Source organism: Pseudophryne corroboree, chromosome 3 (assembly GCF_028390025.1).
Source record: "Pseudophryne corroboree isolate aPseCor3 chromosome 3, aPseCor3.hap2, whole genome shotgun sequence".
Lineage (NCBI taxonomy): Eukaryota > Metazoa > Chordata > Amphibia > Anura > Myobatrachidae > Pseudophryne > Pseudophryne corroboree.
The window spans coordinates 110,793,260-110,937,438 of record NC_086446.1 but is presented as its reverse complement, the minus strand read 5'-3'; the positions used below and the strand labels follow the sequence as shown (position 1 = coordinate 110,937,438).

Here is a 144,179-nt window from a genome sequence, read left to right as displayed (position 1 = left end):
TTGTATACTACTAATATCTCTTTAAATATCAACCAGTCTATATTAGCAGCAGACACAGTACAGTGCGGTAGTTCACGGCTGTGGCTACCTCTGTGTCGGCACACGGCAGGCAGTCCGTCCGACCAGAATTGTATTATTTATTATTATATACCTACCACCTAACCGTGGTTTTTTTTTCATTCTTTATACCGTCATAGTGTCATCCTAATTGTTACGAGTATACTACTATCTCTTTATCAACCAGTGTACAGTGCGGTAGTTCACGGCTGTGGCTACCTCTGTGTCGGCACACGGCAGGCAGTCCGTCCGACCAGAATTGTATTATTTATTATTATATACCTACCACCTAACCGTGGTTTTTTTTTTCATTCTTTATACCGTCATAGTGTCATCCTAATTGTTACGAGTATACTACTATCTCTTTATCAACCAGTGTACAGTGCGGTAGTTCACGGCTGTGGCTACCTCTGTGTCGGCACACGGCAGGCAGTCCGTCCGACCAGAATTGTATTATTTATTATTATATACCTACCACCTAACCGTGGTTTTTTTTTTCATTCTTTATACCGTCATAGTGTCATCCTAATTGTTACGAGTATACTACTATCTCTTTATCAACCAGTGTACAGTGCGGTAGTTCACGGCTGTGGCTACCTCTGTGTCGGCACACGGCAGGCAGTCCGTCCGACCAGAATTGTATTATTTATTATTATATACCTACCACCTAACCGTGGTTTTTTTTTCATTCTTTATACCGTCATAGTGTCATCCTAATTGTTACGAGTATACTACTATCTCTTTATCAACCAGTGTACAGTGCGGTAGTTCACGGCTGTGGCTACCTCTGTGTCGGCACACGGCAGGCAGTCCGTCCGACCAGAATTGTATTATTTATTATTATATACCTACCACCTAACCGTGGTTTTTTTTTCATTCTTTATACCGTCATAGTGTCATCCTAATTGTTACGAGTATACTACTATCTCTTTATCAACCAGTGTACAGTGCGGTAGTTCACGGCTGTGGCTACCTCTGTGTCGGCACACGGCAGGCAGTCCGTCCGACCAGAATTGTATTATTTATTATTATATACCCACCACCTAACCGTGGTTTTTTTTTTCATTCTTTATACCGTCATAGTGTCATCCTAATTGTTACGAGTATACTACTATCTCTTTATCAACCAGTGTACAGTGCGGTAGTTCACGGCTGTGGCTACCTCTGTGTCGGCACACGGCAGGCAGTCCGTCCGACCAGAATTGTATTATTTATTATTATATACCTACCACCTAACCGTGGTTTTTTTTTTCATTCTTTATACCGTCATAGTGTCATCCTAATTGTTACGAGTATACTACTATCTCTTTATCAACCAGTGTACAGTGCGGTAGTTCACGGCTGTGGCTACCTCTGTGTCGGCACACGGCAGGCAGTCCGTCCGACCAGAATTGTATTATTTATTATTATATACCTACCACCTAACCGTGGTTTTTTTTTTCATTCTTTATACCGTCATAGTGTCATCCTAATTGTTACGAGTATACTACTATCTCTTTATCAACCAGTGTACAGTGCGGTAGTTCACGGCTGTGGCTACCTCTGTGTCGGCACACGGCAGGCAGTCCGTCCGACCAGAATTGTATTATTTATTATTATATACCTACCACCTAACCGTGGTTTTTTTTTTCATTCTTTATACCGTCATAGTGTCATCCTAATTGTTACGAGTATACTACTATCTCTTTATCAACCAGTGTACAGTGCGGTAGTTCACGGCTGTGGCTACCTCTGTGTCGGCAGTCGGCAGGCAGTCCGTCCATCCATAATTGTATTATTATTATAATATATACCACCTAACCGTGGTTTTTTTTTCATTCTTTATACCGTCGTCATAGTGTCATACTAGTTGTTACGAGTATACTACTATCTCTTTATCAACCAGTGTACAGTGCGGTAGTTCACGGCTGTGGCTACCTCTGTGTCGGCAGTCGGCAGGCAGTCCGTCCATCCATAATTGTATTATTATTATAATATATACCACCTAACCGTGGTTTTTTTTTCATTCTTTATACCGTCGTCATAGTGTCATACTAGTTGTTACGAGTATACTACTATCTCTTTATCAACCAGTGTACAGTGCGGTAGTTCACGGCTGTGGCTACCTCTGTGTCGGCAGTCGGCAGGCAGTCCGTCCATCCATAATTGTATTATTATTATAATATATACCACCTAACCGTGGTTTTTTTTCCATTCTTTATACCGTCGTCATAGTGTCATACTAGTTGTTACGAGTATACTACTATCTCTTTATCAACCAGTGTACAGTGCGGTAGTTCACGGCTGTGGCTACCTCTGTGTCGGCAGTCGGCAGGCAGTCCGTCCATCCATAATTGTATTATTATTATAATATATACCACCTAACCGTGGTTTTTTTATACCACCTAACCGTGGCAGTCCGTCCATAATTGTATACTAGTATCCAATCCATCCATCTCCATTGTTTACCTGAGGTGCCTTTTAGTTCTGCCTATAAAATATGGAGAACAAAAAAGTTGAGGTTCCAAAATTAGGGAAAGATCAAGATCCACTTCCACCTCGTGCTGAAGCTGCTGCCACTAGTCATGGCCGAGACGATGAAATGCCAGCAACGTCGTCTGCCAAGGCCGATGCCCAATGTCATAGTACAGAGCATGTCAAATCCAAAACACCAAATATCAGAAAAAAAAGGACTCCAAAACCTAAAATAAAATTGTCGGAGGAGAAGCGTAAACTTGCCAATATGCCATTTACCACACGGAGTGGCAAGGAACGGCTGAGGCCCTGGCCTATGTTCATGGCTAGTGGTTCAGCTTCACATGAGGATGGAAGCACTCAGCCTCTCGCTAGAAAACTGAAAAGACTCAAGCTGGCAAAAGCACCGCAAAGAACTGTGCGTTCTTTGAAATCCCAAATCCACAAGGAGAGTCCAATTGTGTCGTTTGCGATGCCTGACCTTCCCAACACTGGACGTGAAGAGCATGCGCCTTCCACTATTTGCATGCCCCCTGCAAGTGCTGGAAGGAGCACCCGCAGTCCAGTTCCTGATAGTCAGATTGAAGATGTCAGTGTTGAAGTACACCAGGATGAGGAGGATATGGGTGTTGCTGGCGCTGGGGAGGAAATTGACCAGGAGGATTCTGATGGTGAGGTGGTTTGTTTAAGTCAGGCACCCGGGGAGACACCTGTTGTCCGTGGGAGGAATATGGCCGTTGACATGCCAGGTGAAAATACCAAAAAAATCAGCTCTTCGGTGTGGAGGTATTTCACCAGAAATGCGGACAACAGGTGTCAAGCCGTGTGTTCCCTTTGTCAAGCTGTAATAAGTAGGGGTAAGGACGTTAACCACCTCGGAACATCCTCCCTTATACGTCACCTGCAGCGCATTCATAATAAGTCAGTGACAAGTTCAAAAACTTTGGGTGACAGCGGAAGCAGTCCACTGACCAGTAAATCCCTTCCTCTTGTAACCAAGCTCACGCAAACCACCCCACCAACTCCCTCAGTGTCAATTTCCTCCTTCCCCAGGAATGCCAATAGTCCTGCAGGCCATGTCACTGGCAAGTCTGACGAGTCCTTTCCTGCCTGGGATTCCTCCGATGCATCCTTGCGTGTAACGCCTACTGCTGCTGGCGCTGCTGTTGTTGCCGCTGGGAGTCGATGGTCATCCCAGAGGGGAAGTCGTAAGCCCACTTGTACTACTTCCAGTAAGCAATTGACTGTTCAACAGTCCTTTGCGAGGAAGATGAAATATCACAGCAGTCATCCTACTGCAAAGCGGATAACTGAGTCCTTGACAACTATGTTGGTGTTAGACGTGCGTCCGGTATCCGCCGTTAGTTCACAGGGAACTAGACAATTTATTGAGGCAGTGTGCCCCCGTTACCAAATACCATCTAGGTTCCACTTCTCTAGGCAGGCGATACCGAGAATGTACACGGACGTCAGAAAAAGACTCACCAGTGTCCTAAAAAATGCAGTTGTACCCAATGTCCACTTAACCACGGACATGTGGACAAGTGGAGCAGGGCAGGGTCAGGACTATATGACTGTGACAGCCCACTGGGTAGATGTATGGACTCCCGCCGCAAGAACAGCAGCGGCGGCACCAGTAGCAGCATCTCGCAAACGCCAACTCTTTCCTAGGCAGGCTACGCTTTGTATCACCGCTTTCCAGAATACGCACACAGCTGAAAACCTCTTACGGCAACTGAGGAAGATCATCGCGGAATGGCTTACCCCAATTGGACTCTCCTGTGGATTTGTGGCATCGGACAACGCCAGCAATATTGTGTGTGCATTAAATATGGGCAAATTCCAGCACGTCCCATGTTTTGCACATACCTTGAATTTGGTGGTGCAGATTTTTTTAAAAAACGACAGGGGCGTGCAAGAGATGCTGTCGGTGGCCAGAAAAATTGCGGGACACTTTCGGCGTACAGGCACCACGTACAGAAGACTGGAGCACCACCAAAAACTACTGAACCTGCCCTGCCATCATCTGAAGCAAGAAGTGGTAACGAGGTGGAATTCAACCCTCTATATGCTTCAGAGGTTGGAGGAGCAGCAAAAGGCCATTCAAGCCTATACAATTGAGCACGATATAGGAGATGGAATGCACCTGTCTCAAGTGCAGTGGAGAATGATTTCAACGTTGTGCAAGGTTCTGATGCCCTTTGAACTTGCCACACGTGAAGTCAGTTCAGACACTGCCAGCCTGAGTCAGGTCATTCCCCTCATCAGGCTTTTGCAGAAGAAGCTGGAGGCATTGAAGAAGGAGCTAACACGGAGCGATTCCGCTAGGCATGTGGGACTTGTGGATGCAGCCCTTAATTCGCTTAACAAGGATTCACGGGTGGTCAATCTGTTGAAATCAGAGCACTACATTTTGGCCACCGTGCTCGATCCTAGATTTAAAGCCTACCTTGGATCTCTCTTTCCGGCAGACACAGGTCTGCTGGGGTTGAAAGACCTGCTGGTGACAAAATTGTCAAGTCAAGCGGAACGCGACCTGTCAACATCTCCTCCTTCACATTCTCCCGCAACTGGGGGTGCGAGGAAAAGGCTCAGAATTCCGAGCCCACCCGCTGGCGGTGATGCAGGGCAGTCTGGAGCGACTGCTGATGCTGACATCTGGTCCGGACTGAAGGACCTGACAACGATTACGGACATGTCGTCTACTGTCACTGCATATGATTCTCTCAACATTGATAGAATGGTGGAGGATTATATGAGTGACCGCATCCAAGTAGGCACGTCACACAGTCCGTACTTATACTGGCAGGAAAAAGAGGCAATTTGGAGGCCCTTGCACAAACTGGCTTTATTCTACCTAAGTTGCCCTCCCACAAGTGTGTACTCCGAAAGAGTGTTTAGTGCCGCCGCTCACCTTGTCAGCAATCGGCGTACGAGGTTACATCCAGAAAATGTGGAGAAGATGATGTTCATTAAAATGAATTATAATCAATTCCTCCGCGGAGACATTGACCAGCAGCAATTGCCTCCACAAAGTACACAGGGAGCTGAGATGGTGGATTCCAGTGGGGACGAATTGATAATCTGTGAGGAGGGGGATGTACACGGTGATATATCGGAGGGTGAAGATGAGGTGGACATCTTGCCTCTGTAGAGCCAGTTTGTGCAAGGAGAGATTAATTGCTTCTTTTTTGGGGGGGGGTCCAAACCAACCCGTCATATCAGTCACAGTCGTGTGGCAGACCCTGTCACTGAAATGATGGGTTGGTTAAAGTGTGCATGTCCTGTTTTGTTTATACAACATAAGGGTGGGTGGGAGGGCCCAAGGATAATTCCATCTTGCACCTCTTTTTTCTTTTCTTTTTCTTTGCATCATGTGCTGATTGGGGAGGGTTTTTTGGAAGGGACATCCTGCGTGACACTGCAGTGCCACTCCTAGATGGGCCCGGTGTTTGTGTCGGCCACTAGGGTCGCTAATCTTACTCACACAGTCAGCTACCTCATTGCGCCTCTTTTTTTCTTTGCGTCATGTGCTGTTTGGGGAGGGTTTTTTGGAAGGGACATCCTGCGTGACACTGCAGTGCCACTCCTAGATGTGCCCGGTGTTTGTGTCGGCCACTAGGGTCGCTAATCTTACTCACACAGTCAGCTACCTCATTGCGCCTCTTTTTTTCTTTGCGTCATGTGCTGTTTGGGGAGGGTTTTTTGGAAGGGCCATCCTGCGTGACACTGCAGTGCCACTCCTAGATGGGCCCGGTGTTTGTGTCGGCCACTAGGGTCGCTTATCTTACTCACACAGCGACCTCGGTGCAAATTTTAGGACTAAAAATAATATTGTGAGGTGTGATGTGTTCAGAATAGGCTGAAAATGAGTGTAAATTATGTTTTTTGAGGTTAATAATACTTTGGGATCAAAATTACCCCCAAATTCTATGATTTAAGCTGTTTTTTAGGGTTTTTTGAAAAAAACACCCGAATCCAAAACACACCCGAATCCGACAAAAAAAATTCGGTGAGGTTTTGCCAAAACGCGGTCGAACCCAAAACACGGCCGCGGAACCGAACCCAAAACCAAAACACAAAACCCGAAAAATTTCCGGCGCTCATCTCTAGTGGCTACCATATGACTATGAATCTAGATTAATATAAATCCAGTTGTTCTTTACATTATTACTGTCAACTGCAATTTCTTTCTATTCTGCAAAATTATAAGTAAGGTAAATTGTTGTTTTCAACTCTCAAAGTGCAGATACAGTAGCTATATTTGACAATTTGTTTCACAAAAACATATTGTTTCTACTTTGTATAATACACAGGTATTCAATTTCTTTTTCATCTACCTTATATGCAATTGAGAGATTTTACTCATTATTTTAATATGCTTGAATTCTTTAAGTAAGGTTTCACCACCTCACCATACAATTAGAATGTCATCTATATTTTGTTGATATATCACAATATTTTCAGCAAAGGGATTATTGTTATTAATGTTCTTTACTTTGCAAACTGGATGCACAAACATTGCAGTGCCACATGTTTGTAGATAGATGTTTCCTAGGAATTTAAAATACTACTGTGTGAGTATAAACTCTATGAGTCTACACATAAATCCTTAATGGTCTAAAGTCAAATCTAGATCTTCTATCATAAATTCCATACATGATTTAATATCCTTCTTCTGAACAATTGAAGTGTATAAGGATTGTACTGTACATCAATGTAGTCATCCTACCAGGTAAAAACTTTACAGGTTTTTGGTAAAATTGCAATAGTGTCTTTAACATATGATTGTAGTGTTTTAACATATTTGCTCAAAAAACTTCGACATATTTTGGAATTTTGGCCGTAGCTGAGTTCATGCCCACAGTTATGGGCCAACCTGGAATGTTTTTTCATAGTTCCTAAATTTTCAGCAGAAAATAGAATTTTAGTATAATTGGATTGTTATTAGCTGTTGCAATGACAGGTAGATGATGGATGCTCACCCATACTTCCATACTTTGAATTGGATGAGACCCAGAACAGAGGCACAGAGTCCCCCACAAGGGGATTTGGGCTTCACTGTGGCCACCATGCAAATTGCGGCCCTCTTTCTGGGTCCTCAAATATGGGGACTTGCAGGGTCTGCACTAGAGTAGGAGCTGATAATGCGCTGCAAGGCACCAGGCTGAATGGGAACTCGGGATCAGGCAGGGACCAGGCAGAGGTCAGCCACACAGGAGAACTAGGATCATGTAACTAAGATTGATCAAGGAAAGCACAAGGAAGCAGATGGCTAGACGCTGGAGTTAGGCATACGAGCACAAACTCTTGCATAGGAGAGTGTCCAGGCACTTCCTGTTATAAGGTGGAGATTTGAATTGGTTGCCAAATATGCACAAGGCAAGGCCACCCAGCATGTGTGTGGCGCTACCCCATGATGTGTCGGCAATTTAATTGTGGATGCATCGATTTAAGGTCACCCCCTGATCCGGAGCCATTTTTTCTCTCAAATCGGCTCTTCGTGATGTCACGCAGCCATCCCCAAAATGCTTCCGACATGCCCCCATTTTGCCCATTACGCCCCCAAAAATGCCGCGTCACCAACCACCCAACCTTCAGGGATGCGCCCGCAATGTGAATGACCACACAGGCACAATGCGGCCACTGTGCGTGCACAGTTTGCCAACTCTGAGTGACCTCCATAATTCCAGTGTTTTGGAGAAAATTTGGGGCTCATACTGTATAAAAGGAGAGAAAAAATTAACAGCATTTAATGGTGACATAAAAAACATACACTGTTTAATAAAAATACATGAATGAACTTGTACAATACAAAAATAGAGAAATTGCTTATCTGCCTAACAGATTAAGGTACCACAGGAACATCCCAACACATTCCATCCTTCATATTGCATCTGGGAACTTCTATAAGTAAGCATACAGTAGATAGTCTGACCAGATCATTCAGATAATATTCTAAGTGTCAGAATCCATTTGGAATTCCCTCTGTAGGAACATAGTCACAGGGACTGATGTTCTCGGTACAATAGCAGGTTTATTTATACAGGGTAAAGCAGTGTACAACTGTAAACAATAAGTAAAAACCAGGAATGATTGGAGAACACAAAAATGAAAGGGAGAACTGGAATTGCACTTGCAATGCTGGGAGTCTGGGAAGTACTTGACAGTACTGGATACTTGGGAACACACTTGTGATACTGGAATTGAAAACTCACTTGTGATACTGGGAACTGAGGGGACACAGAGATGCTGGAAACTGTGGATACATGGGATGCCAGGAGACTGTGTACACGCACACACTGAAGACTGTGATTACATAAAAACGGCGTAGTCTGTGGAAACACTTGAGACACTATGGACTATGAAGGCACTTGTAATAATGTAGACTGTATAGACACTGTAATAGGATTGTTCTGTAGCAGAATTAGCACCATAGCAGAATGCACTTGAGCAGAGAATGCAGGGTTGCAGGATTGCACTGTAGAAGGTTAGCACCGTAGCAGGATGCACTTGAGCAGAGAATGCAGGGTTGAAGGATTGCACTGTAGAGGAGTATGCAACATAGCAGGATAACGGGATTGCACTGTAGCAGATTTACTGGATAGTGCTGTAGTAGAGCATGCAACATAGCAGGATAACAGGATTGCACTGTAGCAGAGTAGCTACACAGGATAGCTGTTGGAGCCTGGCAGTACTATGGATGATTTTAGCAGTAGAGACCAGCATAACCAGGAACAGGAACTGAGACAACCTTGACACGATGAACTGGCAACTGGGAGCCTGTGTGGCTGGCCTATATAGCGAGTTCAGGTGCTGCTCACAGCTGTGGTAACAGCTAATTACCAAGCTGCAGATAGAGAGCAGAGTGCTGAGCACCAGAGCAGAAGGCGCCACCCCAGGCATGGAGGAGAACCTGCATGGATCGTGACAGTACCCCCTCCCTAAGGAGCGGATTCCAGACTCTCAACACATGTCAGAGTCTGAATCAAAAGGTAGAGGGCATATCAGGGTATCCTCATACTGCCAATGAAGTCCAACAGTGGCTTTCAACTTAGACTTTTACTTCTTTCTCCTTTTTGTAGATTTACCAGCAGGGACAGTAGACTGAAGCTGAAGAAAATCAACAGGTAAGCTGATTGCTGGAGTCTCTGAGCTGGCAATAGGAACCTCGGATGAACCAAGATAGATATGAACCTTAGTTGGCCCCGGCTGGGCAGGAACCTCAACTGAAATAGACTGGTTCCCTGAAGACTGATAAGAGCATGAATTGATTTTCTTAATTACCACTTCACTGAAGGCCACAAGATTGAGAAGAACTGGGTCATTAGTTTCAATTAGTTGACTAGCCCATTCCAAGGCTTCTCCTCTGTAGGTCAGGAAAAACAATTTAACTATGTTGGAGGGAGTAATTCCAAGGGTAAGATATCGGTTAACTAGTGCGAAGTATTGCGCTAAATCTCCATCAAAGTAATCCAAAGATGGAGCATTGGATGAATTCTGTGAAGTAGAAGCTTGATTATCTTCTGAGATTGGCATAATGCTCAGAGCCCCCTCCTGGGGCTGAACTAAGGCAGGATCCCCCTCTTCACGGGGCTGAACTAAGGCAGGAGCCCTCTCTTCACGGGGCTGAACTAAGGACGAAGCCCCTTCTTCACGGGGCTGGGCTAAGGCAGGTGCCCCCTCTTTACGGGGCTGGGCTAAGGCAGGTGCCCGCTCTTCATGGGGTTGGGCTAAGGCAGGTGCCCCCTCTTCACGGGGCTGGGCTAAGGCAGGAGCCCCCTCTTCATGGGGCTGGGCTAAAACTGGTGCCCCTTCTTCATGGGATATCTCTGGCTGGGCAGCACTGTAAAGACTCTCTGGCTGGGCAGCACTGTAAATACTCTCTGGCTGGACAGCACTATAAAGACTATCTGGCTGGGCGGCACCGTAAAGACTTTCTAGCTGGGCAGCACAGTAAAGACTCTCTGGCTGGGCAGCACTGTGAAGACTCTCTGGTGCTGGACCCTCTGAACCCCCTCCTAGGGCTGAACCCTCTGAACCCCTTTCTGGGGCTAGACCCTCTGAACCCATCACTGGGGCTGGACGCTCTGAACCCCTTACTGGGGTGACAGGCTCGGAAACCCCTCCTGGGGTGACAGGCTCAGAAACCTTAGGTGCAACACTAGTTTTGAGACAGATGGTATTTAAAGATTGGAGATGCACTCTGCCCCCATTTCTTGGTTTTCGAATGGGACAAGTTAGAAATAAAATGTCCTTGACCCCCACAATACAGGCAAAGTTTATTGTCTCTGCGATGCTGGCATTCTGTTTCTGAGAGACTAGGTCGAGGGAAACTTTGGAACCTGCCTCTTGTCTGTGGAGGAGAGGTGCCCCTAGCATGCCTAGTCCATGGGTCAGAAAAAACTCCTTTTCTGGAGCTATTTGACTGGGGTCCACAGTCTCCCCAGGAATTCAGGTAGAATGCATAGAATACTGGATACTAAAGTCTGTAGCTGGTCTAACTTTTCCTTTAAAATCCCCAGTCGTAAGGATTCTAAAGAAGGTGATATCTCAGGAGCTGAGAAGTTAACGAGCTGTGAGAAAACTCCCTCAGGCAGATTGCAATTACCTTCCCTGCTGTTTGTTTTGGGCCAGTTCATACTATCAGAATCCGTTTGAAATTCCCTCTGTAGGAACATATTCACAGGGACTGATGTTCACGGTACAATAGCAGGTTTATTTATACAGGGGAAAGCAGTGTACAACTGTAAACAATAAGTAAAAACCAGGAATGATTGGAGAACACAAAATGAAAGGGAGTACTGGAATTGCACTTGCAATGCTGGGAGTCTGGGAAGTACTTGGCAGTACTGGACACTTGGGAACACACTTGTGATACTGGGATTGGAAACTCACTTGTGATACTGGGAACTGAGGGAACACGGGATGCCAGGAGACTGAGTACACGGGATGCCAGGAGACTGTGTATACGCACACACTGAAGACTGTGATTACATGAAAACGGTGTAGACTGTGGAAACACTTAAGACACTATGGACTATGAAGGCACTTGTAACACTGTAGACCAGGCATTCCCAACCACGGTCCTCAAGGCACACTAACAGTGCAGGTTTTAGTGATATCCAGGCTTCAGCACAGGTGACTTAATTGGCAGCTCAGTTATTTTGATTTAATCATCTGTGCTGCAGCCTGGATATCACTAAAACCTGCACTGTTGATGTGCCTTGAGGACCGTTGTTGGGAATGCCTGCTGTAGACTGTATAGACACTGTAATAGGATTGTTCCGTAGCAGAATTAGCACCATAGCAGAATGCACTTGAGCAGAGAATGCAGGGTTGCAGGATTGCACTGTAGAAGGTTAACACCGTAGCAGGATGCACTTGAGCAGAGAATGCAGGGTTGCAGGATTGCACTGTAGAAGGTTAGCACCATAGCAGGATGCACTTGAGCAGAGAATGCAGGGTTGAAGGATTGCACTGTAGAGGAGTATGCAACGTAGCAGGATAACGGGATTGCGCTGTAGCAGGATCATAGGATAGTGCTGTAGTAGAGCATGCAACATAGCAGGATAACAGGATTGCACTTTAGCAGAGTAGCTACACAGGATAGCTGTTGGAGCCTGGCAGTACTATGGATGATTTTAGCAGTAGAGACCAGCATAACCAGGAACAGGAACTGAGACAACCTTGACACAATGAACTGGCAACTGGGAGCCTGTGTGGCTGTCCTATATAGCGAGTTCAGGTGCTGCTCACAGCTGTGGTAACAGCTAATTACCAAGCTGCAGATAGAGAGCAGAGTGCTGAGCACCAGAGCAGAGAGCGCCACCTCAGGCATGGAGGAGAAACTGCATGGATCGTGACACTAAGGTCCACATGTATTAAGCCTTAAAAAGTGATAACGTGGAGAGTGATAAAGGGGGATATTTAATAAAACATAATTATCTCATAAAGGGCGGGATGTACTAAAGCAAAAATGCGGTAAAACCCCCGAAAACGGGGGTTTTACCGCATTTTCATATTTACTAACACCCTACATCCGCGTTTTCGGCGTCCAGGGTATCGCCATCTCTGGATGGCGATACCCTATAGAAGCCTATGGGCTTCTTTTCGCTGAACACCGCAACCCGCCGACACCGCCGCAGACGCCTCCCCCCCAGCTTACCTTCCTCCAGGCTGCCCTGGACTCGGAAGGTTGTCTCCTCCTCCCCCTAGCAACGCACTCGGAGGTACTTCCGGCTTCAGGTGGGAGGAGGGGGCGCCGGGGGCAGCCTGCTGCTGCTTGCCGGCATCTAGCCAGTGTGGGGACTCCTGGGAGGTGACGGAGACCCCCCACAGACCACCTAACAGGTACGTGGGGGTCCTCCGTCACCGCATCGCGATGTTGATCGCATATGTTAGTACATATGTGATCAACATCGCTGCGGTAACCGGCGAGGGGCGGCGATGTATGTTAATACAACCCTCCCATGAGCTGAAAAATGTGATATTTATGTTTTCTGGAGATGGAGATAAATATCTCCTCACCAGTGGCAGTTGCAGCACAGTCCACAATTCAAATAGGGGAGTCACACCAACTGCCACCTCAAACACTGCCAGACATTGCTGTTCGGGACTCACTGGCAGTTGGTGTGGCTTCCCTGTTTGAATTTTTGGCTCTGCTGCAACTGTCACTGGAGAGGAGATATTTATCTCCATCTCCAGTATACATAAATATCACATTTCTAGATTTTATGAGATAATTATATTTTACTAAATATTACCCAAAGTACCAACCAACAAGCTCCTAACTGCCATGTCACAGGCCCTGTCTGAAAAATGACAGGAGCTGGCACTTTATCACTCTCCACTTTATCACTTTTCAAGGCTTAGTACATCTGGCTCATATTAAGACCCACCACTTCACCATTGTCTTAACTCATCTACTACGCGTGTGTGGGATTCCAATAAAATTGTGGCACTTCTAATGTGCGCAAAGTACGCATGTGCAAAAAATAGCTGGCGATTCGCCTGCATAGTTAGGCTATGTACATTGCTTCCCTGAAAAATTCCTCAGATATAATAAGAAAGATGAAACATGTGGGTTCATGGTGAATTGTTGACACGGTCAGGATGTCGACAATGTCTATTTAAGATAAATCTAACCCTAATCTTATCACTAACCCCAACCGTAACCAGTTTTAACAGCAGTGTAGGCCCCTGAGCAAAGCAATGCACTGGGGCCCCTACCCATCCTCCACTGGTAGGGGTTGGGGTGCTCTCAGTGACAGCTTTGATGTCCCATGAGTGGTAGGGGATGTTCTATCTTCCGCTCAGCATGTATGACCTGGAGCAGTAAATTATGCTAATTTCTGCTTTACTGCACAGATGGTGGGAGATGGGGCGAGAGGGAGAACACTAAACTGTAGAAGGGGGCATTGGGCTGAATGAAGGGGCCCCAATACATGACTTCCAGGGTAGTAGGGGATGTTTAATGCTCAGGGGAAGGGTGGATAGTGGAGTGAGGTTAATATTCATAATTTTCCGGTGGGAGGGCAGCTTGTTTGACTGCAGATATTTCCAGTTCCTGGAAATAGATTTCTTAGCTTTCAATGGGATAAAAAAAACTAGAGAGTCCCACCTTTCAGAAGGTACTGGGGACTGGGAGATCAGAGTTCTGGAGCCAGAGCAATCCACTGATGGATATATAAAACTGCATACCAGGCATGGGGAGCTGCAGCAGGGACCAGCTCCTGGAAGGCTGATATTTCTAGTTCTGGGCATAGTAGATATAAGCTGCCAGTGTCCACCGAAAGGGGAGAGTCCCAGCTTTTGGAGAAAACCCTTAAAACCACTCTGAAGGCCAGTACACACTAGCCGATTCCTGCCGACGTCGATATTGGTGGCATACACACTTGCCGATGTCGGCGGAGAGAATGACGGTTATGCTGCATCTACAGCATGGCCGTTGTTAACAAGGACCTCTCTCGTCTGTACATTTTAAGACGAGGGATGGGGTCGTTAACGAAGTGCTCATCGATAACGACATTGTGTGTACACAATGGACAAGATTGTGAAAGATCTTGTTCAGATCGGCCCTTCTGAGCGAGATTCGTGTCTAGCATGTATGGGGCTTAAGTCAGACAGAACATGAGCTCTCTGGCTGGGGTGAGCAAATAACAGGCATGGATGGGGACCACTGCTTTGAAGTTGGATATATCCGGTTCCCCAGGGCCGATTTAAAGAATCTAGTACCCCTGGAAAAAGGGGACCCTCAGCTATCAGCATACAGCCCTTATAATCTGGGGGCTCTTGGGCAACTGCCCATTGAGCCCATACGAAAAGATGGCTCTGACCGTAACCCGTAAACCTTTTCCTAACCCCTAATGCTAATGTCAATTTTTTTCTACAATACACAAAGTGGAAAGCTGCTCAATCAGACTGTAATGTCACTCAGGTGCTAAAAGGGGAGGGGTAATTCTGTGTAGGAAAAAAACTGTGTTCCCTAATGCACACCGAGTGAATAATATTTCTACATAATAATAGTCAGATAATACGGAGATCTTAGTTGCGTATATCTGCAGATATAGGGTTAAGCCCCCAGGCCGATCGACAAGGCTTCTCCGTCACTGGGGGTCCCTAATACTAGGTATAGGCCGGGGGTGCAGGACCCCACGATGTCGGCACAGGTCGGCCACCCCAGGTCAGCACACAGGTGAAAATTAATAAGGGTTAATAAGAAGCACAGAAGTGCTATGTAAGTGGTGTGATTAAAATAATGTATACACAGTGATAGGAAAAATAATAAGTGTTAATAAAGTGTTAGGGTGTGCCGACCCTAAGCAGCCCAGCCATACCGACACAGGGGCCACCGCACGCCACACCCACCCCATAAATAATTACAAATATATCTGGGTTAAATTCCCAGTGTAAGGCCACATGGTAAAGGGTATCCCCAGGTAAGCTGGCTCTCAGATGCTGCAGGTGCCATTACCATGTGGCCTTACACTGGGAATTTAACCCAGATATATTTGTAATTATTTATGGGGTGGGTGTGGGGTGCGGTGGCCCCTATGTCGTTATGGCTGGGCTGCTTCAGGTCGGCACACCCTAACACTTTATTAACACTTATTATTTTTCCTATCACTGTGTATACATTATTTTAATCACACCACTTACATAGCACTTCTGTGCTTCTTATTAACCCTTATTAATTTTCACCTGTGTGCTGACCTGGGGTGGCCGACCTGTGCCGACATCGTGGGGTCCTGCACCCCCGGCCTATACCTAGTATTAGGGACCCCCAGTGACGGAGAAGCCTTGTCGATCGGCCTGGGGGCTTAACCCTATATCTGCAGATATACGCAACTAAGATCTCCGTATTATCTGACTATTATTATGTAGAAATATTATTAACTCGGTGTGCATTAGGGAACACAGTTTTTTTCTACAATGTCGACATTTCAACCATGTTAATATCATAACTGTAGACATTCTGGTATTGACATTGTAAACGTCGACTTTGTTATTGCATACTGAATATACCTGACATATTGAATATATATAGGACAGAAACAAAATGAATAATTTACTGTGTATGGTATAGTGGATATTGGGCCTAATTCAGATGTGGGCGCAGGAGTGATCGGTGCTCCGTCTTCGGTAGCAGCTGATCTGAGAAGATATGTAAGTGATGCAGGTGTCATCTTTTGAAATAAGGTGCCATCTGTGCCTTCATAGATCCACTGCATGCATCCAAAGAAGCAGCATCAGATCACCACTGTCAGCATCGGGTGGACCATTGGACATCTGAATAACACTTGTTGGAAATATGTGTACAGGCATGAGGATGTAGCAGAGTTTCTATACACGCCAGCGGATGCTTTACAGCTACAGTATGAACAGCCCAGTTACTTAACCAGTGGAGTGGTTTTATCAAACTTAAGGCAGGTACATTCATAGTCACTGTTACACACGCTGGTAGATGGACTGGCGCTTGAGCATAGTGGGGTGTCATACAGCTCACCAGCCAGTGAGTTTATGAAGGTACTGGCTAGCAGTGCAAGATGCTGGAACAATGTTTATATCAACATGTAATCACAGGTCTCACTGGAACAAAGTAGAAGACTACTGTTTCCCACTGTGGCACTCTAACAAAGTTTAAAGATGGCTCAGCACATGCTCAGTAGTAGCCTTGGTGGCCATCTTGGTACAGGGAATGAAAGTTCCCTGGTGGAGTAGCAACATAGACTTTCAACAACCCTAAGGTTACTCAGAATGTCCACCATAATAAAGGTGCCGAGGCCAGAGAGACTGCATTGGAAGATGCAGTCTTGGCTTTGGTTTGCCACCAATTTGGAGCTAACATACCTCCATTAAGAGGAATGGTCCCCTTCTCCTGCAATCAAGCTGCGGCATGTAGTTACTGTGACCGGGGTTGCGACGCCATAGGTTCACATGTGCACTGTAGCCCCATTCTGAATCAGGCCCATTGCTCCTAATCTTCAGGGATAGTGTAATATTTTTGAGAGAGAAGAAAATGTTTGTACCTTGAAAAATCCAGCATCATTCCTGATTTTCTCCATGTTTCATGCAATTCTTACCATCTGTTTGTATTCTCTGTTAATTTTATCTGTTATCTAAGGTATTTTTTATTCAAGAGGAGTGCTTAAAATGCAAAAACAATACTATATGTTAGATTTAATATCAATAATCATAACATAGTAGGGATTGTAGTGACCCTGGCTTTTGCAATACAGTCGCACCAGTGGAATCCTTACATGCACTGAATCAGCACGAAAAGGTCTCTGGAAACTATTTTGAATTTGTTCACAATTATGACTACAGCCACTAACATCAAAACCATCCAAAATAATAAGAGAAAACAATGCATGAGTCTTGAGAGACAGTGATCTTCTAAAGACATACAGTACCCTATAGACATTCATAACATACAGCAAATGTATACTAGAGATGTGCTGAAACACCAATGCTTTGGTTTTGGATTTGATTCTAAATCATCAGCATGTTTTGGTTTTGGTTTTGGTTTTGCATAACCACCCTCAAGTATTTTGGGTCCAGTTTTGGACAGCTAAAATCATGTACTGTAAATTGGACCTGTTTTATTCCTATAGTATTATCAACATCAATAATATTAATTTCCAGTCATTTCCAGTCAATTTTGCTCTCCTCATCCAAAGTGAAATGGCACCTGATATCACAAGGGAGAGACTTACTCTACATGCAATTCAAAACCAAAAATGTGTTTTTTAAATTTGAGTTCCAAACGCAAGGGTAGACCCAACTTGGGACTCGGTCAAAATCGGTCAACAAAATTGAACCGCTTATCTCTAATGGATACAAAATGGAAAGCTATAGATGCATTGTTTTGCCATAAGGACACAAGGAGGCAGAAGTTGTCAGTATAAAGAGCACTAAAATATGTGGCAGGACTGGTATTCCTTCCATAACGCCTCCGCATTATAAGTCACATATTTCTTTCTGCAGGCAACACAGAAGTTTATTGGATGAGATGATGGTAAAGCTGGGATAAAAAACAACAGTGGAGATTGTTCTAGTAAAGTAGTACGTGAACTCAGAAGTTACTGCACAGGAACAGCAAAATGTAAGTATCTACTGATCATTGTGTCTACCCATGTTGTCTAATTACTCTTCTAGGAATCATTATGGTTTATTAGTAAAAGTGCTGAAAAATTAGTAATGAAACAAAAATTTTAAGATACTTTGTTTGTACTGTAAGCGTCTTAGCCACCGCATGGACATATTTACTAATTAAATTTATTAGGAAAAAGTCCAAATAATTATAATTTCTTCTCACTGCTTATTGTGACAATACGAAACTAATAATGCCTGAATGTATTAATATTTACATACATGGAAATTAGCTCTGATAGCAGCCCATCCCGGCTATGTCTTAGGAGAAAAGTGATCGCTAATGCTATATTTTACTTCAGGATTCTTTGTCCAGCTGCGCTACTGCGCATGTGTTGCCATCAGATCATACCAGAGAGGGATAAATCTCCCAGAAAGTTTTGCAAAATGTAACCCACAGTTGATTGTCAATTTTATCATTTTAGCTGCCCCCTTAGAAACCTATAGGAGCAGTTTTTGTGATTGGAAATGAGGGACCAGCAGTAGCGCACGCAGGGGGGGGGGGGGGGGTTCCGAGTACCTGGAAACCCCCCCCTGATGAGACATTTTTTTATTTTTGAGAGAGAGACATCAGTGTCTCCGTCTCAGTAAAAGCTGCGATCGCGACCGCGTTCTGTAGCTGCTGTAGCAACAGAGAGCCATGAATAACCGGGGGAAGCTGCTGGCTGTGTATGCCTAGCCAGAGCAGCTCCCTCCGTCCTCACTGACAGTGCCATCCACCTGCTTCCGCCTCCCAGTCCCAGCTCCTAGGTATGTATTTAATATACAGTTAATACTGTATATGAAGTTTATGTGTATGTATGCATGTGTGTGTATATGTATGCATGCATGTCTCTGTGTGTGTGTGTGTGTGTGTGTGTGTGTGTGTGTGTGTGTGTGTGTGTGTGTGTGTGTGTGTGTAATTGAATGTGTGTGTGCTCTATGTAAGTACAGGACACATGATATTAAATGCTTCTATGTTTCGGTTTTATTAAAAAACTGTTGTCAGGAATCCAAACATTAAAAAGGTCTTACCTTAAATACATTTTTGCATACTTTCACTTTTCAATGTTTGGATTCCTGACAACAGTTTGATAAAAACAAAATGTAGAAGCATTTAATATCACATTTCTTGTATGACCGAGAGTGCCATCACCATTGCAATCTACTTTAAATTTACATCGGAAGGTACTATATATACACAGTATATATATATATATATACACACACACATTATTTTTGCACACACATACACACATACATACGGACACACCCCTTACTAAATCCTGCGTTTGCCCCTGACCAGAGCAGGTATCTAAGTTATCTGCCTCATTTCCTCATACACACATCTTGGTGATGCTTAATATTTGTGGCTGTTTGGGGGATATCCTGCAAATATTTTTTATAAGTATACCCATAAGTGTGTACAGATATGCTCAGGATCCCAGACACATACATTTTAGTACATCAAGCACCACATCATGTAATAAATGTAAAAAAAAACAACTATTTGCATAAAAAGAGCAAAACTCTATGTGAACCACATAAAAAACTTGATTGGTAATGCCTACATTTTATTATAACAAATTTAATATGTAACATGATTATATTTGGAAAACTTGATTAGATATTGAATGGTGATCAACTCATATAGTATGCCATAATGTACAAAAAAATATAATACTGCACAATTGTGTCCAGTCCTTTCATAAAGCAGCAGTTATACAATCATTACCACAGACATGTTACAGATTATTATAGGTGTCACAACTTAAATATATTTGTTAACCTTTATGAAATATTATTGGAATAAAGATGTGCCCATATCAGTGAAAGCCCAGCTCGGTGTGGTCGCATCTGATGTGACCACGGTTTGTGATTACTCCTGTATATAGGGTAATGTTCCATTAAATATACGTAAAGCTGGGTACACACTATACAATGTGTACCCAGCCCGACATCAGCAGCGACGCAACCCGGTGTGGGAGCCGGCATCTGTACGTGCATACACACTTGCCGACGTGGGCAGCAACAGAGCAAAAACGCATGGCCCTCGCTAACGATGTCCACCGTTGGCCCTGCATGTAGGGCCAACAGAGGATGTCACTGATGCCATATTGTCTAGTATGTGTGCAGCTTAAGAATGTTAGAAGTCACAGACATTCCATTACAGTTTAAAGCACTTTACTATAAATCACAGATGCGCACACACACACACACACACACACACACACACACACACACACACACACACACACACACTTGTTTTTGTGACCTCATCGGGACCCATGTATGGAACATCCCTCACGGGGACACCATTTCCCTTAGCCCCGGAAGGGCCCAGCCTGGAGCCTGTGCAAGGGGACAGAGGGTGCGGGCATGCGCGGCCTGGGAGGGGATCATGGGTACATAACATATGGATCAATTTATGTGTGACACCCTCCCCCCAGGTGGCACCCACCTTTTATTATGTATTGATTTATTTATTTATTTATTTATTTATTTGTGCATGTATGTATGTGTTTGTTTACTTATTTTTTATTTATTTATTTAGTTCATGCTCTTTCTCATTATCGCAGTTATTCGGTTCTTTATGTAGAATTTAATTGAATGCCAGTTCCGAGCCTTCAGTGCTTGGGTTTCAGCCCCTAGGCACGCATCACAATCCTTCTTGCCCGGAATCTTGCAGGAGTGGATGTACCGCATCATGTGTTTTTCAATGGCTCTGACTTCCGCTGGGGTCCATGGTTTCCACTTAGCAGGTCAGTCACCCTGCAAAGCCATCACTAGCCAAGGCCACCCCCCCCCCACCAGCATGGAAGGTTGCACCCACCTTTAGGAGTGGCTCCCTCCACTGCCACACTGTTTGCTTCTTTATGGGTGTGCACCACTGTCACCTCACTTGCTTGCCTCTCTGGCTCATCCCCAGAGTCATCACTTGCCACCTGGATTGGTTCTGGAAATAGAGATAGACAGTAAACCCCGTTACACCAGCCCACTTACAGTGTCAGTCCCTGGAGCCACACATCCAGTGATACTTACCTCCAGACTGCAGCCCCTGAACTCAGCCATTCTCCCTTGCTCCAGGGCCACAGAGAGGTTGCTTAACTTGGCCAGCTGCAGGGTTCCTTCTGGAAGACTGTAATACTGCTGATGCACCCGGATGTCATGCCCAAGGAAATCGGCTAGCTGGTCCATCTCGGTGTCGCTTAGGTTGAGGACCCTGGAAAGGGTGGCTACATGCTTCCGGAGGCGGGTGGAGGACAGTGCTTCGGGATGCTTGGCCCCACACTCCCGGGCATAGAGACGAATGCAGTCGGATCCCCTGAAGTGTGATAAGGCGGCTGGCCTGGCAAACATGTAGAAATTGTCAGGGGTGACACCACACTCTGCCCTCTTCGCGGTCAGGAGCTCCATGGCTTTTTGCATGCATGGGGATAACAGGACGGGAACCTTCCTACCTCTTTTACCAGGTATCTCAATACGGGTGAAGTGGTGACAGAGAGCCTTCTCCATCTCCGAGAGAGCCTGGGCCACGTCACCCTGCAGGTCGGCTGTGTGCCCGTGATTCAAATGAGGATAGCCGCATCTTGGACACCTCACCTTCCCTCCTCCGGTTGAAGAGGATCAACTGTGTGAGGGTGACATTGGCCAGCATTGACCACTGCTTTGCAGAAGGGTGGGCAGATAACCCATCCAAGTACTCCCACTGCCGGTCAAGGAGGTACAGGTCAATCGCTTCACATCGTCAGTGAAGGGTAGGAGGAGTGGGGCATTCCATTTTATCTCTCGTAGGGTCTTCAGGGCAGCAGTTGAGATGAGCTCACTCCACCTCGCCTCGTACAGTTTCCTGAAGCTCTATGTGCTCTCCACTGTCAGGCCACTGCCCTCCATCAGTGCCTGGCACTCAACCATGGCGGAAATATTTTGCAAGCTGTGGCCCACCTTCAGGGCCAGCGAGGGGACCCTATAGGTGTTGGTCTTGTCATCGTAGCCAGTCAGGCTCCTGACGGCATGCACCACATGGAAAAAGTTGGGTGGGCGGATGAAATCTTTCATGCTCCGCAATGGAGTGACCTTCATTGCATGCAGCAGGAGACGACCCACCTCTCGGAGCTTCTGGCGGATGTACTCATGCTTGCCGACATCAGACCCCAGTTGGTTGTAGAGGTGCTGCCCGAACTGCATGATGTAGCTGTCCCCCTTGATCACAGGTACCACATCATCATAATTAATTTGGCTCAACAACTTCCACACCTGGCGGAACGGGTGTGGCGTAAGTGCACAGGGACTGGACCCGAGTTCTACCAGGTTTGGGTGGCCACCCCTTTTTTGAAGAGGGCACCTCTTCACATGTCGCCACAGGTGTCGCCTGGAGAACAGACCGTGGCAGTGTGCGCACTGCATGAAATCTTGGGGAGCTGCTGCTTTGTTCGGCTGCTTGCAAGGTAGTAGGACACCGCTGCCCTCACAGAGAACACCTATATTATGTGCAAAGTTCCCCCGGTGGCGAATTAGGTCCAGCTGCACTGACCTTTCCCTGGAGTTCTTTTAAAGCTCAGTGCCCTAGCTACCTCTGGCTCACTGCGGTGGACGGCTTCCACGTGCCTCGCAATTTTGGAATATGGCCTCTCACACCATAGGCAGAAGTTTTTCTTCTTGTTATATGTTCTGGAACCATCCCCTTTTTGGGTAAGACCCTGGACTGACACGCCGTGATGTGTCCGTTGGTTCAGGCCGCCGTCTGTGGAGAAATCCTCGGCTTCTTCCAGCGCCTGTCTCCCATGAAAAGATGTCTCTTCCCCGCTGCTGTCATTTAAACTGCTCAACTCAGATAAGTCGGGGAGATAGTCTTCATCACTGCCATCCGTTTTACTGTCTGCCCCATCCGCGTTCATTGTCTTAAGGAAACTAGCCATGGACTTCCGGGAGTGGAAAACAGACCGAGGACTTCTGGGAGTGAGAGATATAATGGTGAACTTCTGGGGGTGGGAGACAAACTAAGGACTTCTGGGAGTGTGTGATGCTGTGTGCTTCGACCCTGCCCAGTTCAAAAAAAAAAAAAGTGCAGCTGGGTTGTCCAATATCCCCATCCACTGCAGCAGCACAAGGGGTAAAAAAAAAAAAACGCAAAACCAAAACGAACCCCCCCTAATAAAAACACACAAAAATACACAAAAACAAAAATTTTTCAAACCACAAAAAGACCCCCTAAAATAAACAGTACGGGAAAAATAACTTGGCTGGCAGCGGGGTTTGTCCAGTATCCCCATCCGCCACGGCAGTGCCTGGGGCAAGAACAAGACCCCCCCCTGCTACCCCCCCACAAACCCCCCCCAAAACAAAGCACACAGAAACACCCCAAAACAAACAGACCCCCCCCAAAAATAAATAAATAAATAAACAGTACGGGAAAAATACCTTGGTCGGCAGTGGGGTTTGTCTAATATCCCCATCCGCTACTGCAGTGCATGGGGAAAGAACAAGCCCCCCCCCGCTACCCCTCCCCCACACACAAAAAAAACAACACACACAAAGACACCCAAAAGCAAATAGACCCCCCCAAAATAAACAGTACGGGAAAAATACCTTGGCCAGCAGCAGGGTTTGTCCAATATCCCCATCCGCTACTGCAGTTCATGGGGCAAGAACAAGACCCCCCCACAAAAAAAAGAATAGAAAAACAACACACCCAAAAACAAAAAAAGACCCCCCCAATAAACAGTACTGGAAAAATACCTTGTCCGGCAGCGGGGTTTGTCTGGTATCCCCATCTGCCACTGCAGTGCCTGGGGCAAGAACAAGACACCCCCCCAAAAAAAGAAAGAAAAACACACCCAAAAATAAACAGACCCCCCAAAATAAACAAGAGCAAAGCACACACCCCCCGCAAAATCCGAAACAAATCCCAAAACAAAAGAAAAACCACATGCACCCAAAAACAAACAAACCCCCCCTCCCAAAAAAAAAAAAAAAAAGGGAAGGGGCAGCCCGCCTCTGACTATTAAGCCCGGAGAGCGGTGGCGCCGGCCGAATATTAAGCTCAAGGAGGGACCAGCCACCGGGGACGGGAGGACCAGGGGAGAGTCCCCTCCGCCGACCTGCTCAGCTGGCAGAGGCGCTGACCCTCGTGCCGAATGGATTGTCACCGGCCAAGTCCCCGGACGGGAAACTGCACGCCGCCAGCCCGCCTCCGACTATTAAGCCCAGAAAGCGGGGGCGCCGGACGAATATTAAGCCCAGAGAGGGACCAGCCACCGGGGATGGAAGGACCAGGGGAGAGGCCGACCCACCCAGCCAGCGGAGGCGCTGACCCTTGTGCCGAATGGATTGTCCCGGGACGGGACAGTGCGCGCGCCGCCGGCCCCGCCTTGCTGGCGGGTGTTCCCCGGCTGTTCAGCCCTGGGGAAGGGGCAGCCCGCCTCCGACTATTAAGCTCGTTGAGCGGGGGGCGCCAGCCGAATATTAAGCCCAAGGATGGACCATCCATCGGGGACGGGAGGACCAGGTGAGAGGCCCTTCCGCAGAACCACCCGGCCGGCGGAGGCGCTGACCCTCGTGCTGAATGGATTGTCCCCGGCCAAGTCCCCGGCTGTTCAGCCCTGGGGAAGGGGCAGCCCGCCTCCGACTATTAAGCCCGGAATGCGGAGGCGCCGGACGAATATTAAGCCCAGGGAGGGACCAGCCACCGGGGATGGAAGGACCAGGGGAGAGGCCGATTCGCCCAGCCAGCGGAGGTGCTGACCCTCGTGCCGAACGGATTGTCCCCGGCCAAGTCCCCGGGATGGGACAGTGCGCGCGCCGCCGGCCCCGCCTAGCTGGCGGGTGCTCCCCGGCTGTTCAGCCCTGGGGAAGGGGCACCCCACCTCCGACTATTAACTCAGAGAGCGGGGGCTCCAGCCGAATATTAAGCACAGGGAGGGACCAGCCACCGGGGACGGAAGGACAAGGGGAGAGGCCCATCCGCCGACCCGCCCAGCCGGCGGAGGCGCTGACCCTCGTGCCAAACGGATTGTCCCCGGCCAAGTCCCCGGAATGGGACACTGCGCGCGCCGCCGGCCCCGCCTGGCCGGCGGGTGTTCCCCGGCTGTTCAGCCCTGGGGAAGGGGCAGCCCGCCTCCAACTATTAAGCCCGGAGAGCGGGGGCTCCAGCCAAATATTAAGCCCAGGGAGGGACCAGCCACCGAGGATGGAAGGACCAGTGGAGAGGCCATTCCGCCGATCCGCCCGGCCGGTGGAGGCGCTGACCCTTGTGCCAAATGGATTGTCCCCGGCCAAGTCCCCGGGATGGGACACTGCACGCACCGCTGGCGAGCAAGATTCGGGTGCGAGGGCATGGGACGCCCCATATGCCCACCCCCGCAGTCAGCCACATTTTGACTGACTTGGTTGCGTTTGGTCATAATATCAGAGATGGTAGCTCAGGCTCTTCTAGTTTCTCAGCTTTACACGTGCAACAAATGTCTGATCTTATGGTTACTCTCTTATAGAAAAGTTCAATGGTGACAACACATCATCAGTAGGCCGAAACAAACTTGACCACCAGCGCCCAACATCTCAACCTGACACCAAAGTGAGAAATGATGATTGAGGACCCCCCCACCTCCAATGTGAAGGGGTTACGAAAACCTCCCACAGCGATGACATTCAACCATGGCCAATAAGTAAAGGAACCAGCAAACCTCGGAACCCTGCAGTGCTAGGCTGCAGGTAGGGTAGCCAGAGGAGGTGACCCCTCCAGTCACCATCACCACCCTGCAGGGCCTGTCACACACCCCACCACCTAAGTGGGGAAAGAGGTAGCTGTCACCCCTCTCCAGAATGGAGAGGAGTACGGACAACCTCAATCGAGTGCCCCCACCCATGCCACTCACCCACAAGCAGGCATCGGGGAATCCAACAGCCCTCTGGATCCTGCAGTGATGCCAGGGGAGGCTGCAGGCGGTGCGACGGCCGGTGGAGCATACCCCTTCAGCCGACATCACCACCCTGCAGAGCCTATCCCGCACCCCGCTGCCTACGGTGGACAAGGGTGGCTGTCACCTCCCCCTCATCCGGGATGGATGGGGGGCAGACATCCTCAATCCATCCCCAACCCATGACGTTTTGCCACCAGCAAGCATTGGGGAATTCGGCAGCCCTCCGGATCTTGCGGTAATGCGGGGGGAGGCTGCAGATGGAGCATAGCAGCAGCCGGTGGAGGTGACCCCTCCTGCCGACATCACCGCCCTGCAGAGCCTGTCCTGCACCCCCACCGCATAAGGGGGATGAGGGTGGTTATCACCCCACCTCGGAGATGGACAAGGAACTGACAACCTCCCACAACAGCCCCCAGCCATGCCGCTCACTCGGCCTCAAGCAAGCATCAGGGAATCCAGCAGCCCTCTGGATCCTGCGGTGATGCGGGGGGAGGCTGCAGGCGGTGCGACGGCCGGTGGAGGATACCCCTCCAGCCGACATCACCGCCCTATGGAGCCTGTCTCGCACCCCCCCGCCTAAGGTGGACAAGGGTGGCTGTCACCTCCCCCCCCTCCGGGATGGAGGGGGGGCAGACATCCTCAATCCATCCCGGCCCATGCCTTTTAGCCACCAGCAAGCATTGGGGAATCCGGCAGCCCTCTGGATCTTGCAGTGATGCGGGGGGAGGCTGCAGACAGGGCAGGGCAGTGGCTGGTGGAGGTGACCCCTCCGGTCGACATCACCGCCCTGCGGAGCCTGTCCCGCACCCCCACCGCCTAAGGGGGGACGAGAGTGGTTATCACCCCACCTCCGAGACGGAAAAGGAACTGACAACCTCCCGCGACAGCCCCCAGCCATGCCGCTCACTCGGCCTCAAGCAAGCATCGGGGAATCCAGCAGTCCTGCGGTGATGAGGGGGGAGGCTGCAGGCAGTGCGAAGGCCGGTGGAGCATACCCCTCCAGCCGACATCACCACCCTGAGAGCCTGTCCCGCACCCCGCCGCCTAAGGTGGACAAGGGTGGCTGTCACCTCCCCCCCTCCAGGATGGAGGGGGGCAGACATCCTCAATCCATCCCCGACCCATGCCGTTTGGCCACCAGCAAGCATTGGGGAATCCGGCAGCCCACCGGATCTTGCGGTGATGCAGGGGGAGGCTGCAGACGGGGTGGAGCAGCGGCCGGTGGAGGTGACCCCTCCGGCTGACATCACCACGCTGCTGAGCCTGTCCCGCACCCCCACCGCCTAAGGTGGGACGAGGGTGGTTATTACCCCACCTCCGAGACAGAAAAGGAACTGACAACCTCCCGCAACAGCCCCCAGCTGTGCCACTCAGCTGAGGACAAGCATTTTGGGATACAGCAGCCCTCCAGATTCTGCATTGATGCGGAAGGCTACTGGCAGGCTCAACAAGGTAGCTCTCGGTAGCCAGCGGTGACAGGGGGTGAGCCTGCCACCGCCATCTCGAAAGCAGCAGGAAACCCCACAGAGAAGAAGGAGCCACACACCAAGCAGGCACCAGCAAGAGGAGTAGGCCCGGTGGATGGCCGTCGGTGCGGGCCAAGTGAGAAGTTTGGAGTCAGAAGTACAGTGGAGCCCACTCTGTGTGGTGCCCAGGCGCCACTGCACATTGACCAGCCACCAAATAAAGGGGGACAGCACCCACTCGATCTCACATTTTTCTCCTCACCCAACAACCCATTCACTAGGAAACCAGTGCAAGCCGCCCTGGGGGACAGTTTGGGTAAGCAGCAATTTAAAAAGGTCGCCTCAGGCCTCCAGACCCAGAACCCCGCCAGTCAAGGCGAGGGTGAGCCATCCGCCCCCAGGGAACCCTGCTGCCCCAACCCATCACATCCCGATCTACACCTGACTGGTTTCATCTTGTCCTGGGGGGGTGAAAGGGTGTAAAAGGTTCATCTCGTAAAGGGCTGTGCCACTCTCCAGGATACTGTCGATGATACATGGGTAGTCCCAGGCCCACTCAGTGCGCAGCTTCCACTGGCTCCCTCCAAATGGGCCACCCACTCTCCCTTTTTCTACTGGACGGACTCCAGCCAGCTTTGCTCAGAGCCTGTGCTTCTCTCTCACACCATACGAGACCCACCTTTCTATCTCACTCTACCTGTCTGGCTCTTCTCTCCGCAGGGCCCCACAGCTGAACCCTTCCATGCAGCCACCTTGCCATGGTGGCACACAGGGCCCTCTCCAGGGGCTCAAGAGGAGTGGACATTGACAGACCGCATTCTTGGTTCATGGTGGCACTCGTGCAGTTCCTAGGAAATCATGTGCTCTACCAGTGAGCTTTGCTAGGTGATGGGGACACTTCCCCAGCACCCCTGGTGTTGTCAGGCACCTGCTGGGCTGATAGACAGAGCAGACCATACTGACTAGAGTCAGAAACAAGGCCCACCCAGCTCTGGCCAAGAGCACTGGGCGGACATTTGGGGACTAGTAAACCCTTACAGTGGAGGGTTTTCAGACACGCCGTGGGCAAAAAAAGGGCCTTGTTCGCCTGGAGCTGGCCAGGACCCCTGGGTTCCGGCCAAGCGAATGGCCCTCCCCGCCGGGGCGCAGGGAGCCACATCGATCGGGTTGCAGGACAAAGAAAAGAGGGCCTTCTATCGAGTACCCATCTTTTCCTGGCTGGACTCTATTCTCATCCTGTGAATCTCTCAGCAGGTTTCTCTCGGACGTAGCAGGACAGGTGATGCGCGCGACACTTTTGCAGTACACTCTCCTATTTTCCCCAGGCTCTTGGAACCACTCCCAGCCTGAGGGTTCAGCCATACACACTCATCAGCATGACTTCCACAAATTGCAGTACCCAGTTCAGCACACTGGGGGTGCTGCTCCCAGGAATAGGGAGCCGGGCCAAGCACGGTCCGCAGGCTCCAACCGATGCCCGGTGGAGCCCCATTTCGGCCTCGGAGGGGAGATCGGAGGAATGAAAGACTGGAAATCCCGGTGGGACTGCAATTCCCCTGTCTGCCACAGGGGGGCGTTGCGCAAGGGGAGAATGAGCCAGGCAAAGCCCGGTCCGCGGGCTCCAACCGATGCCCGGAGGAGCCCCATTTCGGCCTCAGAGGAACGAAAGACTGGAAGTCCCGGTGGGACTGAGCTTCCTCTGTCTGCTACAGGGTGGCGCTGCACCAGGGGAGAAGGAGCCGGGCCAAGTCCGGTCCGCGGGCTCCAACCGATACCCGGAGGAGCCCCATTTCGGCCTTGGAGGAGAGGTCGGAGGAACGGGATACTGGAAGTCCCGGTGGGACTGCACTTCCCCAGTCTGCCACAGGGGGGTGCTGCACCAGGAAAGAAGGACTCGGGCTAAGCCCGGTCCGTGGGCTCCAACCAATGCCCGGAGGAGCCCCATTTCAGCCTCAGAGGAACGAAAGACTTGAAGTCCCGGTGGGACTGTGCTTCCCCCGCCTGCCACAGGGAGGTGCTGCACCAGAGGAGAAGGAGCCGGGCCAAGCCCGGTCTGCAGGCTTCAACCAATGCCCGGAGGAGCCCTATTTCGGACTCGGAGGAATGAAAGACTGGAAGTCCCAGTGGGACTGCGCTTCCCCCGTCTGCCACAGGGGGGCACTGCACCAGAGAAGAGGGAGCTAGGCCAATCCCGGTCCACAGGCTCCAACCGATGCCCGGAGGAGCCCAATTTCGTCCTCGGAGGGGAGATCAAAGGAACGAAAGACTGGAAGTCCCGGTGGGACTGCGCTTCCCCTGTCTGCCACAGGGGGGCGCTGTGCAAGGGGAGTGGGAGCCGGGCCAAGCCCGGTCCGTGGGCGCTAATTGATGCCCGGAGGAGCCCCATTTCAGCATCGGAGCCCTGGCTTGGTTGCCTCTGAAAGGGAAGACCTCTCTCTATTGTTCAACCTGTATCCAGTCTCTGAGCTCCAAGGCATTTTTGTCACAGATCCTTATCTGCAGTTCCAGCCTCTCAGCCACATCACCATCCCCTGAGGATCTGGCCATATCAATATACCCGAGGGGTTCTTTTCAGGGTAGCAGATCGGGTGGAGCGCGCGTCATTCTAGTGGGCCATGCTCAGATTTTACCCTAGCTCCTGGAAACGTGTCCAGGCACGAGGGATACATGTCCACACTCATTTGGGGGAGTTCCAGAATTGGAAATTCAACACTTTTTATCGAGATAAGTCGAATAGCTCCTTTCCAGCGCCCGTGAAAATGATAAGAAGCCCGTACTGGGAAAAGTGGGAGGGGGCACGTGCGGCGTCCCCCGTTGGCCGCCGGGCGGAACTGCAGCGGGCCCCCAAAATTATGGGAAGGCGCCCCGGGTCCCCAAAATTACGGGGAGGCGCCCTGACTGCTGCTCCTGCAGGGGGCAGAGGGAGGGGGCACGTGCGGTGCTCCCCCGGTGGCCGCCAGGCAGAACTGCAGCGGGGCTCCAAAAATTATGGGAAGGCACCCCGGGTACCCAAAATTACGGGGAAGCACCCTGACTGCTGCTCCTGCAGGGGACAGAGGGAGGGGGCATGTGCGGTGCGCCCGGTGGCCGCCGGGTGGAACTGCAGCGGGGCCCCAAAATTATTGGAATGTGCCCCGGGTCCCCAAAATTATGGGGAGGTGCCCTGTCTGCTGCTACTGCATGGGGCAGATGAAGGAGGCACGTGCGGCACCCCCGGTGGCCACAGGCGGAACTGCAGCGGGGCCCCAAAATTATGGGAATGCACCCCGGGTCCCCAAAATTACAGGGAGTCTCCCTGACTGCTGCTACTGCATGGGGCAGATGGAGGGGGCATGTGCGGTGCCCCCGGTGGCCGTCAGGTGGAACTGCAGCGGGGCCCCAAAAATCATGGGAAGGCACCCCGAGTCCCCAAAATTACGGGGAGGCACCCTGTCTGCGGCTCTTGCAGGGGCACACATGGCACCCCCTGGTGGCCACCGGGCAGAACTGCAGTGGGGCCCCAAAATTATTAGAAGGCCTCCCGGGTCCCCAAAATTACAGGGAGGCGCCCTGTCTGCTGCTCCTTAAGGGGGAGGGGGAATGCGCAGCACCCCCGGTGGCTGCCTGGTGGAACTGCAGTGGGCCCCTAAAATATATATTTTTTTAGAGAACCAATCAGTTGCTTTAACATATAATCTGCATTGCACACACATACACACAGTATGGTCTGGTAAATGTGATTCTCGAGAATATGCCCGATTTTGATGCTCGGTAGTTGGGACATGCCCTAACTATCACCTCCTGGGGTCTGACTTGTGGGGACCTCATTTCAGGTCCCCACCATGTCCAGTCTGTGTCCTCATAAGGATAGGAATACGAGTGCACACACTCACATTGAAAGCTAACATCACAATTTCCAATTATGACCTTTGTATTTTTAGCGACATGGTTTGTCCCTTTATTTTGCTGTGTGTCAGATGTTATACCCTCAATTCTAATTCTCTAGGTTTTAAAAGTTAATGTTTAGACAAAAGTTGTATATAAAATAGGAAAAAAAATCCAGTTCAGTATACTAAAACGCATAATAAGGAAGAATCTATGATAAACATAAAGATACTAAGTGTTGTTTGATGGTATGATAAACTTTAAAAAGTCTCTTTTTGGGACAAAACAAAAGATTTAAGGTTATGTAGGCCAGAGGAATATAAACACCATGGTTTGGAAATGTTGTGGAGTTATCTAGAGATTTTTGCTATTTATTAGGATTGTTTGGTGTTACCTTGGCTTTCTGTATTATGGGCCTAATTCAGTAAGGATTGCAGTCTCTGCTGAAAAGCAGTTTCTGCAATCAAATAGTTGCAGCCCAGAAATAGAGAAAAAACGCCCATCGTAAAAATTGCAAATGCATTGCAATATGCGGTCTGATCGCAAAATCATACGCAATTACCGGAACATCAAAGATTTTTCCTATCTGTGCCAGGCAAGGTTGTCCACAATTTTTGCTAAACAAGAGGCTGGAAGTGGTCATCGCTGATGTCAGAGGCCCTCCTTAAAAACGCCTGGGCATGCCTGCATTTTTTCAGACACACCCAGAAAACGCCGGCTTCCTGTCACTCAAACAGCGGCTGCATTGCGATCACAATGTGTATGCATTTTTATTCACTGTCTTTTCTAGCACATGCGCAATGCGAACGCTGCCGTTCGATAATTGCCCGAATTGCGATTAGCAAATTTTGCGATCCTTACTGAATTAGGCCCTATGTTAGGGTTTGAGAGGAAAAGATTTGGTAAAGGTGGAATGTATTAGAGCCAATGGGATTCTTGGAGGAATTTATTTACAGGTTACACATACTAAGGGATACATTTACTAAGCAGTGATAAGAGCGGAGAAGTGAGCCAGTGGAGATATTTCCCCATCAACCAATCAGCAGCTCTGTATCATTTTATAGTATGAAAATTATAGATGTTACTTCAGTGCTGATTGGTTGCCATGGGCACTTCTCCACTGGCTCACTTCTCTGCTCTTATCACTGCTTAGTAAATGTCCCCCTTAAGGAGTAGTATGGAGAGTGGGCCTACAGTACAGTACCTTTAGCTTCTATTGCAGTTGGTTTCCCACCCACCTGTCGCTTTGTTTGAGTGCTAATGTGTGTTGTATGTGGTGGGTGGATAAGAATGACCATCAGTGGATGCAAGAGGTAGGACTAAGGTATAGCTTGTGTTCAGTGGCGTCGAGAGAGTGGGGAAGAGGGTACAAATTACCTGGGCCCAAGTCCTCCTCCCCTTACCTGGAAGCAGCAGCTGCAGCTTTTCTTCTCAGCCCAGCACACACTGCTGTGTGCTGGGCTGCAGTGTGGCCAGGGAAGTGCTTAAAATAAAAAATATCTGTATTTTTTTCAAATGGTGCATGGCCACGCCTCCTGTGATTATGCCATGCCCACTGAAAAGTACCTGGGCCCAGCCAGGCTACCTACTGCACTGGATAGGAGGCATGCCATGATCTTGTGAGTGGGTGCTTCTTATGTGCTAGACACGCCCCCAAAGTGGTGTGGCCATGCCTCCAGCACGCTGTGGTCACACACCCCATCAGGGAGGGCGTTGGGCAGGGAAGGGGGTCCAGAAAATTGTTGTAACGGGGCCCAGGATTTCTCTTGGCAGCCCTGCTTGTGTTACAGCCTAACAGGGGAAACTTGGTGAGTGGGAGATATGCTTTTGCACCTTTGGCTGACTTGCGGGGCCAAATGTAATGGAGTGCGATTTTTAGGGTTAAAACGGAAATCGCATGCAATGCTTTGAGATTTTTTTTAGTAATAAAAACATGCGGTTTTTAAGACATGTTTTCATAACTTTGTGCACTTAGCCAGAAGCATGCACAGATCAGTGTGATCCGTGCATGCTTCTGTATGGAACAGTAAAGAAATAGTTAAAAATAAAAAAAGATGATGTGCAGGTCCCCCAAAAAATATAACCAGCCCTGGGCTCTTTTAGTCGGTCCTGGTTGCAAAAGTACAAGGGAAAAATTGACTAGGGTTTCACCGTATTTAAACAACCAGCACCTGGCTCTTGGACCAGTCCTGGTTCCAAAAATACGGGAGACAAAAGAAGTAGGGGTCCCCCATATTCTGAAAACCAGCATCAGGTTCCACTAGCCAGGGAGGTAATGCTGCAGCCGGGGGACACTTTTATATAGGTCCCTGCAGCTGCAGCATCACCCCCCTAACTAGTCACCTCTGGCCAGGGCTCCCTGGGGGAGTGGGGACCCCTAAAATAAAGGTTTCCCCCCTCCAGGCACCCAAAGGCCTGGTATGAAGCCCGAGGCTGTCCCCAGCACCAGTGGGTGCCAGGCTGATAGCCATTAAAGTGTTAAAAAGAATATATATATATTATCTTTTGTTGTGGAACAACAGGTCCCAGCAAGCCTCCTACGCATGCCCCACAAGTACCAGCATGTGGGGTATTAAAGGGCCCGCTGGTACCTGTAGTTCCACAACAGAAATTTTCAAATAAACAAAGACACCATGAAAGTATAATTTTATTAAAACACACACACTCACACATACTTACCTACACTGCCATTCACGTCCCCCTGTCCATGTTGAATCCATTAGGGTACCTGTAACAAAAAAATTATATATATATATATATATATATATATATATATATATATATATATAATGAGGATATGGAAGCCGCACTCACAAATCCTTTTCATACAACAGCTGGGGTGCCAAATCCAGAGCAAAGTCCAATCCAGACAAAGTCCCAAATATATCTTCAAGAAATAAGGATGCACTCACCAGACTTCTTCAAAAGTCCAAAAACGAGCCTTTAATGTCACCAGCACATACTCACAAGGTCATAGTCAACGTTTCGGCTCACCACAGAGCCTTTTTCAAGACCAGATTACCAGATGCCATCTCCCTGGTCTTGAGCCACGCCCCGATTTCGTCATTGAGGGGGCATACCCAGCACTCCGTGAGCTGCTGGCATGCCCTCTCTCCCTCTGTCTGCACTGAATAGATGCTGTGCGCATGCGCACAGTGTCTATTCATCGCTGCTCTGCTAAGCAGAGCAGCGCGTGCAGGAGCCTCCCAACTGCCCCCCCCACCCCCCCCACCGCGGGACACTGCGGCCCGCGGGTGGGACAGCGGGACAGTCCCCAAAAAATGGGACTGTCCCGCGAAAATCGGGACAGTTGGGAGGTATGCTCAATACACAAACAACTCCTACAAAATATCAGTGTCTTCTTTTCTTCAACAAATAGATCTTACTAACTTTGGGGTTCATTTACATTTGGATGTAAGTCATTTTCATGACACGCCTCTCAGATGTAGCAGTATGCGCCCGCGCTTATAGGTGTTACTTTTACATCTCCCTGACATGCATTTTTCAATAGCAGGCAAGTATGCTTAAATGTCTTTGGTAGTGCCACTTTATAATCCTGTTATTTATTTTCATTTTTCTTTTTTTCTAAAAAGCTTAACTATGAGAGTTGACATCTAGTCTAAATTTACTGCATCTGTCACTTTTATGTGCTGGAATGTGTTTATTACAGTGGTGAACATAAAAATGTGCTTTCTTGTATAAAAGGCACCAGGAAGGTGCAAAGCACGTGCAAATGAGGGTATATGCCAAGGCCAAGTCTGCATCTGCAGCCCACCATTAAGCAAGAACAATCCCTAAATTTGCCTTCTTCACCTCCTGACTTGCATTTAATCTCATCCATATCTCTTGCTGTGAGTCATAACTAGGCATACTCAATCACCCAGTCAGGACACAGCAAGGATCTTCCCAATAATCTCAGTTTCTCACATCAGAAGAAGCCTCTGTTTTCTCCCTCTGTAGATGCAACTACAGTATGTTGTCCCCAAAATCCATAACAAATGGTGTATATGTGCCAGTGGTGTGCGGTGAGGTCAGTGGCTGGTGAGGCACTGCAGCCATAATGTCCGCCGAATCCTGCCGATGACCCCTACCGCCACTGCCACCAATACCCGCTGCCTGCCTGCTCATTATACCTGTGATAAATTGTACATTTTTATAGAAAAAATAATAATAATTAGTGTTTGGGAAGGGAGTGGGAGGAGGACATGAATGCAATTTTGTTGTACAGGGCTTCCATTAACTTAATAGCACCGTGGATGTGGCGCTATTAAGTTAATAGAAGTCCTGGGCAACAAAATAGCCAGCAGTGGGTGACAGGGAGAGGATGACGCCAAAGAGAGGGTGACAGCAGTGGGTGATAGGGAGTTAGTGACTGGAAATGCGTGACACCAGGAAGAGCGTGACGCCAGGGAGAGGGTCGCCGGGGAGAGGGTGACAGCAGTGGGTGATGCCAGGGAGAAGGTGACGGGGAGGGTGATGCCAGGGAGAGGGTGACATCAGTGGGTGATGCCAGGGAGAGGGTGGCAGCAATGAGTGATGCCATGGAAAGGGTGACAGGGAGGGTGACGCCAGGGAGGGGGTGACAGCAGCGAGAGAAGTGACGGGGAGGGTGACGCCAGTGAGGGGGTGACAGCAGTGGGTGATGCCAGGAGAGGTTAGCAGCAATGAGTGATGCCAGGGAGAGGGTAACAGCAGTAGCAGCAGGTGAGAATGTAAAAGAGAGAAGTAAAGGGTGATGGGAACAGACAATTATATTGGTATTTACTTACATGGACCTGGGCCTAGAACTGCGGGGATCGCCGGTGACAAGAGCAGCCTGAACAGGAATCCGGGGTCGGGAGAGAGAGAGTGAGAGAAGAGGGGAGAAGCGGGGGATCGTGGCCTCTCTCCCCCTCTGGCCAGACTGGACTGACTGGGGTATATTTACTAAGGTCCCGATTTCATTCGTGTTGGCTTTTTTTTTTCTAAGTGTGATCTCGGGAATTTACTAAACACAAATCTCGGCAGTGTTGGGCCTATTCGTATTGAGATACACTGCCGACCACACAAATACGAATCAATAGACCATCGGTCAAACACGGCTGTTATTTAATAGAACTCGGTAATTTACTAAGAATGTGTATTCTCAATCACTGCCGACAACAGACAAACACTGCTGGGAAAGTATGGAATTCGTAAAAAAATGAAGCTTTCAAATAGACCTGCTTTTTGCTGGCGTGTTGTGATAGTCATGCACAGATCAGTGAGATCCGTGCATGCTTATCTGTTTTAAAAAGGGTGTGAATGGGTTAAAATTTAAAAAAAGAAATGCGTGGGGTCCCCCCTCCTAAGTATAACCAGCTTCGGGCTCTTTGAGCCGGTCCTGGTTGTTTAAATACTGGGGAAAATATTGGACAGGGGTTCCCCATATTTAGACAGCAAGCACCGGGCTCTTAGTCCGGTCCTGGTTCCGAAAATATGGGGGACAAAAGATGTAGGGGTCCCCCGTATTTTCAAAACCAGCACCGGGCTCCACTAGCCAGGGAGATAATGCCACAGCCGGGGGACACTTTTATATTGGTCCCTGCGGCCGTGGCAATACCCCCCCAACTAGTCACCACTGGCCGGGGTTCCCTGGAGGAGTGGGGACCCCTTTAATCAAGAAGTCCCCCCCTCCAGGCACCCAAGGGCCAGGGGTGAAGCCTGAGGCTGTCCCCAGCACCCCTGGGCGGTGGGTGCCGGGCTGATAGGCATAAGTGTGTTTAAAAAAAAGGATATTGTTTTTTGTTGTGGAACTACAGGGCCCAGCAAGCCTTCCCCGCTTGCTGGTACTTGGAGTACTAGCATGCGGGGAAATAACGGTCCCGCTGGTACCTGTAGTTCTACAAAAAACAAACAAATAAAAACACAACACAGACACCGTAACAGTAAAACTTTATTAAAACACACTTACACACACACATACTTACCTACATCCCACGCCGGTCACGTCCACTTGTCCAGTAGAATCCAATAGGGGTACCTGTAAAAATGAGAGATAGATTACTTACCTACATCCCACGCCGGTCACGTCCACTTGTCCAGTAGAATCCAATTCCAATGGGGGTACCAGTAGAGAGGGCACACAATGGAACACAATTTGCTCTGTGGTAGACGAGAGAGAGAGAGAGGGGTGAGGAGAGAGAGAGAGAGAGAGCGAACATGAACCTCTACAGAAGCTGTTTCTGAACTCCAGCTGCCCCTTCTGCTGCCGGCGGAGGGAGCAGGTCTGACAGCGGCTCTCCTCAGCGGCGCCCGGCGCGACCACAGAAATACACAGGGGGGCAACATGCGGCACGTCGGGGGCGGAGGGTCTGACAACGGCTCTTGTCAGCTGCGGACAGAGGAGGACTCTGGAGGGAGAACATGCGGCAGGACGGGGACTGTGGCTGACCAGGAAGCGGCCACGGAGAGGGAGGTGAGCGCTCATTCTTCAGCTTATGGGTGATTGGACCAGCGGATCCAGCCCTGGATCCGCTGTCCAATCACATCTGGCCCTATCGACGAGGCACTTATAATAGTGCCGCTTTCTCGTTGATTTTCAATGGGCTTTTACAGCCCAGTGCTTGGCCATGCCCCCCGCTTTATCTTCAGTCCCATTCACAATGGGAGGCACTGTTATCAGTGCCTCCTAACCTACTTTCAGGTCTTACAATGGTTATAATAATATTATATAACGAAGATACTTATGACACAGAATATGTGTCATAAGTATCTTCCTTGTATTATTTTACTCATTAATGACAGGGGAGGCACTGCCTCCCCTGCCTCCAGTGACTGCACGTCCCTGGTATGTACATACTGTATATAGTCACTGAACATCACAGAATGACACTGTTTAAATCCCTTTATCACCTTGTGACACACATGGTGACACTAGTTTCATAATAAAACATTATATATAGATATGTGTAATCAAGATAACATAAATCATAAAATATGACAACAAAGGCTAGATTTTTTTTATTAGCAGTTTAAATATAGTTCTTCCTATTGCCCTACAGCATATCTTGAACATATACTTTCATTCATAACTTATAGTGATACCTAAATTCCTATGACACACCAAGGCTAGATCTTGGATATAAAAATGTTTAAAGCATTGGTTTGAAATCACTGAATTGCCTAGAGCTACAGTATGAGAAAGCAGTTGGGAAGGGGACATTGTACAGTATATGAGAGGGACAGGATTGGTGTTTGGGTCTTAGGGGAGAGTAGGGGGGAAGTACTGTAGGGAAGTTTATTTATTTTCTTGTTGTTAGACATGGAGGGTCTGGTTAGAAGTAGTATTGTGGAACCGTGTTTTGTTTTAGTTTTGGATCTAAGTCATTGTCATGGGTTTTTTTTGTTTGGTTGGGGGGGGGGGGGGTATTATGGATTTTGATCTATATTTCTTCAAAAATTTATAAAAATAGCCAACATCATGTAAGTTGGATGCTAGTATTTAGTATTGCTGCATGAACTACAGCCCACACCCTGACCAGAAACTCTCCTGTGTGAAACGGCACCTGAAATCACAAGGGAGGGACTTACATGCAATATAAAAAGCACAAAATCCATTTTTAGAGATCCAATTTTGAGATGGCTTTCTTATATTAGAAGACACTAAGCACAATTTTCCTGCACGTACAGTATAACCCATGTAGTACTCACTGAACTAATTGAATCTGTCTCATAATTAAGTAAGATACATCAACATGTGACATGTGACTGCTGTGTTGGGCTCTAGTGGAGGTACATTACAGTGGGCCTGATTCAGATTTGGAAGCAAGGCAGAAAAAGCATGTAACTTTCTATCTGGAACAAACCATTTTGCAATACTAGGGAAGGAGTATACATTTAGATTTATTTTTTTCTGTGCATGGTAAATACTGGCTGCTTTTGTATGTAGCCACAAATCTTAGACAACTTTATTTTTACACTGCCATTTAGTATTCAGTTTGGACACACCCTACCCAAATCTTATTCCCCATTCACACTGCACCAAAAACCCGGTATCGACCCAGTATTTTACCGGGTCAAAACGGGTCGCAGTGCAGTGTTAATGGGACACTGCTGAATTCCCGGGTCGCCTGACCCAGTAATTCAACCCGGGAAAAAAGAAGGGTTATTCCCAGGTAATTACCGGGTCAGGCGCAGTGTGAACGGGTTACCAAGGCCAATGCAACCCGGTACCCGTTCACAGCATAGGGAGAGGTGGCGTGGAGATGATGTCATCTCCAGCGCCACCTCCGCCCAGAGCCGGATTAACAATGGGGCGGATGGAGCTGCAGCTCCAGGCCACCCATTGAAAATAGGCCCACAGCAAATTGACAGCATTGACAGGAAAAACATTTTTTCCTGTCATAGACTGTCAGCGGCCTCCTCTCTCCCGTGCCTTACCTCCTCCTCCAGCTCCGACTCCGTCCTGCACGTTCACTGGGTTGCCACGGTGCCGTGCAGGCAGTGTGCTGGCCGCCCCTCCCTCTCCTCCAGTCACTTCACTGGGGGTCCTTCTGTCATTCACAGCCTTAAGCTCTGCCCCCAGACTGTACGGGGAGCTGCTGCTGCTGCAGGTCTGCAGGAAGCCTGGCAAGTGTAATTGCTCTTGATTAATGTGTGTATAGTGTGTGTGTGTGTGTGTGTGTGTGTGTGTGTGTACTGAATGTGTGTGTATAGTGTGTACTGTGTGTGTATATGTGGTGATGGGTGTGTGTGTGTGTGTGTGTGTGTACTGAATGTGTGTGTATAGGCCCTCATTCCGAGTTGTTCGCTCGGTATTTTTCATCGCATCGCAGTGAAAATCCGCTTAGTACGCATGCGCAATGTTCGCACTGCGACTGCGCCAAGTAACTTTACTATGAAGAAAGTATTTTTACTCACGGCTTTTTCTTCGCTCCGGCGATCGTAATGTGATTGACAGGAAATGGGTGTTACTGGGCGGAAACACGGCGTTTCAGGGGCGTGTGGCTGAAAACGCTACCATTTCCGGAAAAAACGCAGGAGTGGCCGGAGAAACGGTGGGAGTGCCTGGGCGAACGCTGGGTGTGTTTGTGACGTCAACCAGGAACGACAAGCACTGAACTGATCGCACAGGCAGAGTAAGTCTGGAGCTACTCTGAAACTGCTAAGTAGTTAGTAATCGCAATATTGCGAATACATCGGTCGCAATTTTAAGAAGCTAAGATTCACTCCCAGTAGGCGGCGGCTTAGCGTGTGTAACTCTGCTAAATTCGCCTTGCGACCGATCAACTCGGAATGAGGGCCATAGTGTGTACTGTGTGTGTATATGTGGTGATGGGTGTGTGTGTGTGTGTGTGTGTGTGTGTGTATATGGCGTGGTGGGGGTGTTTGTGTGTACTTTATGTGTGTGTTTATGTGGTAGTAAACGTGTGTGTGTGTGTGTGTGTGTGTGTGTGTGTGTGTGTGTGTGTGTGTGTGTGTGGAGGTGAATGTGTTAGTGGCCAATGGGATATTGAAATTGATCAATGAATGGCTTAAGAGTGCTAGGTGGGGTAGTTAACGGGTGCAGCTGTGTGTGTGTGTGTGTGTGTGTGTGTGTGTGTGTGTGTGTGTGTGTAGTAAGGAGTGCTGCTGTGTGTGTGTAGTAAGGAGTGCTGCTGTGTGTAGTAAGGAGTGCTGCTGTGTGTGTAGTAAGGAGTGCTGCTGTGTGTGTGTAGTAAGGAGTGCTGCTGTGTGTGTAGTAAGGAGTGCTGCTGTGTGTGTAGTAAGGAGTGCTTCTGTGTGTGTAGTAAAGGGTGCTATTGTAGGTTTGTAGAAAGGGGTGCTCCGGTGTGTGTGTAGTAAGGGGTGCTGTTCTGTGAGTGTCGTAGCGGGCTCTGCTGTATGAGTGCAATAACGAGTTATGTGGTGTCAGTGTAGACTTGGGTGCAGCTGTGTGAGTATAGTAACGGGTGCTGTGGTGTGAGTATAGTAATGGGTGCTGCTGTGAGTGTAGTGATGGGTGCTACTGGTCATGCCCCTCCACATCACTAGTCACACCATCGGTGGACGCATATAATAGGCCCTTTGTAAATTTCAGCTTCAGGCCCATGTGGACCTTAATCTGGCACTGCCTCCGCCCCTACCCCCGATGCCGCCTCTGTCCCTGCTCACGAATGGCAACATGACCTGACATATTGCTGGGTCGGGAAGCCACCCTGTTCACACTACATGGTTCCAATGCCAGATCGCACCCGAGAATGACCCATTTCCAATTCCCAGGTTCGACCCGGCAATTGCAATGTGAACAAGGTATAAATATTTCTGCACATGGTACACCTGCCTCACCTGCAGTGCAACATGGTTTTGCCAAGTTGCTTGCCTTTTTGGTTTGCTTCCACATCTCTATAACCTTCAGTGAGACCTATTCTACAGGGGTGGTCTTCAGTATGCCGGCTGTCGGGATCCCGGCGCACACTATACCGGCGCCGGAATCCCGACAGCCGGCATACCGACACTTATTCTCCCTCGTGGGTGTCCACGACCCCCCTGGAGGGAGAATAAAATAGCGTGGCGCATGTAGCGCACCACCGTGCTCGCTAGGGGCTCATTTGCGCTCGTCACACTGTCGGTATGCCGGCGGTCGGGCTCCCGGCGCCGGTATGCTGGTCGCCGGGAGCCAGACCGCCGGCATACCATACTACACCCTTCTACAGAAAGGAAAAACTTTAATAGGATAGTTTAATTGTGTAACATTTATAAAAAAATGGCATTGTTAATTTAAGATCATAAGACTTTTCAACAATTGTTTGGATCTAAGGAACCTGAAAAGATTTTTGTCCAAAAATATTTAAATCCCTCATGCTCATAATGTTGGTAATACTTCGATTGTTTGGTTGTTTCTTTTTTCAAAATTGAATTTGTAATTTCATTTTCTGTCACAGTTTCTATCATGTATACGGTTGGTCAGGCCCCAACACATACCAATGGAAACCCGGCTTTTCCCACTATGAATACATCAGCACATGCATCTGGCAATAATATGATTCTCCCACCCCATGCATACACTGTGTCTCCTGCTACACAGGTGTGGAACGGACCACAGGGGATTCCTGTTACTGTTGTGCCACAAAATTCATCACCTGCTTTTCACAGAACATTTCTGAAAGCCAAGCCAAGAGCTCTGGGGGTAAGTGTCTGCAAAGGCAAACAAACCTTTCATTATTTTTCATTACAGGTCCAACTAGTTTTCATGCAAATGCAAAAATGGAACAGAAAGGATTTCGGAAACAGCATAATGTGCATTGTGGGGCGGATTCAGAGCTGGGACTGCTGCAAAAAAAACAAGGCATTGCACTCCTTTTGTAGCAACATGTTTTTTTTTCCAGGTGGAACATTGCTCATTTCTTTTCTCTACTCTTAACTGAATAAGTCCCTACTGCATGTATAAAACCATGTTACTTTGCGAAATCAGCGATAACTGTATATAATAAGCAGGAGTGGTTCTTGGTGCGGGCAAGCAGTGCCTGCGCCCGGGGCGCTGCGGCCTGGGGTTGCGGCCGCAGGCACCGCCGCCTACCCGCACCCCGATCCCCGGCTGCAGCGGACGCCGTGGGCTGTGTGGGTGTCCGCTGCAGCCGGCTCCAGTGACAGACACTAGAGGTCAGTATTGACCTCTAGTGCCTGTGCGGCGCTGCTACGGGAGAGACGTCATAGAAAGGAGCCGCGGGAGACCAGAGGCGGAGCATCAGCAGCAGCAGCAGCGGTGGTCGGGAAGCAGGAGCGGGGCAGTGGTAAGTATTGTTTCTCTGACGTCCTAGTGGATGCTGGGAACTCTGTAAGGACCATGGGGAATAGCGGCTCCGCAGGAAACTGGGCACAACTAAAAGAAAGCTTTTAGACTACCTGGTGTGCACTGGCTCCTCCCACTATGACCCTCCTCCAAGCCTCAGTTAGATTTCTGTGCCCGGCCGAGCTGGATGCACACTAGGGGCTCTCCTGAGCTCCTAAAAAGAAAGTATATTTTAGGTTTTTTATTTTACAGTGAGACCTGCTGGCAACAGGCTCACTGCAACGAGGGACTAAGGGGAGAAGAAGCGAACCTACCTGCTTGCAGCTAGCTTGGGCTTCTTAGGCTACTGGACACCATTAGCTCCAGAGGGATCGACCGCAGGACCCGTCCTTGGTGTTCGTTCCCGGAGCCGCGCCGCCGTCCCCCTTACAGAGCCAGAAGCAAGAAGAGGCCCGGAAAATCGGCGGCAGAAGACTTCAGTCTTCACCAAGGTAGCGCACAGCACTGCAGCTGTGCGCCATTGCTCCTCATGTACACCTCACACTCCGGTCACTGATGGGTGCAGGGCGCTGGGGGGGGGCGCCCTGAGCTGCAATATTAAGACCTTGGCTGGCAAAATAATCACAATATATAGCCCCAGAGGCTATATATGTGATAAATACCCCTGCCAGAATCCATAAAAAAGCGGGAGAAAAGTCAGCCGAAAAAGGGGCGGAGCTATCTCCCTCAGCACACTGGCGCCATTTCTCCCTCACAGCTCCGCTGGAAGGAAGCTCCCTGGCTCTCCCCTGCAGTCTGCACTACAGAAGGGTAAAAAAGAGAGGGGGGGGGCACTAAATTTAGGCGCAGTATAATAATTATAGCAGCTATAAGGGGATATAATTCAGTTAGTCCCTGTATTATATAGCGCTCTGGTGTGTGCTGGCATACTCTCTCTCTCTGTCTCCCCAAAAGGCTTTGTGGGGTCCTGTCCTCTGTCAGAGCATTCCCTGTGTGTGTGTGGTGTGTCGGTACGGCTGTGTCGACATGTTTGATGAGGAGGCTTATGTGGAGGCAGAGCAGATGCCTATAAATGTGATGTCACCCCCTGCGGGGCAGACACCTGAGTGGGTGGACTTATGGAAGGAATTACGTGCAAGTGTCGACTCCTTACATAAAAAATTTGACGACATGCCAAATGCGGGACAGCCGGCTTCTCAGCTCGTGCCTGGCCAGACGACTCAAAGGCCATCAGGGGCTCTAAAGCGCCCACTACCTCAGATACTGATACCAGTGTCGACGACGAAGAGTCTAATTTAATGTCCACTAGGGCCATTCGTTGCATGATTGAGGCAATGAAAGAGGTATTACACATTTCTGATATAAACCCAGGTACCTCAAAAAAGGGTATTATGTTTGGGGAGAAAAAACTACCAATAGTTTTTCCCCCATCTGAAGAATTAAATGAAGTGTGTGAAGAAGCGTGGGCTTCCCCCGATAAAAAATTGGTAATTTCTAAAAAGTTACTAATGGCGTTCCCTTTCTCGCCAGAGGATAGGTCACGTTGGGAAACACCCCCCCTAGGGTGGATAAAGCGCTAACACGTTTGTCAAAAAAGGTGGCACTACCGTCTCCGGATACGGCCGCCCTAAAGGAGCCTGCTGATAGAAAGCAGGAGGCGATCCTGAAGTCTGTATATACACACTCAGGCATTATACTGAGACCAGCTATTGCTTCAGCATGGATGTGCAGTGCTGCAGCTGCGTGGTCAGATTCCCTGTCGGAAAATATTGACACCCTAGACAGGGACACTATTCTGCTAACCATAGAGCATATAAAAGACTCAGTCTTATACATGAGAGATGCTCAGAGGGAGATCTGCCGGCTGGCATCTAAAATAAGTGCAATGTCCATTTCTGCTAGGAGAGGCTTATGGACTCGGCAGTGGACAGGGGATGCAGATTCGAAAAGGCACATGGAAGTTTTGCCTTATAAGGGTGAGGAGTTATTCGGGGATGGTCTCTCAGCATTTTTGCCCCATGTTCCCTCACAGCCTAAGAAAGCGCCGTATTATCAGGTACAGTCCTTTCGACCCCAGAAAAACAGGCGGGGAAAAGGCGGGTCCTTTCTGTCCAGAGGCAGAGGTAGGGGAAAAAGGCTGCAACAAACAGCAGGTTCCCAGGAACAAAAGTCCTCCCCCGCTTCTTCCAAGTCCGCCGCATGATGGTGGGGCTCCACAGGCGGAGCCAGGCACGGTGGGGGGCCGCCTCAAAAATTTCAGCAATCAGTGGGCTCGCTCACAGGTGGATCCCTGGATCCTTCAAGTAGTATCTCAGGGGTACAAGCTGGAATTCGAGGCGTCTCCCCCCCACCGTTTCCTCAAATCTGCCTTGCCGACAACTCCCTCAGGCAGGGAGGCTGTGCTAGAGGCAATTCACAAGCTGTATTCCCAGCAGGTGATAGTCAAGGTGCCCCTACTTCAACAAGGACGGGGTTACTATTCCACACTGTTTGTGGTACCGAAACCGGACGGTTCGGTGAGACCCATTTTAAATTTGAAATCCTTGAACACATACATAAAAAAATTCAAGTTCAAGATGGAATCGCTCAGGGCGGTTATTGCAAGCCTGGACGAGGGGGATTACATGGTATCCCTGGACATCAAGGATGCTTACCTGCATGTCCCCATTTACCATCCTCACCAGGAGTACCTCAGATTTGTGGTACAGGATTGCCATTACCAATTCCAGACACTGCCATTTGGACTGTCCACGGCACCGAGGGTGTTTACCAAGGTAATGGCAGAAATGATGATACTCCTTCGAAAAAAGGGAGTTTTAATTATCCCGTACTTGGATGATCTCCTTATAAAGGCGAGGTCCAAGGAGCAGTTGTTGGTTGGAGTAGCATTATCTCGGGAAGTGCTACAACAGCACGGATGGATTCTAAACATTCCAAAGTCACGGCTGGTTCCTACCACATGCCTACTGTTCCTGGGGATGGTTCTGGACACAGAACAGAAAAAAGTGTTTCTCCCGCAGGAGAAAGCCAAGGAGCTGTCATCTCTAGTCAGAGACCTCCTGAAACCAAAACGGGTATCGGTGCATCACTGCACACGAGTCCTGGGAAAAATGGTAGCTTCCTACGAAGCAATTACATTCGCCAGGTTCCATGCAAGAACCTTTCAGTGGGACCTCTTGGACAAGTGGTCGGGATCGCATCTTCAGATGCATCGGCTGATAACCCTGTCTCCAAGGACCAGGGTATCTCTACTGTGGTGGCTGCAGAGTGCTCATCTTCAAGAGGGCCGCATATTCGGCATACAGGACTGGGTCCTGGTGACCATGGATGCCAGCCTTCGAGGCTGGGGGGCAGTCACACAGGGAAGAAATTTCCAAGGACTTTGGTCAAGTCAGGAGTCGTCCCTACACATAAATATTCTGGAACTGAGGGCCATTTACAATGCCCTAAGTCAGGCAAGGCCCCTGCTTCAAAACCAGCCGGTACTGATCCAATCAGACAACATCACGGCAGTCGCCCATGTAAACCAACAGGGCGGCACAAGAAGCAGGATGGCGATGGCAGAAGCCACAAGGATTCTCCGATGGGCGGAAAATCACGTCTTAGCACTGTCAGCGGTGTTCATTCCGGGAGTGGACAACTGGGAAGCAGACTTCCTCAGCAGACACGACCTACACCCGGGAGAGTGGGGACTTCATCCAGAAGTCTTCCAACTGTTGGTAAACCGTTGGGAAAGGCCACAGGTGGACATGATGGCGTCCCGCCTAAACAAAAAACTAGAGAGATATTGCGCCAGGTCAAGGGATCCTCAGGCAATAGCGGTGGACGCTCTAGTGACACCGTGGGTGTACCAGTCGGTTTATGTGTTCCCTCCTCTGCCTCTCATACCAAAGGTACTGAGAATAATAAGAAGACGAGGAATAAGAACGATACTCGTGGTTCCGGATTGGCCAAGAAGAGCTTGGTACCCAGAATTTCAAGAGATGATATCAGAGGACCCATGGCCTCTACCGCTCAGACGGAATCTGCTACAGCAGGGGCCCTGTCTGTTCCAAGACTTACCGCGGCTGCGTTTGACGGCATGGCGGTTGAATACCAGATCCTAAAGGAAAAGGGCATTCCGGAGGAAGTCATTCCTACGCTGATAAAAGCCAGGAAAGAAGTAACCGCAAACCATTATCACCGTATTTGGCGAAAATATGTTGCGTGGTGTGAGGCCAGGAAGGTCCCAACAGAGGAATTTCAGCTGGGTCGTTTTCTGCACTTTCTACAGTCGGGAGTGACTATGAGCCTAAAATTGGGTTCCATTAAAGTCCAGATTTCGGCTCTGTCGATTTTCTTCCAGAAAGAACTGGCTTCACTGCCTGAAGTTCAGACATTTGTAAAGGGAGTGCTACATATTCAGCCCCCTTTTGTGCCTCCTGTGGCACCTTGGGATCTCAATGTGGTGTTGAGTTTCCTAAAATCACATTGGTTTGAGCCAGTTAAAGCTGTGGATCTGAAATATCTCACGTGGAAAGTGGTCATGTTATTGGCCTTGGCTTCGGCCAGGCGTGTGTCAGAATTGGCGGCTTTGTCATGTAAAAGCCCTTATCTGATTTTCCATATGGATAGGGCAGAATTGAGGACTCGTCCCCAGTTTCTCCCTAAGGTGGTATCAGCTTTTCACTTGAACCAACCTATTGTAGTGCCTGCGGCTACTAGGGACTTGGAAGTGTTATGCACACCAGTGCCTGCAGGAATGTACTGGTGTCTGAACTGTTATGCACACCAGTGCCTGCAGGAATGTACTGGTGTCTGAACGGATAGGGATGCAAAACAAATGAACTCACAGACAGACTGGGGAATATGACATTACGTACACAGAAGGTGATAGGGTAACAAAATAAACACAAAGTGAACAGAGAAGCCCAGAAGCTAAGAAACTGGGTGTCTCCCTATTATTAGGAATGCTCAGATGAAAAAAGCAAGATGTTGTGTTTTAATACGTAGAGAACCCGAAATGCTGTTGCTAAGGGCAACAGCAAAACCCTAAAGGGTTACCAACGGGTGTGGCAGTAAACTCCTTGGTCAGAGATGGAATGATAGACACAAGGAGAGTCTCCACAATCCTAATCATCACTTGCAGTGCACAGGTTCAGCTTACTGCCACTAAACTGAATACCTGAACACCTTGCACAGTGAGACAGGATTTAGGCAGGCAGTCTGAGAATACAGCCGCAAACCTGCTAAGTTCACAGAGTAGCAAAAGAACCCCAGCAGGTTAAACGACTGACTCCAGTCTTACTGCTAGGTCTGGATTGGCAGAGTGTAGTACCAAATCCCCAGGCCTATTTGCAGTAAGCAACAACAAATACAAAGCTACACAGTACTGGCTAACTTTCAGGAACTGACTAACCAACAAAGATTCAGCAGCATCTGCTTAACCTGAGAAGAGGCCTTATAAAGCAGGTGCTGTCCACGCCCCACTCAGACCTCACAGACTGTGAGCACAAAAACCAGCACCGGATCCCCTGCCGTGCACAGAGCCTGTAACCACTGCACAGCAAAAGACCCGAACCGGAGTATCAGCTGCGCTCAGGTTACTCCGCTAGCACTTGTCTCCCGGTTGCCATGACGACGTGGCAGCACAGGGCAGGAGACCCTAACAGTACCCCCCCTCTGATGAGGGGTCAAAGAACCCCTACCACCGGGTTTATCGGGGAACTGCGAGAAGAAAGAGCGTATCAGTCTGGGGGCATGAAGATCACAACTGCGCACCCACGACCGCTCCTCCGGGCCATACCCCTTCCAGTGCACCAAAAATGACAGCCGACCCCGAACCATCTTGGAGTCAAGAATCCTTTCAACAACAAACTCCTTCTGGCCACGTATCAGAAGAGGAGAAGGTCTTCCACTGGAAGAAGGATTACTAATCGCCCGTTTTAAAAGGGAACAATGAAATGTTTTATTGATACCCAAAGAACGGGGCAGGTCTAACTGACATGCCACCGGATTGATTACCCTGGTGATCTTATAAGGGCCGATGAACCGGGGGCCTAACTTATGAGATGGCTGTCTCAACTTCAAATTCTTGGTAGACAACCAGACGAAGTCTCCTAATTTAAAGCTGCAGGGTCTTTTCCGCTTATCAAAAACCCTTTTGGTCACTAATGACACAGACACAAGGGCTTTCTTCACTTTCCTCCAAATACCTCTAAGGACAAAAACCACAGAGGAACCACCAGGCGTGGAGTCCAGGGGGTCAAAAGAATTGGCCTTAGGATGATGCCCATACACACAAAGGAAGGGAGAGATCCCTGTAGCAGAGTGAGCCGCGTTGTTATAGGCAAACTCCGCCATGGACAGATGAGCAACCCAGTCAGTCTGACACTTGGAGACATAACACCTGAGGAACTGCTCCAAGGACTGGTTCACCCTTTCAGTCTGCCCATTAGACTGCGGATGGTAGCCTGACGACAAGCTGACAGAAATCTGGAGATCGGAACAAAATGCCCTCCAGAATTTGGCCACAAACTGGGATCCGCGGTCAGAGACCACATCAAGTGGCAACCCGTGGAGACGCACAACATGCAGCATAAATAATTCAGACAAGCATCTGGCCGATGGCAGCCCAACCAGTGGAACGAAGTGCGCCATCTTCGAAAACCTGTCAACGACAACCCAGATGGCTGTCATCCCCGAGGATTTGGGCAAGTCCACCACAAAATCCATTGAAATGTGGGTCCATGGCTTAGATGGGATAGAGAGTGGATGTAATGGGCCAACAGGAACCCCTCTAGGAGTCTTATTTCGGGCACAGATGTCACATGCCCGAACCCACTGATCCACATCCTTAGCCACTGAGGGCCACCACACCGCCCTAGATAGCAACTCCCGAGTTCTGGCAATACCCGGGTGACCTGCCGACTTCTTGGCATGGAATTCCAGGAACACTCGCTGTCTTAACCTAGGAGGCACAAACAAAAGACCTACCGGAAGGTCTGGAGGAGCCTGCTCCTGTGCTCTAAGGACTAATGACAAGAGGTCCTGGGTAATGCCCACTTTAATACATGATGGGGACACAATGGGCAACGGCTCCTCGGTGGTCTCCTGGATTGGAGCAAAACTCTGCGAGAGCGCATCAGCCTTGATGTTTTTTGACCCAGGGCGATATGTTATCAAAAAATTAAAGCGAGCAAAAAACAAAGCCCATCGTGCCTGCCTGGCATTGAGACGCTTCGCTGACTCTAAATATGCCAGATTCTTATGGTCGGTGAGAATTGAGACCACAAACTTAGCCCCCTCAAGCCAGTGTCTCCACTCCTCGAGTGCATCCTTAATAGCCAACAATTCCCGGTTACCCACGTCATAATTCATCTCGGCAGGCGAAAATTTACGGGAAAAGTAAGCACAGGGATGAAGGCGATTATCAGACACTCCCATCTGAGAGAGCACTGCCCCAATACCCATCTCAGAGGCATCCACCTCCACCACAAAAGGACGCTCTGGATCTGGGTGTCGCAGCACCTTGGCCGAGACAAATGCCCTTTTGAGACGGGCAAAAGCCGCTTTAGCCTCACAAGACCAGTGAGCAACATCCGCCCCTTTCTTAGTGAGTGCCACCAAGGGCGCCACTATAGACGAAAATCCAGCGATAAATCATCTATAAAAATTCGCAAAGCCCAGGAAACGCTGAAGCGCCTTCAAACTAGTGGGCTGCACCCAATCCAGGACTGCCTGTACCTTGGAACCCTCCATTTGGAAACCTTCTGGGGAGATACTATATCCTAGAAATGCGATTTGCTGAACTTCAAATTCGCACTTCTCCAGCTTCGCCCCAAGCCGGTGGTCTCTGAGTTTCTGGAGGACTAAGCGTACATGCTTCCGATGTTCCTCCAGGGAATGGGATAAGATTAGGATGTCATCTAAGTATACAACTAAGAATCTATCCAAATATTCCCTGAGTACATCGTTCATGAAATCCTGGAAGACTGCCGGGGCATTACAGAGCCCAAAAGGCATCACCAAATATTCATAATGCCCTGAGTGGGTATTAAAGGCAGTCTTCCATTCATCCCCCTCTCTTATTCGGATTAGATTGTACGCCCCGCGTAGGTCAATCTTAGAAAAAATGGTGGCAGTACGATGCTGGTCAAACAAGACCGAAATGAGAGGCAGTGGGTATGAGTTTTTAATCGTGATACGGTTCAATTCCCTGAAGTCGATGCAGGGTCGCAACGAACCGTCCTTTTTACCCACGAAGAAGAACCCCGACCCAACTGGAGACTGTGAAGGTCTGATAAATCCCTTAGCCAAGTTCTCCTGAATGTACTCTGCCATAGCCTGAGTCTCAGGACGTGACAGGGAGTACAACCTGCTCTTGGGAAGCTTAGCATTTGGCAACAAATCAATGGCACAGTCATAGGGGCGATGGGGAGGTAGTACCTCTGCAACTTTTTTGGAGAACACGTCCGCAAAATCTGCATAACACCCTGGCAATCCTGGCAAACTTAGCTGCGAGAGCCTGACTGGAAGGCTCAAGCAACTCCTGAAACAATCAGTACCCCAACTAAGAATCTCCCCAGAGACCCAGTCAAATTGAGGATTGTGGGCCCTTAACCAGGGTAACCCCAACACCAATGGGGCAAAAGTACAGACAGTCACATAAAAGGACAATTTTTCAGAGTGTGTGGCTCCAATAAACAAAGAAATCTGGCTAGTGCAAGAGGTAATTTTACCTTGAGATAATGGTTCCCCGTTTAACCCACAAATCTCAATTTCCGATGCCAAGAGTACTAAGGGAACAGAGTGTTTCAGGGCGAATTGGCGGTCCATAAAAACCCCGTCGGCCCCACTGTCCACAAAGGCCTCAGTCTTGACAGTTTGACCGAGGATCTTCAAGGTCACCGGAATGATAAAAGTCTTCTTGGGAAATTCTGACTTCTGGCCTGACAGGATATTTCCCATCACCCTCAGGCCCTGAAGTTTTCCGGCTTTTCTGGGCATGATACTACCACATGACCTTTATTCCCACAGTACAAACACAACCCCTGCTGTCTCCTCCGCGTCTTCTCACGCGAGGAGAGGCGGGTAGCCCCAATCTGCATAGGCTCCTCGGAAAATTCCTCAGAGTCTGAGGTTCCCTTGGGAAAGAAGGAAACCTCGGTCTCCCTTTCAAGCCTACGCTCTCTCAGCCGCCTATCCACCCGGAGGGATAACTGCATGAGCTGATCCAAACTATCAGGCAAGGGATATTGTACCAGTTGGTCTTTTATCTGGTTAGAAAGACCTCTTCGGTACTGGTGTCTCAGGGCTGGGTCATTCCACTGGGTATCATGGGCCAACCTCCGAAAGTCCGTACAGTAAACCTCAACTGGCCTTCGCCCTTGCTTAAGGATCGAAATCTGAGCCTCGGCTGAGGCCGTCTTGTCAGGGTCATCATACAACATGCCCAGTGCCGTAAAAAAAGCATCAACACTTTTAAGCGACGGACAGTCAGGCTGCAACCCATATGCCCAGACCTGTGGGTCTCCTTGTAGCAAGGAAATCACTATGCCCACCCGCTGAATCTCCAACCCTGAAGACTGAGGCCTAAGCCGGAAGTACAGCTTGCAGCTCTCCTTGAAACAAAAGAACTGCGAGCGATCTCCAGAAAAACGATCCGGGAGATTTACTTTCGGCTCCTTAACCCCTGAAGGTGCTGCTGCTGCGGGAGTTCCGCCAGTGGCCTGGGAGGTGTGCATTTTAATGGACAAATCATTAAATTGTCGAGTCAGGACCTGCACCTGATCGACCACCTGTTGCAACGTATATTGAGGGGTATGCTCCATATTCCCACAAAATTTCAACAGGAGTATTAGGCTGCTGAATATGTTATGCACACCAGTGCCTGCAGGAATGTACTGGTGTCTGAACTGTTATGCACACCAGTGCCTGCAGGAATGTACTGGTGTCTGAACGGATAGGGATGCAAAACAAATGAACTCACAGACAGATTGGGGAATATGACATTACGTACACAGAAGGTGATAGGGTAACAAAATAAACACAAAGTGAACAGAGAAGCCCAGAGGCTAAGAAACTGGGTGTCTCCCTATTATTAGGAATGCTCAGATAAAAAAAGCAAGATGTTGTGTTTTAATACGTAGAGAACCCGAAATGCTGTTGCTAAGGGCAACAGCAAAACCCTAAATGGTTACCAACGGGTGTGGCAGTAAACTCCTTGGTCAGAGACGGAATGATAGACACAAGGAGAGTCTCCACAATCCTAATCATCACTTGCAGTGCACAGATTCAGCTTACTGCCACTAAACTGAATACCTGAACACCTTGCACAGTGAGACAGGATTTAGGCAGGCAGTCTGAGAATACAGCCGCAAACCTGCTAAGTTCACAGAGTAGCAAAAGAACCCCAGCAGGTTAAACGACTGACTCCAGTCTTACTGCTAGGTCTGGATTGGCAGAGTGTAGTACCAAATCCCCAGGCCTATTTGCAGTAAGCAACAACAAATACAAAGCTACACAGTACTGGCTAACTTTCAGGAACTGACTAACCAACAAAGATTCAGCAGCATCTGCTTAACCTGAGAAGAGGCCTTATAAAGCAGGTGCTGTCCACGCCCCACTCAGACCTCACAGACTGTGAGCACAAAAACCAGCACCGGGTCCCCTGCCGTGCACAGAGCCTGTAACCACTGCACAGCAAAAGACCCGAACCGGAGTATCAGCTGCGCTCAGGTTACTCCGCTAGCACTTGTCTCCCGGTTGCCATGACGACGTGGCAGCACAGGGCAGGAGACCCTAACAGGAAGATTCCAAGTTACTGGACGTAGTCAGGGCCTTGAAAATTTATGTTTCCAGGACGGCTGGAGTCAGGAAAACTGACTCGCTTTTTATCCTGTATGCACCCAACAAACTCGGTGCTCCTGCTTCTAAGCAGACTATTGCTCGCTGGATTTGTAGCACAATTCAGCTGGCGCATTCTGCGGCTGGATTGCCGCATCCTAAATCAGTAAAAACCCATTCCACAAGGAAAGTGGGCTCATCTTGGGCGGCTGCCCGAGGGGTCTCGGCTTTACAACTTTGCCGAGCTGCAACTTGGTCAGGGGCAAACACGTTTTCTAAATTCTACAAATTTGATACCCTGGCTGAGGAGGACCTTGAGTTCTCTCATTCGGTGCTGCAGAGTCATCCGCACTCTCCCGCCCGTTTGGGAGCTTTGGTATAATCCCCATGGTCCTTACGGAGTTCCCAGCATCCACTAGGACGTCAGAGAAAATAAGATTTTACTCACCGGTAAATCTATTTCTCGTAGTCCGTAGTGGATGCTGGGCGCCCATCCCAAGTGCGGATTGTCTGCAATACTTGTATATAGTTATTGCCTAACTAAAGGGTTATTGTTGTGAGCCATCTATTGAGAGGCTCGGGTTATAGTTCATACTGTTAACTGGGTATAGTATCACGAGTTATACGGTGTGATTGGTGTGGCTGGTATGAGTCTTACCCGGGATTCAAAATCCTTCCTTATTGTGTCAGCTCTTCCGGGCACAGTATCCTAACTGAAGCTTGGAGGAGGGTCATAGTGGGAGGAGCCAGTGCACACCATGTAGTCTAAAAGCTTTCTTTTAGTTGTGCCCAGTCTCCTGCGGAGCCGCTATTCCCCATGGTCCTTACGGAGTTCCCAGCATCCACTACGGACTACGAGAAATAGATTTACCGGTGAGTAAAATCTTAGTTTTTTTTTGTGTGTGTGTGTGTTTGACAGCGACAGGGGGCACAGCAGCAGAGGGCTCAACTACATGGGGCACAGCAGCAGAGGGCACAACTACTGGGGAAAAAGCAACAGGGGGCAAAACTACTGGGGCAAAGCAACAGGGGTCACAGCAACAGAGGGCACAACTACTGGGGGCAAAGCAACAGGGGGCACAACTACTGGGGCAAATCTACTGGGGGCACAGCAACAGGGGGCACAGCAATAGAGGGCACAACTACTGGGGGCAAAGCAACAAGCGATGGGGCACAGCTACTGGGGGCAAAGCAACAGGGGGCACAACTACTGGGGCAAATCTACTGGGGGCAAAGCAACAGGGGTCACAGCAACAGAGGGCACAACTACTGAGCAAATCTACTGGGGGAAAAGCAACAGGGGGCACAGAAATAGAGGGCACAACTGCTGTGGGAAAAAGCAACAAGCGACGGGGCACAACTAATAGGGGCATAGCTACAGGGGACACAGCTACTGGGGACACAGCTACAGGGGGCAAATCTACAGGGGGCAAATCAACTGGGGGCAAATCAACTGGGGGGTACAACTACTTGGGGCAAATCTAGGGGCATAACTGTGGACACGCCCCTATTTTTTGGCACGCGCCTCCGGCACGCACTAACTGTTTTGCGCAGTCCCTCTGATACCTATGCGGGGCTGTTAGCGCAATTGTCAACCCAGTTGCATCAATGGGTGGAGGACTAAGATAAACTGAAAGATCTCATACTCCAGGAGCAGTTCATCGCACTCTGCCCAGCTGAGGTTAAGAGTGGGTCCTGGACTGAAACCCCATGTCATTGGAAGAGGCTGCCACCCTGGCAGACCAATACACCAGCACAAGGGCTTCTGTGGCAAAGAAGAGCTGAGGAGTGCCAGTGCAAGTTGGGTGAACGAAACCAGTGGTTCCTGCATTTGTAGGGGGGCAGACAACCTGTTTTGGCAAATGGCCGCAGGTGTTTTAAGTGTGGTGAAGTGGGGCATATCAGTTTTAAATTCCCCGAAAAGAAGAAATCTACTGTAGGGGCCCCAGCCATAAAACCTGTGCCAGCCATCCTGTATGTAGAAGGACCCCAAGAGAGACCCCGTGACAATTTACAAACAGTCCATTTAGGACAATAGGTGGCGACTGGGCTATTAGACTCGGGTGCAGATCTGACTCATATGTTCAGTGCTGGTGGGCCCAGAAAACCTTATCTCGGGAAAGACTATTGCTGTACAGGGAGTGGGAGGGATCAACCCTGAAGTTCCTATGGCCAGAGTATTTTTTGACTGGAGGGTTGGAAGGGTTGTCCGGGACGTTGGTGTGCTGGACAATCTACCGGCCGGTATGCTTCTGGGGACTGATCTAGGAAAGATGCGCACTTCCTATGTAACTGGAAGTGATGTTGTTAATGACACAGTATTGCCAGATAACCCTTCTTCCCCTCAGGTGACCTCTGCCGATCCGCACAATGTTAGTGAAAATGTATGTGATATTGAGAATGGTACCAACCAGTGTGTACTAGAATCTAACCCTTTGCACTTTCACATGGCAGAAATGTGTCAAAACTGCTGTCCTAATGTAGAGGTGTGTAATGTACTGTTGACAGGTAATGCTGCAAATTTACCGTTATCAGGAGGTGGGGTGAATACTGAATGTAACCCGGTATGTACTACAACTCCTGTACTAGCAGTAATGACATGTAGAGCAGCAGCACAGAAAATCTATGATTTAACCCTTACACGGTGGAGGGTGAATCCCAAGCAACAGATCCCCCTTCACCCCCCTCCCTCCCTTTAGAAGTTGCAGAGCAACAGACTGATCCTAGCTTGATCTCTGTGAGGGAGGGGTCCCATGAGGAAACCCTGGGAAAGTAATAAGAAAGTATTTCTGTTGAAGATGGACTATCTCCTTTCCATTTAGCAATGAAAGTAGAAATCTTATCACGGTCAGGAATTGCTGGGCATAATATAGGCACTGATGTACTGTATGTGATATGGGTGATTTGTCTATTATGAACCATGACCCTGTGAAACTACAAGGAGCCCGATCTCGTCCGATCTTGGAAGCCAAACAGCGTTTGGCTGGGTTAGTACCGGGAGAGGAGACCCCCTGCGAATACCTGGTGTTGTAGAGTAGGAATTATTTTCCTTTCTATGTGAAGTGCGACGCCAACAGCAGTATCACCACTAACTCTGGTTCTTACCATATTTCTCTATCGTCCTAGTGGATGCTGGGGTTCCTGAAAGGACCATGGGGAATAGCGGCTCCGCAGGAGACAGGGCACAAAAGTAAAGCTTTCCGATCAGGTGGTGTGCACTGGCTTCTCCCCCTATGACCCTCCTCCAAGCCAGTTAGATTTTTGTGCCCGGCCGAGAAGGGTGCAATCTAGGTGGCTCTCCTAAAGAGCTGCTTAGAAAAGTTTAGCTTAGGTTTTTTATTTTACAGTGAGTCCTGCTGGCAACAGGATCACTGCAACGAGGGACTTAGGGGAGAAGAAGTGAACTCACCTGCGTGCAGGATGGATTGGCTTCTTGGCTACTGGACATCAGCTCCAGAGGGACGATCACAGGTACAGCCTGGATGGTCACCGGAGCCTTGCCGCCGGCCCCCTTGCAGATGCTGAAGTAAGAAGAGGTCCAGAATCGGCGGCAGAAGACTCCTCAGTCTTCTAAAGGTAGCGCACAGCACTGCAGCTGTGCGCCATTTTCCTCTCAGCACACTTCACACGGCAGTCACTGAGGGTGCAGGGCGCTGGGAGGGGGGCGCCCTGGGAGGCAAATGAATACCTATTTTGGCTAAAAATACCTCACATATAGCCTCCGGAGGCTATATGGAGATATTTAACCCCTGCCAGAATCCGTTAAGAGCGGGAGACGAGGCCGCCGAAAAAGGGGCGGGGCCTATCTCCTCAGCACACAGCGCCATTTTCCCTCACAGAAAGGCTGGAGGGAAGGCTCCCAGACTCTCCCCTGCACTGCACTACAGAAACAGGGTTAAAACAGAGAGGGGGGGCACTAATTTGGCGTTAGAAATATATAAAAAAGATGCTATAAGGGAAAACACTTATATAAGGTTGTCCCTATATAATTATAGCGTTTTTGGTGTGTGCTGGCAAACTCTCCCTCTGTCTCTCCAAAGGGCTAGTGGGTCCTGTCCTCTATCAGAGCATTCCCTGTGTGTGTGCTGTGTGTCGGTACGTGTGTGTCGACATGTAGGAGGACGATGTTGGTGAGGAGGCGGAGCAATTGCCTGTAATGGTGATGTCACTCTCTAGGGAGTCGACACCGGAATGGATGGCTTATTTAGGGAATTACGTGATAATGTCAACACGCTGCAAGGTCGGTTGACGACATGAGACGGCCGACAAACAATTAGTACCGGTCCAGACGTCTCAAAAACACCGTCAGGGGTTTTTAAAACGCCCGTTTACTTTAGTCGGTCGACACAGACACAGACAGGGACACTGAATCCAGTGTCGACGGTGAATAAACAAACGTATTCCTTATTAGGGCCACACGTTAAAGGCAATGAAGGAGGTGTTACATATTTCTGATACTACAAGTACCACAAAAGAGGGTATTATGTGGGATGTGAAAAAACTACCGTAGTTTTTCCTGAATCAGATAAATTAAATAAAGTGTGTGATGATGCGTGGGTTCCCCCCGATAGAAAATTATGGGCGGTATACCCTTTCCCGCCAGAAGTTAGGGCGCGTTGGGAAACACCCCTTAGGGTGGATAAGGCGCTCACACGCTTATCAAAACAAGTGGCGGTACCGTCTATAGATAGGGCCGTCCTCAAGGACCAGCTGACAGGAGGCTGGAAAATATCATAAAAAGTATATACACACATACTGGTGTTATACTGCGACCAGCGATCGCTTCAGCCTGGATGTGCAGAGCTGGGGTGGCTTGGTCGGATTCCCTGACTAAAAATATTGATACCCTTGACAGGGACAGTATTTTATTGACTATAGAGCATTTAAAGGATGCATTTCTATATATGCGAGATGCACAGAGGGATATTTGCACTCTGGCATCAAGAGTAAATGCGATGTCCATAACTGCCAGAAGATGTTATGGACACAACAGTGGTCAGGTGATGCAGATTCCAAACGGCACAAAGGTGTATTGTCGTATAAAGGAAGAGGAGTTATTTGGGGTCGGTCCATCGGACCTGGTGGCCACGGCAACTGCTGGAAAATCCACCGTTTTTACCCTAGGTCACATCTCTGCAGAAAAAGACACCGTCTTTTCAGCCTCAGTCCTTTCGTCCCTATAAGATCATATCTGCCCAGGGATAGAGGAAAGGGAAGAAGACTGCAGCAGGCAGCCCATTCCCAGGAACAGAAGCGTTCCACCGCTTCTGACAAGTTCTCAGCATGGCGCTGAGACCGTACAGGACCCCTGGATCCTACAAGTAGTATCCCAGGGGTACAGATTGGAATGTCGAGACGTTTCCCCTTCGCAGGCTCCTGAAGTCTGCTTTACCAAGGTCTCCCTCCGACAAGGAGGCAGTATGGGAAAAAATTCACAAGCTGTATTCCCAGCAGGTGATAATTAAATTACCCCTCCTACTACAAGAAAAGGGGTATTATTCCACACTATATTGTGGTACTGAAGCCAGAAGGCTAGGTGAGACTTATTCTAAAAAATTTTTTGAACACTTACAAAGGTTCAAATCAAGATGGAGTCACTCAGAGCAGTGATAACGAACCAGGAAGAAGGGGACTATATAGTGTCCCGGGACATCAGGGATGCTTACCTCTATGTCCCAAATTTGCCCTTCTCACTAAGGGTACCTCAGGTTCGTGGTGCAGAACTGTCACTATCAGTTTCAGACGCTGCCGTTTGGATTGTCCACGGCACCCCGGATCTTTACCAAGGTAATGGCCGAAATGATGATTCTTCTTCGAAGAAAAGGCGTCTTAATTATCCCTTACTTGGACGATCTCCTGATAAGGGCATAGTCCAGGGAACAGTTGGAGGTCGGAGTAGCACTATCTAGGATACTGCTACAACAGCACGGGTGGATTCTAAATATTCCAAAATCGCAGCTGATCCCGACGACACGTCTGCTGTGCCTAGGGATGATTCTGGACACAGTCCTGAAAAAGGTGTTTCTCCCGGAAGAGAAAGCCAGGGAGTTATCCGAGCTAGTCAGGAACCTCCTAAAAACAGTGCATCATTGCACAAGGGTCCTGGTAAAAATGGTGGCTTCCTACGAAGCAATTCCATTCGGCAGATTTCACGCAAGAACTTTTCAGTGGGATCTGCTGGACAAATGGTCCGGATCGCATCTTCAGATGCATCAGCGGATAACCCTATATCCAAGGACAAGGGTGTCTCTCCTGTGGTGGTTATAGAGTGCTCATCTTCTAGAGGGCCGCAGATTCGGCATTCAGGATTGGATGCTGGTGACCACGGAGCCCAGCCCGAGAGGCTGGGGAGCAGTCACACAAGGAAAAAATTTCCAGGGAGTGTGATCAAGTCTGGAGACTTTTCTCCACATAAATATACTGGAGCTAAGGGTAAATTTATAATGCTCTAAGCTTAGCAAGACCTCTGCTTCAAGGTCAGCCGGTATTGATCCGGTGGGAAAAACATCACGGCAGTCGCCCACGTAAACAGACAGGGCGACACAAGAAGCAGGAGGGCAATGGCAAAAACTGCAAGGACTTTTCGCTGGGCGGAAAATCATGTGATAGCACTGTCAGCAGTGTTTCATCCCGGGAATGGAAACTGGGAAGCAGACTTCCTCAGCAGGCACGACCTCCACCCGGGAGAGTGGAAACTTCATCGGGAAGTTTTTTCCACATGATTGTAAACCGTTGGGAAATACCAAAGGTGGACATGATGGCGTCCCGTCTGAACAAAAAACGGGACAGGTATTGCGCCAGGTCAAGAGACCCTCAGGCAATAGCTGTGGACGTTCTGGTAACACCGTGGGTGTACCAGTCGGTGTATGTGTTCCCTCCTCTGCTTCTCATACCTAAGGTGCTGAGAATTATAAGACGTAGAGGAGTAAGAACTATACTCATGGCTCCGGATTGGCCAAGAAGGACTTGGTACCCGGAACTTCAAGAGATGCTTACAGAGGTCTTATGGCATCTGCTGCTAAGAAGGGACTTGCTTCAGCAAGTACCATGTCTGTTCCAAGACTTACCGCAGCTGCGTTTGTCGGCATGGCGGTGGAAAGCCGGATCCTAAGGGAAAAAGGCATTCCGGAAGAGGTCATTCCTACCCTGGTCAAAGCCAGAAAGGAGGTGACCGCACAACATTATCACCACATGTGGCGAAAATATGTTGCGTGGTGTGAGGCCAGGAAGGCCCCACAAAGAAATTTCAACTCGGTCGTTTCCTGCATTTCCTGCAAACAGGAGTGTCTATGGGCCTCAAATTGGGGTCCATTAAGGTTCAAATTTCGGCCCTGTCGATTTTCTTCCAGAAAGAATTGGCTTCAGTTCCTGAAGTCCAGAAGTTTGTCAAGGGAGTATTGCATATACAACCCCCTTTTGTGCCTCCAGTGGCACTGTGGGATCTCAACGTAGTTCTGGGATTCCTCAAATCACATTGGTTTAAAACCAGTCAAATCTGTGGATTTGAAGCATCTCACATGAAAAGTGACCATGCTCTTGGCCCTGGCCTGGACCAGGCGAGTGTCAAATTGGTGGTTTTTTCTCAAAAAAGCCCATATCTGTTTGTCCATTCGGACAGGGCAGAGCTGCGGACGCGTCCCCAGTTCTCTCCCTAAGGTGGTGTCAGTGTTTCACCTGAACCAGCTTATTGTGGTGCCTTGCACCTACTAGGGACTTGGAGGACTCCAAGTTGCTAGATGTTGTCAGGGCCCTGAAAATATGTTCCAGGACGGCTGGAGTCAGGAAAACTGACTTGCTGTTATCCTGTATGCACCCAACAAACTGGGTGCTCTTGCTTCTAAGCAGACTATTGCTAGTTGGATGTGTAATACAATTCAGCTTGCACATTCTGTGGCAGGCCTGCCACAGCCAAAATATGTAAATGCCCATTCCACAAGGAAGGTGGGCTCATCTTGGGCGGCTGCCCGAGGGGTCTCGGCTTTACAACTTTGCCGAGCAGCTACTTGGTCAGGGGCAAACACGTTTGCTAAATTCTACAAATTTGATACCCTGGCTAAGGAGGACCTGGAGTTCTCTCATTCGGTGCTGCAGAGTCATCCGCACTCTCCCGCCCGTTTGGGAGCTTTGGTATAATCCCCATGGTCCTTTCAGGAACCCCAGCATCCACTAGGACGATAGAGAAAATAAGAATTTACTTACCGATAATTCTATTTCTCGGAGTCCGTAGTGGATGCTGGGCGCCCATCCCAAGTGCGGATTATCTGCAATACTTGTACATAGTTACAAAAATCGGGTTATTATTGTTGTGAGCCATCTTTTCAGAGGCTCCGCTGTTATCATACTGTTAACTGGGTTTAGATCACAAGTTGTACGGTGTGATTGGTGTGGCTGGTATGAGTCTTACCCGGGATTCAAAATTCCTCCCTTATTGTGTACGCTCGTCCGGGCACAGTACCTAACTGGCTTGGAGGAGGGTCATAGGGGGAGGAGCCAGTGCACACCACCTGATCGGAAAGCTTTACTTTTGTGCCCTGTCTCCTGCGGAGCCGCTATTCCCCATGGTCCTTTCAGGAACCCCAGCATCCACTACGGACTCCGAGAAATAGAATTATCGGTAAGTAAATTCTTATTTTTCTTTCTACGCAAGGCTTACGACCAATAATTTTGGCATATGTTACAAAGTCAGGTTTTTTGAATGTTGGTGACCAGTAATTTCCGATTGTAAGCAGCCCTTTTGGGACTTACCTATCATTATCGCTATGACCACTCCGCGGTCCCATTAATACAGACATTCTGTACTGGTCAAGGGAAATGGGGGTAATACTATCAAGTGTCTACAACCCTTTCAAACACTTATTGTGAAAAAACAGACCAGAACATTTTAATTCTTTATCTGTAATATCTTTATTTCACATGGATCACTTCTATGGGTAATTACGTTTTTAAACTTTAAACATTAAAAATTATGTTTTATAATATTTCTTCTCATATACTGTATCATAAGAATTTTTCTATATTTCTAAAGAGTGCACCCACACAAGAGCCTTCTCTCTCTCCCTTTTGCTAGAAACTACAAGCTGCTCAGCCAGAGCCATGCAAAAAGTGTGAAGTTGTGTTTAATCAGGATGAGATACCTGTGGATAAGATGGAGGGTGATAATCCCCATTTACAAGTTCCAGGGGGTAATATGAACAAAAGATTTGGAAAGGAGTGTGATGCAAGTCATGCCATGCAAACCCCCCTCTGCCCTGGCAGAGAGCAGCCAGGGAGGGGTGGAGCCCTTCAGAGAGATCCACATTCAGATGCTGTAGAATCTCTGAGGGGGAGGGCCTATCAACCTTTACCTGAGGATGAACCAGGAAAGGAATATGTTACACTCTTCAATAATGTCTACAGGGTGAGAGGTGACACAGAGATACCAATCATTGTGGATACTGAGGGACAGCAAGCACTTACCCAGGCTGTTAGGAAAGGTCCCACCCTTTCCATCCCTCTACCTCCCATTAGCAGAGCCCATTAGGCTGGTTACCAGGGGTACTGTGGGGCCTGGTACAGTTAGTCCTGGGTCAGAATCTTCCCTTGATTATTTGGAGATCGCAGGTGTAAAAATAGGAACAGAGGGGCCTGGTCCCCAAGTTATAATGTCTGACCCTATGCTGAAAACGTTGTGTCCCCAACATGATCCTGATGGGGGATGTAGAACTTATGGGATGTCAGACACTGCAGATGGTCAGATGTTGCCTTGTGCTGCAGGGGTTAATGACCATGCATCAGTTCTGGCTGTGTCAGAGTCTCAGCTTGCACAAATGAAATCCCCACCACTTGCGTTGGCAACCCTGAATGATGACCATAATTTTAAAAATATGGTATCTGATGGTACTCTTTCTCCGGGTGTAGGTAACAGGGGAGTAGAGGTATACAGTGTTACTGTACTTCACAGGATTTGTGTATGGAGGTGATCTACCCCAGTCTTATAGAGATGGGGCACAGTTATAAAGGTCATAGCAGAGACGCAGCTATATCACATACAATAACAGCAGAGATAGCAACACAGGGAGCACAGTGTACAAAGGAGAGTGTTCCTATCACAAAACACATATTTGCCCTGACAGCTTTGACCAAAAAGAAATTGCCTCAAGTGGTCAATTGGACAGAGGACTGTGAGAAGGCCTTTCTATCACTGAAATCTGCCTTAGCTATGTCACCTGTGATGCAGACCCCATATTTCAGAAAGAGGTTCATTGTACAAATGGATGCCTCTAATTATGGGCTAGGCGTTGTGCTCAGCTTGGTCAATGAGCAAGGGGAAGAACATCTTATAATTTTCCTAAGTAAAAAATTACTTCCCCGTGAAGTTGCCTACGCAACCATTGAAAAGGAATGTTTGGCAATTGTGTGGTCTCTTCAAAAGCTACAGCCGTCTCTGTATGGATGAGACTTCACAATAATAACAACAGATAATAACCCACTCATATGGCTTAACATATAGGCAGAGAGCGAGCAGATTCTTTCTTCCTGAAATCAACTCTTATCTACAGGCCCTAAAGTTAGGGATGAAAGCAATGCTCCATGTGCCGATGACCAGACCAGAGCTTATAAATCCTGATAAGGGAGAGATGTCCGGATCAATCACATTTGATGAATTAAGGAATAAAGGAATTCAACATGTTTATATGACTAAGACACTAAACTTCCTGGCTAATCATAAAACAATTCAAGGGTGAAAAGGTACAGATCCTCACAGACCCCACTCTCTTTGAAAGAGATTCCTGTGCCCTGGGCTAAACCCCCTCTCCTGCCTGTTGCCAGGCACCTACAGAATGTAAAAGTGGTGTATGTTTAGTGTCCAGCAGGGAAGTGGTTAAAAAATCCCAATGGTGGGGGCTGCTGCAGCTGAGGGCTATATCTGTCCCTCTCACTGGGACTGAGGTTGCATCTCTTGGGGAACACAGCAGTTACATGCTGGAGATGACCATTGCATATTCTGTGAATTTCCCCCCCAACAGAACCACCTAAGTTCGTTTGAGTAAGTGAGTTAGGTTTTCTGTGTTTTTATTTCTTTTCATTTGTAAGAGATAGTGCCATAAAATGTGTGTATTTTTTAAATATTCTTAATAATCTTTGTAACAATTTTTGTAACTAAAGCTTTGAAGTATTCTTGGAATTAAACTTAAAAAATTCTAGTTCTGATTTTCTGTGTTTCTTATGAACCAAAGCCCCGTGTGGCATGTTACCGATTTCTCTAAATATTAATAATTGTGTATGAAGGTAAGGACCGAAGTTTGCCTTCAAATATAATACTGTTACTTCAGCTGGTGGCAGTGTACCATGTTTGATTAATCCCGTGTGTCAAAAGTGACCCCCACATCGCATGTGGCAATTATCAAATTGGCGTATTTGTAGAATTGGCCGGCAGCGTCGTGACAGCAACCAATCGGATTCTACTTAACATTTATCTAGCTGCTTCTAGAAGACAATATATAGAATCTGATTGGTTACTATTTGAAATATCACCAGTTCTAAACACCTCCCACCTTAGTACATTTACCAGTGTTTATGAAAATAGCTGAGCTAAAACTCACATACATTTAACAGTGTATATATTTTTGCAACAATGTTGCTATGAACACTAGCAGTGATGTAATATATTTCTTTGAGAGTGAGATAGAAATAGACAGACATCATTTTGACAAAGAATACTTTATTTAACCACTCACATTTAGAAAAAGATGGTGACACATAATTTACAAAATCCATAACACTGAAAGAGGTGACAATTAGCATTTACATAAGGGCTATTATGACTTCATTAGTGGCTGAACAATAATTAGAAGACAGCACCCTCGGTAGATTTAGGAATATTTTAAAACAGCTTTCAGTTTCTTTATCAGCCTTTATTTTAATATATTTCATATAGAGCTGATATTTTTATATCATTTTGATACATATCAATAAACATTTTAGATTTTAATATATTCATTACATATACATCTTCAGTACACCCAGACAACTACTCTCTTTTGTCTTGTGTTGGTGTTTTGGTCTTAGTAGAGTAGTGGGTAGCACCTCAACCAGTGCTGCAAGTAGAATTTTTTTCTTAGTGGTACTGACAGTAAAAATGGGTGTGGTCACATGTCATGAGGGGGTGTGGTCACATAAAACTAGGGGGGTGGCTACATGACAATAGGGGCGTGACCACATTATGCCATACACCGTAATTCCCCTCACACATTATGCCAAACACTATAATGCCCATTACACATTATGCCACACACCATAATGCTTATTCCACATTATGCCACATACCATAATGCCCATTACACATTATGCCAGACACCATTATGCCCATTACACATTATGTCAAACCATAATGTCTGTTACATATTATACTACACATTGTAATGCCTATTTATATATTATACCACACACAGTTATGCCACTGACACCAGTTTATGTCCCACACACAAAAATGCCCCTTACAAATTATGCCCCACAGTAAGGCTTGTATTCACTTGCTGCCAGGGGTTTCATGGCAAAAGATGCAGCTTTCTTCATCTTCTCCTGGTGGCGCCAGCGTTCCTGGTACTTCTGGCTAACGCTATACATGCAATGGCATAATTATAAATTTTTTCGCCCCCATGGTATTTTAGTGTTGCTTACATGCATAACACCCCCTGTAGTGCCGCTTACACGTATAATGCTCCCTGCAGTGCTGCTTACACGCATAATGCCCCCCGGTAGTGCTGCATTCACACACAATGCCCCTGCTGTCCTGCTTACACGCATAATACCCCACTAGCATCACTTACACACATAATGCCCCCTGCAGTGCCGCTTACACACATTATGCCTCTTGTAGGACTTACCACTCTACATGCTTATTGCCAGGGGTTTCTTGCTCGTTGCCAGGTGTTACATGTTCATTGTCAGGGGTTTCTTGCTCGTTGCCAGGGGTTGCATGCTCATTGCGGACAGAGACCCTGTGCCCTGCGGTGCCGGCAGTTGGCTGGTGGTACTGTGTATCACCACCATATTTCTTAATGGTACTCCGTACCACCCTACTTTCAGCACTGACCTCAACTAATATTGTATTACAATGTATGGTGAGATGCCATAAATTGATATGTATAGTATGAGACCTTTATATATACACATTGTAAGATTACTACTAGTGCGGGATTATTTATTTTGGTGTTAAGAATGATCAAATGCATGCTGCAAACTTTTATATGCTGTTTCCAACATGAAGGAGGACACAGAATCTTCTTATATAAGTGTTTGGATTGACACACCCCCTAGCTATTGCACTTTCTTTTTAATTTATCTCTATCAACAGCCGAACACTGAAGACATCTCCATGCATTATAAACACAGTTGAGAACAGTGATGGCAATATTAAAATGACACATATACAGTAACATGTGCATACATCCAAAACAATGGGGGGATTTATCAAAGCTTGTAGAGAGAGAAAGTACCAACCAAGAAGCTTCTGTCATTGCTCAAACACACACTGTAAAATGACAGAAGCTGATTGGTTAGTACTTAATCTCTCGCCATTACATATCACTCTAAACTTTGATAAATTTACCCCAATGTGTTGACCTAAACAAAGGCATTGGGTGTTACTGTAATTCATAAAAGATAGTAAGTACAGCCCATGACAGTGTGAAAAATTTCTCCTGAACTTTGACAGTCGATACAAGATTAACTGAAATTTTTTTATAAATTAAAGTTGGTAAAGTATTTTACCTGGACGGATGCTGGAGTGCTGTTGGTGCAGCCACTTGTAGAATGAAATTTAAAAACCCCATATGATACGGTGAAATTGTTAGCAAGAGGTATGTGCCCAACATTGCACTCTGCGGCTCTACCCATCAAGTCTTTCTTTGTGTGGAACCAATCTCAGCTAGGGACTTTTACACTGAATAAATGATTATTACTGGGGGACTGCATCATCCTTACAAGAAAAAAACATTGGATCAATGTCAGCTCCTACCTGTGTGGAGGAGGGGGCTTCCACTGGCCGTGCTTCCTGGTCTGGAAGATGAGAGGAGACACTATACCCAGCTGCTGCCCAGGTACTGGCACCTGCACACTGGAGCTGACAGGTCCTAGGACCTGTGAATGAATCGTGCAGCAACAGGACTGTGATTGCGGAAAGCACCAGCTTCTATGGACTGCATCAACTGCAGCTCATAGAAGCCAGCTAGGACTGACGATAAGACAGGGAGTGGCTTCTCACAGGAAGCATGCTCTGCTAATCATAGCCCTGTAAGACAGTCCCAGAGGGAGGAAACTCCCACCAATGGGACTGCCTGTAGTGTCTGTGACTGACAGGTTGAACTTCCAATAGGAAGACACTTGGCACTCCTACAAACTCCCACTACACTCCCAGAACACACCCAAGACATTTCCCTACACTCCCATGGCACTCCTGACACTCCCCTGACACTCCGTAAAACACTCCCACGACACTCCCCTGACACTCCTATGACACTCCCCTGACACTCTCACAAGATCCGACTTAGACTCAATTCTAGGCATGCAACATAACATAGCCTTACTTGTGCACATGCACTGTGCTGTATGGCATGATTTGCTGTTTTCCCATAGCAGACTCTAACCACTACAATCCCTCTTCAAAGCAACTGTAAGCCTGATTTTCCTCGCTAAACATTCATTGTTTCCCACTCTGCTCTGTCAGCCCCTCCATTGGTTACCAGTAGGGGTGTGCACCAGGCAGTACTAGTAGTCACTGAGTGACGCACCAATAGAAATATATTTATTTCTCTGGATATCACACAGAGGATATATAGCAGTAGTGTACAGAAGTACTAGTAGTAATTGAGTGTCGCACCAATAGAAATATATTTATTTCTCTGGATCACACACAGAGGATATATAGCAGTAGTGTTAGGCAATACTAGTAGTCACTGAGTGACGCACCAATAGAAATATATTTCTCTGGATCACACACAGAGGATATATAGCAGTATTGTAAGGCATTACTAGTAGTCACTGAGTGACGCACCAATAGAAATATATTTCTCTGGATCACACACAGAGGCTATATAGCAGTAGTGTACGGCAGTAATAGTAGTCACTGAGTGACGCACCAATAGAAATATATTTCTCTGGATCACACATAGAGGATATATAGCAGTAGTGTACGGCAGTAATAGTAGTCACTGAGTGACGCACCAATAGAAATATATTTCTCTGGATCACACATAGAGGATATATAGCAGTAGTGTACGGTAGTACTAGTAGTCACTGAGTGACACACCAATAGAAATATATTTATTTCTCTGAATCACACACAGAGGAAATATAGCAGTAGTCTTCAGCAGTACTAGTAGTGTGACACATGACTGTAAACACAGTCACACATCCCCTTATAGACAGAGAACACCTGGTCCTATACACAGCCACAGTATGCTACAGTATATGCAGTGCACTATGCAGAGAACTAACACAGCACACCTACACACAAAGTTACAGTAGGAGCAAGCTCAACTCTCCTGCCTCATGCAAAACAACCCCTCTGATCTCTCCTGCCCCCCTTCCCTAACCTGCCTATCCGATTACAGCATAGAAGGAACAGTAAGGAACACGTTCTTACTGTGTACTCTCCAAGTCCGGAAATATAATGGCGGCGACACGCGGCTCTTATAGAATCCAAAACCCGTGAGACCCGACAGCGGGATGATGACGTTTTGCCTCATTTTCGGTTCCGTGTCAGACTTGGATCTCAAAGTTCGGGGTGGGTTTGGTTCTCAGAGAACCGAACCTGCTCATCCCTAGCTACCAGTAGTCTACCAAATTCAATTTAAAATACTTTTACTTACACACAATGCTATTAAACAAACTGCACCAGCATACAGATGTAGCAGCGTTCATCCATCCCATGATGCGTCTGCACCGACATGTGCATCACAGGTGCGACTTGGTGCAGTGGGCTGTGACTAGTCGCACCCGTGATCACACCATAGAAAGCCGATGGGGTGCGATTATATGCACAAACATGTATAACCATAGACGCCTTGTGACAAATGCATTACGAGTGCACCTAGTCACAGTCAAGCTGAGCTTGGCTATATCAGTACATCTTGCTTATCTCAAAACATCTTCCAACCAGTCCTCTACGTCTGCACAAGATCTGCGTCTCTCACCCAGAAACATTACTCACGCCCATTCATATTTACCGGACTTTGGGCCTAATTCAGACCTGATCACTGTTGTTCGAAAATTTGCAATACCGCCAATTATTGATTGATTGTACAAGCGTAGTGTGCATGCGCGAGGCCAAATTGTGGAAGAATCCAGTGATTTGTTTGATTGCTAAGCATTACCAAGGTGATTGTCAGGAAGAGGATGTTTGGGGGTGGTAACTGGCCATTTTCTGTGAGTGTCAGGAAAACGCAGACGTTCCCAAGTGTTTTCAGGGAGGGTGTGGAACATCATCTCCGGCCCCAAACGACCTGTTTCTTTTTTTAAAGACTGTTTATTGAAGAATTTTAGCAGATCACAAAGAGTAAACAATTGGAGGGGGGAGGGCTAGACAGAAGGAAAAAAGGGTACAAGGAAAACAGGGTAGTGCAGCTTCATACAGCGTGACAAGAAGTATACAGACAGGCGGTAAAGACAGCAAACCATAAATGCACAAAAAATAGCACAACTAACGCTGTCAGGGCATATATCACATGGCACATGGAATGAAAGCGAATATATATTAGATAAGAGCTACGTGATTCCAAAAATATCAAATTGTTCTAAAAGCCATATGTCAGAGTGGGAGGAGCTCTATGATAATTCAACCAGGGGGCCCATGATTCCGTGAAGGGTGATGCTTTACATTCAACTACACTGGACAGGAATTCCATATGATATGTGTCCCAAATAGCGGTGGTAAGGGCTGCCATGGATGGAACAGTGTAGGATTTCCAGTGGCGAGCAATTTTACATTTTGCTGTGTTAAGGATATGCCATACAAGTTTCTGAGTAGATCTGGCCATCCCAGAAATGTTCTGTGGGAATAGAAAGAAAGAAGGGGAGAAGGGTATAATGACCTCAGTAACTCGCAAGATCAATCTTCAAACAGCCTTCCATAGCGGGACTAGTTTGGGACAGTCCCAAAAGATATGGAGCAGGATGTCCTTCAATCCACATCCCCTCCAACAAAGATCTGAGGTATTGGGAAATGCACAATGTAATCGGGTCGGGACCAAGTACCAGCGAACACAAATTTTAAACAAATTCTCTCTATGTCTAATTGAGGTAGTAGAGGAAACCAAATTCTGCCTCATTTGTTCTTGGAGATCAGTTTCCCAAGAGATCTCATGTTGGGCAAATGAGGGGAGGTTGTAATTAAGGAGGAGGCGATATATTGTTGAAAACTAATCCAAAGGTCCTAGTTAATCTATCCCATAATGAAACAGTGAAGGCAATGGAAGGGAAGGTAGACCAGCCTAAGGGCCAGTAGAGAGGATACTGAGAACATATGAGCTACTGTTGATTCTAACTGCACCCATCTACGCAAGGAAATATTTGAGTGCCACAGTACAGCTTGGGAGAGATGAGCTGCGTAAAAAAACAGTTTAATGTTCGGTACGCCTTAGCCACGTTCCTTGGTGCCTTTGTATAGAGTCTTGAAACGCACCCAGGGTCGTTTATCAGACTACAGGAAACAAGAGAATTTTCTCTGCAAATTTAGAAAGACATGTGAGGAAACCATTATTGGGAGAGCTTGAAAAAGATATAGCAAGCTGGGTAAAATATTCACGTCCATCCCCAATGGCAGCCAAACCACGCCCCCCTGAACAACCTGTTTCTATCGCACTGTAAGAGTAGGTCTTGGGCTACGCACACACTGGAAAAATCATTCGATGCTGAGTGAGTTGTGAATGGATTTGAAGCTGACTGCCGTTCACAGAGATTTTCACAAGGCATATGCAGACTTGCACGGGGCGGATTTTCACTCTGCCTGGGCAGCAACTATCTGATCGCAAACCTCTGCAAATTCGCAGAGGAGTGATCAGGTCTGAATTAGGCCCTTTTTTCGGGCTGCACCCACTCTGTGAAATATCCTCCCACGAACAATAAGACTCTCCTCTAGTCTCCAAACCTTCAAGCTTATCAAATTCCGGAGCCACACATATAATCTCCATAAACTATCATAGCCAATAACATCCACACTGTATAATACACACATACAGTAACTTTACATATATTCTCTTTCTTTACTTTCATTCCTGTGACTGGATCATACAGCTCACCAACATCCTCTGTAATCTAGAAAGACCATTGTGCAATCGTAAATACATATGTAGGAATGCCTCTTCCCCTGTAGATTGTAAGTGTGTAAGCAAGGCCTTCCTACCTCTATGCCTGTCTGTTTGATCTTGTTTTATTACTGTTTTCTCCAAAATGAGTAACTGTTAGAAAATAATGCTAAATATTTGCGTCCATAATAGAAGATATGCCCAACTCCGAATCAGAACCAGTATGTGTTACATATGCATACAGTAGATAGGTTGCATGTTTGTTTTTGATATTTTCTTTTTTTTTCCTTTTATTGTTTGTTTCATTGTTTCTTAAACTACGGTAACTCTTGATTCCTTTCCCCCACAGATTGTGCTGATTGTCGCTGCCGTCTTGCAGATTGCTCTGGGTATTGGGCAGATATGCACCTTTTTTGCTGTTTCTACAGTCAGTGGTATCGTTTTCTGGGGGTCAGTGTTTGTAAGTACTGAAACCATTGCTGTGTAATATCTCTGTGCATCATATATTTCCTTCGTATTTTGCTTACCACAGCTAGGAATTGTGTTTTTATTGCAGATATTAATTTTCTTCAATACTTAGAAAGTGGTTGAAGATAAAACATACATTATATGCCTGCAGATTTCTCAGTGGGTGATTGGCATTTAGCTTGGGTTTATTTCAAATTCCATCTCCTTTTCCTGAGGTTTTTGAATAGAAGTAACATCACAGTATGTCACCTGCAGCGTCCATGTAAAAAAACAATACAGAATTGCTCCAACAGTTAAGAATCCACCGTGGCAATTCAGGACGAGTTGGATACCCACTTATAAAGGAACATCCAATGATGAAAAGATTCCAAAATCACTGCACATTTATTTAAATCTATTATTTACACCCATTTTACTACCAACTCAGTCAAAGCCTCAAAACCATTCCCTTCTAACCACTGTTACTTGTATGTATAAACTTTCTATCGGCAGATGTTGGATCGAATGATATCATCACACAATACTTAACCTACTAAATTTTAACTAAACTTATCTTATCTAGAAATAACGACACAGACCACTGAAATGCCATTAAAATCGTCAACCGTTATTTATTTATAATACTTAAACTAGGTATGGTGCCATAAGAAAGAACGGCCAGATCATCAGTGACATTACGTCTTATTGCCGCTACACATGTCCACGACATGACTTTATTCATCTCATAGGCTATGCCAATAAACGCTGAGGCTCCAACTCTCTTCCCAATACACCATAATAGAGCAGGCCAGACATCCAAGCCCAATGACCCCCGGTAAGGAAGGCCAGAGTATACGATGTATTGGGCAAAGAGCGCACCTCCAAACAGCAGCGCAATAGCCACTGTACTGCTGTTCTTTCCTGCCACACACTGGCTCGGCAGGAGCCGGTGCCACCACCATACTCCAAAACTTACTACCACTACACTACCTGAAACTAAGCACTAAACCAACTGAAACCAAGCTATCAAAAAACACCCTCATCAGTCAAATGGATGCCATCAGGTCTAAATAAATGGGCGTCCCAAAAACGAATAAGTGGGTGGGAGACTACTGCACCACCGAGACCCAAAACTCTCCTGCCAACAAAAGCATTAACCTTGCGGCAGGACTTGTCCAACACAACACTAGGCAGCAGATTACGCCAAACCTTACGTGGGATAAGAGTACCAAATGATCCGACACCAAGGCCACCAAAACATAACCTGCTCCAAACCACGCACCATCCGATGTCGCAGCTCAAGGGAGGGCAGAGAGCCTATGTCATTACCGCCTAATTAAAGAGCCAATACTCCTGGGGGGCCATGTGATTGAACATACAAGGTCAAAGCAGGCAACAGGTGTTCCCATCTCATCCCCATATTTCCTAACCATCTAACCCTGTGATTTTCAAACTTTTTTTACTTTAGGCAGACCGAACAGTATTTTAAAATTCCCAAGGCATACCATCAGTTCCCCACAGAAAAAAACTAAAAACACACATTGGCCCTCACAGTAAAAAAAAAAATCACACATACATTGGCCTACACAGTTGCTCCCCACATAAATCATGTTGCTCCCTACATAAATCCTATTGCTCCCCACAAAAATCATGTTGCTCCCCACATTAATTATTCACATTGTTCCCCCCATAAATCAATATAAATCCTTATTCTCCCCACATAAATCCTATTAAAATCCTATTGTTCCCCACAGGATAAATAAAATAATAAATATTAGCCCCTACCGGTCAGCTGTCCTCCTCCCTGTCCCTCAGTGGCGGGGGTTGTTCATAGTGGAGTGCTGCGAATACTGAGCAGCAGCGGGCGGTCGGGCAGTTGTGGATGTGGGTGGGCAAGGAAAGCTGTGGATGCAGGCAGGAACTGGAAGATGTGTATGCAGGCGGGTGGGCGGGCTGGCTGGGTGGTAGACGTGGCGGCCGGGATCTGTGATATCATACCTCCGTGTCTTCAAGGCATACAGTAGGTCACGGCCGGAGCATGACTGATCCTCTAAGAAGAGCCCGGCCCAACAGTTCACTCTGAAGGTGCAGGAAGTTGCTCTAGCTCCGCGGCACACCTTGCAACTGGTCACGGCACGGGTTGAAAAAGCCTGATCTAACCCATTGCAAAACAGGAAAAGAAGCTGAGTCCCAGGACAGAATTAATCTAGACACCCAATAAACAAATGAGTGGCCCAAGATCCATATAGGGTGCATGTCTAGTGCCACCCTGAAAATAAACTAACACAATTGGTTAATAATGGAATTAAAATGCAACCAACGAACCTAACAGGTACGGAAGGGATGGGCCGGGGGAGGGGAGGGAAGGGGAATTGACCTGTTCCGTAGTGAAAACCTGCAAAACCTGACACAGGGAGCGTGAGCCAATAACATCCCCTGGGTTCTCAGGAGAAAAGCAGGGCAAAATCCAACAGGACCCTCACCGTACAAACGGTGATGAATTTGCCAAAAAAGACTACAGGTTGAGTCCAGTCGAGAAAAAACGAAAAGACGGGGAAACTAGACAGAGCTGAGGCTACCCTCGCAGATCACAACAGAAAATTCCATGCGGTCAAAGCTCAGGCACCCAACACCGCCTCGTCGGCCCGCCCCCCCACACACCTACCCGAGAAAACTGAAAATAGAAACAAAGCAAACAAGTGAAAAACAAATTCTCAAAAATTAGCCAAACCAGAAAGGCTGGCCAGAAACAGGATAAAATATCATCATCATCAGTACCATTACCATGTGGTGTTCCACAAGCTTCTATACAATCACCCATGCTTTTTGCAGTATACATGCTCCCGCTGGGTGAAATAATCAGGCTGATGATACAAAACTGTACTTATCCTTTGCTCCGGGCACTGATAACCCAATAGCAACCCTAAATGGCTGACTAACTGAGCTCCAGGAGTGGATGAGCACCAGTTGGCTGCGACTGAACCCGGATAAAACAGACGTCCTTATGATAGGACCGCAACATCAAAGGACGAGACTGCAGCTTAGCCAACCAACTGGATTTACACTCGGGGATTCAGAATTACCAACCACTGATCGTGTGCGGGATCTTGGCGTTGTCCTGGATGGTGGCTTGACACTTAAATATCAGATATCAGCCACAATCAAATCCTCATTCTTTCACCTGAGGAACATAGCCAGAATCAAGCACTAAATTCCCTCAGATGATCTGCCAAAAGTCATACATGCATTTGTATCATCTCAATTAGACTACTGTAATGCCCTCTACCTTGGTCTCCCAGCAAAAGAATTGCAACGCTTACAGCTGGTGCAAAACACAGCAGCCAGGCTGTTAACCGACCATCCCCGTTCTAGCCACATAACACCCATCATCTACTGCCTTCACTGGCTGCCTGTAAGATGGCAAATCATCTTCAAGATTGGCTTACTGAGTTTCAAAGCACTACATGACCAAGGCCCAAGGTACCTGAAGCAGCTTCTGACTCCATACTGCCCCACTCGATTACTGCGATCTATAGATTAAGAACTTTTAGCAGTAAGTAGAATCTCCGTAATTCATCTGGGGGTCGAGCTTTTAGTCATGCGGCTCCGACTCTATGGAACTCACTTCCCCGCACAGTGCGAGAGTCCCCAACTATAGAATCCTTCAAAAGTAGAATCAAGACTTTCCTGTTTAATCAAGCATTTCCATAATGTCCCTTTACTATCTTCATGCTTCTGTATTTTATGAAAAGCTGTTCTGTACTTCATTATTTTCTGTACTATATTATGCTATGTATCTGTTAAGTGTCTTGAGTCCTATTGGAGAAAGAGTGCTATATAAATAAAATAATAATAATAATAATAATAATTACGGTATTATTATTATTATTATTATTGTCATCTGACATAACGTTTATAGGCATTGGATTTCCAGCGACAAAGTGATTTAATCTTGGTATCCGAAAAACCCAATGATGCTGCTGTTGTCGCTGCCAAAATACAAAAGGATTGCATGCCATACATTGGCGTTTCCATAATGGGTGCAATGGGTGTGGTGCACACGGGCCCCTGGGTCCAGGGTGGGCCAACACTGCACCCATTGCACCCATTTTAATACTTACCTTTCTGGAGTACAGCGCCGGGAGCTGTGATCGCACCAGAAATCACAGCCAAAATGGTCACCGCGCATGCGCAGTAGCCAAATTGGTCTCCAGTTAATCGCAGGCACCATGTTTTTGGAGACCTGCACATGCGCAGTAGACTCCGGCACAATGCCGGAGTCTACAGCGCTGTGCAGAGGAGGGGGCCCACCCGAAGGTGCACACGGGCCCCCTCCTCTGTAGAAACGCACCTGATGCCATACCTTGATGGCGACAATCCCAACACAAGGAGGCACTTCCTAATATACCCACCAGAATTGGTAAACCGTCAATGGGGACCCATTGAGGTGCATGAGCCACTCTCCTCCACCACAATGCCTCAAGCTATCATACGCATGGGCCAACGTTACCGGACATTCGCTGGTGGTAAGGCAGGCAGGTAAGGCTACCCAACGCCCGCGCCCCAGGTGATCTGTCTTAGATCATCTCAGTTTTCATAATAACGTGTCCGCCAGCAACACCTGGGACTTAAGCAAAGGCGAGCCCTCCGACTTGGAAGGTGGCACCAACTCGCCAATCGGAAAGGCTCCATGAAAAGCCATCGCAAAGGCGAGCCGGAAAAGCAACACTTCATGGTGAGATACGCAGACGGACGGTAATACCTCCATTAAACTATCCAGCATGGCAACCGATATCGGCCACCTGCGACCCCCAGACCATGGAGCAGCACGCGCCCAGCCCTGTAGGACACATCTCACTAAAAAGCTTGTAGTGAAATCATGCTTACCATGCAAACGCAGAAAAAAGGAAATTCCTGTAAGCATCTGTTCAACAACAGCACGCGACTTCCCAGCTACATACAATTGCCCGATAAAGTCTAACAGTAAAGTAAAAGAAGGCATACCTTTGGTCAGCCGGCGCGCAATAAATGTCTCCCACCGAGTGGATGCTGCACGATATTTCTCCAGCATGGCTGGAGCCACAGACTGGCTTGCCAAAGCAGTTATCCTTGCCATATAACATACCAACAATGAGAGGGGCAAACGTCACCTAGGAGAGCCGCTGCGGGAGGCAATGTGCGAAACCTATCCCACTGTCACCTGGAAAGCTCGTCGGCAATGCCGTTATCCACCCGTGGGACGTGCCGCGCAATGAAGTGTACATTAAGACACAAGCAGCGCAAGACCAGATGAGCCAGCAAGTGAAGAACCGGGGGAGAAGAGGACCTCTGACCACTGATCGCCTGGACCATGAGCATACTGTCACACCAGAGGCCCACGTGCCGATCTCTGACCCGCTCACCCCACAGCTCCAAAGCCACAACAATGGGAAAAAGTTCCAACAAGAGAAGGTTTCAGGTTAAGCCCAACTGAAACCAGGAATCCGGCCACGAGGCAGCAGACCAGGCGCCATCGAGGTACGCACTGTACCCCCATGAAGCTGCCGCATCCGTAAACAACTGGATACCCGAACTGTGAACCAGAGCTGACAGCCAGATGGATACTCCATTGAAATCACGTAAAAAAGGCATCCCAAACTCGCAGATCCCTGCAAATCTCGGATGACAACCGATGAAATGATGTGGTCTACGCATGCCAGCCGTCGCCCGCTGCAAAAAACTCAGCCCATGGGAATGACCCTGCAAGCAAAATTGAAAAGACAGAGAAGGGAATTGGCACTGGCGCAAGGTAACCATGCCACCTGCCAACGCCCTCTCAATCCCCACAAGCAGTTTGGCAACTTTGTCAGAGGGCAAACGGCAGCAGGCTGCATCCATATCTATTTGTATGCTGAGATAGGAGAGGCAAGTACAGGGACCCTCACATTTTTCCGGAGCGATTGATACCCTGAACTCAGAAAAAAGCGCTTTCAAGGAGAAAAGCAAATACACACACCTGTTCGAATTGGCAGGGCCAATACACAGAAAATCGTGCAGATAGTGGGCAAATCCTGCTTCCCCCATCCCAGCGCAGACGCACCAATGGAGAAATGAACTAAAAGCTTTGAAAAAAGCGCAGGAGACCGAGCAACCCATCGGTAGGCCTTTGTCCATGTAGAATCCGTCATCCAGCCTAAAGCCCAGGAAACTAAATGAATCCGGGTGCAATGGCAAAAGTCGAAATGCAGACTCAACATCAACTTTACACAACAACGCATGTGGGCCCTCTGCCCTGACTAATTTCTAAGCGTCGTCAAATGACTGATACATAACTGAGGATAGGGCCTCGGGGATAGCATCATTAACTGACATGCCATGCAGGTGAGACAGGATGAGTCTAAATTTACCGGGAGTTTTCTTAGGTACCACCCCCATGGGAGATAATACCATATTCAGCAAAGAACGTGCAGCCAAAGGGGCCAGCCATGTGACCTAGTTGCACCTTCTTGGACACTTTTTCTTTTAAGACTTGAGAAGATTCCTTGCTGAGCGCAAATTCCTAGGGGCATATAAAGGGACCACGCCGCTAATGGGAATGCAAAAACCCATGCTAAAACCCTTTGAGCCAATTAACATAGGACCGATAGGCTGCCTCACCCATACCACTCTTTTTCTTAACCTCCACCAAAGCCTTGCGGGTTTTGGAAGTCAATGCAAAGACATCCACGTATTTTCCACTATTAATACGATCACGTATCAGTGGACGGAGACCATGCAGAACCGAGGTGTAAGGGAAGCACATAACATCGCAGGGGCTGCCTTCTCCAGGACTTCTGCTTCTGCTGCTATGCCTGTGCCAAAGCGAACACTTACTGCACTAGTGAGAACGCCCGTGCCTGCGCTGTTTAGCCTTTGAATGCCACTTGCGTCCTCAGGCGCATTAACCAACCGACCCAGTTCCCAATCGGCATCGGTCTCACCTGACGAAGAGACATGCGAATCCTGGCTCGGTTCAGCAGAGGAGGAAGCCTGCTTGCTATCACCCAAATTGCTCTCCACCATGTCCACCGGATCTGAAACACAAGCGGGAAAAGAAGGCACCTGCAAAGAGCCAGGCCATTGGTTACGTGAAGATGCCAGTGCGGCTGATCCACTGGCAACTAATGGTTGCGGTCTGGCAGAAGAGCCTGTAGCTGAGCACAGCACCATCAGTTGTGTGAGCAGGGGGACAATGCAGACAGCAAATCAACCCCCTGCCCTACCGTTCCACTCCCAGATGCCTGCGCTGCTAATAGAGGAGTCAAAGTCCCCATCACTGAAATGAGCAGCGCTGTGACTGCCCCCAAGTCCCCAGCCAGAGGCACGGGAGCAGCCAGGCTGGCTGCAGTAGCCGCCGTAATAGCAGGTTCTCCACCAGCTAGAGGCCGAGCATACCCATCCAGAGATGAAGGCCCTGGAGCTGGGTGTCGAGCCCCACACCGAGGCGCCCCCTGTAAGCATTCCTGCCGTTGCCCCGACCCGCACACCACGTGGAGTGGAGGGAGCTGAAATGGTTGCAGGGGACGCGCCAGGAGAGGAATCTGGGGTCCGACAGCGGCACCCAGAGCGCGGCATTGGGCCCTTGACGGCAGCAGCCATGAAGCCATTGGAAGTTGCACCAGCGGCCGCAGCCTCACACGATTGCACAGGGGAGGCAGCAGGGACCAATGCCGAACGGGAAGGCGGACAGCGGCGCCAAGCAGGAGGCTCCGGTGAAACCCCGCCGCATCCCCAAGGTAGCGGGCAGGGAGGGGGTCCGCCTGTTTGCGTGGGCGCTCAGCCATTAAGTTAGAAACTGGCAGACAGAATAAATGAAAAGAGTAGAGGGAAATCTGGAAAAAAAGTTGAGAAAGGGAGAAATAGATAGAAAATTGAGAAATACAGAAAATTAGATCAAAATGCAATATAACAACCAGAGTTACTCATAGCACACCTTCTCGGGGGAAATCCAAAGAGAAAGAGTAATATGATAACCTGTCTTCAAACAAAATGTCCACTAGCTCCTCCCTAACACTCCCACAATTCTAAGTGCTTCCTCCAAACAAACTTATTAACTGTTTGCTTACCTAACTAAATTGTGTGAGGATCATTCCTTCCTACTGCCTTGAAGTTTACGATCGCTTGCGCTTATTTAGCACTCGCTCTTCAGAATCTGGAGAACTTCAAAGCTTACTGCAATGATAACTCCCTGTCAGAGGCAGCACTGGTGTTTGTGACACCTGGTGCAGTTAACATCTCCCGCTTGCTCACCTTTGGAGCGCACATCTAAAAAGGGGCATGGCATCATAGGTAGCGGTATAGCCTTGTGGGAAGCCAGAATTTAGATCAGTCCATGGAATGGCCTCACGAGAGGCCCCCATTTTATCACTTCAGGGGGGGTGTCAAAGATTTCCAGGGGAGATGCTGGACTGCCCTAAAGACTCTGGCTGCACTGCCAGATCCTTCTCAGTGACATTTATATAGTCAAAACTCTGGCGTATACTGGAGTATGACAGGAAAGGCTCTGCCTCACCGAACATCAGTGATGTGCGGTCTGCACACCCCTTGTGACGCCTCAGCTGCTCGCTGGACTGCAGCATTGAAAATCAGGTGCAAAACAGTTTTTATATTTCTTTTTTTTTGCAAAGTATCTTTTCCAGGGCACACACAGAAAAGGAACAGTGATTATTGTGAGTGTAGCAGGCTTATGTTTAGCTCTCTTGCCCACTCAGCAGAAGACGGTAAACCCTGGACACAGGGGGTAATTCCGAGTTGTTCGCTCGCTAGCTGCTTTTAGCAGCATTTCACACGCTAGGCCGCCGCCCTCTGGGAGTGTATCTTAGCTTAGCAGAATAGCGAACGAAAGATTAGCAGAATTGCGAATAGAAATTTCTTAGCAGTTTCTGAGTAGCTCGAGACTTACTCACAAATAGCGATCAGTTCAGTCAGTTTCGTTCCTGGTTTGACGTCACACACACGCACAGCGTTCGGCCAGCCACTCCAGACACTCCCACATTTTTCCCTGACACGCCTGCGTTTTTCCGCACACTCCCAGAAAACGTCCAGTTTCCGCCAAGAAACACCCACTTCCTGTCAATCACACTCCGATCACTTCAACGATGAAAAATCGTCGTTCGGGCGTGAGTAAATCTACTAAGTTTTGTGTTAAAATACTAACCGCATGCGCACTGCGAACCATGCGCAAGCGCATTTTTGCCTTAATCACTCTGTTGCGAAAATTGGCAACGAGCGAACAACTCGGAATGACCCCCACAGTGCGGCCGATATGAACAATCTCGTTCAGTAATGAACGATAAATTGTTCATATCGCTCAGTGTGTAGGCACCAACAATGAACAATGTGCGGCCCCGTGGTCGTTCATTGTTGGTGCCAGGTCGTTTATGCCTGCAACCAATCTGGACAATATCGTCCATATTAGCATGCAGGGCTATGGGACGGGTGACGTCAGGGAGTGAAGAAACTTCTTGGCCGTCGGGCACCTCGGTGGCAAATCGTTAAATGTGTAGGGGCTATAAGGATTCGAAAACAGACAAGTGCTGATGTTGCCCATAGCAACCAACCAGATTCTATAATTTTCTAAACTGTAACAGAGAAACACTACCACTTTTCATTTTTAGAAAGTTTAGTAAATCTACCCGACTATGTTTAAACTTTACGTAGACCTAGGGCTGTTAGAAATAGAAAATGTGTTATATACTACAGGTTGAGTTTCCCATATCCAAAATGCTTGGGACCAGAAGTATTTTGGATATCGGATTTTTCCGTATTTTGGAATAATAGCATACCATAATGAGATATCATGGTGATGGGACCTAAATCAAAGCACAGAATGCATTTATGTTTCATATACACCTTATACACACAGCATGAAGGTAATTTTAGCCAATATTTTTAATAACTTTTTGCATTAAACAAAGTTTGTGTACATTGAGCCATCAGAAAACAAAGGTTTCACTATCTCACGCTCAATCAAAAAATTCTGTATTTCTAAATATGTGAATATGGGATACTCAACCTGTATATGGTGTATGTATGCATAGGGTTGCCATAATATCCCTTTAATCCACCTATGATTTACACAGGTTTTGTGGCTGATTAAAACCAGGTGTAATGTAGGCTTGAATTTAGCCAGCTACGGAACCTGTGTAATTCATATGTGTTCCAGGTTAAAGGGATATGATGGCAACCCAATGTACGTATGTGTGATATTCATTATGAATTTTATTTTTGCAGTACATAATTGCAGGAGCCCTGACAGTTGCAGCATATTGTAAACCCAACATCTGCTTGGTAAGTTATCTTTTTAATAATGAGCATAGTATATACATACATATACACTATTTGTGTAACATACATAGTAACATCGTTTCTGAGGTTGAAAAACACAATTTGTCCTTCGAGTTCAACCTGTTAGTGATCTCCTACACTGTAATATTTTTAAAGCCGTGTACACATGACGCCAGTAGCGGATCTTGCCACGGGCAAGCAGGACTTTTGCCCGGGGCGCTGCCTTTCGGAGGGCGCGGCGCCGCACCATGGCAAGATCCGCTGCTGTTGTGCCCCCCGCTGCCCGCTCTGTCCCGCTGCCGCTGCCCCCCGCTGTGAAGGGAACTAGACGCGTAGCGTCTAGTTTCCCTTAGTGGAGAGGACCTTTGCTGTGCGGTGCGCGATGACGTCATCACGCACCGCACATCATTTCAGTGGTGCTACTACTGTACAGGGGGGGGCGTAACTGACCATGCCCCCTGTATGAAGCCACGCCCCTATTGCCCGCCCGGGGCGCTGCAAGCCCTAGAACCGGCCCTGCATGACACAATGCACTGTTTGCCCGTCACGGACTATTCGACCCTCTGGCCCCACCGATATAGTCAATGTTGGGCTGCCTGCGCAGTCTATTTTTTCTTGCAATGCCAATCCCGCGGGACTGCGCATCGGTATTGCAAGCTGTGTATACACAGTGCAATATGCACTAACTTTCCTTACGATTTTGACTATATAGTCAAAATCGTAAGGAAAGTTAAGTGCATATCGAACCATGTGTACACACCTTAAGACTAATTTGAACTGAGGTAAATGTTTAGCCGTTATGTCAATTCCTCTCTTTATTATTGTTATTATTATTATTATTATTATTATTTTATTAATAAAGTGCATGATTTACTGACCATAACCCTGTATATCCTTATCCATTAGGAATTTATCTAGCCCATTCTTAAAGGTAATGACCAAGTCTGCCATTACTACTCTCTCATACAGGGAATTCCAAATACTCATTGTCCTTACTGTGTGCGAAATCTCCTCTCCTCTAACCTAAGCTGTTGTTCAAATGTCCTTTTTGATGATCTTACCAAAAACAAATCCCCCGCTAGCTCTGTGAATTGTCCCCTTATATATTTGTAGATGTTACTCATGTCCCCTCTTAATCTCCTTTTTTCCAGTTTAAACATGCCTAGCCTATCAAGCCTTTCCTCTTATTCTAGGCATCTCCAGCCCCTTCAATTTGGTTGCCCTTCTCTGAACCTTTTCTAGTTCCAGGATATCCTTTTTATGGTATGGTGCCCATCAATGTGCACAGCATTTGAGATGTGGCTTCACTAGTGATTTATATAATGGGAGTATAACACTCTCATCCCTTGCATCAATTCCCCACTTTATGCATGCTAATACCTTGTATGCCTTTTTTGCTACATTCCTACTATGGGTACTACTGCTAAGTTTGTTGTCTATGTGAACACCTAAGTCTTTTTCCAGTACAGAATCCCCTAGTTTCTCCCCATTTAGTATGTAGGTATTATTTTGGTTCTTTCCACCAAAGTGCATTACCTTACATTTGTCTATATTGAACCGCATTCTCCATTTTGCTGCCCATGTTTCCAATTTAAATAAGTCGTTCTGTAGAGACTTAGCTTCCCCGTCCGAATACACAGTTTGGTATCATCTGCAAAAATTGACACTGTACTCTCTAGACCTACTTCTAGATCATTTATGAAAATGTTATACAATAGTGGTCCAAGTACAGACCCTTGTGGCACACCACTTAGTACTTCAGTCCAATTCGAAAACATTCCATTTACCACCACTCGCTGCTCCCTCTTATCTAACCAATTTCTAACCCAAGTGCATATTGCGCTCCCTAGCCCAAGTTCTCGTAATTTGTAGATAAGTCTCATGTGACGTAATGCATCGAAAGCTTTAGCAAAGTCTAAAAAGATTACATCCACCTCTTTGATCTATTTTCTCATTAACTGTTTCATAAAAGCCTATTAAGTTAGTTTGACATGATCTATCCTTCATAAATCCATGTTTATTCCTATTAATAACCATATTGATTTCAAGGAACTCCTGTATTTTATCTCTTAAAATACCGTCCAGCACTTTCCCCACTATAGATGTAAGACTTACTGGTCTATAATTACCTGGTTCAGATTTGCTACTCTTTTTAAATATCAGCACTACTTTCACTATACACCAGTTTTTGGGGACCATGCCTAATGTGAGTCATTGAAAAGCAAATATAGGGGTCTTGCTAATACAGAGTGTAGCTCCATGAAAACCTTTCGGTGAATTCCATTGAGACCAGGGGATTTATTAATCTTAATTTTTTTTAATCGGTCACAGACTACTTCCTCACTTAAATAAGCATTAAGCAGTGGGACATTATCATTACTGAGGTTATGCGTCAATCCCGCCATCTGGTCCTCTTTTGTGAATACAGATGAGAAAAACTCGTAAAATGTTTCTGCTATGTCTTTGTCGTCTTTGATTAGGATGCCCAAATTGCCTTTTAAAGGGCCTATACTCTCTTTCTTTAAGCTTTTGCTGTTGATGTATTTAAAAAACTTTTTGGGGTTTAATTTACTTTCCTTTGCTATTAGCCTTTCCGTTTCTATTTTAGATGCTCTGATTTCTTTTTGCATATTTTGTTACAATCCTTAAAGTACTGGAATGACTCCACCTTCCCGTCCGATTTATACTTTTTGAAAGCTCACCTGTTTTTGGCCATTAGTTCCTTAATCTTTTTGTTAAGCCGCATTGGTTTGGCATTACTCCTTCGTTTGCTGCCCATGGGAATGAACTTACGAGTATAACTAGCGAGCAACGTTTTTAATACATCCCATTTCTCTGTAGTATTCTTGCCTTGAAACTAAATTTCCAGGCAATGTCACTTAAAGCTTCCCTCATGTCAAAGTTGGCTTTACTAAGGTTTAGAGCAGGGCTGGCCAAACCGGTCCTCGAGATCGACCGACAGTTTATGTTTTCCAGGCCTCCTGGAGATCTGTAGAATTGTCAGTTAGGAATGAATGCAGCACATCTTAATTAGTAATGACTACACCTGTGCACCAGCTAGGTGGTCTGGAAAATGTGAACTGTTGGTAGATCTCGAGGACCAGTTTGGCCAGCCCTGGTTTAGAGTCTTAGTTGATCCTATATAGGGCTGCTTGTGAAAACTGATATTGAATGTGACCATATTGTGGTTGCTGTTTCCCATGGGCTCCCCTACTATAATATTTGATATCAAATCTCCATTGTTTGTTAATACCAAGTCTAAGATTGCATTGTACCTAGTTGGTTCCTCGAGTAAGTAGTGATCATTTAGTTATATATATATAAATATATATATATATATATAAAAATATATATAATGTATAAAATATATACACATATGTGGATGTGTAATGTGTATGTATGAATGTATAAATATATGTACTGTATCACATATATATATGTATAAATATATATGTGTATGCAGGGATGTTTGGAGAAGGTTGGGGTTCTGGGGGGGGCAGGGGCCCGGAGATATCAGTGTACAGGGCCCCATGATTTCTGTTGCCAGCCCTGAGCAGGCTAAGAGGCACATAATGAAGTGGTGGCACACTGAGAGGCAGAGAGTGAAGGGGTGCAGGCTAAGAGGCACAGACTGAAAGGGGGGCAGGCTAAGAGGCACAGAGTCAATGGGGAGCATGATAAGAGGCACAGAGTGAAGGGTGTTAGGCTGAGAGGCGCATAGTGATGGGGACGTCAGGTTGAGAAGTACAGCATAAAGAGGTGCAGGCTAAGAGGCACATAGTAAAGGGGGCAGGCACAGGGTAAAGGGTGAGGCTGAGAGACATAGAGTGAAGGGTCGGAAGCTAAGAGGCACAGAGTGAAGGGGGGAGGCTGAGAGACACAAAGTAAGGGGGATGGTGGGAGATGATGGCGTGGCAGAGAGACAGGTGGGAGATGATTGTGTGCTGACAGATGACTCAGGGAGGAGAATATGGTGTTGCTGAGAGGTACGGGGGGATGATGGTGTGGCTGAGAGACGCAGGCAGGAGATTATGGTGTAACTGGGAGAAGCAGATGGGAGATGATGGTGTGGCTGAGAAACGCAGATGGGAGATGATTGTGTGACTCAGAGATTCAGAGAGGATATGGTGTGGCTGAGAGACAGACAGGAGATGATGGTGTGGCTGAGAGACATGGCTCTCACAAGGGAAAGGGGGTATATCACTCATACATGGAAATGGGGGCATGGCTCACACAGGCCAAGGGAAGAGGCGTACATATCTCTCACAGGGGGAAGGAATGGGACATGGCTCACACAGGGGCCAAGAGAAGGGGGGGGGGACACAGAGGTCCCTAGTTATAATAAAAGGGAGAGACACACCACGCAGACACATAGAGGACACCACAGCCTGAGGCTTAGATACTCATTGAGATTGTAATTTTTGATTTTCCTATTAGTACCGATGTGTGTGTTTTCTTTCCTATCCACGTCAATGTGTGTGTGTGCTTTTACCTACAATGGGGTCAGTAATGCAGTGTAGGGTATAGAGGGGTCTGCAATGTAGTTTAGGGTACAGATGGGTCAGTAATGTAGTGCAGGGTATAAATGGGTCAATAGTTTATGGTATAGAGGTGGTTTAGTGTAGGGTATAGATGTGTCAGTGATTTTTTTTTGTAGGGTATTGAGGGGTCAGTGATGTAGTTGACGGGTATTGAGGGGTCAGTTATGTAGTGGCAAGTATTTAGGGGTCATTGATTGTTTTGCGATGCCATTGACCCTGTCCTTTCTAAATGTTAAGGCTTCAAACATCCTTCAGATATGATCCACTCTTTTCCGAACCATTCCTAGTCTCAAGGCATGAGTTGTTCTGATACAAGAGACTCACTTTAAAGCCCATTTACATCCATCACTGCTAAATGTTTCCTTATCATATTCTACTCTTTTAGTCAAACCAAACACAATGGGGTGGTGATTTTAATAAGCAGTAGAGTTCCCTTCATCCTCCATTCTATACATACGGATTCCGATGTGCGGTATATTATTTTAACTGGAAAAATAGGTCTCCTACAATACGATAGCCAATTTATATGCCCCTAACTTGAGTCAGGTTCCCCTTTTAACTCCTTTTTCTCAGAACTGAACAAATGAAGAAAGGGCTACCTCATTGTGGGAGGAGACTTCAATGCCATTTTCGATTGTGCCCTTGATAAATCTCCCTTCCTTTCTAGCACACAATCCAGCCCTCTAACCCATTCTCTAAATAAGCATATCAGAGAATCGTCTGGCGTGCACTTAACCATACGTTTCGAGACTACACTCTTTTCTTGATTCCATATCAATATCAATCATATTCAAGGATAGACCTTTTTCTCTGTTGTACTTTAGCCTCTAAGCATCTATCGGGCTCCACTATTGTCACCAACTCATGGTCTGACCATTCTATCATAACTGCATCATTTTACTTTCTCGACATACCGACTTCCCACCCTCCTTGGTGTCTGAATGAAACCTTATTAAAAATCCCACAATTTCAGGATAAAGTAAAACTAGTCTTCACGGACTATTTCCCTCTTAATGTCACTGACTCCTCCTGCAACCCTTTAGTTTGGGAAGCACGTAAAGCTGTAATATGGGGACACATCATTAGTTATTTTTCTCATAGAAATAGAGAACATAGATGAAAATTTACTTCTCTAACTGAAGAGATGGTTGGAAACTTAACATAAAAATCACCCCTCTTGTACCCTCTATAATCAACTCACATCTGCTAGGGCATCCCTTAATGCTCTCATAGCCGCAAAACTTGAAAGGTCATTTTGCTGGCTTGGTCAATACTTTTACAAAAAAGTAATAAAGCAGATACTGTGTAAGCTAATAGATTGAAGGCCAGGAAAGCGTTTACTGCCATTCCAGCTGAACGAGATGAAGGTGACACACTCCAATATAACACAACTACCGGGCTGCCCCCTCTCACCCCTCATATCCACGCTCATAATTGAACCACTTGCAAGTCGTATATGAGCTAACCCTGATATTGCCAGCGTATAGGTTAAACATTCCCAATATTCTCTCTCCTTATTTGCCGATGACATACTTCTTACGTTGACTAAACCTCTCACTTCCCTCCCAACTTTATTTGGCAAGCTCTCCATCTATGGCAACTTATCAGGGCATAAAATCAAACACACTTAGTCAGAGGCTTTACATCTCTATCTCCCTGGAAGCACGAATGAGCTGCTGCAGTGGAACATTGATTTTATATGGAGGAGAGCCTCACTGAAATACTTTGGGGTTCACATCACTAAATCATACAGCTTCTTTTATAAAACTGATTACCCTCTCCTTTTTAGAGCAATGCATAAGGATCTTCAACAATGGCACTCCTATTTCTCATACGTCCTAGACGATGCTGGGGTCACGTCAAGAACCATGGGGTATAGATGGGATCCACAGGAGACATGGGCACTATAAGACTTTCAAAGGGGTGTGAACTGGCTCCTCCCTCTATGCCCCTCCTCCAGACTCCTGTTTAGAATCTGTGCCCAGGCAGACTGGATGCACACTGAGGAGCTCTACTGAGTTTCTCTGAAAAGACTTTATGTTAGGGTTTTTATTTTCAGGGAGCACTGCTGGCAACAGTCTCCCTGCTTCGTGGGACTTAGGGGAGAGAAGTCAGACCTACTTCTGTGAGTTTAAAGGCTCTGCTTCTTTGGCTACTGTACACCATTAACTCCTGGGGGTCTGATCGCTAGGTACGCCTGGATGCTCGTTCCCAGAGCCCGCCGTCACCCCCCTTGCAGAGCCAGAAGTCAGAAGACAGGTGAGTAGACGAAGATCAGAAGACTTCAGTGACGGCTTTGAAGTACCGCACAGCGGCCGCGCTGCGCGCCATGCTCCCACACTCAGAGACACTACAGGGTGCCGGATGCGGGGGGGGGGGCCTGGGCATCATTTTAACCTCAACATAACTGACTGGCAAGAGCGGACATAGTGCCAGGGCACTGTCCGGACCCCCGCCAGTATAAAAAAGTTTAAAAAAGAGCGGGTCTGAAGCACGCCATTACGGGGGCGGGGCTTAGCCCTCACAGCACACAGCTCGGCGCCATTGTCTCTACACAGGCTGCAGAGACGCTGGTCCTTTCTCACACAGCTGTACAAGTAACAGGGTGCAAAACGGGGGGGGGGGCACAGTGATTTTGGTGCATTGTATGTAAATTATAAAAGTGCTGCTGGTCTGGGACATTTTCTGTAGTGTTCAGACCGGGTTTGGGCGCTGGGGTGTGAGCTGGCAATATCTCCCTCTGTGTCTCTCTGACAGGCTTTACTGTGGGTCTGTCCCCTATAGGCCCAGTGTATCTGCGTGTGGTGGGTGCACGTGTGTCGGCATGTCTGAGACAGAGTGCTCTTCCCAGGAGGAGACTATGGGGGTGATTCCGAGTTGTTCGCTCGCTAGCAGATTTTAGCAGTATTGCACACGCTAGGCCGCCGCCCTCTGGGAGTGTATCTTCGCTTAGCAGAATTGCGAACGAAAGATTAGCAGAATTGCGAACAGAAAATTCTTAGCAGTTTCTGAGTAGCTCGAGACTTACTCCTACACTGCGATCAGCTCAGCCCGTTTCGTTCCTGGTTTGACGCCACAAACACGCCCTGCGTTTGGACAGCCACTCCCCCGTTTCTCCAGACACTCCCGCGATTTATCCTGGCACGCCTGCGTTTTACCGCACACTCCCAGGAAACGGTCAGTTTCCGCCCAGAAACACCCCCTTCCTGTCAGTCACACTCCGATCACTTCAACGATGAAGATTCTTTGTTCTGCCGTGAGTAAATCTACTAAGTTTTGAGCTAAAATACTTTGCGCATGCGCACTGCGTACCATGCGCATGCGCATTTTCACATTAATCGTTCCGTTGCGAAAATCGTCAACGAGCGAACAACTCGGAATGACCTCCAATGTTAGGGACACAAACGGCTGTGGGAGTGACCCTGTCGGCACCGCCGACACCTGATTGGGTGAATGTTTTGAGTGCTTTGAATGCAAATGTGGCTCTGATAAATAAAAGATTGGATAAATCTGAGTCTCAGATCCAGGCTTGGAGGAAATCCGTAGAGGATGTGTTGTTTCAAGTACAGACCCCCTCGGGGTCACAAAAACGTTCATTTGCCCAGCTGACAGACACGGATACTGTGATGTTAGTGTATTAGAATGCTTAATATTTGTAGACACTCCCTTACTAATCTGTGTAAGCCTGAATCTTCAGTGATGGTCCCTAGGACCAGGGGGATGCTGGGAAGTGGGTGGTCCAGTGTGCAGTGTGCCTGGAGTTGGTGAATGAATAAAGCAGCACAGCAGTGAACTCACATGTCTCTGTGTCCTTATGACTGGATTTCCAAACATATGAACAAAACAGATACCGACACGGACACTGACTCAAGTGTCGACTATAGTGATGCCAGATTTGATCCAAAACTGGCAAAGAGCATTCAGTACATGATTGTGGCTATAAAAGATGTATTACATATCACTGAAGACCCTACTGTTCTGAGGTAATGTTTCCTCCCTCTCATGAACTGAACACGCTTTGTGAAAACGTTTAGGAAAGTCCTGACAAGAAGTTTCAGATTCCCAAAAGGATTGTAATGGCGTATCCGTTTCCCTCTGGGGATAGGGAAAAATGGGAGTCACCCCCCCATTGTGGACAAAGCTCTGTCACGGCTGTCCAAAAAGGTAGCTCTCCCGTCCCCTGACACGGCAGCCCTAAAGGATCCTTCGGATCATAGGCAGGAAAATCCATTGAAATCCATTTATGTCACCACGGGTACGCTACTCAGACCAGCCATAGCATCTGCGAGGGTGAGTAGCGCTATCGAAGAATGGGCAGATAGCTTATCATCTGAAATGGATACCCTAGATAGGGATAGCATTCTTTTGACCCTAGGTCATATCAGGGACGCTGCAGTCTACCTAAAGGAAGCTGCAAGAGATGTTGGCCTCTTGGGATCACGACCCAATGCCATGGCAGTCTCAGCTACGAGAGCATTGTGGATTCATCGATGGAATGCTGACTCTAAGAAAGCTATGGCGTTTCTACCGTATAAGGGTGGTGTGTTCTTTGGTGACAGCCTCACTGATTTGGTATCTATGGCTACCGCGGGTAAGTCATCATTTTTACCTTATGTGCCTGCACCACAAAAGAAAGCACACCACTCTCAGATGCAGTCCTTTCAGCCCAATAAATACAGAAGGGGCCGAGGGTCTTCCTTCCTTGCTACGAGAGGAAAGGGAAAAGGTAAACGATCACCGGCCGTGGCCGGTTCCCAGGAGCAGAAGTTCTCCCCGGCTTCTGCCAAGTCCACCGCATGACGCTGGGACTCCTCTGCGGGAGTCCGCACCGCTGGGGGCATGTCTCAGGCTCTTCAGTCAGTTCTGGGCTCGTTCAGCCCTGGACCCATGGGTTTTAGAAATAGTGTCCCAAGGGTACAAACTGGAGTTTCAAGATGTCCCCCCTCACCAATTTTTCAAATCAGCCTTACCAGCTTCTCTTCCAGACAGGGAGGTGGTATGCGCCGCAATACAAAAATTGTGTCACAATCAAGTCATTGTCAGGGTTCCCCCATCGCAACAGGGTGAAGCCTTTTTTTCGAGCCTGTTTGTGGTTCCGAAGCCAGACGGCTCAGTCAGACCAATCCTGAACCTCAAATCCCTCAATTTCTACCTAAAAAGATTCAAAATCAAAATGGAATCTCTCCGGGCAGTGATCTCCAGTCTGGAGGAGGGGGATTTTATGGTGTCGGTAGACATAAAGGATGCCTACTTGCATGTTCCCATTTATCCCCCACATCAGGCTTACCTGAGGTTTGCAGTTCGGGATTGTCATTACCAATTTCAGACGTTGCCGTTTGGTCTGTACACGGCTCCGAGGGTTTTCACCAAAGTAATGGCCGAAATGATGGTTCTCCTACCCAAACAAGGAGTCACGATTATCCCGTACTTGGACGATCTCCTGATAAAGGTGAGATCCAGGGACCAATTGATGCAGAACATTATGCTCTCCCTGACAATTCTGCAGCAACATGGTTGGCTCCTAAACTTGCCAAAATCACTTTTTGTTCCGACGAGACGGCTGTCATTTTTGGGAATGATTCTGGACACAGAATTAGAGAGAGTCTTTCTTCCAGTGGAAAAGGCTCTGGAAGTTCAGAACCTGGTCAAACAATTGCTGAAACCAGCAAGAGTATCGATCCATCAATGCACTCGGTTGCCGGGAAAGATGGTGGTGGCCTACGAGGCCTTTCAGTTTGGCAGATTCCATGCCAGAGTGTTTCAGTGGGACCTGTTGGACAAGTGGTCCTGGGTCCCATCTGCACATGCACCGAAGGATAACCCTGTCTTCCAAGACCAGAATCTCACTCCTGTGGTGGCTGCACAGCTCTCACCTCCTAGAGGGATGCAGGTTCGGGATCCAGGACTGGATCTTAGTGACCACGGATGCGAGTCTCCGAGGCTGGGGAGCAGTCACGCAGGGGGAAAGCTTCCAGGGAAGCTGGTCAAGCCAGGAAATGTGTCTACACATAAACATTCTGGAGTTAAGGGCCATTCACAACGGCCTTCTTCAAGCGGAACATCTTCTTCGCAATCGGCCCGTCTTGATTCAGTCGGACAACATAACAGCAGTAGCGTACATAAACCGCCAGGGCGGAACAAAGAGCAGAGCGGCAATGGCAGAGGCCACAAAGGTGCTTTGTTGGGCGGAAAAGCATACAAGCGCTCTGTCAGTGATCTTCATTCCAGGAGTGGACAACTGGGAAGCAGACTTCCTCAGCAGACACGATCTCCATCCAGGAGAGTGGGGTCTTCATTAAGAGGTCTTTTCAGAAGTGACAAGTCTTTGGGGAATTCCACAAATAGACATGATGGCGTCTCGCTTCAACAAGAAACTTCAGAGATATTGTTCCAGGTCAAGAGACCCTCAAGCAATAGCAGTGGATGCCCTAGTGACACCGTGGGTGTTTAAGACGGTGTACGTGTTTCCTCCACTTCCACTCATTCCAAAAGTGCTAAAGATCATAAGAAGAATAAAGGTTCGAGCGATCCTCATTGTTCCAGACTGGCCAAGAAGGGGTTGATATTCGGATTATCTGGAATTACTCGTAGGAAATCCCTGACCTCTTCCTCTGAGGGAGGATCTGTTACAGCAGGGGTCGTGCGTGTTCCAAGACTTACCGCAACTGCATTTGATGGCTTGGAGGTTGAACGCCGGATCCTAGTCCGGAAGGGTATTCCCGAGGAAGTTATCCCCACTCTTATTCAGGCCAGGAAAGGAATAATGTCCAAACATTACCACCGTATTTGGAGAAAATACGTGTCTTGGTGTGAATCCAGGAAGGCTCCTACGGAAGAATTTCAGTTAGGACGTTTTCTCCATTTTCTACAAGCCGGTGTGGATGCAGGCCTAAAGTTGGGCTCAATTAAAGTTCAAATTTCAGCCTTATCGGTTTTCTTCCAAAAGCAATTGGCCTCCCTTCCAGAAGTTCAGACCTTCGTGAAAGGCGTGTTGCACATCCAACCTCCCTTTGTTCCCCCTGTGGCACCATGGGATCTTAACGTGGTTTTGCAATTTCTTCAATCTTATTGGTTTGAACCTTTGCAGAAGGTAGAGTTAAAATTTCTTACTTGGAAAGTGGTCATGCTGTTGGCCTTGGCATCCGCAAGGCGGGTGTCTGAATTGGCAGCCTTGTCTCACAATACCCCTTGTTAGATCTTCCATGAAGATAGAGCAGAATTGAGGACTCGTCAGCAGTTTCTGATGAAAGTGGTTTCGTCGTTCCACTTGAACCAACCTATTGTGGTGCCAGTGGCTACTGACGCCTTGCTGGAATCGAAGTTTCTTGATGTAGTAAGAGCTTTGAAAATTTATGTCGCCAGAACGGCTCAGTTTAGGAAAACAGAGGCTCTGTTTGTTCTGTATGCTCACAATAAAATTGGGGCTCCTGCTTCCAAGCAGACTATTGCACGCTGGATGTGTTATATGATTCAGCAGGCTCATTCTATGGCTGGATTGCCGTTACCGAAATCGGTGAAAGCCCATTCTTCCAGAAAGGTGGGCTCGTCCTTGGCGGCTGCCCGGGAGGTCTCGGCATTACAACTTTGCCGAGCAGCTACTTGGTCCGGTTCAAACACCTTTGCAAAGTTCTACAAGTTTGATACCCTGGCTAATGAGGACCTCATGTTTGGTCAATCGGTGCTGCAGAGTCATCCGCACTCTCCCGCCCATTCTAGAGCTTTGGTATAACCCCATGTTTCTTGATGTGACCCCAGCATCCTCTAGAACATATGAGAAAATAGTATTTTAATACCTACCGATAAATACTTTTCTCTTAGTCCCAGTGCGTACTGTATCTGCAGTTATTAGTTGTGGTTACACACATGTTGTATTATATTTATAGTCAGCCTGTTGCTGATGATGTTCATGCCGTTGACTTGTGTTGTGTTAAATGCCATGTTGTACGGCATGCTTGAGGTGTGACCTGGTATGTATCTCACCTTAGTTTAACAATAAATCCTTTTCCTCGAAATGTCCATCTCCCTGGGCACAGTTCCTATAACTGGAGTCTGGAGGAGGGGCATAGAGGGAGGAGCCAGTTCATGCCCCTTTGAAAGTCTTAAAGCGCCCATGTCTCCTGTGGATCCCGTCTATACCCCATGGTTCTTGATGTGACCCCAGCATCCTCTACGGACTAAGAGAAAAGGATTTACCCGTAGATATTAAAATCCTATATTTTTTTCCTGGGTTGACTGCATTAACGCGGTAAATATGAACATACTCCCCAAGTGCTCATACTTTTTCCAAATATTAGTAATACTGGTCCATCTCATATCCTTAATGCCCTCCAAGCTTCTCTTTGCAAATGTATCTGGAACTACAATAAAATCTTGAATCCATCAGGATATCCTTGCCAAACGATCCCAGAATGGAGTATTGGTGTTACATATCCACCAATGGTACTATGATGCTACTTGGTTAAGTCAGATGGTCACCTGGTATCACCTGGTATTCCCCTTAACATGTCAAAAGATGGGCTGACTCAGAAAGTGACCTGGTGGGCATATTATCAATATACCATTTACCATGGCTACCCCATATATACCACCATCAATTGAGTTGAATCTTCAGGTTTGGAAGACGCTTAATAAGAAACTGTTTTGAGCATTATTATATGCTGTCAAGCTTTTTTGCTCACTAATTGCAATGCCTAATAAATGATTATTAAAAAAATCATTATACACATGTGTAAGAAAAATCATTGAGGAGAATTCAGAACTAGAAATCCTACAAACTGATTTTATTTGGGAAGTCACTGGGTTTTTTCTAACACATAATTATTTTTAGTTCAATGGTAACTTTTATATTCAGCACAGAGGAACAGCAATGGGAACAAAATTTGCACCATTATATGCAAATCTGTTCCTAGCACAATGGGAAAATTAACATACAGTATATGGACAAACAAAATTAATTTGAAAAATCTCATACTTTGTCCCACTATATTGATATTATCATCATATGGGAGGGCAAGAAAAATAATAAGAGCTTTTCATCAAATGTCTTAACATCAATGTTGAAAATTTGGAAATCACTGGTGACATTATTGATAACAGCATCAACTTCCTGGACTTAACAATACTGAGACAAAGACTTTTATTAAATCCGTGGACTGTATCAGTTATTTGGATGCAACAAACAACCACCATGAAAAATAGTTATCAAACTGCCCAAGAGGTCAACTTAAATGCATCAAGAGGAATTGTTCCAGAAAAAGGACTTTGAGGAACAATCAGAGATACTTACGTCACAATTTAAAGAAAAGGACTAAAAGGTGAACAAACTAGAGACAGATCATCAGAAAATAGATAAATTAAATAGAGAAGCAGTTCATCATTACAATGAAAGAGAAAACAAAAGCCAATCCAATCTACTATTTCTTCTTCAGGACATAGTAAACGTCTAGAAAAAAGTCTGAAGAAACATTGGCACGTACGAGGACCTTAAATCTTTTTATCTGCAATAGCCAAAATTAGTGTATAGAGCACCAACACTTACAACCAACTTGGAGAAAAACCATCTAGAAGTAAGAAAAGAAAACAAAGACACCTGGCTGAACCCTACTGTTCCCTGTGGTCCCTGTATAGCGTACAAAAAAAACTAGGAATAGAGGTTTGAAACCTATAAACAGTTTAATCTCTCATGCAAACAAGTTTGCATGTAGAATTAAAGAAAAAATAACATGCCATCCAAAATGGGTTGTTTATCTAGCATATTGCCCATGTAGACTATAGTACATAGACAAAACATTTAGCAAACTACAGTAAATGTAAGAAGTAACAAGCACCTCTGCAATATTAAAAACAGAAAAGAGAATCGCAGTATGCCCACATATTTCAAGGAGGTTCATGCAAGTAAATTACATTTTACATTTTTAGGGTCTAAGGAAGGTTACTATCCCTTGGAGTGGAGGTGTCAGGTCTGGGTGTTTTTGTGAATCCGTTAACCCGGGACCAACCACAGGTGTAGGTGCTGGGGTATGAAGAAAGCAGGGAGGACGAAGAAAGTTCCGTTTCATATATTTATTGAAATTAACAATTCCAGTAAAGAGTTAAATGACAAGTTGTTAATCATCATATTATACTGAAGTATTGCAGGAATGGCAGAAATAATATGCAGGATAAATCTCAAAGACAAATAAAAGAAATGTTCATGGTACTGTATATAAAACAAGCTGATGAATAAATGTTGAATTGTCCAAATATAAACAAGCTTTGATGCTGAACTGCAGAATGTGTTTAACTGGTTAATGCAGACATGAAGAAATAACTGTAAGGATTTGCAATGAAGTTTTGAGAGTTAGCTGAGAAGCTGTGAAGAATTATCCTTGTTATGGTAACATAGAAAATAAAAGTACTGAATTGGGTTACTTGCGGGTTCCGGAGATCACTGTGAAAACTGTAGCAGATGACAAGGTGATGAACGGGTTAAATGCAGAGTAGAACAAATGAACAGCTGAGGGTAATGGAATCCTCCAAACTTTGTATGGTTGAAAGCAGACAGACAAGGTAACCTCATGCAGGACTCTGGGAATCCAACTATTTCCAGTAGGTGTGCAATTAACTGACAGCACAGCGGAGAGCCGGTGGATCTTTAGCAGTGAAGGCTGCAGACGGACCTCTGGGAACGGAGGCGATATCTGGACCACGGGAATCACACAGGAATGCACGGAGAGAGCTCAGAGCTAGAGCACAGCGTTGATACAACAAAGCACTGGCCCAGAGTAACATAATCCCAGCCTACTTAAAGGCAGCACACGCACGGGATTGGCTTACACCTGCCCACAGGTGTTTTCACAAGTGCTCTGTATTACCTATTTGGTCTCCAACATGGCCACCTCCTATACAGCAGACACACCGCAGTGCCTTAGGCGATTTGGTCCCCGCACTCCCAGTTCCCAGACTCTGCATAACCTGTGCCACTGATCACGCCGTGTCCCCACACGGGTGCACAGAACCGCGAGCAACCGCACTGGCAATGGATGAACCCCAGAACCCGCAGAGGTGAGAGACCGGTTCGTGACAGGAGGACATATAAATGAAATCTTACTGAAAGATGAAACTAGCATGATTTTTGAATTGGGAACATTAACCACACAATGCTTAAACACTGACTTTGGTTTACATCCCTCTCTAAAATAATACAGCCACATTCTACTCAATAGGGACAAACAACATGAAAAACTATATACATAGGAGGATCACTATGAATTATAATGTACATCAACATCATAACAGGTACAGAAAGTAGTTTGTACAGAATAAGGTAGAGTTTATATACTTTTTTTGAGATACCATTATATAAACTACAGTACGTGAGTTGTCTTAAATAGGAATACAATTTTAATAATAAAACTGCATTTAAAAACACGAATAGAAAAGCAGTACCACCATTATTACAGAACTTTGTTAATAAATAATGTGGAAATAAGAAGTTGAAATGAAGGATACACATTTATGAAGATTACAGAATTAGTATGGGGACTGTCTCCATAATAAACAATCAATAAGTGGTGGGAAATAATAAGAGATAATGAATAAGAATTAAAAAAAAAAAACAAATACAAAAATAAAGATAGAATAAAAAACAACAATAGAAACAATAAATCTTCATAGATGAAAGAATCTAAAGAGTTATAAATGCATGTCTTTGAGTGTTGTTGCGTGTTTGTCCTAATACAAACCTTTACAAATCTGCCAAAGCAGATTGGTATGTATTTAACCATACGGAAAAGTAAACATCCGGCAACATTAGTGTTCTGAATGGAAAGAAACTAGCTACAGTGTAAGTGATTTCTATCAACTTAATATCTGTGGGCAGTAATATATTCACCCGTGTAACATCTAAAGGCGGAAGTTATACATTAATGAGCGGATGGAAAGGAACGTCCATATGGAACAAAGGGGTCTACTGTATGTACTAAAACTTGGACGGATATAAAGTGGACAGAGATAAAGTACCAACCAATCAGCTCCTAACTGCCATTTTTCAAACACAGCCTGTAACATGACAGTTAGGAGCTGGTTGGCTGGTACTATATCTCTGTCCACTTTATCTCTCTCCAAGGCTTACTGTAGTAAATAGACCTCAAAATGAGGGTGGAAATATTGTTACCGCAACATATCCTGGAACACATAACAATTAGAATTCTGAATGGAAAGAAACTAAGTATAAGGGATTTCTAACAGCTTAACATACATGTACAGTAATGTATTTGTCCATGGAACATCTAAATACAAGTTCGGAAAAGGTAAATCTGAATAGACTCAAGTGAGGGCAGAAATGACATCACCACACCAAATTCCGGAACACACAAAAAGGGAGAAAGTGGAGGATAGATTACTCTTTCATTCTGACAGAGTCTGCGCAGTCAGGCAAAGCACATAGATTACGGAGCAACTGATCCCATGCTGATCTCTGGATTCAAGGTATGGGCATGGAAATAGTCTGCCTGCAGACACTCCGCAACCTCCCCATCAGGCGGCACAATGAGCAAAGACAAGGATAAACTTACTACATCAGGCGACAATAGGAGACATTTCAGAATAACAGGCTGGTATCCTATTAAGTGTGATCCTTTATCGTCCAATAAAGACTATTTTTGACAGATGGCCATTATTGCGCAATCCAATTATAGTTCATTTTTATCACCGAAAAAGGACACGCGATCCTGCATAATACAGGGGATCCAGGATAAGCTCCTGATCCCATATGCTATAGCGACTCTGACGGCTGCTTATCGCAGAATATGCTTTGAGTGCTTGAGTGCTGTGTATCAGGGCTAATTGGATAGCCCCGGCCAAATTCATTAGTTGCGGTAAATTGTCGCAGCTAATTGGATACCGGCTGAAGTGTGCACTTCAAATGCATCCCCATTATTTAATTTAAAATCCATTGTGGTGGTATACAGAAACAAAATTATGAAAATCGTGTCAGTGTCTATATATATATATATATATATATATATACGTATTTACTGTATATTGGGTTGAGATTAAGTAACCGGCGCCGGAATCTCGAATGGCAGAATGTCGATGGGGGGCAAGCGCAATGATGCCCCTTGAGGGCTCGCTAACCTCGCCATACTGTGGGCTCAGTGGCTCACTGTGTTCGCCACACATCGTATTCCCACTCTATGGTTGTCGTGGACACCCATGAGTGGGAATAGCCCTTGGCCCCCAGTCGGCATCCGGAATCCTGGCGTTGGTATGCTGACCACCAAGATCCTGTGTGCCGGGATCATAACTTCATCCCTATATAATGTATATACTATATATACTGTGTATGGGCTTAGTAGATCAAAACAAGAGCTATGACGGTTATACCAACCAATAATTACAAATAGGGACAAAATTAGCAATGTCCTAATTAGAGATGAGCAAGTTTGGTTATCAGAGAACCAAACTCACCCGAACATAGGGGATCTGGGGTGATCTGAGCCACAGCTCGGATCTCCCTACCTGCCCCGGATCCCCAAGTGAGCCGAAACCTCAAGATCCCACTGTCGGATCCTGAGGTTTTGGCTCGGAAGCCAGTCTCCATAATAGGCTATGGGGACACACTGATTGGCTGAGAGAGCCGTCTGTTGCAAAATTTCTCTGTTGGATTGTTTTCTATTGATAGCACTTGCGAGTTGGTTCGATTGGTTATTGCTAATACATTACTAATTTGTAAAACATTTTAAAATAGAATTAACTGCTGTGTGTTTGTGCCACTGATCTATTGCTTAGCAGACTTTGGCCTATGTTGGTCAGGTGGTCAAAATTAACTAGAAATGAGTGGAAATAAATGTTATTGACGTTAATAATACTCTAAGAACAAAAGCAGACTAAAATTCTATAATTTTAGCTGTTTTTATGATTTTTCTAAAAAAAATCCAGATCCAAAACCAAGACCCGCAAGGGCGGTTTTGGAAAAACCAATCCAGATCCAAAACACGAAGGAGATATAGATCCAAAACCAAAAGCTGAAAAATGGCCCAGCGCACACCCCGTAGTCCCAATGCACTTTACCCACACCCAAACATCCTAACGTATGCCCAAAGGTAATGATGTTCTGTCTAGATAAGCCATGCTACTTTGAGACCCTAGAAACCAGGATTGATTCATGAAAATTTAGACTGCTCTGGAGGAAGTGGTATGGATATGCTAGCAGCTCAGGAGCTTCTAAATCTAGCATTATGGTCCTCATTCAGGTTCCGTAGCAGTTCTACAAAAATTGCAGAACTGCTGCTGCTAAAAATCGCATGCTAAGAGCAGCCCAGCACAAGGCAAGGCCGCAGTGGCGTAACTAGGGCCCCGCAGCCACTGCGATCGCTTGGAGGCGCAGGGCTGCGGGGGCTCCACCACTGATTCCTGCTATTTTGGGAAGGACACGGAGGGCACAGTGCCCTCCTGGGTCTCTGGTGGCAACGGAATGTACCTGGCACTGGGGGGGGCACATTTGGCACTGGGCGGTATATCTGTACCTGGCAATGGGAGGGCATGTTTGGCACTGGGGGGTATATCTGTACCTGGCACTGAGGGGGATATTGGGCACTGGGGGTATATCTGTACCCGGCACTGGGGGTATATGTGTAGCTGGCACTGGGGGAGGTCATATTTGGCACGGGGGTATATGTGTACCTGGCACTGGGGGGTCATATTTGGCACTGGGGTATGTGTGTACCTGACATTTGGGAGGCATACTTGGCACTGGGGATATGTGTGTAGCTGGCACTGGGGGTGAATATGGGGCACTGGGGGCTTATGTGTATCTGGCACTGTGGAGGAATATCTGGCACTAGGGGCATATGTGGCACTGGGAGCACAGGCCTAGCAACAAGCATTACCCCCCTGGTTACAAGCACAACACCCAGCTCATGAAATGCCTGGCAACAAGCATTACCGCCTAGCAATGAGCTTGAAACCCAGCACATGATACCTCTGGCAACAAGCATAACACCTACCACATGAAACCCCTGACACCCTGAGCATGAAAACCCCTGGCAATGAGCAGGTAATTTAAAAGTAATTAGAAGCCTTACACTGTAATGTGTAATGGGCATTGCTGTGTGTGTCATAATGTGTCACAGGCATTACGGTGTGTGGTATACTATATCACTGGCATTGTGGTATGTGGTATAATGCCTCAGGGGCATTGCAGTGTGTGGCATAAAGTATAGCGGGCATTGTGGTGTGTTGCATAGGGTATAATGGGCATTGCGTTATGTGTCACAGGCATTACGTGTGTGGTATTCTATATCACGGGCTTTGTGGTATAATGTCTCAGGGTCATTGCAGTGTGTGGCATAATGTATCGGGCATTGCAATGTGTGGCATAATGTATCACGGACATTGCGGTGTGTGTCATAATGTGTCACAGGCATTACGGTGTGTGGTATACTATATCACTGGCATTGTGGTATGTGGTATAATGCCTCAGGGGCATTGCAGTGTGTGGCATAAAGTATAGCGGGCATTGTGGTGTGTTGCATAGGGTATAATGGGCATTGCGTTATGTGTCACAGGCATTACGTGTGTGGTATTCTATATCACGGGCGTTGTGGTATAATGTCTCAGGGTCATTGCAGTGTGTGGCATAATGTATCGGACATTGCAATGTGTGGCATAATGTATCACGGACATTGCGGTGTGTGTCATAATGTGTCACAGGCATTACGGTGTGTGGTATACTATATCACTGGCATTGTGGTATGTGGTATAATGCCTCAGGGGCATTGCAGTGTGTGGCATAAAGTATAGCGGGCATTGTGGTGTGTTGCATAGGGTATAATGGGCATTGCGTTATGTGTCACAGGCATTACGTGTGTGGTATTCTATATCACGGGCGTTGTGGTATAATGTCTCAGGGTCATTGCAGTGTGTGGCATAATGTATAGGGCATTGCAATGTGTGGCATAATGTATCACGGACATTGCGGTGTGTGTCATAATGTGTCACAGGCATTACGGTGTGTGGTATACTATATCACTGGCATTGTGGTATGTGGTATAATGCCTCAGGGGCATTGCAGTGTGTGGCATAAAGTATAGCGGGCATTGTGGTGTGTTGAATAGGGTATAAGGGGCATTGCGTTATGTGTCACAGGCATTACGTGTGTGGTATTCTATATCACGGGCGTTGTGGTATAATGTCGCAGGGTCATTGCAGTGTGTGGCATAATGTATTGGGCATTGCAGTGTGTGGCATAATGTATCACGGACATTGCAGTGTGTGTCATAATGTGTCACAGGCATTGTATTTGCTATAATGTATCAGGGGCATTGCAGTGTGTAACATAATGTATAACGGGCATTGCGATGCCTGTCATAATGTGTCACAGGCATTATGGTATGTGGCATAATGTGTCGGGGGCATTATGGTGTGTGGCATAATGTCTAAGGGCCATTGCAGTATGTGGCATAATGTATACTGGGCATTACTATAAGGAGGAAAAATGACAAATAATGTAAGGGGCATGAATCAGGATTATTTTTCTTTCCTGTGGTGGCCAACGTCTGGGCGTGCAGGTTGCAAAACTGGGGTATAAGGTAGTCTTTTCCTGCAATGCCACGCCGCTGTATGCAATATCACGCCCATTTCAGCAAGGCCTCGCCCCTTTTGTGGCGTGAAGATTCATCGCTTTGCTAGTGCCAATTATGGGGGGTGGGGGGGGCAGAGGATGTTTTGGCTTGGGGGAGAAAAATTTCTAGTTACACCTCTGCAAGGCCGCCCAGCATGTACAGCGCAGTCTTGAGATGCATTCGCATTTCAAATACATTTCAGAACTACTCACGCAACACCATATGCAGAAAGAGAAAATGAACCTGCAATAGGGCTGGTGCAAGTTCCGATGGTGCAACTGATACCGCACCTAAAGATGCACCAAGATGGACTTGCACTGTTACAAGTGGGCATCTCACATTGAACTGTACTGGATGCAACATTATCATAAAGACAAAGACGCATCTACGCCCGACTCTGAATCGGCCCCTAAGTGCATAAGGCCAGCTCTGTCCAGTTTGATATGGCAGCTCAGAATGACTTGATCAGCCCCGATTTCAGCAGCTGTTCTTATGTAAAAATACACTAAAAAGAATGAAGCATTTTGTTTCCAGAACTTAAACAAGTAAAGAACCACAATTCTCCTGTATCTGCACACACAGCCAAAGTTGTATTAAACCCCATGTGTGGTAATGGGGAGGGGGGTAAGCGTGTGTAGCATTTGCCCCCCCCTTCTGTCCTGCGCCCCCCCCACCATCTGCCAGCAATGCCATCATCCTACTGCTAATCAGTGCATTTGCTCTCACTGAGCGATGCCCTCTATCATCAGATATCACCCTGAAAAATGGCACCAGGGAAGGGAACCCAGTGCGTGGAAACTATGAGGTTTGTTACGGGTGCTGTGTGTGCAGTACAGGCATCCCAGGGGCACGCGTGTGCTGCACTTCCTGCACATATTTTAGATATGCCTCTGCACACAGATACTGTACAGTATTACTATCATTAACTATATCACGGTTGCTGACTTTCCGGCTGCTTCCTTCGGGAGAGGGTAGCCAGGTTGGCACATTGAGGGGTGAAGTGTATGCTGACATGATGCATCATAGGGGGTGGGGCAAGGTACAGGAGACAGTATGGGGTTCTGGTAGCTGCAATATCATCATCATGGCCACGTCCCGAGATTTCCGGCATTGTACAGTGTGTGTGTGGCTCTAATGATGCAAATCAGCACAAATGGTGTCATTGTCCACTGGGATCATCCACTTGACTCTGTAAGTGGGTGGTTGACTGGCGGCAGGGGCCTGGAGACGTGCCCAGGAGGCCGGGGTGCCACACAATTTTGGAGAGCCTCCTGGGAGAACAGCCAAGCATGTCCTATATTACTCTGTGTGTGCTGTGCCTTTTAATAATTGTTTTTCAATTGTTTTCTTTGAACAGGTGAAAGGTTCCCTCTCCTTGAACATCATTAGCTCAGTTTTCAGCTTTATTGCTTTCATCCTAAACTGCGTGGATTTAGCTTTAGCTCCCTTTTTTGACTACTCCTACTACTACAACAACAATAGCTATGAGGAAAGCTATGACACAGGATACTATCGTGAAAGACATGTAAGTTTATTTCAAATGTTTATTTTTCTACAAATGAAAGAATGAAGTAGTGTTGCACTAGTGAATGAAATATTATATCTTTGAAAAGAGGGCTTTACATTCCATTAACATGTATGTGAACACGCACAATGTGTGTTTATGTGTATACAGTACAACAGGGGTGGGCAATTATTTCAGCTGGGGGGCCGCTTAACACTTCCAGTGAATAGTCGAGGGCCACACACAAAATATCTTGTAAACCAGGTCTGAACTGCGCATGCACCGCAGTCCCTACCCCTTCCCCTGAACCTATATAGCAGTCCCTACCCCCCTTCCCCCCCTCCCCTGAACCTATATAGCAGTCCCTACCCCCCTTCCCCCCATCCTGAATCTATATAGCAGTCCCTACCCCCCTTCCCTGAACCTATATAGCAGTCCCTCCCCCCTCCCCCCTCCCCTGAATCTATATAGCAGTCCCTACCCCCCTTTCCTCCCACCTATATAGCAGTTTTTCTCCCCCCCCCCCCCCCGAACCCATATTGCAGCTTAAGTACAGATCCAATTCAGGTACTGGCTGGGCAGGGGTTTTCCTTTTTTTCACAGTGGAAGATGATCCACTGCCTGATCCCCGCTGCCCTTGCTTCACAGAGTCGCTGCTGCTGCCCGGAGTCACTGCTGCCCACCGCTCGCCGTTCCTGCTCTTGCTCCGCCCCCCGTGCCACCCAGCACATGACATCACAGAGGAAATCCCGGTCAGCAGACTCTATGACGTGTCCGGGATTTTCTCAGCGGCGCCGCATCTGGCAGCAGTGTAGCGCAATGACAAGCGGCTCAGCCAGTCGAGCCGCTTGTCATTGCACACTGATGGGAGACAGCGGGCCAGGCAGGATCGGTTCGCGGGCCGCATGTTGCCCACCCCTGCAGTACAATGTACATATTGTTCTGGTGTTAAAGGGACAATGATACAGAAAATTATGGATCTGAGGCAGTGTTTAAACATAAATATATTGCATATGTGTAGAACAAAAATAATCTATTAAATACAGTAGGTAGTGGAGTAGCCACTAACGTATTTGGATACTGTAGGTGCTACATTCCTAAGATTCCAACGTCTACATTAAGTCATGTGAAAAGAGAAAAAGCTGAAAGGGGGTGCAGTCGATATACCGGCTGTTGGAATCCCGGCGTTCAGGAGACCAACATCTGAATCTCGACAGCCGGTGAAATACCAACACCCGGAATCCCGATAAACACTCGATATTCCTACTCGGTTGGTGGGTCCACGCCACCAACCGAGTTGGAATAGGACCTGTGGCAAGCGAAACAAGCCACCGAGTCCGATGCATGGCGAGCGCAGCAAACCATGAAGGGTCTCGCTGCCTCGCTGCCAGGGCTCCATCAGACAGAATGCCACTGTCGGTATAGTGACAGCTGGCATCCTGCCTTCCGGGATATCATATATATCCCGCTGCAAGTTGCTTATTATTCAGTTATTCTTTCTGTCCACTGCTGATAGACCCATCACTGGACTGAAACATCATTGTGCTATATAAGCACTAAACCAAGATTTAGCAAAACCACACATTTATTGGAGTTTGAAAAACATATTATTTACTAGAGGTCAATTAGCACATAAAATTATGTTTTAAGCTTACAACTTTTTGTAAATGGCAGGTAAACTGGTGGGTAAACATAGACACGTAAGATGTGTGGAACTGTCAGAAAAGTAGCATTTTTTGAAGATAAGGTTCTACCAGCAAGGGGTCTGAAAACTGATTAAACCCCACATACAGAGCTGATCAACTAAATGCTGCATAGCTGTTGGACTCTCCTGGTACCTCTTGCAGTGAGTATCAGAATAATATTAATAAAATAGTAGCACAAAAAAAAGATTCACCAATAAATTAATAATAATAATAATAATAATAATAAGTAGCACCCCCGTTTAAAATGAATGAAACTAGAATTTGCCCACATCTCTTATTTGCGCTCTTGGGTAGTCCACATCTGGGGACTAAGTCCATCGATTAACTCCTCAGCTGCAGGGCCATCTTAACAGCAGTGTAGGCTCCTGGGCAAAGCAATGCACTGGGACCCCTACCCATCCTCCAGCAGTAGGGGTGTGCGGTGCTATCAGCGGCAGCTTTGATGTCCCACGGGTGGTAGGGGGTGTTCTTTCTTCGGCTCAGCACGTAGGACCTGTAGCAGTCATTTCTGCTAATTACTTCTTTACTGCAGAGATGGGGTGGGAGGGAGAACACTAAACTGTAGAAGGGGGCATTGGATTGAATGAAGGGGCCCCGATACATGACTTCTGGGGTGGTAGGGGGTGTTTAATACGCAGGGGAGGGGTGCATAGTGGAGTGTGCTTAAATTCATAATTCATCATTCAAATTCATAATTCCAGTGGGAGGGCAGCTTGCTTGACTGCAGATATCTCCAGTTCCCAGAAATAGATTTCTTAGCTTTTAATGGGATAAAAAGCTAGAGAGTCCAACCTTTGAGGAGGTACTAGGGACTTGGGGATCAGAGTTCAGGAGCTAGAGCAATCCACCGCCGAAAATATAAAACTGCATACTATGCGTGTGGAGCTGGAGTAAGGACAAGCTGCTGGAAGGCTGATATCTCTGGTTCTGGGTATAGTAGAGACAAGCTGCCAGTGCCCACTGAAAGGTGATGAGTTCCAGCTTTTAGAGTATACCCTCAGAAAAACTTTACATCAGACAGAACCCAAGATATCTGTCTGGGTAGAGCAATTAACAGGCTTGGATGGGGACCACTGCTTTGAAGTCGGATATCTCTGGTTCCCTTGGGCCGATTTTCAAAAATCTGGTACCCCTGGAATGAGGGGACCCTCAGCTATCAGCCTACGGCCTTAAGGGGGGTACTCACGGGAGAGATGTGTGCTGAGCGATCTTAACACAGACCGCTCAGCACACATCTCTCACCCCGCTCAGCACAGCGCGATGTGCTGAGCGAGGGGGAAAAGCCGACGGGGGGCCGCTCACTTCACACAACGGTGAAGTGAGCGACCCGCTAGATTGAGCCTGCATGCAGGCTCAATCTAGCATCGGCGATAGCGATGCGCGGGGCCGCGCATCGCTATCGCTGGAGGGCATACACACGGCAGATCCGTGCTTAAAATCTAAGCAATCTAGCAAGATTGCTTAGATTTTAAGCACGGATCTCTCCGTGTGTACCCCCCTTTACACTTCTGGGGCCCTTGGGCAAGTGCCCATTGAGCTCATATGAAAAGACGGCCCTGGTCAGGTGTACAGTATACCTAGGCAGATAGAAATCTGAGCAGTACTACACCTAAGGGGATTTCCTAGTGCCAAGAATTCTCCCTTGGCAACCCCACAACAGGAACTCAGAAATGTATAGTACTGCACCTGTACTCAAGCCCAGAACTCAGGACTGCCTGGAGTTAATGAACTAAAAAAAAAAATGGGAGCAGGTTAATTCATACTGCAATCTAACTGTATTACAATATATACCTGTTATGATTCCCGTACTCCAGACCAGATGAGATCTTATGGCAGAGGTCTGAGTACTGGAAAGATATGCTGGTTACGGGAACAGGGAAGCCTAGTAACCCCTGGCGCCCTAACTCCGTTGTCTCGCCCGTGTTATCAGAAATCCCCTGCGAGACTATGGTTGCTTGAGCCCATGGCAGCCGCGTTCGAAGGGCGGATTATGTCTGCCCAACCCCGATGCCCCCTCAGGTCTTAATGGGAGACAAAGGGAAATCCGAGACAGGGTGATAACAAGGGGCCCTCTGACTAAGCAACCAGGCCAGGGGTTACAAGCTATCTAACTTAACCAAAAGTATGTGCGGACAAACCGCCAGGGAAAAGGACAACCAAAGATCCACTGATCCGTTACTCCTATCCAGCACCGCTGGATACCAGAGTGGACTTGTGGGAGCGGAATCCTCCGCAAAAGCTCCGGAACACAATAAAACTAAATAATAAATAGTAAGCGGTCAAGCCGCAACACACGGCTACGCCGCGACTCACGAACACCACAGGATGTTAAAGGTGCTCGGTAGGACTCCAGGAATAGATGACAAATTACGAGTACTGGATCACTGAGGACAGGAACAACCGAATTGAGCAGGACTGGAAACTCTCTGTAACTGACACAGCCAACAGGAAGCTAACACCGGCGTCTGTGAGAAGTCCTGAGAGTGCTTTTATTAGGAAACCCTCCAATCCGGATCCAGACAGGGTAATCATAATTATGCCGTGCAGCTGCATGCTGCACGGCCAGGATACAATTTGACCTGATTAATTAGACCTAGCAACGGGGAACGCGGTCCGACAGTGGCGTCCCCGTTGCTATGGTCTAAGCGGCTCCGTGCGCCCGGCGTCTAGCGTTGCTAGGGAGCCGGCGGCTGTCTGCCTGCGGCGTCCCTAGTTGCTAGGCGCCGGGCCGCACTGACGGGCGGACCCTCGGCGCCTAACAATACCAGCCAGTAGCAATAAAAAAATATAGAGATTAAAAACACATACAGTACAGAATATGAAATAAAAATGATACAATATATATTCCAGTTGTCATTCCAATTGCTTAAATATAGTACACTACCATGTTGTAGTTTACTGGCTCACACTTTCTCATAATGTCCTGCAGGAATGTTATTAGTATCAGCAGTCTTTATGAAAGCTTAGCAGGTAATTAGTACTGTATGTAGCGAGAACAGAATGCTAGTAAAGCAATCCCTCACAAGAGTATTAAAGCAGCAAAGTGAAAGCTTAAAGGGCCTACACACTGGGTGATATCTTGAAAGATATAAATGATATCGTTCATAAATAAACAATAAATCGTTTATATCTTTCAATGTGGATGCATCAATGATGAACGATGCACGTGCCTGCAATCATTCATCGTTGATCGATAATTGTTGATACATGCCAGTCAATTTGGACGATATAGATGTACTGTATGTATTCTCATATCATCCAAATTGACCATCTATATCGCCCAGTGCATATGCAAAATCGACCATAAATATTATCGTTGGTCGATAATATTGTTGGTCGAAAACATTGCCCATTGTGTAGGCCCTTTTAGATATCAGTCCTCACTTTTCAATGAGATAGATAAAAGGTTGGTAACAGGCAAACACAGTCTGCAAGGCAGTGGGGTTTTTTTACTTTCTCATAAATTGTTCTCAGACAGGCATATTTCTCAATAGATAGGTTAATAGTAATTACCTCATCAGATAATAATGTCTTGCCAGGCAAAGATATAGCAGGTTATTTGGTAAATAATGTCAAGATTGGTCCCACCTGATCTAGTTATCAATACTAGTGATGCATGTGGGGGTTCAAAATTAGTATATATGCCAGACTTAGGGAGTAATTAATTTTTTATGCTATATTGGTATCCTCTGAAACATAACCTTTAATAACATCATTTAAAATGGTATATTACCCGTAATAAATATACTTCAGCTAAATAACAAATTATAATAAAGAAAATGAGTGAAAAATAAGAAATATAAAGGAATGAAAAACTAATTGCTGCATTAGTATTCCTTTCTTTATATATTATATTTATTTCCATCATTACCGATAGTTGAGTTTTGAAATGGGTAGTGTAGGAGAGTATAAAAAGTAACTATCTCACTTGCGTTTTGGATTGTCCAACCATAGATGATGGTGTAATCCTCTCTAATTTTCAATGAAATCGTCCATATATGTGAACAGAAAAACAAAGAACAATACAATAGTGTAATATTGCAAAAAAATCTGAACTTTAAACGTGAAAGCTTGAAGGAGAGTGATGGAAACAGTTACATCCAAGAGATCAAGGTTCCCAAATTCCATTCTAAACACCCGAAACGTGATGGATGATAAGCACTGTGTAAACTCTTACACGTATGCTTACTTCAACAAAGTTTCTTTAACTCTTATTCTCTAACCATGGAAAGTGGGGTTGATGAATCTGGTCCATCTCATATGTATAGAATATAACGAGAGTTAGATCCAATTGTAGTAAAAATGTCAAATACAAAAAGTATTTATAAAAACATAGGATAAAGGTAGCCATACCATATAGATGGACACATAACAGTTACTGAAGAAGATGGAAGCCGGGTACAGTATAAACATTTTGTAGATATATGCACACATACTGCCGTACCCCAGTAATAAATAAGACACCCCTTTTTTCATGTTTCAAAGCACTGCAGTATTTTTTTCAAGATGATTGGTTATAAAAACAAACTAAAAATGCAGATATCAAAATAATTTGCCATAATAATACAGTGCACCATATGTTTGTGTCCCTCTGTATACAGTATCATAGAACCTTGATATATTTCCCCCTTTACTTTTTCTGCTCCAAATTATATATATTGAGATTTTTTTAGTCTTTCTGGGTATGTTTTGTGATGTAGGCCATGCACCATTTTAGTTGCCCTTCTTTGTACAGTCTAGATCTAATATAGTAATATCCTTCTGAAGATATGGCCTCCAGAATTGAACACAGTGTTCTAGATGAGGCCGTACCAATGACCTATACAGTGGCATTATTACTTCTTTATGCTGCTGATTCCTCTACCTGTGCAACCAAGCATATAAACAGCCTTCCTCATTGCTTTGTTACATTGCTTACCTGCCTTTAATCACCTGAAATAGTGACTCCTAGATCCCTTTCCTCCTCAGTAGTTTCCAGTACAGTGACATTAATACTATATTTAGCCTTTGGATTTTTGACACCCAAGTGCATGATTTTGCATTTTGGCACTTAACGGGAATTGCCACACTCTTAACCATTCTTCTAGTCTACCTTGACCCTCAATCACTTGTTTTACCCATCCTGGTGTGTCTACCCTGTTGCATACTTTTGTGTGATCTACAAAAAGGCATACTATCCCTTTAATGCCATTTGCAATGTCACCAATAAAGATATTAAAAAGCACTGGTCCAAGTACAGATCCCTGGTGTACTCTACTGGTAACACTCCATTTGCTACAACTCTCTGTTTTCTCTCCTGCAGCCCAGATGTTTTCCATTCAACCATCTTAGTATCCAATCCCGAGCTTTCGAGTTTATTTAGTAGTCTGTGATGTAAGACAGTGTCAAAAGCCTTACTAAAGTCTAGATAAGCTATATCTACAGCTCCACCTTTATTTATTACTTTAGTCACACAGTCAAAATAGTTAATAAGGATTGTTTGACATGATCTCTCCCCAGTGATCCCATGCTGTTTGGGATCTTGCAAACTGCTGGATATGAGATAATCTATAACTCTTTCTTTTAAAAGTGTTTCCATCACTTTCAATACTACTGATGTAAGGCTCATTGGTTGGTAGTTGTTTGCCTCTACCTTGCTTCCACTTTTTTGCAGTGTGACTACTTTCACTCTTTTCCAGTCCCTGGAATTACTCCAGAAGCTAGTGACTGGTTGAATAACTCTGTTAATGGTGCTACCAGCACCCCTTTAAGCTCTTTTAGTATCCTTTGATGTACCCCATCTGGCCCCATTGATTTATCCACTTTAGGCTTTGTAAGTTCTGTTAGGACCTTCTTCTCTGTTAATGTACTTGTTTACATTTTCCTGGATGTCCCTGCAACTTAACTGTGTCCCCTTCTTCTCTCTTCCAGTAGTGAATAGTGAGCAAAAATAATTATTAAGATGATCTGCTATTACATTGTCTCCATCAACAAGAATCCCAGTCTCTGTCTTAAGTCTTATTATTTCACCTTTTGTTTTTCTCCTTTTTCTTATATACCTAAAATAAGTTTTGCCTCCTTTACCCACTGACTGGGCCATTTTCTCCTCAGCTTGTGCCTTTGCACATCTGATTACCTTCTTAGTCTCCTTCTGTCTAACAAGATATATCTCTTTGTCTTCATTATTTTGTGTCTGCTTATATTTCCTAAAAGCCATCTTTTTTGCTTTTAAAATACTTGCTACTTCTTTCGCAAACCACACTGGCTTCCTGTTCCTTGCGGACTCTTTTGATACAAAGGTCTGCTGCCTTTAATATTGCACTTTTTATTGTTTCCCACTAGGCAACATAATTACCTTTCAGACAATTGAACATGTTTTAGAAGTTAAACAGGCCTGTTTCTTACTAAGTTTCCAGGTCGATTTTCAGTCAATTTTAGTCCTGTTAGTAAATATGCGGTGTGCGTATAGGCATCTATTAAAAAGTAATATTTATGGTCAATTTTCAGTTGGTTTTGGCTATAGTAAATCTCTGATTTGAAAATTGAATTTAACATTGACTAAAAATTTACCAAAAATCTAAATTGACTTACAGTAAATAAACCCCAAAGTCTTTATCTAGGGAGATGTATGCCACACAGGCAGTGGTGGAGCATCTTGCTTTGTGGCATGACACATACTTCTGTCTCTATACAGATATTTTAAATGGTATTGTACATATTAAAACAAGTAAAGTTTTATTGTAGCCTTATCAATGTGTGCGATGTGTGCGAACTCCCAATGTGGCTTTAGCACTAGAACAAGTTGCACACCCCTGTTGTGTGAGTGCATATACAGTATATGTATAAATATATATACAGTGTATATATATATTTATATATATATATATATACTGTATAGCTATTTATATATACTATATATATATATATATATATATATATATTCCAATTAGGCCGACACTCCTAAGTGACTGTAATTATGCTTGATAGCTGAGCTGCACAGTGGATAATGGGAGACGGCACTCATCAGAAAAATGTTCTTTATTCCTATGTTTTCTCAAGACTGATGAGTGCAGCCTGCCATTATCTATATTGATATATATACAACTCACGTGAATATACCATTAAGCATTTCATCAGCTGCAACTCTACTATGGTCATCTATCTTCTGGAATGCACCTGCGGTCTAAAGTACGTCGGTAAAACCAAGGGACTCTTAAAATTACGAATTCAAGAACATGTAAGAAATATCAAAAACAAATTACCTGCACACGCGATCTATAGACATTTCCATGAAAAATATAATTCAAACCCAGAGGACCTTACTTTTAAGGGTATAGAAGTCATCAACCTTGGAGAACGGGGTGAAGACATCCTGAATAAACTGTCGAAGAGAGAAATGTTCTGGATATTCGAACTAAGAACACTGGCACCCTTTGGATTACACGAAGGATTCAAAATTGCAACTTTTTTATAACAATATTTGTTTTTTATTATATTCCGCAGTAGTTAATTTAAATATTGCACAGTCGACAATATTCTAATTTATCTACCACACCCTCAAATATAACTCCTTACTGTTACCACCAGAACTTATTGTCACTATAGCCTAAATATGCACATAAATAAATAAATCATTTTATCATATACATCACCCATAAATTTATATATATTATTTATATATATCTTTATTTTTCACCACTTGTTTACCATTCACTTAGCATTTAATATAATCCTCATAACTTTTAGCTAAAAAGGAACCTTCACTATTAATTTAACATATTTAATATTGGTAAAAATGGCTGTGCGTTCCAGGAATATATTAAGACTGTGCATCATAAAAGGAAAAGGATAAGAAAAATGGCCGTGCATGTCAAGCACCGGAAATACATCGGAGACAAGCCCGACCAGGAAGTGACTTCCCCTGTTCACATCATAAGGCGGAAGTGACTCTGCGGTTCACCTTGTGTTCCACTGCTGGCTATCGATGGGCGGAAGTGACGCTCTTCCCCCTCTCTACACTTGTCAGCACCCTAGCTCAGTATGCCCTAAACACATTACAAGTCAGAGGCGGAAATGATGCAATGCGTTCCACCACCGCTTTGTCTCATTAATCTTCTTTTGCTTACTCATTCTTACCATTTACACCCTAATCGTGCTCCCTTCAATATACATTAATTTATTAATAAGTTTTAGGTGTTGTTAAATTTTTTTATATAAATTAGTGTTTTTAGATTATATACAGGAAGTTATGTCATATCCATTAGTCCACATGTGACCATTTACCAAAACCATAAATATCCTGCATTGCCCACACTGAACATCCCCTTGATAAAGTCCTCACTCTAGGACGAAACGCGTTGGGACAGGGACTTGATGCTCACCCTTGGACAATTAAGCTGTTTATACTTTTTAATCTTGTACGTTTGATACCTGCATTTGCGGCAGGACTGTGCTTATTAAACTGTTACTGTTTTAATTTATCTTGCTCTCCAAATGATTATTGGGACCAGCAGGGTTGATAATTCTTGAGCCTCTGTAAAAGCAGTTGTAAAACAGTAGACACTATGTCATTTTTATCTCTCTTTTTACATGTTATGCATTTAAGAGTCATCAGCCTGAAGATTGTTTTAAGCTAAGTTGCTACTTATCTTATCACTGTGTATACCCAATTTCCAGGATGTTCTCACTGAATTCTATTTATTAGACACTAGTAGGTGCTTTTATTCACTTCATTTTCCATTCACATACTGTGCAAAAGCTGCCACTCACTCATTTCTGAGGTGTGTCGTGAAGAGGTTTCTTGAGAAATTAATTTCTCTAAAATATCTATCAGTGTGTCTTATTAGATCTACCTAAGGTGCTGTTCTTTATTTTTTCACAATTATCAATTATTACTGTATAGCTGCCGGTTATCTTCAGACACTGCTGCCATGTTTAGACATAGAGGACTGGAAATAAAGAAGTGACCTATGTCAAAGAATCTTTAACGAGGAGAACCAGTCAGCACAACAGGCTATTTCACAGACTGATGACCTGGATGAACTATTCTGGGAGACAGAGAGACTATTAACAAAGGAAATTAAAACCATGTGGGAAATTAAAGGACTCGAACACTACATAACAGCCAACAGGATCCCTAGAGGACTTCAGATCCTAAAAATCCCACATTCGGTACAGAGGACCCATGTTTTATTACCAGTTGGGATAAAATCCTACATGAGTGTTCCACTAATTTGATGAAACTGATAATTACTGAAAAAACAAAAGTACTTCAGAAACTAGAAGAAGTCCTTGAACTGAAAGAAATTCTTCTGTCACCACACCAAGATAAAGAGATCTGTAAGGCTAACGACTTGACCCTAACCAGAAAACTCGAACGGATCGAAGAGGAAGTTATTAAAGGGCAAGAGAAAAAGTTCCAATGGGACACACAGGACTACCTTAATAACAAAGTCAAACATTGGATGCCACGCAAATAGAATGGAGAAGATTCCATCCCAGAAATAGAGGATGGAAAAATACGCCCCGCCGACCCACAACGAGACAGAACTTTGGAGCACAACAACGAAGAACATACACACCACAACAAGGAAAATTTGCTATGAACAATAGATTTTTAGTTCTACAGAGACAGGATTCTAATAGCGATTCGGATTTTTTATCTCCCGACCCCTACATAGCCAACCCACAATCACAGAGAAAAATGTTCTTCATGGAAAGGTTCAAGAAATCCTCACCAGCAAAAATAATCCTCCAAGAAGAAGAGGAACTCGAGGCAGCGGGTGGAGGAACCGTAAAAAGGAGATACCAACCAACTTAAAAGCAACTTCCAATGGGATTTTCAACCTCTCAAAACACCAGCTCCACAAATCTCTATTAAGCAAAGGATTGAAATTCGCACTGTCAAATCAAATGAATAAATTGAATACCTTCATAGACCTTAATAAATTCACCAGAACTCTCACACTTAAAAGACATTTTGTTAAAAAGGAGACAGACACCATTTCAAATCCCGAATCCAAATCAGGCCTAAAGAGGAAATCAAAATACTACCCCTTGGAATCGAAAAGGACATCACATCACTGTATTTCATGGCCTAGTTAAAAAAGACCTATGTGATCAAGATCTACCACCCATCAAGCAAAACAACCTGAAGAATCATGAAAAGCATGCCCTGAAAGAACTTAAAAACAACTCTGGAATCGTAATTAAACAGGCCGATAAGGGAGGAGGAGTGTAATGCTGGACAGATCAGCATATGAACAAGAGGCAATTTGCCTCCTAAGTGACATCAATTCCTACAAAAAATTACAGCAAGATCCCACTCAGCAATACACAGATGAATGAAGAATTCTGCTAGTACACCATCTACACTGCTACATCATGGACAAAGACGAGTATCAATTCTTTATGACAGCCTCTCCAATTATTCCAATATTCTACTTCCTGCCGAAGATACATAAACCAGTGGTTCCCAAACTTTTTACAAGCACGGCGCCCTAGAGCATCAGAATTGTTTTCACGGCACCCCTAGGCCAAAGGTTTCTTATTGAGAAATAAGAAAGAAATATTAAATTAAGTAAATTGTGCTTATATGTCACCCTTAGGGTCAATTGTGTGGTGAGGGACAGGATTTGCCTCTGTTTGTCCACACATGTTATGATTGGCAGACCCCAGCACTGGCTTTGCCTATTACATTAACCATAAATCATTTTAATTGGTCCTGGACCACCAACCCGAGGCACCCCTGCAAGTGTCCTGAGGCACCCCAGGGAGCCACGGCACACAGTTTGGGAACCACTGACATAAACCGATGATAAATCCCCCAGCCAGACCTATCATTGCGGGGATTGATTCCCTTACGTCTCATCTATCTGAGTTATATAGATGTTTTCCTTAGAAAGTATGTTATGGAATTACCATCCTACCTCAAGGACACGAACAGTATACTAGAGACTCTGAAAAATGAAACTTGGAAAGAAACTTATGTGTGGGCCACAATTGATGTTGAAAGCTTATACACCTGCATCCTTTATGAGATCGGAATTACTGCATGTAAGAAGTTCTTTGATAGAGACACTGGCCTAACCACTTCACATAAAAAAGCTATATGTGACTTTATCAGATTTATCCTAAGTCACAATTTTTTTAAATTCAAGGAGTGTTTTTACCTGCAGATATGTGGAACAGCTATGGGGACGATTTTCGCCCCTAGCTTCGCCAATCTTCTAATGGGCAGCTGGGAAGAAGAGAATATAGATTCAATTAACCCATTCACCAACCAACTGGTTGTGTATAAAAGACATATTGGTGATATCCTGATTATCTGGGATGGGACAGAGTCCTCCTTCCTTGACTTCTTCCAAAGTATTTCACACAATCAATTCAACTTGAAATTCAATCAGAAACATGATAAAGGCAAGATTGAATTTTTGGATTTAGTACTTTCATCAACAGAATCCAAGATTATTGCCTGCAATTTCATAAAAAAGGTCGACACAAACAGTTACTTGCACTATAAAAGTTGTCATAAAAAAATTGGTAGATAAACCAATTCCCTCAGTTCCATCGAGTACAAAGAAACTGTAGCCTAAAAGAAGACCAGGACCATCAGCTCAAATTGTATGCTGAAAGATTCAAGGAAAGAGAGTACCCTAAAAATATGATCGTAAGAGCCATTGCAAAAATTAAAGAGACTACACAACCTAAAGACCAAGGGGAAACTAATCAGGACAAACTCCGCTTTTCAACTCCCTTTATTACGACGTATAGCTGTCACAAAGCAAACATCAGACAGTCCTTGAATAATTATTGGAACATCCTCATGATGGACCCAGTCCTTAAAGACATTCTACCCTTCCTCCCCGACTAAAAATTGTCTACAGGAAAACCAGCAATCTGAAAGAAATGTTAGCACCGAGCCTACTAAAATACAACACATTGATTCCTATAAAGAAATGCCAGGGTAGCTACAAATGCGGAAACTGCAACATCTGTAAATTGGTTCATCGAAATTGAAAGACCTTTTCTAACAATGACAACTCACGTGAATATACCATTAAGCATTTCATCAACTGCAACTCTACTATGGTCATCTATCTTCTGGAATGTACCTGCGGTCTAAAGTACGTCGGTAAAACCTAGAGACTCTTAAAATTACGAATTCAAGAACATAAAAGAAATATCAAAAACAAATTACCTACACACGCAATCTATAGACATTTCCATGAAAAACATAATTCAAACCCCGAGGACCTTACTTTTAAGGGTATAGAAGTCATCAACCTTGGAGAACGGGGCAAAGACATCCTGAATAAACTGTCGAAGAGAGAAATGTTCTGGATATTCGAACCAAGAACACTGGCACCCCTCGGATTACACGAAGGATTCGAAATTGCAACTTTTTTATAACAATATTCGTTTTTTATTATATTTTGCAGTAGTTAATTTAAATATTGCACAGTCGACAATATTCTAATTTATCTACCACACCCTCAAATATAACTCCTTATTGTTACCACCAGCACTTATTGTCACTATAGCCTAAATATGCACATAAATAAATAAATCCTTTTATCAAATACATCACCCATAAATTTATATATATTATTTATATCTATCTTTATTTTTCACCACTTGTTCACCATTCACTTAGCATTTAATATAATCCTCATAAATTTTAGTTAATAAGGAACCTTCACTATTAATTTAACATATTTAATAATGGTAAAAATGGCTGTGCGTTCCAGGAATATATTAAGACTGTGCATCATAAAAGGAAAAGGATAAGAAAAATGGCCGTGCATGTCAAGCACCGGAAATACATCGGAGACAAGCCCGACCAGGAAGTGACTTCCCCTATTCACATCATAAGGCGGAAGTGACTCTGCGGTTCACCTTGCGTTCCACTGCCGGCTATCGACGGGCGGAAGTGACGCTCTGCCCCCTCTCTACACTTGTCAGCACCGTAGCGCAGTATGCCCTAAACACATTACAAGTCAGAGGCGGAAATGATGCAATGCGTTCCACCGCCGCTTTGTCTCATTAATCTTCTTTTGCTTACTCGTTCTTACCATTTACACCCTAATCGTGCTCCCTTCAATATACATTAATTTATTAATAAGTTTTAGGTGTTGTTAAGTTTTTTTTATATAAATTAGTGTTTTTAGATTATATACAGGAAGTTATGTCATATCCATTAGTCCACATGTGACCATTTACAAAAACCACCCTTGGACTACCCATAAGCGGACAGATAAGCTGTTTATACTTTTTAATCTTGTACGTTTGATACCTGCATTTGCGGCAGGACTGTGCTTATTAAACTGTTACTGATTTTATTTATCTTGCTCTCCGAATGATTATTGGGACAAGCAGGGTTCCTACTTCTTGAGCCTCTGTAAAAGCAGTTCTTACATGTTCTGCATTTAAGAGTGATCAGCCTAAAGATTGTTTTAAGCTAAGCTGCTACTTATCTTATCACTGTGTATACCCAATTTCCAGGGTGTTTTCACTGAATTCTATTTATTAGACACTAGTAGGCGCTTTTATTCACTTCATTTTCTAAATATCCATTCACATACTGTGCAAAAGCTGCCACTCACTCATTTCTGAGGTGTGTCGTGAAGAGGTTTCTTGAGAAATTAATTTCTCTAAAATACCTATCAGTGTGTCTTATTAGATCTACCTAAGGCGCTGTCCTTTATTTTTTCACAATATATATATACAGTGTTGGGATTCAAATAAATTAAAAACCGGTTCTATGTCCTAATGACCATTTTAAGTATACCGAAAGGTAGTTTAATAATTCATGCATTTAATTCTCAAATAACACCCATTATGCGTTATACCACACACTGTAACGCCAATTACATATTATGATACACACAGTTATGGCCCTAACACCATTTTATGCCCACACACAATAATGCCACTTACATTGCTAGGGGTCTCCTGTGTGTTGCCAGTGGTTTCATGCGCGTTGCTAGGGGTCTCCTGTGCGTTGCCAGGGGTTTCATATGTGTTGCAAGGGAATCTACTGTACGTTGCCAGGGCTTTCCTGCGTATTGCCATGTATCTCCTGACGCTGCATCAGTAAAGTAGGGAGGGTGGGTGCGGGCATCAGTGGTTACTGCTAGCCTCCGCAGTAGATTGAGACACGCTGGGGGCTGTGGAAGCGCTTCTGTACCATAGTAGTGTAAAAAAAACCACCCTCTTAAAATGGCCGCCGCCAAGTAGACAGGCGCTAGAGGTCAAATGTGACCTTTAGCATCTGTCTCCTCCTTGGAGATTTTTGGTTGTTTTTTTTTTCCATTGCTATGGTACAGAAGCGCTTCTGCAGCCCCCAGCGCGTCTCAATCTATTGCGGGGGCTGCGGGGGCAGCGGAGGCAAGCTCTACTGGGGTAAAGGTATCTGCACCTATGCTGGTGGCACTCATTAACAAACGGTTTTCAGAACCATACCTAACATTAGGTATCGGTTCTGAAGAACCGGTGCGAACCGGCTGAATTCCACCACTGTATATATATATATATATATATTTATTTGTAATGAGCGGCTTTGGTTCCTCGGGATCCGAACCCCCCCAAACTTCACCCATTTTACACGGTTCCGAGGCAGCCTCGGATCTTCCCGCCTTGCTCGGTTAACCCGAGCGCGCCCGAACTTCATCATCCCGCTGTCGGATTCTCGCGAGATTCGTATTCTATATGAGGAGCCACGCGTCGCCGCCATTTTCACTCGTGCTTTGGAGATGATAGTGAGAGGACGTGGCTGCGTTCTCTCAGTTTCTGTGTTCAGTGTGCTGCAAATATCTGTGCTCAGTGTGCTGCAAATATCTGTGCTCAGTGTGCTGAAAATATCTTCGTTCTCTGACTGAAATACGCTCCATATCTGTGCTGCATTGTAATATATAGTAGGAGTGCAGAATTTTGCTGCGACCACCAGTATATATATATATATATATATAGCAGTACGGTACAGTAGTCCACTGCTCTACCTCTGTGTTGTCAAGTATACTATGCATCCATACCTGTGCTGCATTTTAGTTGTGCGCAGTATATAGTAAGAGGACAATGCAGAATTTTGCTGACCACCAGTATATATATATATAGCAGTACGGTACAGTAGTCCACTGCTCTACCTTTGTGTCATCAAGTATACTATGCATCCATACCTGTGCTGCATTTTAGTTGTGCGCAGTATATAGTAGGAGGAGAGTGCAGAATTTTGCTGACCACCAGTATATATATAGCAGTACGGTACAGTAGTCCACTGCTCTACCTCTGCGTCGTCAAGTATACTATGCATCCATACCTGTGCTGCATTTTAGTTGTGCGCAGTATATAGTAGGAGGACAGTGCAGAATTTTGCTGACCACTAGTATATATATACCAGTACGGTACAGTAATCCACTGCTCTACCTCTGTCGTCAAGTATACTACAAAAGTTTAGTGAAATTACCCAAAAATCAAAATTAAAAGCGTCTGATGAGAAGCGTAAACTTGCCAATATGCCATTTACGACACGGAGTGGCAAGGAACGGCTGAGGTCCTGGCCTATGTTCATAGCTAGTGGTTCAGATTCACATGAGGATGGAAGCACTCATCCTCTCACTAGAAAACTGCAGTGCCACTCCTAGATTGGCTAGGTGTTTGTGTCGGCCACTTGGGTCGCTTAGCTTAGCCATCTAGCGACCTTGGTGCACCTCTTTTTTCTTTGCATCATGTGCTTGTTTGGGGACTATTTTTTAAATCTGCCATCCTGTCTGACACTGCAGTGCCACTCCTAGATGGGCCAGGTGTTTGTGTCGACCACTTGGGTCGCTTAGCTTAGCCATCCAGCGACCTTGGTGCACCTCTTTTTTTCTTTGCATCATGTGCTGTTTTGTGACTATTTTTTTAATCTGCCATCCTGTCTGACACTGCAGTGCCACTCCTAGATGGGCCAGGTGTTTGTGTCGGCCACTTGGGTGGCTTAGCTTAGTCACACAGCTACCTCATTGCACATCTTTTTTTCTTTGCATCATGTGCTGTTTGGGGACTATTTTTTAAATCTGCCATCCTGTCTGACACTGCAGTGCCACTCCTAGATGGGCCAGGTGTTTGTGTCGGCCACTTGGGTCGCTTAGCTTAGCCATCCAGCGACCTTGGTGCAAATTTTAGGACTAAAAATAATATTGTGAGGTGTTCAGAATAGACTGGAAATTAGTGGAAATTATGGTTATTGAGGTTAATAATACTATGGGATCAAAATGACCCCCAAATTCTATGATTTAAGCTGGTTTTGTAAAAAAACACACAAATCCAAAACACACCCGAATCCGACAAAAAAATTTCAGGGAGGTTTTGGCAAAACGCGTCCGAATCCAAAACACGGCCGCGGAACCGAATCCAAAACCAAAACACAAAACCCGAAAAATTTCCGGTGCACATCACATATATATATATATATATATATATATATATATATATATATATATATATATACAGAGTTTCCCATGTATGGAAATAATAGCACTTTCCAGACCTTCAGTTTATCAAAAAGCAACAACGTGATAGTTTATTCACAAAGTAGAAAAAAATGCTCTTTACATACTAATAGAACGGTATCACCAACGTTTCGGTCCCATGGGACCTTTCTCAAGGTGTACAGCCAACGTAGTAAGGCAACAGGGTATTTAGTAGCGATAAAAGCAGAGGAGAAACAGAAACTATATTTATTTATTTATTTTTTATTTTTATTTTTCAAACAAAAAATGTAAAATATCTGGCTAATGGAACAATAATTGCATGATAGCCAGCTTCGCCAGTATATACAGTAGAGATTCATATAATGTTTTTTCATTTTGTGTTTGCAGTACAGAGGATATGCTATTCTGTCCATTCTCCTTTTAACAAATCTGCTGCTGTTCTGTGTGTCCCTTTCTGTCTCCATTTTTGGATGTCGTTCCCTAGCACAAGAAACACCAAATGTTCCCCAGGTAAGAGAAAGATGGATGTTAACCCAGATGATTACACTAAGTATAGGACATGTGGTGTAGAGTTTGTAGTGGACAAATAGCTTACAGTAGCCAAATATAACTATTGCTATGCTGTGAGGAAAACAAGTTTACATCTTGTTAAAGGAGCAGCAAAAATAACAGCAGAAATCTTAATACAGAATAATATGTGACCAACATGGTTTCAAAATCTAAATACAGTATATCCATTTTCACTGAAGAATCTTTCAAGCCAGAGCTTCTCAAACTTGGTCCTCAAGGCACCCCAATGGTCCAAACTTTAGGTATATTCATGGCACAGCACAGATGGTTAATTAAAATTGACGGATGTGCTAATTAAGTCTCCTGTGGCCAAGCATATCTATATTTAAAACTTGGACCTTTGGGGTGCCTTGAGAACCGCATTTGAGAACCTCTGCTTTGTGCATAAGTCTAGGGCTATGATGCCACATTTTCATGCCGCACCCAAAATACAAAATCAGAGACCGAGCTACATAAAATTCTACTGCTGGATCCTTCTGTTGATGCTACCATATTAAACTGTTACTGTATACTGGGATTGGCAGCACACAGTGCTATTAACAAACAAAAGTTGTCGCTTGAACCCTACAAATCTACTCTACGAGAGATCTGCCATGTGGTAGCATTTTTAGAGGATTTACTCTACAGTGCCAGTATCAGGGTTTAGTCAGCCGCAGGCTGACCAAATTGATGGTGGTGGATGAGTCGATGCCAGAGGAATGATAATGGTTGTAAAGAGTAAAAGTCTGGTTAGGTCAAGCCAGATCATTGATAAGAGATAAGAATGATTCAAATGAAGAGAAGGAAGCGAGGTCACGGTTATCTACAGTAGATTGTATTTTATAAAGGAGGTTTTGAGAGTGCGGGATGGAGCAGGAGATGAGGAAAAAGGGAAAGTGAGAAGGAAGTGGTATGAAAGCAGGAAATGAAAGTTACAGAAATCCAATTATTTGAAAGAGTGGGTGAAGACAAGGTTGAGGGTTTGACCAAGAATGTGGATGGAGGTGGCTGACCATTGGGACAGGCCATAGGAGCCTTATGAGGATGTAAGGGAGAGAAGTGTGGAGGCAGCAGTGTCAGAGGGGTTGTCAATGAGGAAGTTGAAGTCACTAAGGCTAAAAGAGGTAAGAACTTAGGAGAAGTGATGAGCCCGACTGTAAACTTATCAAGGGGTTGAAGAGCCTGGGAGGTAGTAAATGACCATAATATGAAGACAGAAAAGGTGGATGGAATGGACCTCAAAGGAGCAAAAAGAGAAGAAAGGCTTGGATGGAGGTTGAGTGCACCAAGATTACCCTGTTTTTTAATACATTGCCTAGTCTCTCAGGCAGCACCTCCACTGCCATAAACTATATATTCTTCAATATTTGTAATAATGTAAACAACAGTGTGGATATGCTGTACTTATATATTGATTTCCTACACCTACTGGGACCAGTGCTTGAAACCTCTTTTCCTTCATATACTTCCCATTTTTTTTATTTTATTAAAATGTGATAGGTCATCTTCAATACATTTCTATCTTATGTATGTGCTGCTGTACTGTGTTATCTCTGCAGATGTTTATCATACGGAATGATGTTATGTATGTGTTGCTGTACTGTGTTATCTCTGCTTGCAGGTGTTTATCATACGGAATTATGTTATGTATGTGTTGCTGTACTGTGTTATCTCTGCTTGCAGGTGTTTATCATACAGAATGATGTTATGTGTGTGTTGCTGTACTGTGTTATCTCTGCTTGCAGGTGTTTATCATACAGAATGATGTTATGTGTGTGTTGCTGTACTGTGTTATCTCTGCAGGTGTTTATCATACGGAATGATGTTATGTATGTGTTGCTGTACTGTGTTATCTCTGCTTGCAGGTGTTTATCATACGGAATGATGTTATGTATGTGTTGCTGTACTGTGTTATCTCTGCAGATGTTTATCATACAGAATGATGTTATGTGTGTGTTGCTGTAATGTGTTATTTCTGCTTGCAGGTGTTTAGCATACAGAATGATGTTATGTGTGTGTTGCTGTACTGTGTTATCTCTGCTTGCAGGTGTTTATCATACGGAATGATGTTATGTGTGTGTTGCTGTACTGTGTTATCTCTGATTGCAGGTGTTTATCATACGGAATGATGTTTTGTATGTGTTGCTGTACTGTATTATCTCTGCTTGCAGGTGTTTATCATACAGAATGATGTTATGTATGTGTTGCTGTACTGTGTTATCTCTGCTTGCAGGTGTTTATCATACAGAATGATGTTATGTGTGTGTTGCTGTACTGTGTTATCTCTGCAGGTGTTTATCATACGGAATGATGTTATGTATGTGTTGCTGTACTGTGTTATCTCTGCTTGCAGGTGTTTATCATACAGAATGATGTTATGTGTGTGTTGCTGTACTGTGTTATCTCTGCTTGCAGGTGTTTATCATACGGAATGATGTTATGTGTGTGTTGCTGTACTGTGTTATCTCTGCAGGTGTTTATCATACGGAATGATGTTATGTATGTGTTGCTGTACTGTGTTATCTCTGCTTGCTGGTGTTTATCATACTGAATTATGTTATGTATGTGTTGCTGTACTGTGTTATCTCTGCTTGCAGGTGTTTATCATACGGAATGATGTTATGTATGTGCTGCTGTACTGTGTTATCTCTGCTTGCAGGTGTTTATCATACGGAATGATGTTATGTATGTGTTGCTGTACTGTGTTATCTCTGCTTGCAGGTGTTTATCATACAGAATGATGTTATGTATGTGTTGCTGTACTGTGTTATCTCTGCTTGCAGGTGTTTATCATACGGAATGATGTTATGTGTGTGTTCCTGTACTGTGTTATCTCTGCTTGCAGGTGTTTATCATGCGGAATGATGTTATGCGTGTGTTGCTGTACTGTTTTATCTCTGCTTGCAGGTGTTTATCATACGGAATGATGTTATGCGTGTGTTGCTGTACTGTGTTATCTCTGCTTGCAGGTGTTTATCATACGGAATGATGTTATGTATGTGTTGCTGTGCTGTGTTATCTCTGCTTGCAGGTGTTTATCATACAGAATGATGTTATGTATGTGTTGCTGTACTGTGTTATCTCTGCTTGCAGGTGTTTATCATACGGAATGATGTTATGTATGTGTTGCTGTACTGTGTTATCTCTGTTTGCAGGTGTTTATCATACGGAATGATGTTATGTATGTGTTGCTGTACTGTGTTATCTCTGCAGATGTTTATCATACAGAATGATGTTATGTGTGTGTTGCTGTAATGTGTTATTTCTGCTTGCAGGTGTTTAGCATACAGAATGATGTTTTGTATGTGTTGCTGTACTGTATTATCTCTGCTTGCCGGTGTTTATCATACAGAATGATGTTATGTATGTGTTGCTGTACTGTGTTATCTCTGCTTGCACGTGTTTATCATACAGAATGATGTTATGTGTGTGTTGCTGTACTGTGTTATCTCTGCAGGTGTTTATCATACGGAATGATGTTATGTGTGTGTTGTTGTAATGTGTTATTTCTGCTTGCAGGTGTTTAGCATACAGAATGATGTTATGTATGTGTTGCTGTACTGTGTTATCTCTGCAGATGTTTATCATACAGAATGATGTTATGTGTGTGTTGCTGTAATGTGTTATTTCTGCTTGCAGGTGTTTAGCATACAGAATGATGTTATGTGTGTGTTGCTGTACTGTGTTATCTCTGCTTGCAGGTGTTTATCATACGGAATGATGTTTTGTATGTGTTGCTGAACTGTATTATCTCTGCTTGCAGGTGTTTATCATACGGAATGATGTTATGTATGTGTTGCTGTACTGTGTTATCTCTGCTTGCAGGTGTTTATCATACAGAATGATGTTATGTATGTGTTGCTGTACTGTGTTATCTCTGCTTGCAGGTGTTTATCATACGGAATGATGTTATGTGTGTGTTCCTGTACTGTGTTATCTCTGCTTGCAGGTGTTTATCATGCGGAATGATGTTATGCGTGTGTTGCTGTACTGTTTTATCTCTGCTTGCAGGTGTTTATCATACAGAATGATGTTATGTGTGTGTTGCTGTACTGTGTTATCTCTGCAGGTGTTTATCATACGGAATGATGTTATGTATGTGTTGCTGTACTGTGTTATCTCTGCTTGCTGGTGTTTATCATACGGAATGATGTTATGTATGTGCTGCTGTAATGTGTTATCTCTGCTTGCAGGTGTTTATCATACGGAATGATGTTATGTATGTGTTGCTGTACTGTGTTATCTCTGCTTGCAGGTGTTTATCATGCGGAAAGATGTTATGCGTGTGTTGCTGTACTGTGTTATCTCTGCTTGCAGGTGTTTATCATACGGAATGATGTTATGTATGTGTTGCTGTACTGTGTTATCTCTGCTTGCAGGTGTTTATCATACGGAATGATGTTATGTATGTGCTGCTGTAATGTGTTATCTCTGCTTGCAGGTGTTTATCATACGGAATGATGTTATGTTTGTGTTGCTGTACTGTGTTATCTCTGCTTGCAGGTGTTTATCATGCGGAATGATGTTATGCGTGTGTTGCTGTACTGTGTTATCTCTGCTTGCAGGTGTTTATCATACGGAATGATGTTACGTATGTGTTGCTGTACTGTGTTATCTCTGCTTGCAGGTGTATGTGTTGCTGTACTGTGTTATTTCTACTTGCAGGTGTTTAGCATACAGAATTATGTTGTGTGTGTTGCTGTACTGTGTTATCTCTGCTTGCAGGTGTTTATCATACGGAATGATGTTATGTATGTGTTGCTGTACTGTGTTATCTCTGCTTGCAGGTGTATGTGTTGCTGTACTGTGTTATTTCTGTTTGCAGGTGTTTAGCATACAGAATGATGTTATGTGTGTGTTGCTGTACTGTATTATCTCTGCTTGCAGGTGTTTATCATACAGAATGATGTTATGTATGTGTTGCTGTACTGTGTTATCTCTGCTTGCAGGTGTTTTCATACAGAATGATGTTATGTGTGTGTTGCTGTACTGTGTTATCTCTGCTTGCAGGTGTTTATCATACGGAATGATGTTATGCGTGTGTTGCTGTACTGTGTTATCTCTGCTTGCAGGTGTTTATCATACGGAATGATGTTATGCATGTGTTGCTGTACTGTGTTATCTCTGCTTGCAGGTGTTTATCATACGGAATGATGTTATGTGTGTGTTGCTGTATTGTGTTATCTCTGCTTGCAGGTGTTTATCATATGGAATGATGTTATGTATGTGTTGCTGTACTGTGTGATCTCTGCTTGCAGGTGTTTATCATACAGAATGATGTTATGTATGTGTTGCTGTACTGTGTGATCTCTGCTTGCAGGTGTTTATCATACAGAATGATGTTATGTATGTGTTGCTGTAATGTGTTATCTCTGCTTGCAGGTGTTTTCATACAGAATGATGTTATGTGTGTGTTGCTGTACTGTGTTATCTCTGCTTGTATATGTTTATTATACAGAATGATGTTATGTATGTGTTGCTGTACTGTGTTATCTCTGCAGGTGTTTATCATAAGGAATGATGTTATGTATGTGCTGCTGTACTGTGTTATCTCTGCTTGCAGGTGTTAATCATACAGAATGATGTTATGTGTGTGTTGCTGTACTGTGTTATCTCTGCTTGCAAGTGTTTATCATACGGAATGGTGTTATGTATGTGTTGCTGCACTGTGTGATCTCTGCTTGCAGGTGTTTATCATATGGAATGATGTTATGTGTGTGTTGCTGTACTGTGTTATCTCTGCTTGCAGGTGTTTATCATACGGAATGGTGTTATGTATGTGTTGCTGCACTGTGTGATCTCTGCTTGCAGGTGTTTATCATATGGAATGATGTTATGTGTGTGTTGCTGTACTGTGTTATCTCTGCTTGCAGGTGTTTATCATACGGAATAATGTTATGTGTGTGTTGCTGTACTGTGTTATCTCTGCTTGCAGGTGTTTATCATACAGAATGATGTTATGTGTGTGTTGCTGTACTGTGTTATTTCTGCTTGCAGGTGTTTATCATACGGAATGATATTATATATGTGTTGCTGTACTGTGTTATCTCTGCTTGCAGGTGTTTATCATACAGAATGATGTTATGTGTGTGTTGCTGTACTGTGTGATCTCTGCTTGCAGGTGTTTATCATACAGAATGATGTTATGTATGTGTTGCTGTACTGTGTTATCTCTGCTTGCAGGTGTTTATCATACGGAATGATATTATATATGTGTTGCTGTACTGTGTTATCTCTGCTTGCAGGTGTTTATCATACGGAATGATAATATATATGTGTTGCTGTACTGTGTTATCTCTGCTTGCAGGTGTTTATCATACAGAATGATGTTATGTGTGTGTTGCTGTACTGTGTGATCTCTGCTTGCAGGTGTTTATCATACGGAATGATATTATATATGTGTTGCTGTACTGTGTTATCTCTGCTTGCAGGTGTTTATCATACGGAATGATAATATATATGTGTTGCTGTACTGTGTTATCTCTGCTTGCAGGTGTTTATCATACAGAATGATGTTATGTATGTGTTGCTGTACTGTATTATCTCTGCTTGCAGGTGTTTATCATACAGAATGATGTTATGTGTGTGTTGCTGTACTGTGTTATCTCTGCTTGCAGGTGTTTATCATACAGAATGATGTTATGTGTGTGTTGCTGTACTGTGTGATCTCTGCTTGCAGGTGTTTATCATACAGAATTATGTTATGTGTGTGTTGCTGTACTGTGTTATCTCTGCTTGCAGGTGTTTATCATACAGAATGATGTTATGTATGTGTTGCTGTACTGTATTATCTCTGCTTGCAGGTGTTTATCATACAGAATGATGTTATGTGTGTGTTGCTGTACTGTGTTATCTCTGCTTGCAGGTGTTTATCATACAGAATGATGTTATGTGTGTGTTGCTGTACTGTGTGATCTCTGCTTGCAGGTGTTTATCATACAGAATTATGTTATGTGTGTGTTGCTGTACTGTGTTATCTCTGCTTGCAGGTGTTTATCATACGGAATGATGTTATGTATGTGTTGCTGCACTGTGTTATTTCTGCTTGTATATGTTTATCATACGGAATGATGTTATGTATGTGTTGATGTACTGTGTTATCTCTGCTTGTATATGTTTATCATACGGAATGATGTTATGTATGTGTTACTGTACTGTGTTATCTCTACTTGCAGGTGTTTATCATACAGAATGATGTTGTGCTTTCCATGAGCCCTTCTACAGCTCCAGGAACATTCCCAGCATTTGCTCAATCGGGGTCACCTCCACAATATACAGCCCAGCAAGACAAAGCATATTAATAACATATTTGCATTATACAGTATATTGTAAAGTGAACCTGTCAACAGCACACACACATGATATAGGACCTGATTTAGATGTGGCTGTGGCTTTTGCTACAGCTATGTTTTAAGCTAATTCCCTGACCGATTTTCCAAATACTGAGCTGCTCATTTGTAGCATCTTGCGGCTGTGTAACTCCAGCACAATCAGAAGCACCAACAAATCTCTCACCAGCCCTATGGCAGATGCAGCTTCTCCATCTGCACATGGCCTGCTGTGTGAGCAGCTGTGCATCTATTGATGCAGCTGTTGTAAGTGACATGCCTATGGTGGAGGAGGGGTGGTGCACCATCTGGCTAGCCACCTCCCTGTTACCTCCTGGGAGCACTCACTAAAATCCACACTCCCTGGGGTAAATTTACTAAGATGAGAGTTCAATTTAAGATGGGATGTTGCCCATAGCAACCAATCAGATTCCAGGTATTATTTTCTAGAAGGTGCTAGATAAATGAGAAGTAGAGTCTGTTTGGTTGCTATGGGCAACATCCCATCTTAAATAGAACTCTTATTTTAGTCAATTTACCCCCCTGTGTCCAAATTCATTCTGTGTCTCAATTCGGTAACATTCAGGCACATGTGCAGTACTTTGGCCAACTCGTATCGGCATAGCTTGCGACTCTGAATCAGGTTCATAATGTTTATGATAACACAAATGTATTATTAATTGACTTTACTATTAGAATGGTAACAATGGTCTAGCAGCTTCAGAGGTTCCCAAAGTTGTGGGGGGAGGGGGGGGCAAACGTATTATAACTGCACTTATCATGTGGGTATAACACTTCTAGCCTCACCTCTTCAATGAGGCAAAGCAGGAAGCAGCAGTGCTGAGATGTTTGAACATCTCGAATGTCGAAGCAGTGGAGTATAAAACTCCCCCCTCTGGCGATCACTGCCAGTGCCCCACCACACAGTGCATCAGCGAGATCTCACATGCAGCCTGGAGCTGACAGCCCCTGAAGCCAGGGACAGTGGCACATAATGGCACTGATACCGCTTCTTCCCCATAACGACCTGTCATACATCTACCCCTCAGTCCTCAAGGCACCCTAATGGTCCAGGTTTAAAGGATGACCATTCTTGGGCACATGTGACTTAATTAGTACAGTACCTCAATCAATTTGATATAACATCTGTGCTCAGCCATGGATATCCTTAAAACCTGTTAGGGTGCCTTGAAGATGGAGTTTGGGCACCTCTAGTCAAGCTTCTACAATTGATTTCTAAATTGCATGTAGACAACAGGTAATGTTTGCAGAAACAATGATTTTGCAATGATTCACTCTTCAAGCACATTAATAAATATTTACATATATGACTCACTTGCAGTATGACCGAGTACAGGTATTTTTGCAAAACTGCTCCGGTGCAATTATACACAGTTGCAAGATGAATAGGTCCCCCTAGTAATTACAAGTATATTATGCTCAGGCATATCTCAGCTTTAAATATGGATGTAACTGGTGTTAAAGATAGTATGTGCATGACAATTGTACTGTACAGCAGAGCCGTAACTACACTTTTTGGTGCCCTGTGCCATAAAGAGAATTGGCGCCCAAACCAGCCCACCCTCATTTTTCCAGTAGGGACATAAGGAGCATGCCCTTGTGGGGAAGAGGCATGACCTAACTGATCCCAGAGAAAGTCCATGCTGCGATACCCTTTCCCACATTTTATTTATTCACACACATTTCTAGAATACTTCAAGAAAATGGATTGCAACACAAATCCTCTTGAATCCACATCCATGAACTTAACTTGAGAGCTTGTTGTTATTCAGTTACAATACCCTTTATTAAATAACACATTTCAATATACTGCCATCCCAAGATTCAAACCCATAACTATTGCATTCCAGTCAAACACCCTACTCATTAAGCTGTTTGATTCTGCATAAAAACGATGAGATTTCTTACTATAATGGTGCCCATACACTTGTGAGATAATCGGTGCGATCCTTCGATTTCGACGTCATCTGTGAGAGAAATTGAAGGATTGTATGCACATTTTGGGTACCTTGAGACGCGATGCGTGGGCACGCCGCTTGAATGTCGCATCTCAAGATACAGTATTATGTGCTGTATTTAATATCTCTTGCATCGCAGTGCGATCGCATGTGGTTTTAAAACCACATGAGATATATCGCACTGCGATGTGTGATGAGCACCCGCCGGTAGGGGCAAGAGGCCGCTCCTACTCAGCAGCGACGTGCTGATCACATGATTACCATGCGATCTATTGCATGATCGCATGGTAATCACTTTGGCGGTTCAGGTGCGATGCCCCGCGATGTTGCGTCGCGGGTCATCGCACAAGTGTATGGGCAGCATTAGACTCTACTTGCACTTTGTTAAAAATATAATCAGCATTGCAATTAAGCATATCTATGTAGTGTGCAGCCACACATCCAATCTCTTGCAGCCACACACTACATAGATCTGCTCAGCCACAATGCTGATCATTTTTTCACAAAGTACAAGGTGAGCTTCAAATAGTTAGAATTCTCTAGCTTTCCATGTAAGGGCAGATTGCTCAATGAATAGAGTGTCTGACTGCAATGTCACAGGCAATGGGTTCGAGTCCTGGGTATGTCAACATCTTGAAACGTAATAAAGCAGTGACGTGCGGTGGGGTGAGGCAGAGCCTTTCCTGTCATACTAACATTTGTGCCAGAGTTTTGACTGTATAAAGTATATGAAAAATACAAAAAATATGTTAGAAATATATTTTTTGCATTATTCTAATAATTTTTATAGCCAAAACTCTGGCGTAAAAAGTCTATGGCAAGTGAGGCAGTGCCTCACCTGGCTAACTTTTCCGCACATCTCTGATCAATACTCACCAAATTTCCAGGAATTTATACTGTTGTACCTGTGTATAATGCCCAGATGTACGCTCTGGCTCATATATTGCATGTAAATCTGGCTCTGGTGCTAGCCAGTGCTTCCTGAGCTATTTAGCTCACCGCACGTCCCTGTAATAAAGGACAGTGTGACTGAATAACAAAGTTATTGAAGTTCATGAATGTTGTATAGGTATTAGCAACAGAAGAAATGGGGTTGTAGACAGGGGCGGACAGGAGATGCTGGGCTTCAAAAAGTGGGGAAGCTACAAGTGAAAGTATTTAAAACAGATAATTGACAAGTGCCTCGAACAGCGACTCCTACCCTGCAGCGTTATGTGCAGTGGCACACGCCACACATTCTAGTTATGGCCCTGCTGTACAGAAACGCAATGTCATGTATTTTTACTTACACAAAAAGTGATGAGTTACAAATCTGCTGGCATCAAGCTCTTAAACTGGGCATATACTATACAATTATCTGACAGATAATCTGTCAGCTCTGGCTGGTTGGAATAAAAATCTGGCAATGGATGAGAGCAAATTACAATCGACCATTTGCTCCCAAACACTGGAAATTGGACAAAACCTGTAGCTTAGACAAATTTATTAAATCTGTAATTTAACCAATTTGTATGAATGACACTTTTTGTTCATTTTCCAGTGTTTGGGAGCAAATGGTCAATTGTTATTTGCTCTCATCCATTATCAGATTTTCATTCCAACCAGCCAGATCTGGCAGATTATCTACCAGATAATTGTATAGTGCGTTCCTAGCTTTATTGTGCAGGTATAGTGAAGAAGAAAAAAAAAAAAAGAAATATTGTTACAATTTAGTATTTTTCAAAATATCCATGTTTTACTACAAGCAAATCAATTCACAAATGTTGCAATAAAAAATCAGAATGTTGAATTATTTGGTCTCATACATTTTTTTTTGTCTTTTAAAATGTTATTTTGTAAAATGCAATAAACAAAATGTTACCATTGACCTTCCACTGCTCATCTCCCACATTAAATGGAAAGTAATCAGAGTAATTTTTACTCCCATAAGGGACTGATTCAGAAATGTGCGCAAACCCGATTTTTGATAGTCAAGCGATTATCGGCAGTCTGCGCACGCATCTAAGTCACACTGCAGGTGCTGGGATGGTTTATAGTATACGCAAAGTGACTGACAGTCATGGACATTTGGGGGAGGTAACGAGGTGTGGCAACTCAAATCCAGGACTGTTGTGATCATTGTGGGAGTGTATTTGAGGCTGCAACTGTGCACAGCTGGAATGTCTCCGGCACCTTATTTCCTGCGACCATGCTACACAGCCATATGGATATTCAGGACTAATTGACTGTTCTGCGACCAATGTCTGTACACAGCCGATGGGCTTTGCAAAGCCACCAATGCATATTTTTGTACAGTCGCTGCGTAGACATTCCCAGCTGTGTCAGCATTTGTGTACATCTCTGAATTTGGCTCAGTGTCTTCCATGGTTAATGCAAATGTGAATATCCAAATAAAGGCTTAGCCCACTGTGTACATCTCTAGCTCGTAGCTCTGCAGTTACTGGACGTTCCTTATGAATTGAAGCGGTAAGTAAGAGTGTTACTAGTATTAAAGAGGGAAGAAAGACACTGATGAAGTAATGGAGTGGTGTGGGGGAACTCAGGTGCAATATCAAGTGGCTGCCCAGCCTACAACTCTACACCTGCCCCAACAGGAAAATGAGTAAATGCAAAAGACAAAATTGATAAGACGTCAAAGGCGCAACATGATCAAATGAAGGTGAAACCTGTATAGTGAATATATAAACCAAAAGAAAGGGAGATTATACTTATATCAAGAAAGCACAAATACAATACATAATATACTGTAGATCGGTTCTAGTGAGTCTGCGGATAGATTGTTTAATGGGCCTAATTCAGTAATCAGCAGAATTTGCTATCCTTTTCCTAGCATGCCGGGGGCCTCCCATCGCTGGGCAAGGCCGCCCAGCATGCTGACCGGCGCCTTCCCCCCTCAACAAGCGAAATTGTGATCATATCGCAATTTCTGCTTGTTAGCAGAAACAGAGGACGACTCCTGCCGGCGCAGGAGTCCCGCCGGGACATTCTTGATCACGGCGGCTGCCGTGACATCACGCAGCCAACATGATCACGCCCCCGACACGCGCCCATTAAGCTGCCTCCGCTCCTCCCCCCCCCGCACCATTCCGTCTCTTTCCTGATTGACAGGCAGAGGCAGTCGCATTTTCTGCAGCACCCCCGGAGAAAGTGTGGGTGCATACGCAGGACGGGTGCTGCGCATGTGCTCATAGGCCGATCGTAAAAATTCCGGTTGGAACGCGATTTGCGATCCAACCTGAATTAGGCCCTTTTTCTGTTGTAATAAAGATAACTATAAAAATATATAAATATAGAAGTGATGTGCACCTGAAATTTTTCTGGTTTTGGGTTTTGGTTTTGGGTTCGGTTCCGTGGCCGTGTTTTGGGTTCGGACGCGTTTTGGCAAAACCTCACCGAATTTTTTTTGTCGGATTCGGGTGTGTTTTGGATTCGGGTGTTTTTTTCAAAAAACCCTAAAAAACAGCTTAAATCATAGAATTTGGGGGTCATTTTGATCCCATAGTACAGAGGTTCCCAAACTGTGTGCCGTGGCTCCCTGGGGTGCCTCGGGACACTTGCAGGTGTGCCCTGGGTTGGTGGTCCAGGACCAATTCAAATTATTCAGGCAAAACCAGTGCTGGTGGCTGCCAGTCATAAAATATGTGGTCAAACAGAAGCAAATCTTGTCCCTCACCACACAACTGACTCTAAGGATGACATATAAATGCGATCTACTTAATGTAATATTTCTTTCTAAATTTCTCAATAAGAAATTTTTGGCCTAGGGGTGCCGTGAATTTTTTTTTTATATTCTAGGGTGCCGTGATTCAAAAAAGTTTGGAAACCACTGCCATAGTATTATTAACCTCAATAACCATAATTTCCACTAATTTTCAGTCTATTCTGAACACCTCACACCTCACAATATTATTTTTAGTCCTAAAATTTGCACCGAGGTCGCTGGATGGCTAAGCTAAGCGACCCTAGTGGCCGACACAAACACCTGGCCCATCTAGGAGTGGCACTGCAGTGTCACGCAGGATGGCCCTTCAAAAAAATACTCCACAAACAGCACATAACGCAAAGAAAAATGAAAGAAAAAAGAGGTGCAAGATGGAATTGTCCTTGGGCCCTCCCACCCACCCTTATGTTGTAAAAACAGGACATGCACACTTTAACGAACCCATCATTTCAGCGACAGGGTCTGCCACACGACTGTGACTGAAATGACTGGTTGGTTTGGGCCCCCACCAAAAAAGAAGCAATCAATCTCTCCTTGCACAAACTGGCTCTACGGAGGCAAGATGTCCACCTCATCATCATCGTCCGATTCATCACCCCAGATTATTAATTCGTCCCCACTGGAATCCACCATCTCAGGTCCCCGTGTACTTTCTGGAGGCAATTGCTGCTGGTGAATGTCTCCATGGAGGAATTGATTATAATTCATTTTAATGAACATCATCTTCTCCACATTTTCTGGAAGTAACCTCGTACGCCGATTGCTGACAAGGTGAGCGGCGGCACTAAACACTCTTTCGGAGTACACACTGGAGGGAGGGCAACTTAGGTAGAATAAAGCCAGTTTGTGCAAGGGCCTCCAAATTGCCTCTTTTTCCTGCCAGTATACGTACGAACTGTCTGACGTGCCTACTTGGATGCGGTCACTCATATAATCCTCCACCATTCTTTCAATGGTGAGAGAATCATATGCAGTGACAGTAGACGACTTGTCAGTAATCGTTGGCAGGTCCTTCAGTCCGGACCAGATGTCAGCATCAGCAGTCGCTCCAGACTGCCCTGCATCATCCGCCAGCGGGTGGGCTCGGAATTCGTAGCCTTTTCCTCGCACCCCCAGTTGCGGGAGAATATGAAGGAGGAGATGTTGACGGGTCGCGTTCCGCTTGACTTGACAATTTTGTCACCAGCAGGTCTTTGAACCTCTGCAGACTTGTGTCTGCCGTAAAGAGAGATCCAAGGTAGGTTTTAAATCTAGAATCGAGCACGGTGGCCAAAATGTAGTGCTCTGATTTCAACAGATTGACCACACGTGAATCCTGGTTAAGTGAATGAAGGGCTCCATCCACAAGTCCCACATGCCTAGTGGAATCGCTCTGTTTTAGCTCCTCCTTCAATGCCTCCAGCTTCTTCTGCAAAAGCCTGATGAGGGGAATGATCTGACTCAGGCTGGCAGTGTCTGAACTGACTTCACGTGTGGCAAGTTCAAAAGGTTGCAGAACCTTGCACAACGTTGAAATCATTCTCCACTGCGCTTGAGACAGGTGCATTCCACCTCCTTTGCCTATATCATGGCCAGATGTATAGGCTTGAATGGCCTTTTGCTGCTCCTCCATCCTCTGAAGCATATAGAGGGTTGAATTCCACCTCGTTACCACCTCTTGCTTCAGATGATGGCAGGGCAGGTTCAGGTGTTTTTGGTGGTGCTCCAGTCGCCTGTACGCCGAAAGTGGCCCGCAATTCTTCTGGCCACCGACAGCATCTCTTGCACGCCACTGTCATTTTTTAAATAATTCTGCACCACCAAAATCAAGGTATGTGCAAAACATGGACGTGCTGGAATTTGCCCAGATGTAATGCACTCACAATATTGCTGGCGTTGTCCGATGTCACAAATCCCCAGGAGAGTCCAATTGGGGTCAGCCATTCTGCGATGATCTTCCTCAGTTGCCGTAAGAGGTTTTCAGCTGTGTGCCTATTCTGGAAAGCGGTGATACAAAGCGTAGCCTGCCTAGGAACGAGTTGGCATTTGCGAGATGCTGCTACTGGTGCCGCCGCTGCTGTTCTTGCAGCGGGAGGCAATACATCTACCCAGTGGGCTGTCACAGTCATGTAGTCCTGAGTCTGCCCTGCTCCACTTGTCCACATGTCCGTGGTTAAGTGGACATTGGGTACAACTGCATTTTTTAGGACACTGGTGAGTCTTTTTCTGACGTCCGTGTACATTCTCGGTATCGCCTGCCTAGAAAAGTTGAACCTAGATGGTATTTGGTAACGGGGGCACACTACCTCAAGAAATTGTCTAGTTCCCTGTGAACTAACGGCGGATACCGGACGCACGTCTAACACCAACATAGTTGTCAGGCCTCAGTTATCCGCTTTGCAACAGGATGACTGCTGTGATATTTCATCTTCCTCGCAAAGGACTGTTGGACAGTCAATTGCTTACTGGAAGTAGTACAAGTGGTCTTCCGACTTCCCCTCTGGGATGACGATCGACTCCCAGCAGCAACAACAGCAGCGCCAGCAGCAGTAGGCGTTACACTCAAGGATGCATCGGAGGAATCCCAGGCAGGAGAGGACTCGTCAGACTTGCCAGTGACATGGCCTGCAGGACTATTGGCTTTCCTGGGTAAGGAGGAAATTGACACTGAGGGAGTTGGTGGTGTGGTTTGCGCGAGCTTGGTTACAAGAGGAAGGGATTTACTGGTCAGTGGACTGCTTCCGCTGTCGCCCAAAGTTTTTGAACTTGTCGCTGACTTATTATGAATGCGCTGCAGGTGACGTATAAGGGAGGATGTTCCGAGGTGGTTAACGTCCTTACCCCTACTTATTACAGCTTGACAAAGGCAACACACGGCTTGACACCTGTTGTCCGCATTTCTGTTGAAATACCTCCACACTGAAGAGCTGATTTTTGGGGTATTTTCACCAGGCATGTCAATGGCCATATTCCTCCCACGGACAACAGGTGTCTCCCCGGGTGCCTGACTTAAACAAACCACCTCACCATCAGAATCCTCCTTGTCAATTTCCTCCCCAGCGCCAGCAACACCCATATCATCATCCTGGTGTACTTCAACACTGACATCTTCAATTTCACTATCAGGAACTGTACTGCGGGTGCTCCTTTCAACACTTGCAGGGGGCGTGCAAATGGTGGAAGGCGCAAGCTCTTCCCGTCCAGTGTTGGGAAGGTCAGGCATCGCAACCGACACAATTGGACTCTCCTTTGGGATTTGTGATTTCGAAGAACGCACAGTTCTTTGCTGTGCTTTTGCCGCAAGTCTTTTCTTTTTTCTAGCAAGAGGATGAGTGCTTCCATCCTCATGTGAAGCTGAACCACTAGCCATGAACATAGGCCAGGGCCTCAGCCGTTCCTTGCCACTCCGTGTCGTAAATGGCATATTGGCAAGTTTACGCTTCTCCTCAGACGCTTTTAATTTTGATTTTTGGGTCATTTTTTTACTGATCTTTTGTGTTTTGGATTTTACATGCTCTGTACTATGACATTGGGCATCGGCCTTGGCAGACGACGTTGATGGCATTTCATCGTCTCGGCCATGACTAGTGGCAGCAGCTTCAGCACGAGGTGGAAGTGGATCTTGATCTTTCCCTATTTTTTTAACCTCCACATTTTTGTTCTCCATATTTTGCACACAACTAAAAGCCACCACAGGTATACAATGTAGATGGATGGATAGTATAGTATTAAATTACTTATGGACAACGAGTGACGACACAGAGGTAGGTACAGCCGTGGCCTACCGTACTGCTGCTTATATATATAATATACTGTATAACGGACCTGGTGGACACTGTCAGCAGACTGCTAAACTAGTATGAAGAAAAAAAAAACACAACAGGTATACAATGTAGATGGATGGATAGTATAGTATTATATTACTTATGGACGATGAGTGACGACACAGAGGTAGGTACAGCCGTGGCCTACCGTACTGCTGCTTATATATGTAATATACAGTATAATGGACCTGGTGGACACTGTCAGCAGACTGCTAAACTAGTATGAAGGGAAAAAAAACACCACAGGTATACAATGTAGATTGATGGATAGTATAGTATTATATTACTTATGGACGACGAGTGACGACACAGAGGTAGGTACAGCCGTGGCCTACCGTACTGCTGCTTATATATATAATATACTGTATAACGGACCTGGTGGACACTGTCAGCAGACTGCTAAACTAGTATGAAGAAAAAAAAAACAACACAGGTATACAATGTAGATGGATGGATAGTATAGTATTATATTACTTATGGACGACGAGTGCACTGACGACACAGAGGTAGATACAGCCGTGGCCTACCGTACTGCTGCTTATATATATAATATACTGTATAACGGACCTGGTGGACACTGTCAGCAGACTGCTAAACTAGGATGAAGAAAAAAAAAAACACCACTGGTATACAATGTAGATGGATGGATAGTATAGTATTATATTACTGATGGACGACGAGTGACGACACAGAGGTAGGTACAGCCGTGGCCTACCGTACTGCTGCTTATATATATAATATACTGTATAACGGACCTGGTGGACACTGTCAGCAGACTGCTAAACTAGGATGAAGAAAAAAACAACAACACAGGTATACAATGTAGATTGATGGATAGTATAGTATTATATTACTTATGGACGACGAGTGCACTGACGACACAGAGGTAGGTACAGCCGTGGCCTACCGTACTGCTGCTTATATATATATAATATACTGTATAACGGACCTGGTGGACACTGTCAGCAGACTGCTAAACTAGTATGAAGAAAAAAAACACCACAGGTATACAATGTAGATGGATGGATAGTATAGTATTATATTACTTATGGACGACGAGTGACGACACAGAGGTAGGTACAGCCATGGCCTACAGTACTGCTGCTTATATATATAATATACTGTATAACGGACCTGGTGGACACTGTCAGCAGACTGCTAAACTAGGATGAAGAAAAAAACAACAACACAGGTATAAAATGTAGATGGATGGATAGTATAGTATTATATTACTTATGGATGACGAGTGCACTGACGACACAGCCGTGGCCTACCGTACTGCTGCTTATATATATAATATACTGTATAACGGACCTGGTGGACACTGTCAGCAGACTGCTAAACTAGTATGAAGAAGAAAAAAAACACCACAGGTATACAATGTAGATGGATGGATAGTATAGTATTATATTACTTATGGACGATGAGTGCACTGACGACAGAGGTAGGTACAGCCGTGGCCTACCGTACTGTTGCATATATATATAATATACTGTATAACGGACCTGGTGGACACTGTCAGCAGACTGCTAAACTAGGATGAAGAAAAAAACAACAACACAGGTATACAATGTAGATTGATGGATAGTATAGTATTATATTACTTATGGACGACGAGTGCACTGACGACACAGAGGTAGGTACAGCCGTGGCCTACCGTACTGCTGCTTATATATATATATATATAATATACTGTATAACGGACCTGGTGGACACTGTCAGCAGACTGCTAAACTAGTATGAAGAAAAAAAAAACACCACAGGTATACAATGTAGATGGATGGATAGTATAGTATTATATTACTTATGGACGACGAGTGACGACACAGAGGTAGGTACAGCCGTGGCCTACAGTACTGCTGCTTATATATATAATATACTGTATAACGGACCTGGTGGACACTGTCAGCAGACTGCTAAACTAGGATGAAGAAAAAAACAACAACACAGGTATACAATGTAGATGGATGGATAGTATAGTATTATATTACTTATGGACGACGAGTGCACTGACGACACAGCCGTGGCCTACCGTACTGCTGCTTATATATATATATAATATACTGTATAACGGACCTGGTGGACACTGATAAAGCTAAATATTTATCGTATATAAAACACTTTAAGAGGTCTAAGAACACTGTACGCTATCTACGTAAGAAGTACCGTAAGGGTACGCAAGTTGTGTAGCGATCGCTCAACCGTAGTCGAGACGCTCAAGCGTCTCGTTCGCTTACGGCCCAGTGATCACAGGCAGGCACGCTATTGGCTGCCGACTAACGTAATGATTCGCTATAGCGTAGCGTACGCTCGAGACCACGAGGAGATCACCAGCGGTGCAGACGCTTACAACGTTAAACCTTTATATCTATACCTTTAACAACAAAATATACAGTATACCTTAGTGTAGAGACAGAGTGTAAGTGCAACCTGGTGTAACCTGATTAACTACAAAGCTGCTTGAGCGTCACCGACGCTCAGAGAATACTTAACCCTATAAAGAATACACAGATACCTGGGCTTAGGGTCCAAAACCTATTATATGTATTTATAATTATTATACTTGCAAAAGGAATCACAGTACAAATGATACACTACAATATAACATAAACCAACTAACCAGATAACTACACGGGAAATACAATACAATACAATTAAAGGAAAATACGAGAGAAAGAGTAGGGAGAGAGAGAGAGAGAGATGGCTCACAGTAAGACAATATGATTACGGAGAAAACTTACGCACAAGGGGAACGATCGCATGCGCCTCGATATCCAGCTCCCGATTATCAGCAATGAGAACCGTTGATGAGAGTGAAGTTGGATATGGTCGGCTCGCCTATTTATGCCCCACACACAATACAATTCAATGGTCCCTACAATCTCATTGTCCATTGGACACAGGACTTCGGCTTCGCATTATAACAAAAGGTCATAGGTTGATTCATACAGGTGGGCTGTGACTGTTTCCAACTGTTCAGGTGGGTGGGATACTGGGTTTCCCGCC

At 45.6% G+C, this 144,179-nt stretch overlaps 1 protein-coding gene across 1 annotated transcript; it reads left to right on the top strand.

Annotated features, from left to right (window-relative positions):
• Nucleotides 1–42,281: 42,281 nt before the first annotated feature.
• On the top strand, nucleotides 42,282–135,027 carry LOC135057523 (membrane-spanning 4-domains subfamily A member 4A-like). Its single transcript, XM_063963378.1, has 6 exons — nucleotides 42,282–42,521; nucleotides 72,585–72,695; nucleotides 82,934–82,990; nucleotides 105,490–105,657; nucleotides 124,181–124,303; nucleotides 131,518–135,027. Exons 1-6 carry the CDS (start codon nucleotides 42,285–42,287, stop codon nucleotides 131,641–131,643), a joined length of 822 nt encoding a protein of 273 aa, XP_063819448.1. The 5' UTR covers nucleotides 42,282–42,284; the 3' UTR covers nucleotides 131,644–135,027.
• Nucleotides 135,028–144,179: the final 9,152 nt, after the last annotated feature.

Bases quoted from the DNA above. Each gene is read 5' to 3' on its own strand.
- LOC135057523 (XM_063963378.1), top strand. From the start codon at position 42,285: ATGTATACGGTTGGTCAGGCCCCAACACATACCAATGGAAACCCGGCT. The intron at 42,522-72,584 runs GTAAGTGTCTGC...TTTCCCCCACAG, and splicing joins CCAAGCCAAGAGCTCTGGGG to ATTGTGCTGATTGTCGCTGC. The intron at 105,658-124,180 runs GTAAGTTTATTT...TTGTGTTTGCAG, and splicing joins GATACTATCGTGAAAGACAT to TACAGAGGATATGCTATTCT.